At 40.7% G+C, this 121,896-nt stretch overlaps 2 protein-coding genes across 9 annotated transcripts; one reads left to right on the plus strand and one right to left on the minus strand.

Annotated features, from left to right (window-relative positions):
- Positions 1–58,644: 58,644 nt before the first annotated feature.
- Positions 58,645–92,193, minus strand: METTL4 (methyltransferase 4, N6-adenosine). Of its 6 annotated transcripts, none has more exons than XM_054018057.1 (10): positions 92,167–92,193; positions 90,691–91,184; positions 87,323–87,388; positions 83,076–83,442; positions 80,803–80,872; positions 76,949–77,123; positions 76,609–76,715; positions 75,435–75,526; positions 62,556–62,647; positions 58,645–58,856 (listed from the first exon to the last, which is right to left on the minus strand). In XM_054018057.1, the coding sequence occupies exons 2-10, from the start codon at positions 91,105–91,107 to the stop codon at positions 58,764–58,766; spliced, it is 1,479 nt and encodes a 492-aa protein (XP_053874032.1). In that variant the 5' UTR covers positions 91,108–91,184; positions 92,167–92,193; the 3' UTR covers positions 58,645–58,763. The 6 variants fall into 6 exon arrangements, with proteins under 6 accessions (XP_053874032.1, XP_053874030.1, XP_053874033.1 ...); XM_054018055.1 differs by lacking the exon at positions 92,167–92,193 and adding an exon at positions 92,009–92,152; XM_054018058.1 differs by lacking the exon at positions 92,167–92,193 and adding an exon at positions 91,637–91,920.
- A 2-nt stretch (positions 92,194–92,195) lies between these two features.
- Positions 92,196–121,324, plus strand: NDC80 (NDC80 kinetochore complex component). 3 transcript variants are annotated; one of them, XM_054018052.1, is made up of 17 exons: positions 92,196–92,264; positions 95,477–95,587; positions 97,095–97,181; positions 97,878–98,001; positions 98,143–98,312; positions 100,098–100,200; positions 101,104–101,190; positions 105,428–105,521; positions 106,994–107,100; positions 108,085–108,229; positions 109,206–109,411; positions 110,595–110,747; positions 111,262–111,351; positions 114,004–114,096; positions 115,348–115,478; positions 116,107–116,209; positions 116,797–121,324. In XM_054018052.1, exons 1-17 carry the CDS (start codon positions 92,221–92,223, stop codon positions 116,917–116,919), a joined length of 1,971 nt encoding a protein of 656 aa, XP_053874027.1. In that variant the 5' UTR covers positions 92,196–92,220; the 3' UTR covers positions 116,920–121,324. The 3 variants fall into 3 exon arrangements, with proteins under 3 accessions (XP_053874027.1, XP_053874028.1, XP_053874029.1); XM_054018053.1 differs by lacking the exon at positions 92,196–92,264 and adding an exon at positions 92,291–92,367; XM_054018054.1 differs by lacking the exon at positions 92,196–92,264 and adding an exon at positions 92,307–92,363.
- Positions 121,325–121,896: the final 572 nt, after the last annotated feature.

Consider the following 121,896-nt stretch of genomic DNA (forward strand, 5'->3'; position numbering starts at 1 on the left):
TTTTCTTTAAACATGCTCTTAACACTAGGTAGTAAACTATATTCATATTACTGAAGTATCTGAATGGAAAATATGAATGGGGAAATGTTGGCTTTTAGAATGTTTTATTTAGGAAAAAAAGAGCCCAACTAGAGTTATCAATACAATAATGGTTACAGGCTAAAAGCATTGGACAGCTATTTATCTACAAGGCATTCATTTGCTTTTTGTTTGTTTTAATTGACAAATCCATTCCATCTTTAACTCCTGGTAAAGCCGACAGAAGTCAAGGGTACTCAACCACTCATATATGTGCTCAGGACCAGCCCCTGCCACTGTTTTCAATAGAGAAAGCAGAAATTGTCCTTCAGTTTATAAGAATAGACTTTACCATAACAAATATTGTTTTCCCTATAGCATTCTAGTGACTTCAGAATTGCTGTGGTCTATTTGCAAAAATAAGCCTGTGTAATTAAGATGTGACATATGGTACAGAGCTTAGAAAAATCAAACAGATTAGCATAAGATTTGCCACATAATTGAAACTGAGGAAACCCATATGCAAAGCCTGAAAGACCTCTGCATAACACTGTTAAACCTCAGAGACCCTAGTACATTCTAAGAACATGGGGCCTGATTCTCTTCTAACTTTACACCAGCCTTTCACTGCGGTAGCTCCATTGAGTTCAATGGAATCATTTCTGGTTTACATCACTGTAAATGGGAGGTGAATCAGGCTCTAAGACATTATTCCTTCCCATATTTGTGTCCTAATTACAGCAAATGATACAATGTTCAAGTGGTTGACCTCCTTTGAACTTTGATAGTTTATTAAAATTAATAGAAATACATTAAATATATTCAAATTGAATTGGAACAGGTAGACTTTCTTTGGCTTCCATTGAAATATAGTCCATACATTCTGCCAGTTTTTTACATTTTACTTAATTAAACATGTAGTAGGACTAATTAGCCCTGAATTTACACTTATTTCAGCTTTTCACAAGATTAAAATGAGACGGTATCGTAACAAAGACCTCTCCATATGACATTGGGCCTGAATCTGACATTAACTTTCATGGATGTGCATTAAACTCAGGGCATGATTTGACTTAAAGCATTGGGAATTCTGCCACTGGTGTTATAATTTAGGGAAATAAGCAGTTAATGTTGGGTGTGCTGGTCTCTTATTACTAGAGGAAAAGAAAAGAGCAGGTTACACATTCTTCTCCTGGGTAAATATTTCAAACAACTCTATTTTGAAACAGGTGAGCTATAAATTGCACAACTCTATTAAGCAGAATGAATGGCATTTCACTCCAGCATAAGAGGTTCTGGGCTCAATTTTGTGAGGTGTTGAGCATCCTTAACACCCAATGAAGCCAAGATAAAATGAAGGTGCTCAGAATCTTTATTAAGTGCTCATTATTTCCTCAGATTGGGCCCTAACCAAATATCTCCTGGCATCTGTCACAGATATTTTTAATATCCAGGAAAACTGCCACATTGACAACACTAGCAACTGAAGTCCTCCAGCAATAGAAGCAGATGTCCTATACCTGTTTGTGAGGGGGATTCATTCTACATGTCCCTTCAGTCTCATAGACTTTAAGGCTAGAAGAGACCATCATAATCATCAGATCTCCTGCACATTGCAGGCCACAGAACTTCACCCACTCTCTCCTGTATTAGGCCCATAACCACTAGCAGAGTTACTGAAGTCCTCAAATCTACTATTTACTCTAGTCATCCTGTGATCAACCAGGTCTTTCTCTGCCTCTGTTGCTTCCAACTGATGCATCCCCAGCTTATATCAAAATTTCTTATTGTTAGTCCCTAAGTGCATGACCTTGCACTGTGCACTTTAAATTTCATCCCATTTCTATTATTCCAGTTTTCAAGATCATCCACATCTTCTTGTATGGTATTCTGGTCCTCCTTTATGCTGACAATACCTCCTCCGAGACTGCTCATGGGGGTGCCCAGCTTGTTGTAGTGAATGTGATGAGAGAAAATATTAATGGGAACAAGATGGAAACCACCAACTCATTTCACCTCAGCCACCAAACACCTGTCAGAGAGTAAGATGGTGATTTTCACAGTTCAGGGCAACTGCACCTGTATTTCCCCTCAGTGGTCCAGCAAGGGCAAAAACTCTCAGGCTTCCAGGTGTTGCCTTTTTGGCTGGAGACCCATGTCTCTTTCCCTTCTGACTGGGGTGTTTCCTGGCTGCACAGTTCCCTGCCTTCTCTGTGTCATTCCCAGCACAGACAAGTTACCCCAGGACACCGGCTTGCTTTCTCTTCAGAGACAGTTATCAGGTGTAATTGATACCGTTATAAGGTATCACACAGCACTTCTTTGGCAAGCCTGAATATTCTTAAGGTAAAAAGCATTATAGAGAAAACTTATTTAAACAAAAAAAGACCCTACACACATGCTAATAAGCTTACCAGAATTCACCCTAACATGGATTCTGGTAGGAGCAGTCCTTCACACAATTCCTTGTGGTTTCAAGTTCATCACAGCTCCAGCTCAGAACAAGCACCCAGTCTTATGGGGCCTCAGTAGGCCCACTCCTTCCAACTCTACCCTAAGGACTGGGGCCCTCAGTGGACCAGAGGGCCTTTCCATTTGCTGGATCAGGAAGAAGGCCCTGAGCCAGTTCAAAACCAGGTTATTTATCCAACCCTCCCACCCCTTTTTTTTGGGGGGGGGGGTCTGTTGGTCCCTGAAGAATCCAGTTTGAACTAGTATATGTGCGCCTCTCCAGGGTATGGCTTCAAAGGGCTGATAATGGACAAAGTACATTAACATCCCCCTCCCTACTAGAGAAGGTACATACAATGCCACAACAACTCACACACAATTTCATTTTAATACAGTACATCCAAAAGGTATTAACCTTAATTCAACAAGTTTTAACTTAATTCTATAATGTTTATCTTAATTCCACGAGGTCCATTCAGGATATTACAGAATATTGTCAGTCTGTCACAGTGACAGCCATTGAAATGATATCTTGCACATAGGAACAGATCTAGCAGTCTACAGTAAAAAGAATACATGTATAATGACAATATGTAATGCATGTAGTTAACATTCTTTTAAAATATTCTTTGTTAATGGTCTTTAATCCGTGTCTATTTAATTAGCTAAAATTCTGCTACATGGGCATCTGACACTGCTTCAGAAGTGAGACAAGAAAAGCAAGTGATGCGAGGACATTTCATCTTGACGCGTTCACATTCTGCCTATTCAAGGGCTTGTCACTTTGAGGTCCTGAGCTGAAGTCACTGAGAGTTGAAAGACCCAGGAGTCTCTCGGCACCTTGCAGGATCAGACCCCAAATGAGCAAAAATGAATTTAGAGGAGAATAAAATAAGCAAATGCAGGTGATCAGATGGTTTAAATTCATGTCTTTTTGAAGCCCCAGTTCAACAACACACTTTTAGTAATAACTTAATGTTAACCCTTTGGATTAGCTCATATGTGCAACCAAAAAAGGGTTAGAAATAAAAATGGATTTCAGCCATTATTCCAAATGCTAACACCAAATATGTCAGAGGTTCAAAATTCCGATATAAATTCAGCCCTAGATTTTGCTGCTTGAATTACAAATTGATACTTATCTTTAGTTATAAGTTGTCACTTGTCACTAGTTTATAAGTATCCACTCATTTTTCTCTAGTTGACAGCTCTTCTCTAAAAAGTCCAAGTTAAAAGAAACATTTTTTCTTCAGATTGCTCCTACTCTTTACAACATCAGACTTTATGGCCATCTCATTCTTTTTTCTTTTAAGCTCTTTTCTGAACTTTTTTGAAAATCTTCTAACAGGATAGAGTGCTTTTTAAAATATTTGTTTGCTTCAAAGAACTCTGCTGGATGGAATCATTGCCATTTGTATGCTGTAAATCCTTACAAGTACTTATTGGATTATTATATTAGTTTTATGTTTTGCAGGAAAAACTTGTGACAAAAAGAATGCCTGTATCTTTTGGACAACATGAGAAACAGAGTAGGAAGCTAAAGATTGGAAATCAAAATCAAAATCAAGCTGCTTTAAAAAAATCATAAGTAGTTGTCCACTTCTATGATAGTAATTTTTTTTCACTTTGACAGTTAAGCAAATTGTTGTTAGTTTGCAGCACAAGGCTATAATATTGAATCTGAAGGAGTATGTCATGTGTGACGCAACATAACATTTTCAATTTCCTGGGGGACAGCATTTCCTGTGGTGACTGACAGGTCCTTTCATTCTTCATTAATGCCTGATTTTGGGGGCACTAATCTGCTTAGTACTTTTGAATGTCAGACCATAAACTTTTTACTAAAACACTACTGGATATCTGAACAGCTATGTCTGTGATATGTCTGTGATAGATATAATATGTCTACCTAGGGCAGTAGTTCTCAACCCATAGTCCGTGGGTCACTTGCAGCCCGATCAGCACACAGATGCAGCCCATGTGACATCCTTAGGGCCATAAACGTAGTATACATATTGTTTGGACGCAGCCCACATAACACATAGAGAGCTGCATACGTGGCCCACAACGGTAAATAGGTTGAGAACCACTGACCTAGAGAGACTGTAGTGTAGGCATGGGGCAATGGATGAGGGGCCTTGTGTATACCAATTGTTAGCTATACCCCAACCCATCATACCAACAGATCTAAGACTCCAAAAAGTTAATCTTGCTAGATAGCAACGAGACCTGATATTGCATATATTTTAAAGAGATAGAAAGAATACATGAGGGTGAGGTATGGTATAAAGGCTTTATTGTTGTGAGTTTGGAATGGCCACTTTAGTCATGAATGGCTCCACCATTCCTTCCTTATGCAGTCATCTCAAACAAGTGCATAACATACCACGTATCATGGATCTGTATACATCACATTTTAGTATTGTTTATATCTAATAACTCTGAAAATGTACATGGAATGTTCCACTGGTAATGTCTTAGACATAATTCCCAAATCAACATAACTTTATTAATTAACATATTTATTTAAACACTGGTGCCTTGCTAAGAACCAATCATCTTATCAAACATGGCTAGGAAAAAAGGGCATTTAGAGGCTAAATTTTCAAACACAAGCACCCAAAAACGCACATGAACACAGCCATGCACAATTAAATGGACAATACATGTTTGTGTGTTCAAACGCAGAGGAGGTTTGTTTGTCTCTTTGTTTGCAGAAGCAACTTAAGTCAAAACCATCTTATCAAATGTATCAAAGCATAAATCATGTGAGAGAGCATAGCTCTCCAGCTGAAACCAAATGTGATAGGCCAGAATGAAAAATTATCTTAAAGTTTAAAAGTAAGTGATTCCTGCAGTTTGTAGTCAAGTGCTATCATGAGCTGGCAAGGAGCATTATCCACTGATTAAAGAACATGACTGAGAGTCGGGATTTATGGGTTCTATCCCTTGCTCTGCTACTCATTCTGTGGCCTTATCCAAATCACTTATCTCCCTGTACCTCAGTAAATTGGGGGTTTACCATGCTACTGGTAAAACAGGCATGATAATATTTGCCTCACTGGAGTGTTTAGGCTTACTACTCTAATAATATTTGTAAAACATTTTACGATCCTCAGAGGACAGGTGCTGCATAAAGGTCAGATTCTGATATTTTTATGTTGAATAGCACCTTACTGAACAAGTAGGCCCTTTAAAGTCAGTGGAACTACTAATAGAGTAAGGGTATCAAAATCTGATGATAATTGCAAAATATTCTATAAGCAAGTTCCATTTTGATGCATTTATGTGCTTGTGATGGGGCGTGTACCTCTCACAAGTGATGAAGAGGTTAACGGCAGTTAGAGAGCTTAAGTAGCCCACATGGCTGCACCTTGAGGGTTTTTAAGTGGTACCTCACACAAGGCATATTTTGCAAAAGGAGTATTACAATAGTGTGTAGGGTGTGAATACAGGGGTGCTTTCAGTACAGAGTGAGAAACCTGTGGGGAACAGGAAGGCTCCCACAGGACAAGGAGGAGCCCAGGGATAGACAATACCTGGAAGACACTGGACTGGAGTAAGCTCCTGTAGCTGACGCTGATACAAAGTTAGGAACCGGACCTCTGAGGAGAAGCCCTGGTTGGTACTGCTCATTACAAAGAGCCCAAGGAGGGGATGGGGAAAAGGCCTGAGGAAAGACTATGGTAGGAAGGAGTCCAAGGAGGTAGCAGTGGCAAGGTGTCTGGTAGCGCACACCTTGGCTGCTCATCCCAGAGTCCCCGGACTGGAACCCGGTGTCGAGGATGGGCTTAGGTTCCCCTATCAGAGAAGGTGGCAAGAAGCTAGAGTTGCCAGGTGTCCAGTTTTTGACCCGAACGCCCAGTAGAAAAGGGATCCTGGTGGCTCTGGTCAGCACTACATTAAAAGTCCAGTCGGCGGTACAGCAGGGCTAAGGCAGGCTTCCTGACTGCCGTGGCGCCGCACAGCTCCCAGAGGCGGTGGCTTGTCCCCTCTCCGGCTCCTACGCATAAGGGCATCCAGGGGGATCTTCATGCTGCCCCCACCCCAACCGCTGGCTCCGCAGCTCCCATTGGCCAGGAACCACAGCCAAAGGGAGCTGTGGGGCCGGCACCTGTGGACGGGGCAGTGTGCAGAGCCACCTGACCACACTTCTGCATAGGAGTCGGAGGGGTACATGCCACTGCTTCTGGCAGCTGCTTGAGGTAAGCGCCGCCCGGAGCCTGCTCCCCTCACCCCCTTCCATGCCCCAACCCCCTGCCTCAGCCCTGATCCCCCTCCCGCCCTCTTAACCTCTCAGTCCCAGCCTGGAGCCCCCTCCTGCACCCCAAATTCCTCATCCCCCGCCCCATCCCAGAATCTGCACCCCCAGCCGGAGTCCTCACACCCTCCACACACACCCCCAACCCCTTGCCTCAGCCCATACTTCAAACCCCTCAACTCCATCCCCCCAGCTCAGAGGCCCCTCCCCTGAACTACTCATTTCTGCCCCCACCCTGGAGCCTGCACTCTCAGCCGGAGCCTTCACCCCCTCCTGCATCCCACCCCCATGAGCCAGCCTGGTGAAAATGAGCGAGTGAGTGAGTTAGGGTGGGGAGAGCGAGCCACAGAGGGAGGATGGGATGGAGTGAGCCAGGGGGCGAGACCTTGGAGAAGGGGCCGGACAGAGGCGGGGCCTCAGAGGAGGGGCAGGGCAGGAGGTGGGGCAAGGGTGTTTGGTTTTTTGTGAGTAGAAAGTTGGCAACCCTACAAGAAGCCCCCTGACAAAGGGGTAGAAGGCCAATTCAGAGTCTGAAGAGAGGGGCGTAAGAATCACTGGCCCAGAGTCAGGCCAAAAGTCATTTTGTGATGACATTAGACTGTTATTTGTTAGACTCTTTCTTACCCCAGAAGAGATGGACTTAAATATGACTTGGCTGGAGAGCCAAATGATGTGAAGAGAGATCACCAAAAGGCTAGCGCAGCGGTTAGTAGGGGGCACCAGGTGACAAGAGCTGCTACACCATGCCCAGCTATGAGGGGGCATATCTGCTGTGAGTGCACTCTTTCACGATGCTGTGTTTGGGTTCTGCTCTCTGCTAGATAAGATAGGAGTTGTGCAAATCAACCGTTCATATGGAAAGATGATAGAACCCTTGACAAATGAATCTGAAGATGAAACCTGGCTGTGTGATGAAAAAATCCACAAATTGTTTCTCAAGTGAGTTAATGTAGTGATGATGCAAAATTCTTATATGGCAAAAATAACTGCAGTCAATGAGTTAAATGCCAACAGTCAAAAAGACTGTTCATAAGTTAATACTATATTCCTACCTTTTTTCCATCACTTCAAAAAGATACAGCATTGCCTGATGAAATCAATGACATGGCATTTCATGTTGCCACATAATGTGAAGCTTCATTTGACATTGCACATAATGTCACTTCCTGTCAGGTGATGAGCCAATGCAAACTAACATTGAAAATTAAGAAAGAAATTTCTTTTGTTCAAATCAATCACTGTCACTTGGAGACTAATGGATTGTAACATGACCTATTTTATAAACTGCTGTCATACCAATGGATAGTGGAAAATGGTCACTGGTACCTCAGAAGAAAATGGTCTCAAATGCTTATGGATCAGTGTCCTAACCGATAAAGCACAACAAGGCCGGCTTTAGGCCGATTCAGCCGATTTGGCTGAATTGGGCCCCGCAGCTGTCCACTCCGCCCCCAGCTCACTTCCCCCTCCTCCCCTCTCCTGAATGCTCCGCCCCCTGCTCCTCCCCCTCCCCTGCTTCCTGCGAATCAGATGTTCGCGGGAAGTCTGAAAAGAAGCAGGGGCAGGCGGCGGCAGCAACAGGTAAACTGGGGGGGGGGTGCAAGGAGGGCTCCTGGGAGGCGCGGCGCGGCCCAGTCCGGCCCTGGCCGAGCGGCTCTGGCTCCAGCCTGGCACGGGCCCCCGGGCACCGGCCGGCCCCACGGCTCCAGCCCGGCCCTGGCACCGGCCGAGAACCCCCGGCCCCGGCCGGAGTGGCTCCGGCCCTGGCCAAGCGGCTCCGGCCCTGGCCAAGCGGCTCTGACTCTGGCTCCGGCCCGGCTCGGGCCCCAGGGCGCCAGCCCGGCCCCAGCCGAGTGGCTCTGGCTCCGGCCCGGCTCAGGCCCCGGGGCAGCGGCCCCAGTTCCGGCTGAGCACCCCGAGCACGGCCCCACGGCTCCAGCCCGAACACCTCAGGCCCCGGCCCCAGCGGCTCCGCCGCTGGCAAGCCCCGCCCCCAGGAATCGGGCCCCGCTCTTGCTAAGGCCGGCCCTGAAGCACAAGATGGGGTATTATTTATTGGTCTCTTCTACAGAGCACCAAATTACACTAGGGAGCAGGATATGACTGCCTTCTTACACACCTACGTATAATGTGTAGGAAAAATACACTGTGTGATCATGGGGGACCTTCAGTTTGAGTGACATATACTGGAGGTCTCATGCTGCCAGTACTAAAACATCCTTGGAATTTCTAAATGTTGTAGATGACAATTTCTTACTTTCCTATTTTCATAGCTGCCTTTACTTTCCCTTCCATTCCACTAGTATCTCAGGAGAATGTTGAACAGCAGCTACTAAAGTTACATTTTTAAGTCAGCAAGTCCAGGTAACTTGCATCCAAGAGTTTAAAAGAGCGGGCTGAGGAGCAAACTGAATCATTATGTTGATTTTCAATAAGTCTTTGAACATTGTTCCAGAAGTCTGGAAGAAAGCTAATGTTGTGCCAGTATTTAAAAAGGGTAAACAGCATGACTCAGGAAATTATAGGCCTGTCAATCTGATATTAATCCTGGGCAAGATAATAGAGTGGCTGATATAGGACTAGATTAATAAAGAATTAAAGGACAGTAATATAATTAATGCCAATCAACATGGGTTTATTGAAAATAGATTGTAAAATAACAATCTTTTTTTGATAAGATTACAAATTTGGTTAAGAACATAAAAATAGCCAATGCCCGGTGCATCGGAGGGAACGAACAGAACGGGCAATCAAGTGATCCATCCCCTGTTGATGGTATTTTACAACTTAATCTCATTTGTTAAGTGCAAACAGAATAAGTCTGTGACGGGTTGGATCACAGAAACCCCCTTGGGAGCTCAGGACTCCAGCACCCTGTCTTGCTGAGCCAGACACTCCCGTCTGCTCCAACACCTACCCAGGGTCTGAATCACTTGCCCCAAAGCTGCAAGTTTACCTGAAAACAGCTCATAGAAGTGTGCTTGTCTTTAGCACTCAGATGCCCAACTCCCAATGGGGTCTAAACCCAGATAAATCCGTTTTACCCTGCATAAAGCTTATGCAGGGCAAACTCATAAATTGTTCGCCCTCTATAACACTGATAGAGAGATATGCACAGCTGTTTGCTCCCCCAGGTATTAATACACACTCTGAGTAAATTACTAAATAAAAAGTGATTTTATTAAATACAGACAGTAGGATTTAAGTGGTTCCAAGTAGTAACAAACAGAACAAAGTAAGTCACCAAGCAAAATAAAATAAAATGTGCAAATCTATGTCTAATCAAACTAAATACAGATAATCTCGCCCTCAGAGATGCTTCAATAAGTTTTTCTCAGACTGGACACCTTCCAGACCTGGGCACAATTCTTTCCCCTGGTACAGCTCTTGTTCCAGCTCAGGTGGTAGCTAGGGGATTCTTCATGATGGCTCCTCTCTCTCCTTTGTTCTCTTCCACCCCTTTATATATCTTTTGCATAAGGCGGGAACCCTTTGTCCCTCTGGGTTTCCATCCCCCCTCACTGGAAAAGCACCAGGTGAAAGATGGATTCCAGTTCAGGTGACATGATCACATGTCACTGCAAGACTTCATTATTCACTTGCCAGCACACACATATACAGGAAGACTCACAGGTACACCCAGCCATCTGCAGACAATGGGAGTCATCAAGATTCCAAACCATCATTAATGGCCCACACTTTACATAATTACAATAGGCCCTCAGAGTTATATTTTTATATTTCTAGTTTTAGATACAAGAGTGGTACATTTATACAAATCGGATGATCACACTCAGTAGATTATAAGCTTTGTAATGATACCTTACAAGAGACCTTTTGCATGAAGCATATCCCAGTTACGTTATATTCGTATGCATATTTTTCTTAAAATATCCCAGTTACATTATATTCACTTATTATCATGTTTTTATAAAACCATATAAACTGCACAACGTCACAAAGTCTCACCCAATAATATATATATACTTGGTGGGTATAGGGCTATTTTCACAAAACTGAAAAGAATTATGAGCCGGTTGATAAAGTTAATAGTGTTGATGTAAAATACTTAGATTTCTGTAAAGCATTTGACTTGGAAGGGCATGGGATCCTGATCTGACCCAGAATCAGAAGAAAACCATGGAAAAACTGAGGGAGTTCTGTGTGAAGCTAGAAATGTACTGAAATAAAATAGCTGCCAATGCAGGAAAGGTGAGGGTCTAAAGGAAGGAATTGCACTACCTTTAGACCCTGCATAGGCTTCTGGGAATGGCAGTGACCAAAAATCTATATGAACAATCCACTTTCACACTAAGGCAATAAGGGACCGGAGATTAGGAAGAAAAAAAGTTCCCGGAGCACATTAGGTGAGCAGGTACAGCCGGTGTCAGAGGAAATACAGACCTACAAAGGAAGTGTAGTACAAATGGGAAGTTGCAGAAGGGCATAGGCTATAGTAATCAGTTGGAATATTTCATCAAAGATTATTTGAGGCACCATTTGCCTGTAGGCTACAAAAAAAAAGGCTAAAATAGTATGAGATTTGGAAAACTATTGGTTACTTTTTAAGGAAGGGCATTTTGCTGTAGAGATTTGAAGTGCAGTTAACTATGTGTGAGTTGATTCAGTACTTCGGGGTTCTCTTGGATAGTAGCACTGTGTAAAATAAAAGCATTTCAGAAGCATGATTAGCATCAGGGCTTTTAGGAACAGTCTAAACCATCTGAAAAAAATTAGATTATAGAAAATATTAGATTGGAGACCTTTGAAAAATGTTTCTCTAAAATGGCATCTTTATTTTATTAGCGAAAGAAGATGTTGAGAGATCATCATTCTAACTTCTTCTACACATGCTTTTAAAACAAAGACAGATGTTACTGAATATCAGACACTTCAGAATGACTAATGCACTACTTGGACTCCTGTCCACACATACCTTTAGATAGGAATAAATCTATGTATTCAGCCTGTCTGTCAGGCTACACTGTAGGCTAGATATTCTGTTCAGCTAGAGAAGAACAGATCTGTACACTTGACTTTAAATAGTCAGTTAATATAAGATACTAGAATTCCAGTAGCATCCTTCTTTCAGATACAAGCCATGCTACATCCTCATTAAGACAAAGACAGATAATGCTATATATAAAAACTGGGTATTTTTCATTTATTGAAGCCTGAAAAAAATGAATAATATTTTTAAAGTCTACTTAGGACCACAGGCATAGCCATACCAGAACAGACTAATGATCCATAGCACCCTGGATAATAGTGGGAAAGACTGGGACAGACAACAGTAAAAAGGAGACGGGGGGAGAAAACATGACAAGTAAAAATAGACATAAGAAGAAAGGCCAGAAAAAGAAAAGTGACTTTGAATAGAAAGGTTTGTCGGGAAAGGGGTGAAATGAATGAGAAAAATTAGACAGGGAAAATAGAGACACTGAAGAAAACTGGGGGAAAATACCTCAAGACATTGTAGAGAGAGGGAAGAGGGAATACGACAAGGGAGATAAGGAAAAATCAGCACCTGGGGCCAGAGTTTACCACACTCACTCATGTTGAGATGCACCTTGCTTCACAAGTAATTCCGTTGATTTCAGTGGGACTGCTTGTGGAATAGGGTGCTAGTCCCGCTGAGTCAGGGTATCAGAATCTGGCCCTTAGATACTGTAGGACCAGATTGTGAGCCCTATACTCCCTTTGGTGAAGAGTTACTCACCCAGATAGTACAACAGGAGTGAATGGGGCTAAAGCGAATAAGGGGTTTGCAATCTGGTCCTATCCAACAGGCACTAGAGATAAATCCAAGATAGAAAGATTGAAAAATGGGACTTGCACCCACACTATACTGTTCTGAAGTGTAAAGGGTCCTTAAGGGTCCTTAGTGTCGTTGAGATTCAGGCCCATGGAGGATAAATCCCCAGGTGGATTGGTGTAACCCCATTATCCCAAAGTCATTTAGCTGAGAATAGAATTCTACCCATTGTCATTTATGTTAACATTGTTTTGTACACAGGCTCATTTGCACAATATTTTGAATCTAGCTTCATGGTGTCTTGGTTGTTTCTAGGGGGAGGCAAATAAAACAATTCTGAAACATTTCCCAGCTTTGTACTGACATCCCTCGGCCCACGCGGCTTTCCGCAGCCCCCATTGGCCTGGAACAGCGAATCGCGGCCAATGGGAGCTGTGATCGGCAGAACCTGTGGACGCTGCAGGTAAACAAACTGTCCCGGCCCACCAGCGGATTTCCCTGACGGGTCATGTGCCAAAGGTTGCCAATCCCTGTCCTTGGAGATAAGTCTCTCCTTTTGTGGCTTCCTGAAACTCTTTTCACTTCTGAAGATAAGGAGCATCTTTCACACCCTTTCCCATTCCCATCATGCCTTGCCAGACTCTAAATTATAGTTCCTAGCTGCTCTGGGAACTACATATTAATCCTTTCACACCCACAGTGCTTTGACAAGAAGGGAGCTCCAACCCACCCTGAACTTTGGAACTCCACCCTTGGGCCCTGAATAGAGACAGCAGTCTGCATTTCTTCCCAGTCTGCCAAGCGCCCTCTCAAAACTACCTCTCCCCTCTCTCAGAAACCATATTCTCTGACCACTACTGCTTCTTCTAGAAATTCAAGTGAAAAACAGATGAACTGAAGTGCTGAATATATATATATATATATATATAAACTGACAGTTATGAGTCTTCCAAAAGTTCAGACATGCCATAAAACTACTTACTGGCTCAATCTGCCTTCTAAGAATAAATCTGGAAAACATAACTGTTTAGTAATAACTAAATTTTGTTCAGCCCATCGAACTGCACAGCAAGAAAGCAGTCTTCTCTGTTGATTTATTTCAGCCATACAAGTCTCTGAATAGCGGTGAGAAAGCAGAGAGTTCAGACCAATATACCTGGTGGTTCAGCAGTTTTTTGAAAGCACACGGGAGAAATCTTAAATAATAGAAATATATTATAGACCTTTTGTTTATTCAAATAAGCTTGTTTCTCAAGAGGTAAGAATCATCTCAGATATAGCTCTATTTTGGCATTTCCCAGGCATTTGGGGAAAACACTTCCCTTTAATCTCTAAGGCCTTGTCTATACTACGAGAGTAGTTCGATTTTACTTAAATCGAATTTTTGGAATCGATATTGCAAAGTCGAACGTGTGTGTCCACACTAAGGACAGTAATTCGACTTTGTGAGTCCACACTAACGGGGAAAGCGTCGACATTGGAAGCTGTGCACTGTGGGCAGCTATCCCACAGTTCCCGGAGTCCCCGCTGCCCATTGGAATTCTGGGTGGAGCCGCAAATGCCTTCTGGGTAAAAAAAATGTGTCCAGGGTGCTTTTGGGTAACTGTCGTCATCCGTCCATCACTCCCGCCCTCCCTCCCTGAAAGCGCCGGCGGGAAATCAGTTCGCGCACTTTTCTAGTCAGTGACAGCGCGGACGCCACAGCACTGCGAGCATGGAGCACACTGCGACCATCGCTGCAGTTGTGGCCGCTCTCAACGCCTCGCAGCTTATCATACACCTTTCCCTGAGGCAGATGCAGATAAGTCAGGCGAGGAGGCTACGTCACCGCGGTGATGGCCTGAAGTCTGAGAGTAGCACAGACCTCTCAGAAAGCAGGGGACCCAGCGCCGAGAACATCACGGTGGCAATGGGTCATGTTGATGCCGTGGAACGGCGATTCTGGGCACGGGAAACAAGCACTGAGTGGTGGGACCGCATAGTGCTGCAGGTCTGGGATGAATCCCAGTGGCTGCGAAACTTTCGCATGCGGAAGGGAACTTTCCTGGAACTTTGTGAGTTGCTGTCCCCTGCCCTGAAGCGCAATGACACCCGGATGCGAGTAGCCCTGACTGTCCAGAAGCGAGTGGCCATAGCCCTCTGGAAGCTTGCAACGCCAGACAGCTACCGGTCAGTCGCGAACCAGTTTGGGGTGGGCAAATCTACCGTGGGGGTTGTTGTGATGCAAGTAGCCAAGGCAATCGTTGATGTACTGCTGCCAAAGGTAGTGACCCTGGGAAACGTGGAGGCGATCATAGATGGCTTCGCAGCGATGGGATTCCCAAACTGCGGTGGGGCCATAGATGGAACTCACATCCCTATCCTGGCACCGGACCACCAGGCCAGCCAGTACATTAACAGAAAGGGCTACTTTTCCATGGTGCTGCAAGCACTGGTGGACCACAGGGGACGTTTTACCAACATCTACGTCGGATGGCCGGGCAAGGTTCATGACGCTCGTGTTTTCAGGAACTCTGGTCTGTTTAGACGGCTGCAGCAAGGTATTTACTTCCCGGACCACAAAATAACTGTTGGGAATGTGGAGATGCCTATAGTCATCCTCGGGGACCCAGCCTACCCGCTAATGCCCTGGCTCATGAAGCCCTATACTGGCGCCCTGGACAGTGAAAAAGAACTCTTCAACTACCGGCTGAGCAAGTGCAGAATGGTGGTGGAGTGTGCTTTTGGCCGTCTCAAGGGGAGATGGAGAAGCTTGCTGACTCGCTGTGATCTCAGCGAAACCAATATCCCCATTGTTATAGCAGCTTGCTGTGTGCTCCACAATCTCTGTGAGAGCAAGGGGGAGACCTTTATGGCGGGGTGGGAGGTTGAGGAAAATAGCCTGGCTTCTGATTACGCACAGCCAGACAGCCGGGCGATTAGAAGAGACCAGCGGGACGCGCTGTGCATCCGGGAGGCTTTGAAAGCTAGGTTCCTGAGTGAGCAGGGTAACCTGTGACTGTAAAGTTTGTGTACAGAGAAGCCGAACCTGCCCCCGTTTCTTTACCCAGTTAATGTTGACTATCCTCTCCAGTTACATACCCCCTTCTCCCCCCCTTCCAACACATGTTTCGAAATAAAATCAGTTCTACTTTGTTAATGAACACCGTTTTCTTTACTACTGTTTTCGCGGGAATTTTTTAAAACTGGGACGCGGATTGTGGTGCGGAGCGGGTGTAGTGTAGTGACGCAAAGAAAGCTTCTAAACTCAAGGATTGACAGGCTCCGCTGTGGTGGGCTGGTTCTTTCAACGGAGCCTGTCACCCCTCCTGATCGGGACTGTGTGTATGGGGGGGCTATGTGACTTTGTGGCAGGGGGAGGACGGTTACAGATCTCCTGCTGTGTGGCTCTGTGATCCTGCATAAGGACCGCCGCTTAAGATCTGTAACTGCCCTCCCCCGCCACAAAGTCACAGAGCAACCCACCCCCCACTACAGAACATGAAAACCACCTCCCAGACTGACCAGGGCAACTAGTCACTGCACTGTGTATGTGCCCTGCTGCTGTACCTGCCCCCGCCTATGTACCCTGCCAAAGGTGACTGTCCTGTCCAATTACCATCCCCCTTTCCCCCCCTCCTCCAAAAGAACATGATGGAAACATTAGTTAACAGAAACATATTTTTACTCTGAAACTTGTCATATTTTTTATTATCAACTACACATGGAACTGGGAGGTGAAACTTGGACGGGGGCTTGTGTCAGGCGGGAAGGAAAGAACTTGTCAGATTTTGGGGAATGAGAGCCTTCTGCTACTAGAGCTCTCTGCAGGGGTGGAGTGAGAGTTGGCGTGGACTCTGCCGCCTCTCCTTCTGTGCACTTTGGGTGAGGGGGGTATGGGACTTGGTGGCGGGGGAGGGCGGTTAGAGATGGACTGCAGTGGGGCTCTGTCCTCCTGCAGAACATCCACAAGGCGCCGGAGCGTGTCCGTTTGCTCCCTCAGTAGTCCAAGCAGGGTTTGAGTCGCCTGCTGGTCTTCCTGCCGCCACCTCTCTTCCCGATCCATGTTTGCTTGCTGCATTTGGGACAAGTTCTCCCGCCACTGGGTCTGCTGTGCTGCCTGGGCTCGGGAGCAGGCCATAAGCTCTGAGAACATGTCCTCCCGTGTCCTCTTCTTCCTATGCCTAATCCTCGCTAGCCTCTGGGAGTGTGATGCCAGGCTAGGTTGTGAGACAGTCGCAGATGGGGCTGTGGGAATGGGAAAAAGGGAGTGAATTCCTCAGAAAGATAAATGTAGTTGTGAACAAAGAACATAGTCTTTCTCTGTGAACAAGACCATGCACAGCACCTATCACATGCGCACTCAGCACAAGGTCGAATTCTCGGCCTTCGCATTCAGTGCCTGGGGTCTTGCACAGCACATTTGAGAATCGTGTCAGGACAACGGAATTTCTGTTGCAGGCAGACATGGTAAGCCGTAGACTCGTGGCAGCTTAAAACTTTAATATTAGCAATGGCCTCATTTCACATTGAAATCAATGTCGGTCCCTGCTGCCAGCAATCCGGCAAGCAGGAACTCTGCTCCTGTCCCACACCCTCGCGGCTGTCCCCGGGAACGATCCCTTTCGGCTGCCCCTCTCCCGCCTCCACCGCGTGGCTGCAAACCAGCGGTTACAGTTCTGTAAAGGAACGGTAAAGCAGTCCCAACACTAACATTCCCCTACCTCATTCAAAGCAGGTCACCATGAGCGACATCACCCTCATGAGGATCTCTGACAGCGAGAAAGAGAGAATGCTCCGGGAAAGCCTCCAAAGACCAGGGCCGTATGCCGCCCTGCTGTGCAGAGCAATGATTCCCGAGTACTTGCTTGTCTCGTGGCGCGGCAACGTGTCGTACTACGGAGGACCCAATAAGGCCGCTCTCCCCAGGAACCTAATGCAACGGATTTCCAATTACCTCCAGGAGAGCTTCCTTGAGATGTCACAGGAGGATTTCTGCTCCATCCCCGGACATATAGACCGCATTTTACTCTAGCTGCTGTAGCAGTGACTAAACAGTAGAGCGGCTTGGGCAGGACAATCATGCAAAACTGGACATTGCTAGATTTTTTTTTCAATAGTTGCACTGCCCATGACTGAACCGTTAAGCGCCTAGGGCAAACTAATCATGAGAAACCCATTTTTTTAATTGTTAATATTCCTGTTCTGTTAAAAATAAATGTTTAGATGTTTACAACACTTACTGGCTGATCCTTCCCCAGATTCTGTGTCCGGGGTAACGGCTGGGGACGGTTGGTAGGGGATCTCTGTAAGGGTGATGAAGAGATCCTGGCTGTCGGGGAAACCAGCGTTGTGAGTGCTGTCGACTGCCTCGTCCTCCTCTTCTCCTTCCTCATCTTCCCCGTCCGCTAACATGTCCAAGGATCCGGCCGTGGACAATATCCCATCCTCAGAGTCCACGGTCACTGGTGGGGTAGTGGTGGCGGCCGCACCTAGGATGGAATGCAGTGCCTCGTAGAAACGGGATGTCTGGGGATGGGATCCGGAGCGTCCGTTTGCCTCTTTGGTCTTCTGGTAGCCTTGTCTCAGCTCCTTGATTTTCACGCGGCACTGCGTTGCATCCCGGCTGTATCCTCTCTCTGACATGTCTTTAGAGATCTTCTCGTAGATCTTTGCATTCCGTTTCTTGGAGCGCAGCTCGGAAAGCACGGACTCATCACCCCACACAGCGATGAGATCCAAGACTTCCCGATCAGTCCATGCTGGGGCCCTCTTTCTATTCTGAGATTGCACGGCCATCACTGCTGGAGAGCTCTGCATCATTGCCAGTGCTGCTGAGCTCGCCACAATGTCCAGACAGGAAATGAGATTCAAACTGGCCAGACAGGAAAAGGAATTCAAATTCAAATTTTCCCGGGGCTTTTCCTGTGTGGCTGTTCAGAGCATCCGAGCTCGTACTGCTGTCCAGAGCGTCAACAGAGTGGTGCACTGTGGGATAGCTCCCGGAGCTATTAGCGTCGATTTCCATCCACACCTAGCCTAATTCGACATGGCCATGTCGAATTTAGCGCTACTCCCCTCGTCGGGGAGGAGTACAGAAGTCGAATTAAAGAGACCTCTATATCGAACTAAATACCTTCGCGGTGTGGACGGGTGCAGGGTTAATTCGACGTAACGGCGCTAACTTCGACATAAACGCCTAGTGTAGACCAGGCCTAAGATGTGCATCAGGGCTGACTCACTTCTGAAATTTAAACAATGCAGACTGATCAGTGTTGAACCAAAAAATGCCTACTGGTTTTGGCTGCTTATCCAAAGCAAATTTTTCTAATTCCACAAGGAGCTGCCTTTGTTTGAGTGAAAGATATTCTGGGGGTAGAAGGGGAAGTTATATCAGCATCTAAAATGATCTTTAGGATGTTTAGTAATAGTGCTATTTGGTGGCCTCAGGCAGTTCTCAGAAAGTAAATAATAAAACTGACATAGTCTGAGAGTTATAGAACAGTGGCTCTCAAACTTTTTTACTGGTGACCCCTTTCACATAGCAAACCTCTGAGTGCAACCCCCTTTATAAATTAAAAACACTTTTAAATATATTTAACACCATTATAAATGCTGGAGGCAAAGCGGGGTTTGGGGTGGAGGTTGACAGCTCGCGACCCCATATGTAATAACCTCGTGACCCCCTAAGGGGTCCCAACCCCCAGTTTGAGAACCCCTGTTATAGAAGATGGAGCAATACCTTATGCACTTCCAGGAATAAAAAAAGTTACTGTTGCACACAGCAAATTTTTAGAAAGCAGAACTTACACTGTACTTTGATTTGATTTAATTGTGCAGCCTTTCTTACAATGCGGGTTGAGCCGATTCTTGCTGGGGCCCCATTCCTGTCTTTTCTCCATTATGTAACAGGCAAATCATGTTTGTTTGACAATTCATTTTTCTTTCTTATTAACAACATCAAAGGAAAGAAGAAACACATAGCTGAAATATGTGTTCTATGCTGTCCAAGAAGAGGGCCTCTGCCCTCTCCTTTGAATGGAAAATGGCCTCACAAGCACACATACAATCTAGGTTTGAACTGAGTAATTTGCAGAAAGGATGATAAAGCCCTTATAGTAGACTCCAGGCATATTCCCCATGGGAAATTATTGTGAAACTACCTGCCATTTCATGCAATCAGATTCATTCCAAAGGCAAAAAAAAAAAAAAGAGAGCTTTTTAAGGAGTATTATCTCTATGAGCTAAGTATAAAAGTCATCCATAGTAGGGATGGTTTGACAATATGTAAAGGGCTTGGGATAGTTCTATGCATATTGGGGAATTGGACCCATTTAGAGTACCTGGAAGTAAATACAAATCCTAGGAACTACAATACCTGTACATTTCTAATAGATGTATGACATTCTGGGGTGCAATTCAAGATCAGTGAGGGGCTGTTACCACTGCCCTGCAAGCTGGGGTGCCTCACAATGCTTTGCTTTAGCTTTTGACCTGGGCTCCTCACAAACAGCCAAACAGCCTGCAGGTTACACCTGAGTGTCTGTGTAAAGTCACAGCCCAGGTCCAGCAACTCTGATCCCAGTAGGCTGCTAGCAACCACCACCCACACTCTGGCTTCCAGCAACCAGGGTTACTACTTGCAGGGTGACCCCAACACTCTCCCAGTCCCAGATTTTCCCCAAAAAGTGTGTTCTGCATTGTCCAGCCGTCTCCTGGACTATCCAGATATTTTAGGTCCATTGCCCCTCTAAAGGGAACAAGTCTGCTACCCTAAATGGAGTTACCCACACTGTTCACAACACTTGATTACAGAATAAAATAAGTGTATTTAACTACAAGGAGATAGATCTTAAGTGAGTCCAAGGATGAGGTATTAAAGTCAGAAATTGCTTCTAGAGAAATAAAGATAAAACACTTTCTAAATTTACTAAACTAGACTTGGTTCAAGACTTGATTCTTCCCACATGGTCCAAACAATGGGGCTAACCAAATTTCAGGTCAGGATCTTCTCCCAAAGTCTATAAGCTGTTTCTTTTGTCATCATAGGTGGAAAGGGGAGAGATAACTTGGGGTGTTTTTGCTCCTCACTTTTATAGCTCAGTTACCCTTTTAAATTTCTTTCCCTGACGGTTACCCCCAGATAGAGTTCTTTCCAGCTGTGAGGATGTAGACATGGGGTCTGGTAGTGAAAAAGGTTTCACACTGTTTCTTCTCACCTCTGTTTGCTGAAATGCAGATTTTCCTTGTCTCCTGTCTTCCCCCTCTCACTGTCTGAGGACCCTGTTTACAACTTATATGTAAATTGAGGTAAACACACATTCCTTTGTTTAAGACCTGTTTGACCAGTCCTGCCTAATCAGGGCTATGTGGGTTTGAACATGTGCCCAACATCATTCCGGTGGGAATTCATAACTTTATATTTAATTCTGTTACATACATTTCACTGTGATATTGTTGACCAGCAAGTTATTAGTTTTAAAATGATACCACACAGGGCATGTTCTGCACACAGATTACTACAATAGTGTGTAGAGTGTGAATACAGGGCTGCATGCCATCACAAGATGTCTGGGTGCTTACTTGTCATCAGGACCATTTTATTATTATTTGTTATTATTTTGCAGAGGATTCTTAAAAGATAGATAATGTAACAAAAAATCAGAAATTAATGTGAATGTCAGGCCATGTTGTGTTGGGACAGGGACAGCTCAACGAACAATTTCCCCCAAGAGTCTCCACACAGTAGCAGTTTACAATTTTAGTCCTTGTATCCCCTTGAGCACAAGGAATACTCTTAGAGAGGGCCTCTAGTGGTATTAATTATCCCAAGCAGGGCAGGAAGCACATGATTCTGCACCCTCTTAATACTGCCTGGCTGCAGAGATGAATTTACCTTGCACCTCCTTAAAGTAACACTTCTCCAGCAGGCATGCTTCCCCTGGGTGCCTGGCAGTTTAAGGAGGCATTGTTGTACATTGCCTCCGGGACAATTCCACACCATCCCAAATGCAGATCAGTCCCTTAGGGTACGATTAAGCTCTCATGTAGCAGAATATTCCTTTTGCCAACATGTAACAATGCTACCAGCATTTTGATCACATTGATCCTTGTCAACATGGAACAGACACAATGAAAGTCACACACTTCACTTTAAACAATACTGAAAACATTATTACCATGGAGATGAAAAATGGATCATTAGTAATGAAGGGTCATTGAGGGTACTATTGGTTTAATTTCTGCCTTTTAAAGTCTGCTCTTTTTATTTATTTAAGAAAAGCATGCAAAAAGAACTGAATACACATTCACAGAAACCGTTCAGAAACATTTTTAAATGTGTGAAAGGAAGATAAAACAGAGCAGAAGTAACTTTAATCCCTGCTAATATATATGGTGTTACTCCACCATTTACACAGCTCATAAAAAGTGTATGTTGCCATAACAACTGCCACATCACATGCAAAACTGTCTGAGATACTGTACCCTTAACAAATCAGATGCATGCACACACACACACCTTAAAGTACCTCCCCTACTCTGTTTTCTGGTAAATTTTATCCCCATGTGAACTTAAATTTCCCCGATCCCTCTTTTATAATCATTACTTTTAAAAAAGTGAATCTACAGTCTACATATTTTAATGATCTTTCTTTTCCCTACTGGCCAATTTAACCAAAAATAACCTCAGGGGATAGTGAACGCCTTGAAGCTAAGATGGAGATCTGAGTGTATGCAATGTACATTCACTTCATCATCATTTTACCAAGGTTCAGCAAAAAGTAACAAATGGCTAGTTCCACTCATCATTTGAGTAACACTCAACACAAATCCCAGATAGTAACCATGGCTAAAAACTGCATCCAGATCGGCAGGTCTCCGCACCCATACAGGGACCCACTGAAGTTGAGGGGACTACTTCTCTGAGAACTGCATACAAGTGGGAGCAAAAGGGATGCTGTCTGGCTTAATATGACAAAAGCCTTACTATAATGCTGCCACACATCCCAGTCCTGAAACACAGCTACAATGTAGGTCCCAACAGAGCTACCATTTTTTCCTCTCTGTCTTTGCATAGCCATGGTGTCCAATGTCCATTGGCTTTATTTGTAACCCACTTCTCCTTGCAATATAGATATTGCTTTAGCGTCTAGCTTCTTTTCAGTCTTTGAGATGACCACCTTGGTTTGTAACTCTGGGCAAATCATTTAATATTTCTGTGATCCACTTTCCCCATCTTATGAAAAGTGCTCTGAGATTTAGAAGTGGAAATGGTTTGTATAAACAAAGTATGGTTCCATGTTTCCTTCTCCAAAATGTTGCTTCTGATTTTGGGTGGCTTGTTGTGTTTTGCTTTAGTGAGTAGCCATATTTCTGCTTATATAATCATTCTTGGGTAAGTGTCCAAACTCATTTTTTAAGTATAAGGAATGTAGTGTACAATCCATTACATTGTTCAGCCTTCAGCAGAGGTCCCAGTTATTTATTTTATTGATTGATTGAGATGGAATGGGTCCAGAAATCTGTTCCTACTTCACCTGAAATGCCTCAGGTATTCTGCCACTCCATACATATATCCTTACTTCAGGCCATACCTGGAGTCTATTACAAGGTGAAGAATTTAGCAAGATTCCGAGTGGGACTGGACATTTATACGGATAACAAGAATATCCAGTGTGCAAATATTTTGGAAGGGACATTTGACCTCATGCTTCAATGTTTAAGACCATAACTAGCTATTAAGGATTAGGATGAGACGGGGAGCAGATTTCCTGCATCTGCCTACTGTGGGGTTTCCTGCACCTTCTTCTGAAGTGTCTGAGGTTGGCTACTGTTGGAGATAGAATACTGGACTAGAAGAACCATCAGTCTGATCCATTTTGATAATTCCTGTGTTGTCTATGTTATTCTACATGAAGCACATGTAGCACATGGGCTTGTGGTAGGACACCAACTAGAAGAGTTTTCCCTGTCCTGCTTAAGGCATTAGAGTAATCCTGTGAACCACACTCCATTCACTGATCTGACTGCATGTTTCCAGGCAGAGCAAGAAATAGAACAGAGCTGGTTATGTGGTAACTTCCTGTGCAGTGCTCCCAACTAGAGGGAGGGGATGAGAGAGGAAGGGAGAAACAAAGAATGGAATGCAGAGACGTGGTCAGAGAGGGAGAGTTCAAAGTGGTCAGAGAGGGAGTGATTCTATCACGGGTGTTTACAGGGCCGTCCCTAGCTATTTTGGTGCCCTACGCTGTCCCCCCATGGGGGGGCTGTGTGGGACCCCAGGCCTCTGCGGGGGGGAGATGGCCCAAGGCCTCTGCAGGGGGGCTGTTTGGGGCCCTGCCCCAGGCCTCCACAGGAGTGGGGGGCTGGCCCCAGGCCTCCATGGGGGACAGGGAGGAGGGGGGCTGGCCACTTCCTGCGGGAAGTGGAGTGACCTGGCCCCAGCCTGCTCTGCTCCTATGGCTCCCAGGCTTGGGGGACAGGAGGGAACCGCCCCCCTGCACTCTCCGGCAGCGTGGCTGGGAGCCAGGGGAGCGGAGCAGGCTGGGGCAGGGTCGCTCCACTTACCATGCGGTGAGTGCATGCCCGACCGCTTCTGGAGTCCTCAGGGGAGTGTGGGTGGGGAAGGGGCATATTCCTGGTGCCCTACTCAGCTGCGTACTTTGCATATGGGTAAGGATGGCCCTGCGTGTTTATGGAATACAAGGACAGGGAGAAAAAGCGGCAAGAAAGATTCCAATTTAGCTACTAATAAACAGACTGTTTCTCTCATGAATATAGGTCCTGTGTCACTGGTACTATAACCAGTAATTATAGAGTACTGACCTGTTGTGTTTATAACCCTGGGACAGGTTTATAAAGCCACTTGTTTGTTGCTGGAAATATTTGCAGTCATAAAGGGGGAAAATACACACACACAATCCAGACCTCAAAGGACTCTCAAAATATAAACTGCTTCCTTTCCTTGTACTGTAAAGGTTATTTGTTAAAGTCAGTGCTAATTAAAGAAAAAAATAGTGGTGTTCACCCAAAAAGAACTCTCTCGAGAACTCTTTGATGTAAGTGTCCAGATCTTTATGCAAATGCATTTCAGATTTACACACAGGCATATTGTATTCGCATATTTAAATTTGTTTTCCAGTATAAAACCTGCTTTCTGTCTTACAGACTAAATCACTAGTTCGAATGTCCCTCCTGGCCATTTTAAAACCTTTATTATAATTCTTGATGAAACAGAGAAGTGAACATTCATTTTATTTAATCATAATAGATTAAATTAATGAGTTTCCCTGACAGATCTATTCATTTTCCTATGGACATAACTCTGTTAGTTGATCAAATATAAACAGAGTAAGAAAATGTCTTATATAAAGAAGTTTAACATTTCTAATTGATAAATGTTCCAGTTACTACACAACATATATTTTCCTGAGGAAGGTTGAGTGAGTTTGTGTATTGTTTCTTTACATTTGTAGCTGGAGGTCAGAAAAGAGTGGGACAGGGAGAGGTTCTGGGCCAAAATTCCATAAAGAATCAGAAAGATCTAGATTAGCTTTAGAGATAACGTTGTTGTTCTCATAATGTTCCTTGTTCAGCGTTAGAAGGAAGCAACTTTATGAAGGACAAATTTATGAGTGCAGTTGTCTGACAGGGCTGCTTGTGATGGTAGAGGACAGGGCTCAACTGCCCTGGGACTCACTTTCAGTTTATGTCTGATGTTCCTCAAGTTCATGCTTCAGGGTTCAGCCGACCAACAGCAGAGTTCAGGAAGGGATTTTTCCCCCAGTGTATTCTGGGAGAGGTTTTTAAAAATCTCTTTCCTCTGAAGCCTCAGGGATGGCCACAGCTGGAGAAGAGACATTGGGAGGGGTGGGCCAGCACGGTGAGGTGGCACTGAGCATGCTCTCTCTCAGGTGCTTGGCTGGCTGGTTCTTGCTCACATGTTCAGGGTCTAGCTGATCTCCATATGTGGTGCCATGAAGGAATCTTCCCATAGGTCAGATTAGCAGTGACCTTGAGGATTGTTTGCCTTCTGCAGCATGTGGGTGCAGGTCACTTGCCACAATTATCTGGGTATATCTCACTTAATCATTTCTCTGCCATTGCAGGACCCTCAAGCACTGGGTGCATGTCGGTCCCTCCTTTTCTCTACCTGTGACACATCATAGTCTACTCTCCTGTGGACTGTAATGCTTTGGTCTCATTTCGGTGGCTGGGTTAGTGTGCAGGTGTTCATGGCCTCTGATATATAGGAGGTCAGATTAGATGATCCGAGTGGGGAGGGGTCCCTTTGTGGCCTTAAACTCTGATGCTTGTTGTGATTATTGATCATTGTCACATGACAGGATGTTCTTGTGGCTAAGACGCAGGACTCGGAGCTGGCAGATATAGGTTCTATTCTTCACTCTTACATGGATTTTCTGAGTCACCTTCAGTGAGACATTCAACATCTCTATGGCTGTAAATGCACACCTAATGAAAGATTCACTGTGCACGCAGGCATGGCGGCATAGTGACAAATGTGGAGCCAGGGGACTGAGGCAGGGGTTCCGATACCACTGCACTTTATACCAAGTGCAGAAAAGCCCTCCCCCAGTATCTACACACTTTGCTTCTGCCCCTGCCCACCTAACACAGAGCTGAGGTTTCCTGGACAATTCATAAAGCACACAGAAAGGAGCCTCACTCTGACGCACTTTGTGAGCTCCATTGCTGGGGAAAGTGCAAAGAAGTCGTGGAACAAGATCATGACTTAACACTGTGGGAAGAGTAGGTTAATGGTGGAAAAGACAGAAGGTATTTGCCAGTGTGAAGTGACTGTCCCAATGGGAGAGATGTGACCATTCAAGGACTGCCTCAGGCTTCAGACCGCAGTAGGCCAAGGGAGAGACTGAAGAGGGTGAAAGAGTGAAATACAAACAAGAGTTGGAGCTGCTGAGGATACGTGGAAATCCCTACATTTGGGATTCAAAACCTCCAGCAGATTTAGCTTTTCTTCCTTGCCAACTTTTCTCTCCGTCCCACTATTTCCCCCCAGGCAGCTGAGTGTTCTGACTGCCCATAGTTCTTTGCTGGGAGTTTGTCCCTCTTCCCTTTGCAGACCTAAGCAACCTTACAACATCCCTATCCTCGCTATACGTCCCTGGGTTTCCCGCAGATTCATGGGCTAACCCAGAGCACTTGCGCTTCCATAATTCACCATTGCTGCTCTCCCTCTTCCCTCCCTACTTTATCCACCCTCAAAAACAAAAACTTTTGGAAATAACCAGAGCAAAAGAGTGTTCAGACAGTCTCTCAGGCACAGCGAGACTTACTGTGACCAGCTCATTGATGTCCAAATTCCCTACCAAGTGACATAGACAAGAATCACATCCCATCGTGACTCAGCCTCAGGGCCGTGGTGGGAAGGGGAGTGGGAAGCGTGTCCCCTCCAGTAACAGGAGAAGAGATTCACTGTACGCCCACGCTCTCTTTGCAACTCTTAAAAGGAAAATAAAACTCTCTGCAGCTGGGTAAGAATCACAACATCAAATCAAACGCCTCACGCACACAGGCTGCTGCAGATCCTGTACACACCACATGCTATCTTCTTCACGCTGCTTGTTTAGGACAGTAGTTCAAAACAAGAGACCATACAACTTTGGTTCTACCAAGGTACCCTGACCACTGGTGTGTTTTAACCATTTCATTCTCAGATTCCTGCTTTGTATTAATGCTTTCATCCCCTGGCCATATTATTAAATTCTAATCATTCATACATAGTCCAGCTCCGGCCAGTCTCTTTAAACTGAATAATGCAGGTTTCAAAAATGCAATCTACATTTCTTTTAGTAGGTATTTTGTGGAGCAGGCACCTCATTAGAGGAAGCAGGTAACTTTGTTTTTCTACCTGCAGCCAGCAGAAGTCATTCCAGTTCCTCATCTGTGAACTCACATCAAAGAGGGCTTCCTATGGCATGGCACCCTTGCAGGGTTGATCAATAAATCAAGTGGATGCTAATTTGGCAGTGGAGTCTCTTTATTTTTTCTTACTTTTTCTCACCTGTTGAGTTATAGGTAAAAGGAAAGTCTTTCATCTAGTAGTAAATCAAGGAACTCAGGGACCACAGTGAGTAAGAACCTAGACAGATAGGTTAGACTAGTAATATAAAAGCATGTGATTTTGTAGTAGTGGGGCTCAAACTATGACTATTTAAATTCATTAGGTTTCACACCCTGGTTTTCTAGATTGCTAAGCCTCTGTTCAGACTCTGCTTGAGAGCTAGAAATGATATGCTGTCAGTCTTTTTACTGACACCAAACACATTATCAGAAACAAAGTATAAGCAGGGGCAATCATGTGGAAGTCAATGGTATACGCTGTCTGAATGTGGCTCATTCGGTGTTCAGTACTAGGGCCAGTACAGATTATAACTATAATTTAAAAATAAAGAAAAACATACAGCATTTAAAATGAACCAGTACAAGAAAAATCCCCACTAACATAACATGCATCCTGAATCCCTTTTCTTAGGAGCTACTCTTTGATTACTGAATGAAGTAAAGTTATACAGGAAAATAAATCATAATGGTCTCAACTTCTGCTTAATTCTTGCTGGTAAATATTGTGCCCTTAAGATGGTTAATAATTCAACTTTAGTACTTTGAAATAATTTTATTAGTGTATAAAAGGTTACCTTCGGGACCTATTCTAACTACAGAATACATCCTGCATAAAAATATGCAAAATTATTTCCAAATGTTTACTATCCAAAGTCCCAAAGCTGTTGCTCATTTTGCAAGGATGGTTTAATTGCAACGTATTCATCTACCCTTGTTTAGTTTTCAGATGTTAACATTAGGCTATTTCATCTGTGGATTTTCTAGAAAGGAGGTCCCTAACAGGTGGCTGTTACTAGACTAAGTTCTGCTTGAGAGGATAGTATTAATCAGTATATTGCAAAACACTTAAGAACTGAGTCCCACATTAAATCCATGCTTAGTCTCATAAGACACTAATTATGAAAATGCATTCATATATTTCAATGATCTTAGTTACACATCCAAATCTGCCTCAGACAAATGAAACATTAAAAGAAGTTTTAACTGAAAGACAATTAAAGATGCATGTTAAATCTATAGCTTCTGCTGGTTTATGAAATAGATGCAACATTGAAGACTTGCAATAAATATATTATGTAATAAAACCATAATTTTCCTGCAGCTGATCCACAACAATGCAAACAGATACTAGCCAGGTTTCAGCAGTAGTTCTCTAGGAAAATAATTTCACTAACCGTATTTTTTCAGATGATTTTTACACTATTTAGAGTTTTACGGTAGACTCTCCATTGTCCTAGCTGTTGTTTGTTTTTGTGATTAACAGTCTAGCAAGCACAGTTCATTGGCAAAATAAAGATACTTAAAATTCAATAATAACATTTCTTTATATTATATAAGTAGGTCCTATTATATATCATTAACATACCTAAAATATATAATTCCCTTTGTATAGATTTGAAGTCACTTGCCGATTTAGTGAAGAATCAGGTAAGTTAATAAATTATGGCATAGTTAGTTTGATGATGGTCAGCAGAATCTTCTGGAGTCCTGCCTCATCTATACACACCTTCCCTTATCATAGTCACATGTTAAAGAGTCAATTTGATACCCAATACAGTCAATGGAAAGACCCATATTGATTTTAATTGGCATTTGATCAGGCCCAGAAAATGAAATTCTACTCAATTAATATGCTCAGAACCCAGGGAATGCTGGCTGATCATTAGTTTAAAAGAAGAAAAATCTGCTATATTACAGATTATTATATTGTTGCTATTATTATAGAGGGTTGATATGAACACTCATTTAGCAAAAATTGAGATGTTCCGGAAAAAAATTAAAGAAGCAAAGAAGGTGAAGAGAAGAAATTTTGTAATTGCCTATATACACCAATGCTGGGGAGCATGGGTAACAAACAAGAGGAATTGGAATTGCTCATTTATGAGCATACATTCAATCTAGTTGGTATTACTGAAACCTGGTGGGATGAACAGCATGACTGTAATGTTAAAATCGATAGTTTTAACCTACTGTATTTAGGAAGGAAAAAGTGGACAAAAGAGGATCGGGAGTGCCACTCTATGTCAAAAATGGTATTACTATTTCTGAGTCACTGATAACTCATAAAAATATGGTCTTAAATGCTTATAAATCAATGTGCAAACAGGTAAAGCACAAGATGGGGTATTATTCATTGCTGTGTGCTACAGACCACCAGATCACACTAAGGAACAGGATGACTGACTCCTTAAGCATCTCTCTGTAATGTGCAGGGGGGAAAAGCTATATGATCATGGGAGACTTCAATCGGAGTGACATATGCTGAAGGTCTCCTGCTGCCATAACAAAACATCCTTGGAATTTCTAAACATTGTAGATGACAATTTCCTAATTTGGAAAGCGTTGCATCCAGCATGGGGGAATTCTATAGACTCTGTCTTGACAGATAAAGAGGAACTGATCACAGAACTAAAATTTAATGGTAGCTCAGGTACAAGTGATCATGACCTGATCACATTTGTTATGTGTAAACAGAATAAACTCCAACCCAGTAGTATATTTACTTGGTGCTTTAACAAGGCCAATTTCACAATGCTGAAAACAATTATGAACTAGAAGGAAGAATTTAATCAGAAAAATGTGAATGATAATTAGAAATTGTTTAACACTTTACTGGGTGTCCAAAAAGCAACAACTGAAGAAGGACATATCGGTTAAAAGACTAACCTGGTTTAGAAGGGTAGTGACGGCAGCTGTAAAAAATAATATATATAACAAATGAAAGAAAGGGGAATTTGATAGTAATTAATATAAATTGGAAGCTAGGAATTGTAGAAAATTAATGAGGGACGCAAAGGGACAAAAGGAGAAATCTATGGCCAACAGCATTAAGGATGATAAGGGATTTTTGTTATGTAATTAGAAACAAAAAGGATCCTGACAATGGTACTGGTCTATTACTACATGGAAATGATAGAATGATAATTCTGGACCATTAATGTTGATTTTCAGCAAGTCTTTGGAAAACTGGAAGAAAGCTAATGTTGTGCCAATATTTTAAAAGGATAAATGGGATGATTTGGGTAACTGTAGGCCTGTCAATGTGATAATGATTCCAGGCAAAATAAGGGAGTGGCTGATAGGGGACTCGGTGAATAAAGAATGAAAGGAAGGTACTATATAATGCCAATTGACATGTGTTTATGGAAAATAAATCCTGTCAAACTAACTTACTTTTTTAAATGAGATTACAAGTTTGTTTGATAACAGTAATAGTGTTGATGTGCTATACTTAGACTTCTGTAAGGCATTTGTATTGCCCTGAATTTCGATTGAAAAACTAGAATGATATTAAATTAATATGGCACACAAGCTGAGTAACTGATAGGTCTCGAAATGTAAATGCAAGCTTCGAATCATCATCATCAAGCAAATGTGTTATACAGGAAATTATTAGACTAGATGATCAGTCCCTTCTGGCCTGGGAATATATGAAAAATTGCTGAGCGCTACAACTATTTTAAATTAAAGATGCAATTAATTATTTTGAACGACAAAAGTGGTTTTTTCTGTTTGTTTTTTTCTTCAGATTTCAAAATGTCTGATCCACTTTTGCTCAAAGCTAAAAAAAATAGTCATCTTGACTGAAATCAAGTATGTTCAATTTCAACCTGAAAGGTAAACGTTTGACAAAGTTATAAGCAAATGAGAAAGACCCTTTCAAATGACATCGCTATGCCTTTAATTACTGTACATCCACCCCGTTTTTTAGCTTCATTAGCAAGAGTGAACTTGAGAGCTGTGGCGCATGGGCAAGGGTCCAATCTGCAGCTAATTTCAGAATTTTCAGGCCAAAAAGATATTTGTAACCAAGACAGAAGGAGTTCAAATCTATGAACTAGAATGGAATCAGCCTTTGCAACCTTACCATTGTCATGACTTTCTAACAAGACACATACTATGTCCGAGGCTGTGGAGCTTTTCCTGATCCAAACTTTGCCAGCCTGGTGAGAGCTCTTCCACCTTCCTCAATCTATTGTTAGGCTGTATGTCATTTCTTTTTGCCTGGTAATTGGCCCTAAAGTTGTGGCGCACACTCTGCAGCCCACTACTGTCTCCTGTGGTCTACTCATGACTCCATTATTGACGCAAAATTAAGTTTTCATTTTAAAAAGAAACCGTTTAGCCTAAGCTAACCTTCCTAACATGACTGGCTGCCACAGGCGTGCCTGAATAAAGAACACCCTTTGTCGGGGATATAGTTAGGATCCAATTCTGAGCTCTTCAGAACTGAGCTCAGAGAAGTTTGGGGTGGGGAAGGACAGCTCTAAATTAAGGTTTCAGAGTAGCAGCCGTGTTAGTCTGTATCCGTAAAAAGAACAGGAGTACTTGTGGCACCTTAGAGACTAACAAATTTATTAGAGCATAAGCTTTCATGGACTACAGCATCCGAAGAAGTGGGCTGTAGTCCACGAAAACTTATGCTCTAATAAATGTGTTAGTCTCTAAGGTGCCACAAGTACTCCTGTTCTTTTTTCTAAATTAAGGGTTGTTCTGATTTATAATCATCTGTAATGGCCTGGAATAGCTTGCTTGCCATGTGTTCTGATCACGTCTGCTCCCTCCCCTGATACATCCTCTCCCTTCCTCCTTGTGATATCATTGAGGCCTAAGTGTTCTCATCATTGCAGTAAACTGCATTGTGGCCTACATTATCACCAGCTTAAGCCTTGCCTGAGGAAATCAAACTGAATACAGTCATTCACTTTACTATCCTGCCGTTTAATGGCTCTGCAGATGGAGCATTTTGGAAGAGATCAAAAGATAAAGAAGAGACAATTTGTCCATTTGCCTGAACACTGCAAGCAGCTCTGGGCTCCTTTATTTCACACTGATATGATGTTACACCTAAATGACTTGAATCTCCAACTTCAGGGCAAAAATCAGCTCGTTTCTGATCTCTTTTGTCTTCCAAACAGAGCTTTAGATTGCTCCTGGGCAGATTCAGTGTAATGAGTATTGGCAGAATAAAGGGTGCTAAATAAAGCACAAAGATAGAGATGGACATCAAGAAGAAGTCAATATACTCTTTCCCCCTCCAGCCTTTGAAACATATTTTATGTGTGTCATCTATAAAGCACATACTCCTCCGGATCGAGAGGAGCCAGTGGAGGTGGTTCGGGCACCTGATAAGGATGGGAGGCTTCCTTTGGAACTCTACGAGGCACATCCCACTGGAAGAAGGCCCTGAGGCTGACCCAGGATGTGCTGGAAGGATTATATCTCCAGCTGGCCTGGGGACGCTGGGGAATCCCCCAGGAGGAGCTGGAACCTGTTGTGGAGGAAAGGGAGGTCTGGTCCTCCCTACACTGCATGCTGCTGCCACGACCTTCACCAGGAAGAATGGCATAAAGAAAGAAGAAGAAGAAGAATGCATAATAAAGAAGAACCATGTGCATTTATTGCTGATGAAATACTATGTAAATTCCTATGCAAATTAGAAGTAACCCTCAGCCCAGGTACATGCCCGGGACAGTCTTTGGTGTCTATAAAGATTGTGTTCGAGTGTTCTAAAGAAAATTTGCCCTCATTTGCTACATCATTATGATATTCCTAGTGACCCCCTTGAACTAAAGGCAGGAATGAAATTAAATGAAACAAACAAAGTCAATTACAGATTTGCAATATCTTTAACGCCAAAAGTACAACAAGAACATAAACGTCCTTTACTAGTATGTACAAGTACCGGATCCCCCTCCCTGGACTGTGGGATTTTAGCAATTCCCAGCACATTGCTGCTGTCACTATGACTCTCTCCCTTTAAAATGTCAACAGTGCAGGGATTGCTCTTAAAACTGAAGTGTAATTAATACATGGGGCATTTTAAAAAATAGATTCAGTATGCATAATATACACGTGACAAAGTGAGAATATTCTGTAATATTTTATGAGTCCTATTTGTGCCTCAGTTTCCCCTATATGCTGCATTGTTCCTGGGTGGGAAGGAAAGGACTGTTTGCCCCTAGGCAGGCTAAGAGAGAGAGGTGTGAGTGTTGCCTAGTTTTCTGGGCCTTAATCCCCATGTCAGTGGAGCATCTGAGAAGATAATGGCAAATCCAATCGCCAGGATGTTGACACCTAGCAACCAATGACCCAGAGGAATAGGTACTTGCCTGCCTCTCCTTAGGGAAGCTGAACAACAATTCCCCAGCTCGAGGTCAAAGGACTGGGAAGGTGGGAGGTGGGTGATAAGAGTTAGCTGCTGGAAGGAATCAGGGATCTCACATGGAGTCTGACAAAGGAGGTCAGAAGACAGAGAAAGAGAGACAGAGACAGAGCTTTGAACCAGAGGGTTCACTGCAGCTTGGCTAGGCTATGGACTATGCTTTAACCTTCATTTCTCTAGACTGCCTTAAGGATTTCCTATGCTGTGTTCCAGTTAATGAATAAACCCGTGTGAGTGTCACTGCGAATGCTTGGCGAGGTGCATTAATCTCTGAAGAGTCTCCATCAGGGTTCTGTCTCAATTGGACTCGCTGAATGCAGCTTATGCTGTGAAGCAGGAGTGATGCAGGCCCAGAGGTCAAGTCTAAGGAGGCAGTGAAGCTGCATGACTCACCCTGGAGGAAAAGCAAGACCATGGAGGTCTGGAACACACCATTCCGAAGCTTGGTCTAGAGCACCAATCCTGTAGCTCTGTGACAACACACTATTTCAGATACATGAATTTCCATTGTTCTGCTGGGGTTAATCCTGATAAAAAAATATAGGGGGATGGATTCATTTTGGGGACTGACTTTCCTGGGCTTTAGATCAGGCTCTAGATTAAGGGTTGCCAACCCTCCAGGATGGTATTGGAGTCTCCAGGAATTAAAGATTAATCTTTAATTAAAGATTATGTCATGTGATGAAACCTCCAGGAATACATCCAACCAAAATTGGCAACCCTACCTACATGCCTTCCAGCCAACATTTTCCATCATGTTTTTGTACTTTCATGCTAACTGGAGATGTGTGCTTACCAGAGAAATACAAGTCTGTGTCAGTGTAGAGTAGGAAAAAAAATACATTTTCAAAGAATAGCTTCTACTTTAAAAAAAGTGTTCTATTAATATTTTACCACTAAACTGCGACACTGTAAAAAACATCTATGGAAACCTTGAACAGTGACATAAGAAATCCATTAAAATCCTAATTAAAGTGCATTTTGCATTACAGCAAGCCTTGGCAATGGAAGTAATCTACCAAATACTATTAAATGCATTTGAGAATTGGGAGGTAAATTTGTAGTCCTTAAAAAAAAAATCAGGATATAATTTAATTCATGAGGTAAAGAAAATTAACAGCATTTGACTCACCCAGTATTTTAAGTTTGCCTGAAATTATGCATTAGTTATGGAAGCAGATGCTTACTACAATTATTATTTCTACTGTAATCGTGCACAAAGTCTCCAATCAGGCTTGGAGCCACCGTGTGCTCAGCACTGTACAAACATATGGAAAGACATGATCCCTGCCTTGAAGAGTTTACAGTGTAAGGCCCTGATTGTGTAAGCCTAAGTAATATATTGGATTCAATGGGACTTCTCATATACAGAGACAAAGGGTGGGCAAAAGGGGTAAAACAGAAGCAAAGTCATCAGCGTGATTATAAGAATTAATGAGACATGTGCCTTTTTAAAAATATATATAAACTAGACCCAGTTACCCATCTATTAAGGTATTGTTAGTTCGTTTTTTAAATGTATCTGCTTCCCTTCACCTGTTTTTAGAAAACAGATTCCAAACATTACACATCTGCCTTTTTGTTTATTTTTGGAGGTTTGACAGATTTTTTTTAATGGAAAAAATAGTAAATTTCCTTCCAATGCCAAAGTCTCCTCTCTCAAGACTCTGCTCAATGTCCATTGAGGCAGCAACTCTTCTCCTCTCTAAGGGTCCTTCATAAGCCTCCGTGTCAGCAGCAATGCCATTCCCTCCACATAATAGCCTGGGCATTCCTGATGTCCTAGGGGGAACTCCCAGGATTATGACAGTGTGTTCTCGCTCCTCATCCTGCTTCTCTAGCAACCATCTGAGGCAATCACTGGCTTGCCAGGGGGTCTGGGCTTCAGCTCAGAGGGCTGGTGGGAATTCCTAGTGCACGTGGCTATCCTGGAGGAGGTTGGACATCTAAGGTCTATTTCTAAGATTCAGGAATGGCTTAGAAAATGGCTCATACCTGAACTAGCACATCACAGTCACACATAGGCAAAAGAGAACAGTTTACATCATTTAAGAAAGGGTTACTGTATCCTTGTGAAGAAACGTTACGAACAAGGAGATATTTAAGAACTCTGCCAGAGTCAACACTTGTTCCTAAATCTTAAGCCTTTGAAGATAGCAAGTACGATCATAATTTTCCTCTGGTTATAAAAATCAATGCCCTTAGGGGGTGGCAAGATAGCATGCCACATATCATGGCTAGAGAAGGATTTCTTTATTTCAAAACATTCATCCTCTGAAGAGGGTAAAACAGATAACCTAGACAGTCAAACCTTTGACACAGCTGAGAAGGAATAGCTTCTAGAATGGTTTTGAATTCAGCAAATTATCCAGAGCCCAAGAAGAGAGCTGAAAAAGACATCAGCATAGTTTCATGACAGTGCTAACTTTAAGGCCTGCATTTTCAAAAGTTTCAGCGTACATCCATAGACACTGGCACACAGGTTAAAATCTGCCTGTGCACTTATTAACCCATCGGGGTTTTTTTTTTCCAAAAAGTTGGAGTGTAAAAACATTTAATAATCAGAGAAAATGCAGCCAAAGGAAAAATGAGCAGGCCTCCTTTCACTTGCTTAGGTACCTGCCCAAGTGACATAGCTGGCCATGACACAGTCATATTTGAAAACACCCTGTGGAACTGCAAATTGTGCCTTTAAGTGGGTTTTCTTAACCAGCGGCGGCTCCAGGCACCAGCGCTCCCGTGGATTCGGCAGCAATTCGGCAGCGGGTACGCTAAAGCCGCGGGACCAGCGGACCTCCCGCAGGCATGCTGCCAAATCCACGGGACTGGGGACCTCCCACAGGCCACCTGACTGCCATGCTGAGGGCGGCAAAAAAGCTAGAGCCGCCCCTGTTCTTAACAGACAGAAATCTGGAGGAGGGGTGCTGCAGAAGCCCCAGTCTGTTATGCAGAGGCTGTTGGTATTGTGTCACTGAATAAAGAGGAGCTCTTTCAAGCACATTGGGCTCAAAGTGATTATTGACCACCACACCCCAGATAACTTGAAATGATGGAACAAGGGAAGAGGCCATAGACGTTTCAATTCTGAGCAGCAAAGTTAGGTTATTAAATCCTATACTGTGGTGCTCCCGGGGGGTGTCACTCTGATGCTTTGGGATTCAACCCAGACCAGTAAGAGATTGTGTCACTTCCTGTCCTGAAGCTCTGAACACTTTAAATGATCTGCTGCTGTGGCTCATAGCCTTGACACCAACAGCAAACAAGTGTGCAGGTCACATCCTGCCTTCAACTGCCCAGTTACTTTATACAGGGAAACCCCAACACTCTCCGTCCCAAGTTTCCCCCAAACTGCCTGCCCTGTGGTGTCCAGCCCTCTTGCTGAACACTTACACAAGTTATAAAGTTTGCTGTTCCCCTTAAGAGACAGTGCCCCACAGCTTATTACCTTAACTGGGGTTAACACGCAATTTTTTTCAAAGCACTGAATTAACTTATAGTAAAAGAAGAACAAGCTTATTAAATAAAGAGTCACATTCTATCAGACTCTGATTTAACAAAGCAGAGTCTTTTGTTCAAGAAGAGTTTCTCACCAAGTTTCTTTTCCAGCATGGCTGGCCAGACGCTCTGGCCAGGATCCTTCACAGAACTCAAAGTGCTCAGGTCCTTTGTGTCCTCAGGTGAAGGATAATTGTGGGGTTCTCTCCCCTTCTTTTTAGAGCCCTGTAAAAATGTATTATTTGAAAAATAAGCCCAAAGCTTCTTTCTTTGTTTATTTGATAGGTAAGGTGACCTTCGTTGTCTCCACCTGAAGACCAGACTGCTCAGACAAGCAAATACATATTCCTTTAGCTAGGAGAGACTGGTTTTATACATTGTTTGCCAAACACAGCAAGAAAATAATTTCAGCACGTTTATAATTCTTTGTACATATCCCATATATACATCATGCAAGAATATTAATGATCAATTAGTTATTATTTTTTTAATAATATATTACATGCCACCTTTTGGGTATATATCATGACAACAGTGTCAGATGTATTGAGTTTGTCAGGCCTGACAGAGGTTGCTGACACAGAATAGTGAACTGTCAATGGGCCTCTGTGTTACAGTCACCCAAGGTCTGACCAAGTAATAATTTCCAACCAACGTCTTATTTTCTGCTGCTTTCTACCGTGTGTTGTCCTTGGCACCTGTGCAAAGTTAGTATAAAATGCCACCAACTCAGAATTGCTATGGTGATGAGGTCTATATAAGTACCTAGATTGATTCCAGGCACCCGAACAAATGGCTGAAAGGTCAAAACTATCTACTGTAGACCAGCCCCTATATTAGTTTCTGGGTTAACAGGGAACTAAGTAATGTTGCAAAAAAAACAAGAAGGTGGGATTAAATGAGGTAGGTAGATAAATTAATTAAGTGTGGATATCTTGGATTTGATATACTGTTGTCTTATTAAATAATGTATATTTGGGATTTGAACTGCTTTCTACTTTACTTTTCAGACTCTTTCTACAAATCCCAGCCTCAACTCGACTTCATGATGTAGCAACTTTTATACTGCCACCACAGAATATGGCACTCTAAAGGGGGCCCTCTAGCCAGTGAGGAGATAGCATAATAGCTTAACATCCACCACCCTCCCAATTTCAGGAGCCTGTCAGGACAAGCTGGAAAGAAGGGGGTTCACTGGAACCAGAACTGGGGGGGGACCAAGGGACCATGCCCCCCATCCTGGCTTTTTAACATGGGGTGTAGTTTGGAGGTGGTAGAGCAACACTGGGGAGAAGGGGCACAGGAGGAGGGTGCAGGGATTAGGGTAGAAGGGACACAGGAATCCACTTTGGCCTTGGCCTTCCCCACCCCACTTCTATAAAGGTTCCGGCACTCTTGAGGAAGTGTGGTCAAATAGCAGCATGCTCCAGCTATTCTGCACCAGCATAATGTGCTATGGTGGGCTCTAAAAAGCCAGCACAATTTAGAATAGCCCCAGACATGGTACAGAATTAGGTTTGCTCATTTTGTGGGCCTCAGTATCTTTCAAAAGATATTGGGGTGGGTTTCCTGTTATGCTTTTTTTAACCATTACACAGTAATCTAGCTGAAAGAGTACATACATTTCAATACATCCTTTGGTTTTCTCCAGATGTTCTTCACACAGATGGCAATGTTTTATCTATTTTTATACGTGTATTTTACTTTGAGGGGGTAAGAAATTGTCACTAATACAGTAAAAAATATTTCTTTTGGTATGCAAAGTTGTTTTTAATCCTCTGATTGGTCTGGATGGTTACATGTCTTCTTAGAGCATTGTTTTTGCAGGCCTAATGGAGAAAATGTATGCATTTGGGCAAACTAATTGGATTCTAGCTGAGAAGCAACATTTCTGAATACAATCAATAAAGATTTTTGTCATCTAATACTTTAAGTTTTGTATATTGTGCATACTGTAGGTCAGTGTACAATTATTAAAAGTTGATGGAATGCCTCTTGAATGCATTGGGATATCCTGGGATGACATGAAAGACGTTGCCTAGAAAACCAGAGATGAACCTCTGAGCATCTTTTAGGTGTTTTGAGATTATCAGACATTATAACACAAGAAGTTGTCATGGAAATGAAGTTCAATACATAGTGAATAGCCAAGTTAGACAATTACTGGAGATGGCAATGTCAAAATCAGTACAGAATTAAATAACCCTGAAAAATTTCAACCCAAAACTGTGTGGTGTTTTTCCCCCTATGCAAGAAGGATCACTGCATGGTAATAGATGTTTTAGGAAAACAGTCAATAGGTAAATTTCTTTTTAATCTGGATGATAATTTTCCTGCACCAAAACTCCTTGATTTACATCTGGAAACTTCTCAATAACCAGTACCCTGCTTCGATTATTTCAGGTTCTAAATATACTTCTGTTCTCTTATGTTGAGCACAATGTTTGGTGTGCGATATTTTTAAAACTCCATTTCTTGTCTTGATTGGTCTCTTCTATCTGCCAAGGTTTGTTTTGTTGTTATTGGGGTTTTGTTAATTCCCTGTCTCTCCCCCGCCCCTTAATAATGTTTTTGTGTTGCAGTTATTTTAATCCCTGTAGCTCCTGTGGCAGAGCATATTGATTGTTTCCCATCACCACCCTGCATAGGGATTTAGCATTTTATCTCCCTTTGAACGCCTCCATTTCTCTTTGCATCTTTTCCTCCCTCTTTATTAGGAATTATCTGTTTCTTAGGTTTACTCACACTGCTATGGGGCTCTGTAATAACTTGATACTTTTATAATTGTAGCTATCAACTTCAAAAAATCTGCAATCTCTCTTCTTCATAATTTAAATGAAGCCCTGGCATTGACACTCTCAGGGAAGCTGGCTGACATAAATACCACAGCTGTAGGGGTACAGAGCACACATTAATTCTGTCAGAGACAAATAGGGTAACATTTCCACTTGGAAATTCTTTTCCCAAAGCTGCCCACGATTTTCAGTAATTGTGGTTTCCCAACAAACAAAATAAATTAATCTCTTCTTTAGCCCTCTAATATTTGTCTGCTAGCAAGTTTTCCTCTCAGATCAACTGTTTCAGAAAGACACAGTATCCCAGTTTCCATAAAAATTGCTGATTGCTACCTTTTAGAACCAGCACTGTTATGTTAGTTGACAAATACAACAATTTACCAAAAAAAAAAATTAGTTATTTTCAAACACCTACTAATACCAATAATTTTAATTCACTTATATTTAAAACTATACACTCTTTTCCTTTGACCTTGGACGCTCCAGGGCAAGACTCATCCCTGCACAGTGATGAAGGAGGTGCAGCTTACTATATAGAGGGCTGCAAGAGACCCTATAGGGCATTAATGGAGTAAAGATTTTCCCTGACCATGCCTCCACCCCCACCACAGAACACTGCTGTGCTGCTGTAGAGGCAACTCAGAGCTGGTGGTGGAGCTCCACCTGCACCTCTTGGGGAGCCCGACTAGGCCATCTGGCCCCTTTGCCGTTACTGTGCCAGCTAAATTAATGCAAGCTAAGCTAGTGCAAAGTGACCACAAAGCAGAGGTGAATTCCTTCCTCCCTGTATCCCACCTATCTGCTGCAGTCATAGCCTCCTGTCTATTCCCTCATCCTACCTTTCACTGATCTGAAGATGTGCTAATGTAAAACTGGTGTATTAAAGTAGAGAATCAGGTCCAAAGATTGCAAAGTGTTTTAACAAGACAGGGTGTGGTTCTCCAGCCTTGTGTATTCTTTTACACCTGTGTAAAATGCTAGGAAATTAGTTGCAGCTTTCTACACCCTCCTCACAGTCACTTAGCACAGGTGTAAAAAAGGCTACTCAAGATGTAAGGCATCCCCAGTGTTGGCAACTCTGGTTATATTTAGTCTTTCCTCAGCTCCTGGAATCATGTTACTTCATAAGAATCTCAACTTTCATTCCAAAAGTGGCTAGCCCCCATAGTTGCGGAGCAAAGTTTAAGAACATGACCCAACTGCATCCAGAAAGAAAAAAAAATACAAAAATTATTATTTTTTTAATATTCCATGATATTGTAGGGGCCTGACTTAAGATTTTTTGAATGGTTGGATTTGACAATTTTGAAAATCAGGCCTATAAATGTTGCACAATTTTGGCATGAATGTATGCACTTGAATAAAACATTTGACTTCTTTTTGCCTCGTTCATCCCAGCAGAAAAAATGAATAAAATGAGCACAATACTGAGTATCTGATGCCATACCTGAGCTGTGTAGGCTAAAATAAGCTAGGGGGAAAAAATCATTCATTGTCATTCCAATGCCACGGTTAAGACTACCTTGTCATCTTGAATGTATTTTGCAACTTGCATAATTCTGTAATTGCACAGCTTTGTGTTGAGCATAATAGAACAACCTTGAATCATGATGTCTGACAACACAGTCAATTAATTATTTACATGTGGACAAATGCTTGACTATATTCTATTGCCTCTTGATGTACCTTAAGCTCCTTTCGCACATTGCATTCAATAAATTCAAGGCTGTTGATTGTTCCAATGCCTACATGAAGTTAAAGTCCTTTTGAAGAAGGGCACTTGCCTCTTATGCATCAACATTTTCAAACTCTCTGCCCCTGGATACTGTGGAGCTTTACTTTTAACATCACATTTAAAGCTAAGAAGTTGGTGGGGGTTAAATGTTAAATTTTAGTTTGAGACACTGAAGAAGGGCAGCAAACGGGTGTTCAGGATTCAAGGGAGGTTCAGTCATAGTCAGACAGAGACACATAAGCCTATGGACGAAAAAGGTTCAAATGGTTCGGTTTGCTTTTACCTTGGAAACATCAGAACTGTTGGATCTTCTTTGGTTTTGCTTGTATCCTTACTAATGTCCATTGCGAGCTTTCCATCCCCTTTAATTAAGGTCTCAAGATGTGCGGAATCTTAAACAAAATGAGTCCTTCTCTGCAGGGTTTCTCAGATGTTAAAAATAAATGGGTGTTAACAAAAACCAAAAGGTCCAGTTGGGAAAACTTTATTCACACTGGTGGTCAGCACTTACACAAGCAGAGTCCTAATGACTTCAGTGAAACTACTTACATGAGTAGGTGTTCACCAATGTGCATTGGGAGTGAGGGATAGCTCAGTGGTTTGAGCATTGGTCTGCTAAACGTAGCATTGTGAGTTCAATCCTTGAGGGGGCCACTTAGGGATCTGGGGCAAAATCAGTACTTGGTCCTGCTAGTGAAGGCAGGGGGCTGGACTCAATGACCTTTTGAGGTCCCTTCCAGTTCTAGGAGACAGGATATCTCCATTAATTATTTTATTTATTATTTAAAAGTTGCACAGCTTGGCCAAAGAGTTCTTAACACTCTGTATAAAAACCACTTGCCCTCTTAGTTATTAAGGCTTCACTTCCTTGGTACTTATAATGTAATTGTGCTACCAGTTTCCAGTAATCACTATAGTCTTTTCGGAGAGATAAGACCTGATTTTCTTTATAAAAAGAATGGGGGGACCCTTTAATAATAGGAAAATAGTTAGTCCTTCCTCATGCATCACACAGAGACCAAAAAGGATACACCCTGTTTCTTTCATATCTGTGGGTTACCTTGAGCCCAGGGTTTGAGGCGCACAGGGTCCGTACACTGGGGTGAATTTCACCTTTAGGTTGTCTCTATTTCAGCTTGCAAAGTCTAAATAAAGAGTGGTGTTGAGGAAATTGAATCCACCTATTCATAGAACGGCTGAAGAGCTGCCAGTTGGGTCTCAGATTAATCAGCACAGTCTTACGCTGAGAACCAGGTTTGGGGTTGGTTTGTTTTTTAAATAAAATTCAAAGCACAATCCAAAGACACACACAGCTGCTTCTGCAACTTGAAAAATAAGCAAAGAAAACAATGCATGATCAGTTCCCCCATTCTCCACCCACCCTAAGGATACGATACATTCCATACCATACCAGTGAGCAGTGCAGAATGCACATTAATGTACTTCGTAATAATCAAACCAGACATTAAAATCATTTTGCTGTTAGTGTTCAAATGGTTGCTTGCAGTAACGTGGAGGAGTTGTCCTTGTGCAATCTGAATTTCAGAGTGAAATGAAAAGTCTCTAAGATGATTGATGTCTTGGTGACCTTTTCATAAGGATTCATTCTTGAGAACAGATTAATAGGACCAAAGCCTGTCTTCACTGCCCTTTGCAGGGACGTGGAATGCCTAAAAGGCAGCAGAATCACCAAGGTTCCAAAGAATGAGGAAGCCCAATAGGAAGATTCTATATGTCCCTGAACACCTGGGTCCACCACACAGGGCAGAGGCTGTCTGCACCTGCATGCAGGAAAGTTAGAAACAGGGTGAGATGATGGAGTGGACACAGTAACACTACTCCAATGGTCCTAGCTGCCAGAACTTCTACTTGGGTGCGGGGGGAGGTTTCCCTTCACAAGCATCCCATGGTTAGGCTGTCATGAAAAACCATTGAGAGACTACTCATAATCAAATGAAATAGTTTTAATTGTTATTGCACAGGATTTTTCAAGTGTCACAGAGATCTACTAATTTCTACTAGATTAACATCACAGCTAGAGCAAATACTGCAAACAAAAATTGCAGCTATTCATTTGAATTTTTAATCCAATTTGCTTTATCTTTGTTTGTATTTGTCATAGGGTAAGATGGCCCTTTAAGGTTTAGGGCTCAGCTTTACCTATAACAGGTTTGGTGCCAGCCTCCCCAGGTGAAGGGAATGGCACCAAGGGTCATGTGATGATAGCAGGTGATTAGAATCCAGGCTTGCAGGAGACTGTAAGTGCGGCCTGTATTCCACTAGTGAGTTTGGGGGTAGGGGCTTAGTAATAGCTCCTTAGAGTTGCAAGGAAACCTGTTGAGTGACAAGCTATAGCTGAATAGCCTGCAGGGTGAGAAACTACAGGGGAGGGCTCTAAAGGACCATACACCTGGAGAGAGGACTATAACAAAGGGGAAGCCTTTGTAAAGAACTGACAAGTGTTTGGAACCTAGGGGAAAGGCTATATGAATGCTGAAGACAGTCCTTTCAATTTATAACAGACTGAGTGAGGGGCAGAGGTTTGGAAGGATCTGAGTGTTCTATTATGGTAACAAACCACGCCTAGAAGGGGAGTATTAGTGGTTGACCACTAAGTGTGGTGGTTTGTGTAATGTAAAATGGAAGGCAAACTGAGGCAGCAGCATGGCCCAAAGCCAGACTAAGCCCTGTGACAGTGCCCCTCTTGTGTTCACTTTCCATAAATATTCTAAGGAACAGACTTCACTTGTGTGAATACTCAGAAAAGGTGAATTTTAAATCTAAATGGTTGAATAGTCACTGAAAGCAAATATCTGATTGTATAACTAAATTATACCATTGTTGGTCTTTACATAAATCATCCTGTCATGGAACTAGAAGTAATACCCCAGGCTTTGTGTAACTAACTAATACAGAATGAATTTCAGATTTTGAATATTCACAGTGAACTGTTTGCAAACTTCTGTAGGCCAAGAATTATTCACTGAAGCAATACATGAATAAATCTAAGAGGAATGCAACTTGTTTGGGCACAAAAAGGCAAAATTCCTCAAATTATTCATTATGAATTATCCATCCAGCTCTAATCAGGACAACTGAACATTTAAAAAATCAACAATGCAAATTTCAGTTAGCATAATTCTCCAAGTGCAATCATTCATGTGTTTTTATTCTTGATAAATAGTCTGAGTGTTCAGAACAGTGCTGCCTTCCCAGGAGGTATGTGTTAAATGATAAACATAAAACCAATCACTTCCAGGCTCTTCAAACCAGGAGCAAAATAGAGGAAACTTGCAGTTGTTAATCAGTACATTGGAATCGGTGCTTCAGCCTATTAATATTCACTAGTGCAATTTCAAGTGCTTTGTTTTCTGTGTTATGTGGCATTTGATGACTCCATAGCAGAGGAGATGTTTAAAATAGTTCAGATGTAACACCCCATTAGAAAGAATATGTTTAGACAGACAATGTTGATAGATTTAAAAAAAAAAAAAAAAAGGAATATTAAGGTTGTGCACCAACCCATGAAAGAAAGGGAATTCTTCACAACAAAACAGGCATTTATCACATATTTCCACAACATAGGGGCAAATCTTACCATTATTTCCATGCCCCTAGAAAAACCCTGGCAGAAAAGCAGTGTGATTCTGCAGGAAAAGGTTTAGGTTTAGTGAGTAGGTGGGCAAATTATTGTACTCCTTGCATGGTGTGGAGCCCTGCTCTGCAGGAGATCTTTCTCCAAGGGCTAGGAGAACCAAGCCCAGGAAAAGATCTGGGTTGTGGCAGAGGATTATTTGATAAGAAGATTCCTTTAGTTCTCCCCTGTTTCTCCCTACAGGACAGTCCCATAAGAGGTGTCATAGGCTACCCTAGCCACTAGGTTACAGTAGCCTCTGTGGGAAGGCTCCATTGTCACTCCACCCTCTGAACCACAAATTCCTCCCTGTTTCCTGTCTCATCAGCAAAGAAGGACATCCCCTGTGCCAGCTCAGCTGCATTGGCACAGTGGTTTGGGAGCAGGGCCACAGCTCTGTGCTTTCCCTCACCCACTTGCTCCAGAGTGAAGTAAATAGGCATGTAGTGCCCGCTATCCGGAGTGCCTAGATCCAAGGTCTGAGTAGCTCCTCTAGTATGTTCTTATGGTCCTGCAAGAGTGTGTGATCCATGATATAGGCCTAGCCATAAGCCATTTAGCCAATGCCATCTGGTATCTAGGAATTGAAGAAGATATAGCTTGATTTTTCACTATGTGTGCTTACTTTTAAGGGCTTGCATCAATACAGTTTCTTCCAATGTAGTGTGTATATGTGAATATTTTCAAAAAAGAGGTCGGTATTGACTTATATGACTCATCTGACTCATTGGGGCTACTTGAAAAATGTAGGTGGGTAACAAGGTAACTTCATCTAGCTTGTCTCTGGAAAACTGCAGGTTTAATGTGCAGCATACAAATTTGGTGTAGTACTGTATTTTTATTGTTCTAATTTACGGTCGCTAGCATCAAAGGGGGGGAAGAGTAAAACAGAGAGAGGAGATGAAAAAAGTGAAATTTGCATTTTCTTTCTTCCTCTTGATAATCCTTGTGTCAAAAAACACATGATATTTTTGGAGGATGGATCAGCAGTTCACACATGAAATACAGGTCCCTATTTCTTGTACATGCCATACATGTTCAAGGTTGTAGTTTTCAGCTAACCAGTTGACAGTGTGGGGTGGAGGGAACAGGAAAAGGGTGTCAAAATCACCCAGTTGGCTTTTGAAGGAGAAAGTAATGGCCCTGTCCAAAGTCACTAATTATAATAATAACTTAAAGCAGGTGGAGGAGTGAGCTTGAACCATTTTTCTCAATTCCCTCTCCACTCTCTTCTCACTCCTCAGTGTCAGATTCTTTAACTTTTTCCACAACTTGCTGGTAAATAGTCTGGGCTGAAATTAGGTGTACAGCAAAGGGTGTTACCATCTGCTGCATGTCACTAGTTCTTGATGGCCCAACAGCAGTTATTTTTGAGGCTGTTTATTAATTTCCAGGGGATGAGGATGAAGGGCCTCCAGTGCCACCGTCAGTAGTTTTCAATATTTGCTACTTTTCTTAGGTTGACAGTCAGCATTGCCATAATGCTGTTTTTCACAAGCACGGTAACTCAGCGATGCTCATCTCAAGCACCAATAGCCGAAGAAGAGGCAGTAACATACGAATCGAGTTTAGGTTTGTTTTATGGCCAGTGTGTCTCCCTTCAATATAACTGTGGATAATTTTCTCCTTTGTGACTCTTCTTTCTCTCTCTTTCATTATATTTGGCACTTGAATCGGAGCGTGGCTGGTGAGATGAACTATCACTCAGACATGAAGCAAAATATATGCCAGTTTCAACTACAAACTTAGGCTAACAGCAAGTTGTTGATGTATAGTAGCCTAGGTAGCTTGTTGCATGCTAGAAAAGATAGCACAATCAAGCAAAATAATAGTTATAGTAATTGTGAGGGTCCCTAGATCTTTTTTGTCCTGGTATTTTTATTGTTTAAATATAAAGAAATAAAATAAGTAAAGTATTCTGATTAACACAGGCTGGATTTTCAAAGGAGTTTGAAGGAATTAGATGCCCAAATTGAATGGGATTTAGACACTTAAATCCTTTATGCTCCTTTGAAAATCCCAACCCCAGTGATTTGATCTCTAGCATGAAGTGGTAATGAGATCAGCTGCTATGCCCAGTGCAGTGTGTTGCATGTTTACGGAATGTTTCATTAACATCTAATGTAATGTAATCTCTTTCAGTTAGTTTTTAGGGTATCCATTATTGTAGCATCTAGGCACAATCATCCATGCTTTTTGTCATCCTCATGCTCACCCAGCATTAAACTTAGAATCACAAGATATCTTAATTGTCATCTGACTTGGACACTCTATTTTCATTCTCCCATTAAAAGCATCTCCAGCAAGGATGGAGTAGGTAAATCGTATGAGTTGCTCAGCATATCTGATTATGATCCAGCTAATTGGCTCTGATAATGTAGGAGGAATTCCTTTAAAAATATCAGCTGGAGCCCTGAGTTACCTTTCTGACGTCTTCCATCACACATGGTTGAGCATGTTCTACCACACATGATTGAGCATGCTGCCCACTTAAGCTGGTGAGACACTCATCTACAAATTAATTAAAATTGTATGTTAGACTAAAATTTTCATCAGAAGTGAACCTTGTATGAAAGGTTCACTAAGGTCAGCAATTAAACGAGTTGGGGAAAGTCTATATCTATTGTGTTACAGTCAAACTTCCAGTTATTCAGCTACCATTAAATTCAGGATTCTTGTCTTCACTTTGAAGACCTACTCAAGTCTGACCCTCTTTATATGTCAGCTCGTGTCGCACAGCATCCCCCACGCTTTTGCTCTGTGACTGATGCCTTCTTTGATTCCTCATTGGTCTGTTCCTCCTAAACCTACCTGTCTCCATGCTACGCCTTATGGTTAGAATGCTCTTCCTGGACTGATCTGTAGGGCAAATACCCTCTCCTACAAAGTTCTCCAAAAGACGTCTTCCATTGCATCTACATGAAATATGTAGCTCATGAGGGATTGGTTGGGGGGCAGTCAAGTAGAGTTGTCTACAACCTCTCCATTATTGACCCAGTGAAAAAGCTGTGCTCCTCTTGAATACTTGGATGCCTTCACAAAGAGATAAGGCATTCTAATACTATAGAGGACAACCTCCAGACCAGATAAGACTTAGCCCAAGCCTGACTGATTTCAGACCATGCTGCTAAACTCAAATTCCTGAAACAGCAGAAGTCAAAGAATGGCAACAACAGTAAATGTGAAAAACAAACAACACTAAAATAATTAAGATGCCAAACCAGGGAGAGGCAAAAAGGAAAGTCAACTATTGAGTCCTCTGTGAACACCTCTGTGCAAAGGTTAATTAATATGATACTTAGAGTATTATACTAATGGCTTTCCTAGAAACACCTAAGCTAGATATCAAATATCTGTAATCACAATAAACGTGTGTTTCAGATAGATAGGTAAGACACTTCTATTTATCTGGATTTTTAAAAACTGTCCTCATCCTTGCAAACTAGGCATACAGACATTAAACATGAATAAATTACATTAAGACAGATGAGATAAAATTAAATGGAAAACATTCATAGGCCATATCGCTGCAGTGAGAGACAGGTGGACATGTCCAGTCTATTCTGTAATTCACAGGCCTGCAACACTGGATGCTTTAGCCTTACACAAAAGGCCATTCTATTCTCAAGAATAGACTGGCCTGCTAAGGAGCTTTCCATAGCTTTCTGCAGCCTGAATAGCTCAGAAGGCCATAGAAGAGAATGGAAAAGGGAAACATTAGCATGTACCAAATTGGGGGCCACATCCTCAACTGGTGCAAACCAACATAGCATCATTAACTTAAATGGAGATCCCTTGACTTAAACAAGCTCAGGCAGGGCCGGCTCCAGCGTTTTTGTCACCCTGAATTGCCGCTGCTTTATCCTTCAGCGGCAATTTGGCGGTGGGGACTGAGGGACCCGCCACCAAAGAGCCGGATGTGCCGCCCCTTTCCGTTGGCCGCCCCAAGCACCTGCTTGGAGTGCTGGTGCCTGGAGCCGGCCCTGAGCTCAGGATCTGGCCCCAAGAACTGTCACTAAATTAAACCCAGAAAGACTAAGGGTGTCACAAAAGTGTAGTCTCTACATACAGTAGCTACTGAGAGAGAGAAAAATAACTACTAATACCCATCAATCTCACACACACAAAGTATGCAAAATGATAAGCTCTGTTTGCTAATCCCTGACTATTGCAAATGAAGATAAGTAATCCTTCTCTAATCAGATCTGTATGAGGTTTCTATTTTTTCATAATAAAGCATTTATGTTACAGATGCCCTGACAGATTTTACCATCTTGCCATTTTATTGATTCTTAAATAGGAAAGCTATCATAATTCTGACTGCTTCTCATGAGGAGACTAATTAGATTATTTGATTGTCTGGTTCATCAAAACAGGAAATACTTAAGTGTCACAGCTGGTCTCAGACTAAATAGCTTGTACCAAGATTTTAAATGAAAACAATTCCATTTTCACTGGGTAAGCATTTCATAAATGGCTAGACAGTAAAAATTATCAAGACAACAGATATCATCGGATGACTGCAAAGGAAGTCTAAACAGCACCAGTGCTCATGGATTTATTTTCACTTGCTCTTCTTATTACTGTCATGCAAGAAGATTTTGTATAATAAACAGTCTTTAAAAATTTCAGACAGTTTTTTATATTTCCAGTAAAGACTTAAGATTAACTTTTAAAGACTCGGAAAGAGGTGATTTCTACATTTTAACTGATTCGCCAACTCCTGTTACTGATGCAACCTTTGCAAATTGTGTCTGTTACTACACGTGATCCTGCTTTAATGAAAATGAAACATCCTCCACAGACTGAACCCAACTCCATCATCTCTGCTTCTCACCTCCCATCTTTCTCTCTCCAAATTTGTGAGTCTGGAGGGATCTCGTTCACTCTTTAGCATGCACACATCTCTATTGGTTCACAGTATAAAAATCAAACCATGGTGAAAAGAAGAAAAATTTAAATGCGTACATTGTGCACCCTAACTCAGTATAAAACACACATTGTCTTACACCTACACATGTGATGTCAATGGGAAATTTGTTCATTTAAAGGAAAAGTTGCATCCTGTTTGCTCATCTCAGCAATCTGACAGTTAATATGGAATGAAATCCCCTCCCTCTTCTTCCCCCAGGGCCAACACAAGGTCTGTGCGCTTAAGATCCACTTAAGGCCTCAAAATAGCTGTGTGACCTTGGACACATCATTTCTATGCCTCATTTCCTCCCATATGTAAAGTGGGGATAATGGTTCATATCTTCCTTTGTAAAGTACTTTGAGATCCATAGACAAAAAGTGTTATGTAAGAGCTACGTACTATTATTATATAATAACTAAGCTATGGAATGATGGTACAACACTAGTCTTTACAGGCTGTAACATAGTTCTGTAATATGTTGACAGACAACATTCAAATTATGTGGTAACACTGTTCCCTCATGGTAAATGTTACTGTTCAGATGAGCCCTGCAGCACTGTAAGAATTGAAAGGTTGCTCCATTGACCTTTTTTCTTTAACTTGTTGATGCTATCCTCTCTTGTGTGTTTTGATTTTTGTTGTTTGCCTAGAGAAGAAAATATAATAAAGGTTCACCATGCAATGCAATTTATAGCTGTATTTAGATTGGTGTTATGTTCTTCCTCTCTTTGTCCTTATCAAAATCCAGAAGTCCTTGTAACTTTGCCCATCAGTTTGCACAAATTGCCCTTTCTAACCTAATCCAATTTATTTGTCTTTAACGAGTTTGGCCATAGGCCTCACAGCTTTTTGGATAGAAAGCTAGAGCTGGAGACTTTGATGTGGGAAAGTATTATTTTTTATTGCAGAATTGTCTCTTTGAAGTGAAATGAATCAGTAGATGAGTCATGAACTATAAAAAACAACAGCTACTTTCTTCTGAACTTGACCTAACTTCAGGAGTATTGTAGTGTACAGCAGGGGTTCTCAAACTGGGGGTCATGACCCCATGGGGGGTCATGAGGTTATTACGTGGGGGGGTCGCGAGCTGTCAGCCTCCACCCCCAAATCCCGCTATACCTCCAGCATTTATAATTGTATTAAATATTTTAAAATGTGTTTTTAATTTATAAGGGAGGGGTCATACTCAGAGGCTTGCTGTGTGAAAGGGGTCACCGATACAAAAGTTTGAGAAAGTGTGTACAGAATAACAAAGGATACAAAAGTGATACATGTAGTACTTTGAGGGGCTTAGCATTGTCAATGTTATTTTCAATGATCTACCTCTTTCAAAATTGTAATTATTTATCCTAGTATAAATATTTACTGAGTATCTATTCAGCAACTCTGAAAATAAGCCAATTGTTTAATGCATATATAAAGACTTAGGTGGCTAGCTATAGACACCAAACTTTGAAAATTATGATCCATATGTCTGGCTGATTTTTTTTTAACCTATGGTTGTTACAAGTAACACTTAACATGGCTATCCCTGAAAGAGATTTGAGACAAAACACTTCATGATTTTGTTTTCATTTATTTCCTCTACATTTGAGAGTAGTTTGTCAATTTCCTGTTTTGGCTACAGTCACCTATGCAGTTCACATGAATAGCATTACTCATGCACATTAGTGTTTGCAGATCATGGCCTTTCTTTTATGTGGGCCTTTCACTCAACCAAATATATGGTGGTGTTTTTTAAAGGAGGTGGGTGGAATATGGTTGTAAAACCACACAAATTGGCAGCATACTCAGAAGTCATTTTGTACTTAAATCTTTTTTGACTAGATTTTCAAATTTAGGGTGTCCCTTGAATTGGCAGAATATCACAAATCTTGTTGTCAGCAGTGATTGAACTTGGAACCCATGGATCTAAAAGCATAAGCTTTTGTTAAAAGACAAACCTCTGAAGTTTGTAGTGACTCAACCCTGCATGTGATTCAGCCATTAGTGGGGGCTGCAGAGCCACACGGGGTAAGTAGGCTGCAGTAGCACTTCCTGTATGCTGAAACTGTAACCTTTGTTATTCCTCAGCATGCTGGACCTCTGCTTCCAGCTTCACCTTTTGTTTCCTGCTGTATAGTCTCCTTTTCTTCTATATTCACTTTAATGGAAGAACTCCCTATGGGGAGAGAGAAGATGGAAGAAAGAGCAGGAACAAGAGTGTAATGGGGTATACAAACCCTACACTGGAAAGGGAAGAGTTAAAGAGCTACATTGGTCCCTGGCAGCTCTCATCCTGCCCCACCTGCAAAGCATGCAGGAGGAGCTTAAAGGGGAGCTGAGTAGCACAGTAATAGGCAGACAGTAGAGATGAGTTGACATATGCTCTGAGCTTCTGGGAAGGAGCACAGCACAGCACGAGTGCCTACTGCCTGGCTGTGACAGCTTGGTCAAACCAACAGAGAAGGGACTTGAGACTCTCAGAAGGTCTGAGACTTTACATTTGATTTCACTTATTTATAGTCTTTACTTTACCCACTGGGAAAAGAGGGGACTGGCAGGAAGTGATCCAGGAGGCAGCAATATTCACTTCGGGGTGAGGGATTTAGCTGTTTACCACTGGGCCCTGGATTGGAAGGTGGAGAAAAGGGTGGGCCCAAGTTCATTTACCAACCCCTAGCCAGTGCTGGAAATAGTAGCCTATCCCTGATATGGGGAATCCAGTTGAGACAAGATGCTGCAGGCAGAAGTATCAAGATCATGAGCTCTTGATCCATTGGCAACCCAGAACTCCTTGCTTAACCCAGAAGCCTAAGTGCATTGTTAGACTACTTATGTATCCCCAAAATGAGTGGACATAAATATGTGGCCTGGCAAGAAGGCTAAGTCACAGAAGGGGCAGACCACTGAAGAGTTCAAATAGCTATGAACACGGGTGCCAGGAAAGGCTCTGACCTTGCCTGACCAATAGGCAGTACCTGCGGTGAGTGATCCCATCCAAAGGAGATATCAAGATTCTTTTCGAATGTATGACACTGTCTCATAAATGGTCAGAATATCCCATCAGTCCAGTGTGATTACAGAATTTGCCATTTCCACCAGCTTCATTGTGGTGCAAAAGGCAAAGGTGCATTATATTTTTACCAGTGTGTAAAGGGATTATTAGTAGTATTATATTGGTTGGCTGGGTTTTTTTGCACAACTGCAAGATGAGTCGCAAGAAGAAAAATGTCACTAAAAATATCTACCTCTCACCATGGGTCTGAGTAACAATAGCAAGTTAAACATGAAGATCATGTTCTTAGATTATTTGAAATAAATGATCTATTTGCAGTGTCTTGCTCATCATATTCCTTGTGCTCCCTGGATGATACCTTGCTTTGTTCTTCTGTTATCACAGAGCATTGCTCCTGATATTTCATAAATTAATTCCACCTCATTGCATGCATTCATGTCCTATTTCTATTGAAGTATTTCTACTCATGTCTTAATTACTGGTGGTACTTTTCAATTTCTATTATTTTACTCACAGGGAGATGGTAATACATCGCAAAAATTCAAAGGCAGAAGAAACATATGGCTGAAGTATTATTATGCATTGTGGTAGTACTTAGAGGCCCCAAATTGAGACTGAGGTCCCACTGTGTTTTGGCACTGTATAGCACAGAAACAGACAGCTCTTTGCTACTGTGTGCATTTCAATTGAAATGATAATAAAATTCATATGGCTATTTTCAGGATCCATGCCTTAATAACAGTTTGTCCTCTACAGGAGAGATTTTTACTTTCAAAGAAAGTTTGGTATCTATCTGTCCTTGGAGCCTTTGAAAATCTCCCCCAGATAAACTCTTACAGTCCATACACTCCCTCAGTAACCCCCTGGGGCCAGGATTGTACTCCCAAGTGTGAAGTTAACAATGTGTATAACTCAATGGTTCTGAATATCTTCAAAATTATTTTATATTACACAGATAAAAGTTGGGTGAGGAAAACGGCAGGGGGAGATGTTCATCTGGTTAAGGAGGAGGAAGGAATAGAGGACAATGCTTATAGAAAGCTATAATTTATGGCAAGATCAAGTCATTTTTGCACTGCTCCAGTGGTGCAAAGGGGACTTAAATCTGCCCTAATGGGGTCGTTGGGTATTCCCTTGATGGGGTTGGAAGGAAACCACGTGGTTGCCAAGTTACTTACATACCACCTGCTCTCCCATGGAACAAGGGCATGCTGGGGACAAGGCCACATGAAGAAACCACAATGCAATGATGGTGTCTGTGTTGCTCTTTACATTACAAAATCTCAATACCAGAGAGATTAATAAGACTGGGACTTTTCAGCTTTGAAAAGAGATGCCTATAGGGATATGATAGAGGTCTATACAATCATGACTGGTGTGGATAAAGTAAATAAGGAAGTGTTGTTTACTCCTTCTCATAACACAAGAACTAAAGGTCACCAAATGAAATTAATAGGCAGCAGGTTTAAAACAAACAAAAGGAAGTATTTCTTCACACAATGCACAACCCGTGGAACTCTTTGCCAGAGGATGTGGTGAAGGCCAAGACTATACCAGGGTTCTAAAAAGAACTAGATAAATTCCTGGAGGATAGGTCCATCAATGGCTATTAGCCAGGATTGACCAGGATGGTGTCCTTAGCCTTTGTTTGCCAGAAGCTAGGAATGAGCAACAGGGAATGGATCACTTGATGATAACCTGTTCTGTTCATTCCCTCTGGGTAAGGCTACATGCCTGTCATGGAGGTCATGGTTTCCATTACTTTCTGTGACCTCCGTGACTTCTGCAGCGGTCAGTGCAGCTGGCTCTGGGGCTGCTCTAGCAGATCAGGTAGCCCCTGGGCCAGCCGTTCCAGCCGCTGCTGGGGCAGTTTGGGTGTGGGAAGAGGCTCAGAGCTGGGACAGAAGGTTGGGGTGCGGGGTGGCACTTACCTGGGTGAGTCTCCCCGGAAGTGGCAGACATGACCCTGCAGCTCCTAGGAGGAGGGGCCAGGGGGCTTTGTGCACTGTCCCTGCCCACAGGCACCACCCTCGCAGCTCCCACTGGCTGCAGTTCCCGGCCAATGGGAGCTGTGGAGCCTGTGGCGGGGGCAGCATGCGGAGTTCCCTGGCCTTCTCTCCCACTAGGAGCTGCAGGGACATACGGAGCCTGGTAGGGAACCTGCCAGCCCCGCCACCCCTCTCCCACTCCCCCAGCACCAGTGGGGGTCCTGGGCCGCACACAGGCACCTGGCCCCTCCTCTCAGCATCAGCAGAGGTCTCGGGCCACCCCCCGCCCCAGAGCACCTGCAGCACCCCAGACCAAGTTTTAGTTAGGAGTATATAGTACAAGTCATGGACAGGTCATGGGCCATGAATTTTTGTTTACTGCCCGTGACCGGTCCATGACTTTTACTAAAAATACCCATGATTAAAACATAGCCTTACCTCTGGGGCACCTGGCATTGGCCACTGTCGGAAGACAGGATCCTGAGCTAGATGGACCTTTGGTCTGACCCAGTATGGCCGTTCTTATGTTACCATTGGTTTAAAAAAGTACTACGTGACACATATACCCATATCTCATAGTTCAGTCAAGAGTATAGACTATGTTTGCTTTCAGGGTAGGGCTAATCAAATAAATGCTTGTTTCCTTTCAAACATTAACATTAAAAACACCTTCAAAAGGATCCAATTTTCAGTAGTGCACAAGAATTTTTGGCTGTACCTAATTTAAACAATGTTCCCTCTAAACCCAGATTTTCACACACAAATAATTCTCTGTATGCGCAAAGCAGGGGTTGTACACGGTCATAGATACAGGGCTAGCTAGGATCCTTCTCTGGATCCTCCAAGTGCACCCTTCCAGATGACAGGGCCACTGCCTTTGCCTCCCTCAGCATGGAATCTCACAATTTGCTTTCTCTTATACAGGATTCCCAGGCTGCAGCCTCCTCTTTATTTCCTGTGATTACTCAGCAGGCCTGACTCCTGGTCTCTCCTCTGGGACTTTGACCAGCTGTTAACATGCAGTGCCCAGGCAGCCTTCTCCAAAACAGGTATTGCTTACTGATCAATAGTAGGAATACAGTTCTGCACAAAAGAGTGAGGAGTTTCATGTACTGTGCAGTACACACACACACAAACACATCTAGCTTATTCTTGCTCTCCTTCTCTCCCTCTCCCCGCAATCCTCCATAGCAGCCATGAAGGTCCAAGTTAGCCAGACTCAACCACAAGAACTGTCTCTCTAGGATCGCTCTCTAGCAGGCCACTTTTTAACTGCTTAGTGTCCATCTGATCTTTAGGTTCCAGCCTTGGCAGGAGAGAGGGGTAGCTGTAAATGGGCCCTTTACAGTTAATGGCTTAGCCTTGTTTGTTGGAGAAGTCATTTAGCTGCAACCATTGTCTGGCATTCCTGGTTGTTTTTTCTAACCCTCTGCTCTTAAAGTGAACTAACCTATGCATCCAGTTTCCACTCACCCAGTATAGCTATTTCCCCTACCCACAACTGGACCATCATATAAAATATATAGTACTTAGGGCTGTTGATTAATTGGTTAACTCACGCGATTAACTCAAAAATTAATCGTGATTAATTGCACTGTTAATAGAATACCAATTGAAATTTATTAAATATTTTGGATGTTTTTCTACATTTTCATATACATTGTATTGTAATTGAAATCAAATATTTGCAATGTAAAAATGATAAAATAGTATTTTTCAATTCACCTCATACATGTACTGTAGTGCAATCTCTTTGTCGTGACAGTGCAACTTACAAATGTAGATTTTTTTTTGTTACATAACAGCACTCAAAAACAAAACAATGTAAAATTTCAGAGCCTAAAAGTCCACTCAGTCCTACTTCTTGTTCAGCCAATCGCTAAGACAAACAAGTTTGTTTACATTCATAGGAAATAATGCTGCCCTCTTATTTATAATGTCAGCAGAAAGTGAGAACAAGCAAGCATTTGCATGGCACTTTTGTAGTTGGCATTTCAAGGTATTTACGTGCCAGATCTGCTAAACGACCGTATGGCCCTTCATGCTTCGGCCACCATTTCAGAGGAAAATGCTTCTATGCTGATAACACTCGTTAAAAAAATGTGTTATTAAATTTGTGACTGAACTCCTTGGGGGAGAATTATATGTCCCCTGCTCTGTTTTACCTCATTCTGCCACATATATCATGTTATAGCACTTTCAGATAATGACTCAGCACGTGCTCATTTTAAGAACATTTTCACTGTAGAGTTCACAAAACGCAAAGAAGGTACCAATGTGAGATTTCTAACTAACCCAAGGTTTAAGAATCTGAAGTGCCTTCCAAAACCTGAGAGGGACGAGGTGTGGTGCATGCTTTCAGAAGTCTTAAAAGAGCAACACTCCGCTGCAACTTCAGAACCTGAACAACCAAAAAAGAAAATCAACCTTCTGCTGGTGGCATCTGATTCAGATGATGAAAATGAACATACACTGGTCTGCACTGCTTTGGATTCTTATTGAGCAGAACCCATTATCAGCATGGACACATGTCCATTGGAATGGTGATTGAAGCATGAAGGGACATATGAATCTTTAGGGCATCTAGCATGTAAATATTTTGCGATGCTGGCTACAACAGTGCCATGTGAATGCCTGTTCTCACTTTCAGGTGACATTGTAAACAAAAAGCGGGCAGCATTAGCTCCTGCAAATGTAAATAAACTTGTTTGTCTTAGTGATTGGATGAATAAGTAGTAGTACTGAGTGGACTTACAGGTTCTAAAATTTTACATTGCACTCAAAAATAAAACAGTTTTTTTGTACATAATTCTACATTTGTAAGTTCAACTTTAATGATAAAGAGATTACACTACAGTTCTTGTATTAGGTGAATTGAAAAATACTATTTCTTTTGCTTTTTTACAAGGCAAATACTTGTAATCAAAAATAAATATAAAGTGAGCACTATGTACTTTTTATTGTGTTATTGAAATAAATATATTTGAAAATGTAGAAAACATCCAAAAATATTTAAATAAATGGTATTCTATTATTGTTTAGCAGTGCGATTAACCACAATTTATTTTTTTAATTGCTTGACAGTCCTAATAATACTCACAGATTAATGCAGAGCAGTTCCACATCCCACACACCCCCACGTGCAATGGAGTTGATGTGGAAAGATATAAAAGGATAGCTTACTTTGAGAACTTTTGGTAATCAGGGCCCAGATGTAACCTCATGACACAAGGTTTTACAGAGAATCAAGCAAGGCTCTTCCACTCAATAAAGATCTGCCAATTGAGTCATCATGACTCTTATAACAGTTTGGATAATTTATATTTAATATATATTTCCCAGAGGGAATGAACAGAACAGGTTATCACCTCTATCAATAATTTATATTTATATACAGGTGTAAAATGGTAAGTAGTCTCAAATGATGTGTTAAGGTTGATGAACACAATACCCAGAGCATATTTGCAGCTGTCATCCTTGTATCTCCTGAATTATCACCACGTCTTGGAAGCAATTTTTCACAGCTTTTTCTTTACTGTCCTTGCCATCTACATAGACTGAAAACTTATGGAAAGAGAAAAAAGCACATTAGACTGCTACTTCACTTCTAAATAAAGTTTTATCTTCTCATAACAGAAGCTTTGTAGTGTTAGTGGATAGTTTCAACAGGAGCTCATATCACAATCAACACCTAGAAATATAACTATTCCAGAAAGTATCTGAACAGTATAAAAGATTTTATTTATTAGATTTTAAAAATATAAGTAAAGGTCATATGATAATTTGACATTTCAAAATCATATTCAATCCTTCAGCTTCATAAAAATGTTTAACTCATTAATTCTAAATATGAAGATAGCTTTAAATGACTTAATATTCCCTTTATGAGCTAAGATTTTTATGTAATTGTATAATTCTCAAAGGATCCTAAGCACTGAGCTTCTGCAATTCTTCCTCCAATAAACCTTCATATTTTGATAATAAAAGGATATGCCAATTTAAAAATCTCACTTGTCTGAAAATGGCCTACTGTACTTCTAAAGGCCTAATATTGCCACAAGTGAAAATTAGAAAGAAAAATATTCTTCAGTGTATGTTTTGTTCATTAGACAGCACTCTGCATAAAGTCAGCATTCCTTGTTGCTGTGTTGAGACCCATGCAAACAACAAGAAAGAGGAAAACCTTTTAAAAATAGGAAAATGATGACAAAACAACATTTGTCAGGAAAACTAAGGGGCACACAATACATAGGCAGCTGCTGTGTATCACACCGAATTGAATTAAATTCATATCTTGTGCTCCTTTATGTATTTCCAACTGTTCTGTCATTTTATGCCTAGGTTGCAAGCTCTTTGGGCCAGGGATTGTCTTTTTATTCCATGTTTGTATAGGGCCTGGCACAATAGGCCGGGGTTCCTTTCGCTATCATCACAATACATAATAGTACCTGTAATTGCTTTTTTAAAAAAAAGAGTAACTAGATTTCAAGTTGACAGAGGTCCACTTAAATTCATTTGATTTTACTCTGCTCTGAATTTTCAATGTGCATCAGATATTTGTATGGACAACACAACTGGCATTATAGAAAGATTTGGCAGCTGCTAAGAGACAGATTGAAACTTTTTGCAGCCAGGAAAGTGTGGGAAGCAGTTTGGGATTATGGGACAAACATAATAGCTGGCTATTTCTGCTGAAATAATCACTGACAATATCAGTGTCGTTAGGTTTCAGAGTTAACTGTTCACTGAGAAAATGAGGGCAACTCATGCCTTGTTAATGCCATTGTTTTAGATTGGCTGCAGACTCAGAAGACAATACATCTGTTTACACTGGTTCATGTTTGGAAGTATTTCTCCACACCCATAAGGACTAGGAATGTAGTGGTTTTTTTAAATAAATTTTTGACTCCGCCACATAAGACCTGATCATGGATAAATCACTTAAGCCTAATCTTTCAACTTTTGGCAGATCTGATTTTTGAAGATGAGCTCATGGTGCATCTGCTGAGTTCAACTGGAACTCTGGGTCCTCATCTTCTAAAGATCAGGTCCCAACTCTCTTTAGATGGAACCCTGAAATTGAGAGACATCAAAAACTAGTTGACATTTTAAAAATGAAGGTGCCAGCTCTGTGCAGGTGGACTGTGGCACCCATCTGGACTCCACAGATTTCAGTGCGGGTTCCCGCTGGTCCAGAGCTCTGCCTGCCTGGAGGCAATAGGAGGATTAGGCCCTCAGACTGTAATCTCTAGGGGTGAAAATATGTTCTGTGCCTACAAGAGGTGCAGCACAAAACAACCTCTGTGGGGCCTATGGTGGCTTTATGATACCTTTTGACTTCTCCGTATTCTGGACTGCTATGGCACCCAGAATAAGTCCACACAGCCCTGGAAGGCAGCCTCAGTTATAGCAGCCTGTTGCCAGCTGCCTATGGGTAGTAGCAGCATCTCAAATACCCAAAATGCTAGGTGCTGTAGCCCTTCCCCCAACACACCCTTCTCACCATTAACTCCATGGCACCACACCCCCTTGCTGGTGCTTGTAGAGGAGGCTTTTTAGAACTGCACAAGAAGTCTCACAGCCCTGGTACCATGGAGCTTATTTAATTACATGTTTATAAAAAAAAGTCTCATGAGATTCTCAGTTTGGGAGCTGCTCTAGACATTCTGAGTTTTATATAGCATTTATTTCCTCTTGTAACCCTTGACATTCAACTATCTTAAAACCATATTCTCCACTTACTCTGTAAGCAAAGCTCCCATGATATCAATAAAAGTTTTGCATAAACATTTTGCCCTTAATGATTAACACAGAACAATGTTTTTTTAACTAAGAATTTAGCTTCCTAAGGGAAGCCTAAACAAACCCAGGGAAAATGTAATATATACACATAGACATATTAAATGCCAATTATATATATTGTACATACTTAGCTTTTTCCCCCTTACACTTTGGACAATTAGAAACCCATAACTATTATTTAGTACTATAGCCAATAGAAGGTTTTTGCCTACTGGTAGGATTATAACAGCTTGCACTTCATTGTTGAAATATTTGCGTACATTTTTTGTTTTAACTGTATCTAGTGTAAAAACAACCATTATTTCAGCTTTGCTAAGTCTACTGCCCAAATAAAGAAAAAAAAATTGAAATTGAACCACAATATAAACTATAACAGAGAAATTAAAAACCTGTGAATAATACACTGACAAAACAAATTGAATTTAAAAATCATTGTGTTCAAGTTACAAAAGAGACAACTTGTGAACATCAGGCTTTGGTTAAAAACAATCAAAAGTTTATTTAATTTGAGGTGTATGATTTATTTTGCTCCTTGTTATCAATAATGGCAATTTATCTTCCGAGGATCACTTTGCCTCCAATGTTGCATACAAACAGCAATGTTTCATTAAAAACAGTTATCTTTTTCATAGTAAAACCTAAGGGAAGCAAAGGACATATGCAGTATATCATTCTAAAAATAATTTAATTATTGCTGAAACAGTTATCAGTTCAAAAGAACAGATATGAAACTTATAATAAATATTTTTCAAGAACATTACAAGAAAGAGGAGCTAAAAAAGTAAGTTAGGTATAAATTGAAACATGAAGCATAGCTTAGTTTTTAAAATGTTTTCAAGAATGAGGAAACAAGGTTTATAAAATATTTATATTCTGCTAAACTTTTACCATACACATATGCCTTAATATGCAGAATTTGTAAGATGTTGAGACTATACTCAAAGTACTAACAGCATTAAAAAAAGATGGAATTGTTGACTATTTTAAAAGTGTAATTTTTAGAAATATAGAATATGTACATAGAATATGTACCAGTCAACAGTCCACATACCTATTAATGTGGACATTGCTCCCTTTATCTCAGGGGATAGAAAGACACATGACTATGTGGTACGATATGTTGTATTTATACTTGTTTTCTGATTTGTCACCAACCCAAAGTAGTATTTTCTTTCAGAAAAATCAATCCGATTCAGAAGCATGTACTTCAAGTGATCTGCCCTACTTCTCAAGGGGAATCAAAATACAGGAACACCTTGTGAAACTGAAGACACCACCATAATCTAATCAGAAGGCTAATCACTACAAGGATTTCAATTTAAGTGTCTGTTTCATTTACATTGCCTTCTGAGTGTTCTAGAATTATGGGGAGTGGGCAAGTTTTCAAATTAAGCTAAAAGATCCTACTTCATTTTCGTTGTACAGAGCAATGAAATAATCAATGTGTTGGAATTTAAGAACCTCATTTCCCCAACTGGTCCAACCAGGCTGCAGGCAGCGAGCAAACAACTCCAAACATTCTGCATCAGGTTTGATATATTTTGTCAGAATCTCTGTGCAAAAGGAAAAAAAAAGAAACAAAGATGATGATGAAAACGGAGTGTTTAAAAAAAAAAAATCAATTTCCTCTGAGCTGTTGGGAGATGAAAAAAGGAATGTTTCATTAAAAAAAAAAAAGACAGCAAATTAATTTCAAGGATTTCATCAACCAGCTTGACTATTTATAGTCAGAAAGTCATTTGAAATAAGTGCCCTTGAGATTTTGAACAATACTGTCAAAGCCTTCAATAGCCCTGATTTATCGGTTTTCATTTGGAGTCAGGGAATCAGGATTTCAGTGCCTACGTAGGTGACTTTTCAATTTTTCAATATTGTCATCATAACATCTCCTGAGTACTGACTTGACTATCTTTTTTAATACATGGACATTCAAAAAAGTAGTTTTCCTTCTGAAAGAGCAATTGCTTCTGATTATTTATTAGGACTGCAGTGCTCCCCACCCTTCACAACCCACAAAAAGGATAGAGCAATTAGAATCATAGAATATCAGGGTTGGAAGGGACCTGAGGAGGCCATCTAGTCCAACCCCCTGCTCAAACCAGGACCAATTCCCAACTAAATCATCTCATGAATTAGTGATGACATCCTGTAAAAAGGTGAAAGAAACACCAGTTCAAGCATCTAGTAGTTAGTAGGTAGTTAATACAGAGATGACGACTTCTTCATAACACTAGAGCCATTGTATCCTGGAAGCATTAGGAGAAAAGTCTATAAAAGTGTTCTTTCCTTTAGTGTTACAAATATAAATCACATTTCTTCTACAAGTTAGTATTCTTTTTAATGAATAAATCTAAATAAATTGGTATTTTCTGTTAAAATACCAATTATTTCACTTATTATGAGGAATATTTGGTATGGGAGGGGCAGGGAAGGTATCTTGATTCATTGATTTTATCTGAAAGGCATTATTGCAAATATTTTTCTTACATTTTTGAATGGGGTACTTGTCAGACAGATCAATATAGCTTGCTGCTGGGTCAAAGGGATTCTTAATTGTTAAGTTTCAGGGAGAATGTTTAAAGTACAAAAAAAAAGCTTACTAAGTAAAACGGTTTAAAAAGTGACATAGTATGTAGGAGTGGAAAAGCCTGAAAAATACCTCTAGAACAAAAATATGCCCCAGCAATGTAATTTTAACTTCTGACTGTTACTGACTAGAAAATTGAAAAAACTCCCCCTTTCTAAACTTTCCTCCAGAACTCAATCAGAATTTTAACTATTCCTCATTATTCCTCATTCCATCATAATTCATTATTATAACAGGCATTTTGTTACCTGAACTGATCTCTCCTCTCACTATCATTTCAGAAAGTAGAAATACATCTGATCAGCATACATCAAAGCAAGGGTGAAAACATTTATGGCCAGAATCCATTGTTTGATTTTCAGGTCAGAGTTGCCCATCAAAGAATTACACTTTCAGGTAGGTGGCCACTTGCTGATTTCCCATCTGTTCAAATGCACATCATGAAATGCTCCTGCTGTTGGAAGATGAATATGCTCCCAAAGATCTACTGTGTGGCAATCTTACCACATGCTTTTTCTACCCAAACGTTTTCCCTTCTCTGAAAGCTGCAACCCACTTTAAACTCATTCTAATATTTTTAAAATATCTAAGTTTTTTTCCCTTTAAAGTTTCCATACCTCTCATATTTTGGTACAAGCACAGGTCATGTAGACCAGCCCCAACTCTTAAAAAAAAAAAAAAAAAAAAAAAAAACACACACCCACAGAAATTCTACAGGTGACTTATTCACACTGGGGGGTTTTTTTTGGCCACATAATACTGCTATTACTAATAATCTCATATGGGAAAATCTATTCCTTCTAATAAGCAGGCTAGAAAACCTAATCCAATCTAACATTTGCATAAGAGTCTAGCAGCTTTAGAACAAAATGTGCATTCTGACAGCAAGCCTGCTACACTGCTCACAAGCATTTCCCTCCCTCTAATTAGACAGCTAGATAGTATTCCTCAAAAAAATGTGCCAATATCATTTTGCAAAGCCACCACCTTAAGAAAAAATAAAACTGTCATTCTTTTCCATGCTCTCTTTAGTTAAGGATTGTTTGTGTACTGATCTGCTGCCAGTATTTTAACAAACGTCTCCCAAAAATCTATCCCCCTGGTCATCTAAGAAAGCCCATATAAGAGTGAATCTCTAAAGCCCCAAGCTTTCAATAAATTTTCCCTGGACAGAATTCTGCTCTTTTGACTTCAACAGGGACCAGCATATGCAGAGCTTATTGAAACATCAGAGCTTTAGTTTCTTTTCCCCATTTAAAAATAAAACCCACTTTTTATAACCAAAAAATCCAAATAAGAAACCTTTTGGCCAACAAGGTTTTATTAAATTTATATTTTCGAGTACTTGTATTTTGTTCCTAAAAAAATTTCTCTCTCGAGTGTATATTGATGCTGCAACACGAAGTCCAGCGGCACTAGTATTACTAATTATCGAGCACCAAAACTTTCATCTTCTGAAAAGAATTTTAAAATACCTACTATCTGACACAGCACAAGAGAGAAATTACTTCTGATAGGGATTACTTAGCTGTAACCAGAGGTGCGATGCCAACATTTCCATCAATTTTGGGGACAGAATTTAACCAGGGGTTCCTAGGAGTCTCCCACTTTCCCTTCCCCTACAGCCCCTAAAGATCCCACTCCAGAACATGATGACTGTGTGCACAGATGCAGCCAGATTATATTTACAATAATTCAAGCTATCACAATATAATTTTTCATAGCTTGGATTGGGTATTTACATAATCACATCAGGCAATAACCCTCAGTGCAATGAAAATTAGCATATATAGAGGGCAATAATATGGCCGTATTTTGTTGGTATAAAAGCTAATGCCACCAGTTTACCTGAACATTAACTTTCTATTTTAAGCTATAAGTCCTACCTTCACAAATACATGTTAATATACTCTTGGGAGTGATCTTTAGACGTTAAGCAAAACTCTTTAAGAGAGTTAAATTTGTGCTTAGCACAGGACCAGGAAAGGGTGGGGAGGGAGTGTTGGAGGTTGGGCAAAGGTGGCATTATGCCACCTAGCCTTTGTCTAAGCCTCCAGTTGGCTGAGTTCCAATTTATGCCTGGCTGCCAACAGCCCCACAGACTATTGGACAGCAGGGTATCACATGGGACATAAGGACTTCTTTAATTCCCTCTCAGGCATGTCTCTACAACATGGCTCAAGGGGGCAAAGAACTGCTACAGGAAGCAGGTTTTCTCTGGGCTTTCAATACTTTGCTCTGCTAAAGCAGGGCAAAGTGGCTGGGGAAGACCCAAGAATAAAGCCCAGGATTTTTAAGTTGGCTGTCTCTTCATAGCCAATAACTTCTTTACAAACTGTGGAAGAAATCTGAAATCTCAAGAGCCAGTCTAGGAACCTGTACAAAAACACAAAAAAACCCAAAACATTATTTGAAATTCAACATTGCTCAGTGTTCTCCATGTAAGGGAGCCACCCTTTATGTATCCTAGCAGCAACAATGAATTGAACTAGAAGGAAAACCTGCTGTTATTTGAAACAAAATCATAAGTGATAAAATTTCATTTTAAAGTATTTGCATAAACCAGTTTAAGTACATCTATAATGACATATTAAAGCTGTGAGCACTAAATGCAGAACATGTATCACCAGAAACCCCTACAGTCATGATTTCATAGTTAAATGCACTGCAGGAACCCGAATGTCTCCTTTTGATGGCTTGCTTTAATTTGCATCTTCCTCTTCCCCCAGAGAAATAAATTGTTATAATCAGTCATTAAATGGCTACGTATGTACCAACATAAAACTTTACAATAGTAACAAGAAATCAAGTGCCAGACAGTAGCAATAAATACTAATATTTTTGGCTTTGTTGCTACTTAAACAAAACACAAAGAATGTGTGTGTGTGAGTCAAGTTTCCTTCTCCCCCATCCCCAAACTTCAGCTTCTGTTCATATTGTTCTAAATAATCTAGGAATGTGGATCAGCTGCTCTCTACTGGCAAATCTAGAATACTGCCTTAAAAAACAAAAAACCAAATAACCCTGTGTAATACTACTCCAGTACTAAGAACATCTGCAATATCTTTAAACAGAAGCAACACCTTTATTCTTTAATTTTTGCTGTTCTAAGAGTAACCTTTACTTATTGCAAATATACATGTACGTTAGAAAAAAAGTGTAAATCACTGGCCAGATGATCTGTTCTCAGTGGTAAATTTATTCTTCCAGCAATAAAAATGAATAAAGCACAATAGGCGTGCAGCCATTCTCCAAAAGAATTTTTGGCATGTAATATACTCACCTTATACACATCTACATCAGATATTATGTGAAAGCTTATTTTATGTACCTTTAAAGGAATATGATGTGGAACTGTCAAGTGGTGCGGTAAGGCTGAAGAGCACAGTGAAACAATGGTACCCAAAATGAGTTTTTTTTTTTTGCAGTTCTGGAACCACTACAACATGACTGACTATAGTTTTTACTGTTCATGTTAATGTCAACATCTTAATGTGGTGTTTATTTGGTCAAAACTACCAAACATCAATGTATTAAAGTATTTTTATTGTTTTTTCATGGGCAAATATTTTTTCCAGCAAAAATTAAGTTATTTCGCACATGGCAAAAATGGCAAATGGCAACATTTTGCAATATACTAACGTGAAATGTTTTCAGATCACATTAATTGTCAAAGTATCTCATGAGTGATAACAGTTTTATATGTTCAGTTGACATTTGCTGAACAGATCAGTCTCACACTGAAGATTGTGCACCAGCAGCAGTAGGTGGTCTGCCTATAGTTTGTACTACATAGTGAGCAGATATAAATGTACATGAATTTTTAACAATACTTCCCCATTTGTAAGCTTTTGTACATACAATGTAGCCTCTAGTCCAGTGGTCCCCAACCTTTTTGTGGCCAGTAGCACATTCATGTTTTCAGAAGAGTGTGGCGAGCGCCAACAATTTTTCAAGGCTTATTTTGTATTTGTACATTAAATAATATGAAAAACATCACATTTAATATTACATAATATATAAATCCAGAGTGAAGAGAGAAGCCGGAGAGAAGCCGCGAGGACAAAGAACACCGGCGCCCGCAGTCCCGGAGTACTCTGTCCCCAGCAGGCACGGCGCCCCGGCTTCTCTCCCCTGCTGGGCACTAGGCGGGCCCCGTGCCTGCCGGGGACCGAGAACACCAGCACCCGCAGCCTGCAGCCCCGGAGTTCTCTGTCCTCGGCAGGCGCGGGGCCGCAACTTCTCTCTGGCTTAAGCTGTGGCCCTGCGCCTGGCAGAGACCGAGAACACCGCGCCCGCAGCCTGAGTTCTCTGTCCCAATCAGGCACGGGGCCACGGCTTCTCTCCCCTGTTGGGCACTAGGCGGGTGCACATAAATGCCCTGGTGGGTGCCATAGTGCCCATGGGCACCACGTTGGGGACTACTGCTCTAGTCTGTCTGGTAGAAGGTTTTAATTTGTAATTGCCAATGCATGCAGTACTAACCTTTTAAATATTCTAGAAACTAGCTTTTTAATTCAGTGACACATGCACAAGTCAGTGTTAGAGATCATAATATACAGCTTCATATTATGAAAATGCAAAAGCTATGAGAGAAAGCAGTGGCCTAATGAAGTAGTGAAGACAAAGTCCACAAACAAGTCCTTGCCTCTGCACTGGAGATGAAGAGCACATACAAGGGTCTCGACTGAAAATAGCAGATGCTAGTGAAAAACAAATTGAAAGATCAGTGAAAGGTGCACTTGATTTTCATGGGACATGTAGCTTCTTCAGCCCAGTCAAGAAATCTACCATCAAAACATTTGCTGACATGAGGAAAAAGACCAAATTTAAGTCTGGCAAGGGAGGGACAATCACAGCAGCTATCAGTCTTGAAATTGTTTTCTGCAGAGCCCAATGCTTAGCAAGATATAGAGATGATGTTTCAATACCAACTATTCTTAGTCTCCCATGGGTACCTGAGCCTATGTCCCTCTTACATGCTGATGTAACAGTAAGAAGCACAGACAAAGCTGAATTAGGGCATCAGCTGAAGCTGAAAGAATCCATGAGCTAAGAGCATGCAACAAAGAAACCACAGTGTATAGCAGAGATGCCATGGCTGTCATACAAATGATGGCTGGACACAAATTCCACACATTTGATGAACTGGGTGCTGAGTACTTCAGGTACAGAATTAGCTTTTAGGACCTGACTGAAGTCTTTGACAGAAAAGCAGAAAGACAGCATCAGACAGGATCTAAGGTTAGATGTAAGAAATACCAGGTGATTGGTGGACACACTGTGCTTCCATGTTAAGAGTTTTTAAACAGGTCATCCAAGAAGCAATTGCTTTTAAAATTTCTTTGTGAATATACGGTTCAAAATGCACCTGAGAGTGTAGGAGTATGCCAGCACAAATACTCCTTCTTGCTGGATGTTTTTTCAATAGTGAAGTAACGAAGTCCATCACCACTAAATGTGTTGAAGAAGCCCAATGGATCTAAGCTACGCAATTTGAGTTACGTTCGTAGCATAACTCAAGTAGACGTAGCTTAGATCTACTTACCGGGGGGTCCACACTACACTACGTCGATGGGAGACACTCTCCCGTCAACTCCCCTTATTCTTCTCGTTCCAGTGGAGTACCAGAGTTGACAGGAGAGCAATCTACAGTCAATTTAGCGGGTCTTCACTAATTGACCCCCGGTGGATCGATAGCCGCAGCATCAATCCACCGGTAAGTGAAGACAAGCCCCAAAACTTGAACAGTACTCAAGAGGAAGTGGACACAAAGATGCTTCTGCACACTGTATGTGCCAGAGTGGCTTTCAGGTTTCTTGGGTTCAAAGGAACTATAACAATTAGATCATCTGACACACCTGATTTGGACTGTGCTGTTCACTACTTTCCAAAAATGGAATATGCACATAACATGTGGCCTAAAACAGGCACCACTACAAGCACAACTAACAAGCGTTGCTTCATACTTGTGCACACAATTTGTGGCACACTCACTCCTGACTTCCGCAACATACCTCCTGCTGTACATGCATTAAGAGATATAACTGTCTCATCCCTATATGGTATTGGAGGGGGGAAAATCTGTGTTTAATGTTGTCAAAACAAAGGGAGCTTACCATTTCAGAGATCTTGCCAAATTGGGAGAGTCTGACAGACAAGCTGCAATTTCTGCAGCAAGGCAGTGCTCTATGACCAGAGCAAGAAAAGGAAACCCACAGAGACCTGAATTGTTTGCACCTCAAGCTATTTATCAAAAAGGAAAAGTCACTGGTCAAATTTCCCCCATGTGAGGACCGTTTTGAATAGCATGTCAAAAGAGAATCTTGCCAAACAAAGATTTGGATGTCTTCGCATATAGGTAAACCACATATTGGATCACCATTGTAGCATATATGGAAAAATGTGTATGATCTACTTCCTGTATTCTTCACGGGACTAATGGCATCTCAGCTTCTGCGAGACCTTATTTGTGCCTGTACCAGTAGGCATTGCTCTACAGTTAAGTGTGTCTATAGTCAGAACAATCTTTCCTTCACAGAACTGCATACATGCCTAGGCAAGGAAGACTGTGGTAACCCACACACTCTCAATAGAGGTCAGGAAGATGATGATAATGATGTTGACTAGAAATGTCACTAGTCGCATTTCAATGATACCAGTACAAATTTATTATTAGATTTTGTTTTACCCTTTAGATTGTTGTTGTGATGCTTTAAAGTCACAAAGAAATCCAATTTTGTGTCTTGAAATAATACATAGAGTAATTACACTAAAAAAAGGCAAATATTTCAAAATGGTCATTTTAATTTGATGATAGTATCACTATTTATTCCTGTGTCTATGGTAATGGCATCACTTGACAGCTCTGCATCATCTCTCATCTTAAAGTAGACATAATAAGCTTTCAAAATGATGTATGATGTGTGCACACATAGTGAGGGGTACATTAAGTCTACCAACTCAAGGTGCCTGCCACTCGCCTACAATGGCATTAGTACTAGATATGAGAGTGACAAGCAAGAAGCACACAAATGAAAGATGAATTCTAATCATACTTACTTGACTATAATTAATTTTGCCAAATCCATGGCTTTAAATACTTTTGCTAATCCCCAAAGTATAATATTTTGTTTTTAAGCCAGTTTCAGACTTGAATTCATATACAGGAATTCACCAGTGTCATTTCTATAATTTGTATCAGACACATACAGTATGAAGAAATCACTCAAGTACAGGAATCCTGAACAATCTATACATAGCAGTGCCACCATCCTGCACAGTGTTTATATAAGGCACTAATGCAGTGGTTCTCAACTTTTGTACTGGTGAGCCCTTTCACACAGCAAGCCTCTGAGTGCGGCCCCCTCCCCTTATAAATTAAAAAACACAAATTTTATATTAAACACTATTATCAATGCTGGAGATGAAGCGGGGTTTGTAGGTGGAGGCTGAGAGCTCACAACCCCCATGTAATAACTTCACGACCCCCCTGAGGGGTCACAACCCCCAGTTTGAGAACCCCAGCAATAAGGGAAATCAGACATTTTGAGATGCAATATCACCAGTGACCTAAGTCATTTTTGATGGAATTGGATGCCTAACCAACGTCCGACACAGAAACCAGACAGTTGGCTGAAGTTCAATCCAAATAAGAAACTGGTGGGTAGGGAGAAGCCTCTGGAGGGTTTGGTAGTGGAGGGGGGTTGCCTCTGTTCCCTCAGGGGTTCTGACTGCTCCCCCGATTCCCGCATCTACCCATTTCAAGATTGCCCACTCTCCCCCTGCAATACTACGGGCTTTGTGCACCCCTCTTTTCCCCTTTCTCCATGCCAGGGTCTCTGCCCCCCATTTCTCCTTCAGCACTGTCTCTATCTTCCCTCCATCTCCCACCCCTACAAGCAGGATCTCCCTTTCTCAGCACCATGCCAGGGGTTCTGTTCTCCTATTCCTCTCTTCCCCCACACCACGGGTCCTGTTCCCACCCATTCCTCTTATGCCATAGGCTGTGACACTCCCCTCCCTCAAAGCATACTCATAGAATCATAACAATGTCAGGCTGGAAGTGACCTCGAGAGGCCAAGTCCAGCCCCCTGCACTGAGGCAGCAGCAAGTAAATCTAGACCATCCCTGACAGGTGTTTTTCCATCCTGTGCTTAACCTCCAATGACGGGGAACCTACAACCTCCCTTGAAACCTATTCCAGAGTTTAACTACTCTTAGATTTAGAAAATAGTTCCTAAAATCTAACCTAAATCTCCTCTATTTCCGATTAAGTCCATTACTTCTTGTCCAACGTTCAGTGGACATGGAGAACAATTGATCACCATCTTCTTTATATCAGCCACTAACATATTTGAAGACTTTTTTTAACCTTGTGTCTTTGGCCAGCTTTTCTATACATCTTGCTATTTTTGTCACTCTCCTCTGGAGTCTGTTCAAAGTACCTTTATTCCCCCTGGACTGGAAGGGAGGGGAACACTTTTGCCTCCCTCCCCACCACAGAGCAGAAGTTGTGGAGACAGGACACTAGAAGGGAAGAATAAAGCCTTCTTCTCTCTCCTCTCCCTCTGGCTGCCCCTACTGGCTGAGCATCTACACCACAGCTCCCATCGGGAAGAGAAATGATTTCTCTTCTATCTGTCTGGAAGACAAATCAGTCAAGGTGTCAAACACATTAAATTCTATTTGGAGGATGAGCAAGGGTTATGCTGGAAGGCATTAAGGGGTACCATCAACAAGTTGTTTGATCTACAGACAAGTGCAGAGGTACCTGAAACTGTGGCTTCGCTGAACGGATGACAGCAACTCCAGATGTACCCCATTTCCCCCCAAATCAATAGGGTTCTGTCCACTGATAACTAGATCATTCCCTGAAATTTTGGAATTGATCTGATGCACCGTTCAAAAGTTATCACATTACACACACTCAACTTGACTGCATTTCTGTTTGTCTGTAAAGTCTTTCCAAGTTTGGCCAGTAAAGTCTTAAGAGGTCTGAGTCCTGGCTGCTTCAGTGACCATGAGCCTTGCAATCATGTAGATCAGCCCAGGCACCCCTGTTAATCAACCAGAAAGACTTAGACTATAAGGCTCATTGCAGGACATTGCTGATGGATGGTCATGGATTCAAGCTTGCTTATATTTCAGATTACTAAACTGTGCCCAATTACTTGTCTCCAGACACATGTATATTAACACACACTATTAACAACAACAAAAAACCCTCCAAAATAAACACTGCAAAAGGAGTTGAGACTAGTACTCTAGCCATGGACAACTCTGCTCCTCAGACACAATGCAACTTTCTACCATAAGAGTAAATCTTGTCAGTGCAGGAGACAGAGCTGCTTGGGGGCTGGTCCAAGAACGTGGAACAAATTCCCACAGGAATCAAGAATCACCTCCAACCTCACCACCTTCCACTCCAAGTGCAAGGCACACTTCTTCAACCTGCCTTCTACACCAGAAATACATAGCATTGTATGCATATGATTTTTAACCCTACCATAACTAACACTACACTGCACACACAATTTTCTCCCTCGGGAGAGGATGACCTGAAGAATGAACCACACATGATGAATGTTAGTCATGTCATTTAATGGACCACTGGAAGCTGCTCAGATACTACAGTCATGAGGTCAGTATAATTGCCTATATAGAAGAGTAATCAAATTAGGATTTTGTCAGAAGTGTGTATTGAGAGAAGGGTGGGCTAAATTAAAGTTGAAAGACTTTTACTTTGCACACCCTGTCACCAAGTTCTCACCACATTTAAATCCAGTGATTTAACTCAAACTGATCTCATTTATGGTGGTTTAAGGTGAGAGACACAGTCTTTCCAACAGCCAAGACCCAAACCAGTTAGAGCTTTATAAAATCCATCAGTACCTGGATTTACACCCAAAACCTAATATGGATTTAGTGCAGTGGCCAGAGAAGGAGTCTAACAGGTTCCCTGTGGTTACTGGCACCTTCTGCAGCAGATGGAACATGATGAGTCTTCAAGTATAGCATATTTCAATGATCTAATCTATAAGTTCATAGATTCCAAGGCCAGAAGGGCCACTGTGATCACCTAGTGCAGTAATATAGGTCCACATTAGATTTGGGTGAACTACAGTTTTGAATTAAATTGAGATATTAGCATGAGCAATGGACCCAAAGCATGTGACCAAAAAGAATGAGTTCATGCAAAAGAAGAGTTGTTGTGTTAAACTTGTAATGACCCTTCAAAATATCAGTGTTATCTTAAAGTATGGGCTGAAGTAACAGAAATAAAATACAGTTAATTGGATACCAGGTGCAGTAAGTAATTTGCTATATAAGAAACTGCTTCATCTGGCCTTAACTGAGGTCTGATAATTGGCAATGACATCGCTTGTTTGTTAAAAATAGTATAAAGTCAACTCTTAAAGGGTTCACTGCTAATACCTGCCTGACCAAATTGAAGACAACCAATATCGGTCTAAGCACTCCTGGAGGTTAGCCCATTTATAAGTATCTTGATCAAATGCTTAGAAGTGTTTTGTTACTGTTTGGATGTACTAAATTGCTTATTATTTAGGCATGTTTAGAGCAATTATAAATAGCATTTGACCTTTCGTTTTAATAAATGAATTTATGGTTACATTAGTGTCATGGAAATACCCTGCATAAATAATACTTCCAACACTTAGTCTGTCTGACCGCCTATATAACACAGGCCATAGAACTTCCAAAAAATAAATTCCTAGAGCATATCTTTTTGAAAAACATCCACTCTTGATTTGAAAATTCATCATTGATCCGCCAGAGCCCCAGTTTGCAGACCCTCATGGCACTGTGCAAAGGTGATGAGATTCTTCAGACCTAGCATGAGCAAGGGCTTGGATGGGAGGCACCTTTTGTCTAACTGATTGGTTGGAGATCAACTCCTGTAATGTATAATGGATACTGGTAATTAACATGGGTATGGTCTACTTGCTGTCAATTACAACTCTACCTCGATATAACACGACCCGAGATAACAGGAATTTGGATATAATGCGGTAAAGCAGTGCTCTGGCAGGGGGCGGGGCTGTGCACTCCGGTGGATCAAAGCAAGTTTGATATAATGCGGTTTCACCTATAACGCGGTAAGATTTTTTGCCTCCCGAGGACAGCGTTATATTGAGGTAGAGGTGTATTGTCAGTTTGTTAAAAGTTATTTTTATTAAATTTGTGGTTTTAAAAAAATAAAATGTACCCAAGGTTTTGTGCTATATGTGCATATTCTATACATTAAATCTCTTCCACAATTAGGTGTCCCAGAAAGAAGAGACTGGTGGTTTTAATTAAGTAAACAACAGACAGTCTATTTTATGTATTCCCAGCCAGGGAAATGCTGCTCACCACACAAAGGAAAGAACTCAGGTCAACTGGCACTCTTTTACACAGAATACAGGAACAGAGCAATTTTGAAGTAGTTATAAACTATAAAGCAAATGCAACTTTTTTTTTTTATTTAAGACCTCTGTCCAAAAATTTCTAACGAGATGCCCAAACTTTGGTGCCTAACACCCATATTTAAGGAACTAAAAGTGGCAGGATTTTCAGAGATGTTGAACACTTGTCATTCCTATTGACTGCAATTGCTTGGCATCTCTGAAAATCAGGCTACTTATTTGGCACCTACATATGGATTTAGGTCCCTAGCTTCAGACACTCAAGTTTGAAAAAGCTTGGTCAATACAAACACTATATTGTAGAGAGATGTTCAAAGAACATACCAGTAAGAGGAGGTTTGTGTGAATGAAGAGTGCAGGGTACGCTGACAATTAATTTGTGGTCTGGAATTGGAAGTACTTCCACATCTGATTTCCTGTTGTATAAAATCAGAAGAAAATAAATGAGATTTCTCAATCAATACTGTGATACAGGTACGCGTTTTCATGGGGTTTTGTTTCAAATGGGATATAAAAAATACAGAGTACTCGTTCACTATCAGACTTCACCATAAGCCTTGGGGAAGCTAAATATCTAAATGTTGAGTGTATTTGTTTTCCTGAAAGATAAAGGGCAATTTATGAAATTTCGGAGGCTTTGGAGAAAATATAGGTAATAAAGGGATGAAACAAGAGGGGAAAAATATCCAAACTAATCGATAGTTCTGTCACTTTTCAACAGTAGAATATCACCTACTTTAACCAAAAGAACTCAAACCACACCCCTACATTATGTGCCTACATAAATACATACACACAGACCTCTGCTATGGTGAAGAATGCACAGCACAATCCCACCCACTTTTTTTCCCTCCTGATTCTGGGCCACCTGTTCATTGGACTGGTCCCCCAGTAAGAGAGAGAACAGACAAAGGACTGCTCTAACTTCTAATGGCAGCCAACAGCCCCAAGCAGGTAGGACTGCAGCTGGGAAGTGCCAGCAAAGGGAAGCCCTAGCCATGTCCCCTTTCCCAGAGCCATGCTCCATACACAGGCAGCTGGGAGAGACACGAGTTGCTTTGGTCGCTCTGTGCCACTGGAGAATTCCCCTTTCATTGGGATGATGCTCCCAAGGGCGGCTGTGCCAGTTTTAGGTGCAGTATGCACCAGGTAGGGGCAAAAAGTGACTGGCATGGCATAGATACACGCCTTAGCGTACAGGTACAGTACCACAAGTGTAATTTGTAAAGTCAAAATGACTAAGAACTTAAAAACTGGATTGTAACACATCACAAATCCTACTGATGATTAAACCTGGTGATATTCTGAACAAAAAAAGAGCTCTCAGACATGCTTATAGCTGTATGTTTCCATCGCTTCACACTGACTAAACAGAGATTCTAGGCTCCAGAGTGACACACGACAACCCTGGAAGCTTATTATATAGCTTATATAAGAATGACACATGCAAAAAGAACAACCACTTAGAAAAATACTTACTAAAAATAGTCTCTCCTACCTTAATGGCAAATTTATACTTCCTTGAACTCTCCCCAACACAAGAACTTCATAGGGTTTTTTGTGGGAAGAATCTAATGGAAATACAAATTCTCCAGATCTGGTAATCTGACAAAAAGAAATAAATAAATTTTGCATGTGACTTAGTATACAACAGCTACATTTTTGTATTAATCTCCCCCCCCAATACATAATGAAGATATAAAATTACTGCATCCCAGTGAAGTAGTAATGACCTTTAAATACAAAAAACACTAAGGGACAGAGAAATTACTGAAATATGCAGAAAAGCACCGTGTTGCATGGCCCACCCACCAAAAGCAAAGAGATTCATAACTTACTTTCACCCAGTGCCACTCAGCAAGAGTCTTCACAGACCAATAAGGATAAAGTTCATCCTTAACAAACCGTAGGTGCTTCTGTCTATTGGTCACCCATGTGACCACAAGACAATTTGGAGCAGCTAGCGATGGTATGGGAATTTGCTTGATTTGCCATGCAGACAAGTGGCTGTATCTGTACCTCGGTATATTCAGAAAGCGTATTAGCAAATACAAAACTAGTATAAAAAACCATAACAGTGAAAGGGGCTATATAAAGCCCCAACTCTGACATTCTTCTTTAAGAACCATTTCCTGAATACAAATAAAACCACACAGTTAAATAAACTCAAATATGAGTCAAGAGTGACATCCAGTGGCCAAATATGTTGGATGCTTACAGAAAACCACACACATATGGATATATATATATATAAAAAATAATACACACACACACACACAATCCATATGTGTGGGGTTTTTTTGTAAGCATTCAACATATTTGGCCACTGGATGTCACTCTTGACTCATATTTAAGTTTTTATACATACATACATACATACATACATACACACACACACACATATGTTGCAATTTTTATCTAAATATTTCTCACATTCCCAAAATATGTCAGGTCTGTAAGAATTTTACTTTTGAAAAAGGCTGAGTTACAATCTTAATTTTGACAATGATGATTATTGCTTTTAATCCAATACTGTCATTTGTACACTAGAATAAACTATTTGATGACACAATAGTTTTTGTCTATATTATAGCTTCCACTCAAGTCAATGCCATTCACTCTGTAATAAGAAATCTCCCATCTGAATGAAAAGCAAATGGAGTAACCTATAAGCACACGAACAATGCCAACTTGGATTGTCAGGTTAAAAGATCAAAACAGTAATCACTTCTCAAACCATATACAAAAGTAATTTATAATTTTAAATTAGTATTTCTATTAGAGGTATAGTAGGTTGCTCAAAATAAATCTGAATACTGTAAAGTTAATTTTACTTCAGTGTGAAGAATAGAGAGAGGTTTTCAGATCATGTCTCTAACTTATGGAGGTGGTTCTTTATTGTTTTGAATGCCATGCTATCTACACTAGTAACATAGTAGTTTTCATGCAACTCACTAGTCACTCAGAATGCAGTCTTCCTATAAATGTTGCTGAATTATTTCTTTTCAGTTAAGCACTAATCTCAATATGTATTTCTTCTCTGGCTTAATTATTTTTAATCATACAGACCAAGATCCTCATGTTGAATGGGAAGCTAAACCCCATTCAACAAATTAGTCCACTGATCTGCAATGAGTAAAAAACCTGAAAGGAATCTCCACTGAAGCCCTTGGATGGCTTCCAGCTCAAAAATTAAGCACTTACACTCATTGTGGAAGAGTGTGCCTTTCTCAAAGGGGATAAAATAGAAAGGTGCATCCTATTATGAGTGGTGCAGCTATATCAAAATACAAACCTGTACCACATTCAAGAACAGAAATAACTGAGTTTTCTGCTTTGACAGAAAGTTGGATGTTTTATTTAAGGGGAAGGAGAGGGATGATGGGGATGTGTTTTTTGTTACTAAAAAAAAAAAAAAAAAAGACTTATTACGTGTGACCCTGGTAAACCAGGTGCCAGCTCTTACCAAGTCTGTAGGTATCAGGTGACAAATTCATAGCTGGAAACCAGACCAGCTCACCTACATGTTACTATTGTTCAAGATAGGTGTTAGACTTTTAAAGATATTTAGAATGTATAAAATGCTGCCTGCATTAATCTTACTTATAATGTCTGTATTCCATGCTACAATGTAAAATATAAGTTTGTTTTATAATTGTAAAAATGCCTGCTCTGAATTTGTGAACTGAGACAGGAAGAGTGGCTACCTCTACCCACCCAGGAGGGCTATCAAAATTAATTTTTTTGTGTTGTAGAACATAAGCTTTAATTGCCCCATGGAGAAGTATGTGCAGAAAGCCTCATCCCATTGTTTTGAAAGCTGGAAGAGGGAAATAAAAGTAGCTGATATGAAGATTTTTCATCTCTTTACTGTTTAGACTCTTACTAGGGCTGTAGCTAAGAAACATAGCACACATCCTCAGTGTCAACCTGACTTAAGCCTGAAAAGACATTCAATGCTGACACATTGCTACAACATTGTTACCTTTTGGAATCATAGACTGAACTCAATTGTGCATATATGTTGTGTGCTTTAACCTGTAAATAACATTTCCCCCTAGTTGTTAAATCCTTAATTAGTTTACTATAGGATTGGCTACCAGTGTTGTTTTTGGTGTGAGATAATTGATCTGGGTTAAGTGACTAGTCTCTTGGGTCTGGGAGCAACCTGAATATTTTGTGATCTTTGATGTAAGTGACTATTTATCACAAAGTCCATATTGCCTGGGTGGCAAGATAGAGCCTAAAGGGACTGTCTGTGCCTTCATAGTAAGACTGTTACAGTAATCCAGGAGTTCACACTTGTTACTAGGACGGTGAAATCTAATTATAAAACATATTACCAGTTTCGGGTGTGCCCTGAGGTTGGCACTCATGGTTCTTAACCACTCCAGACAGCATTAAAAAAAATAAAATAAAATTGTACATAAAGACAGTAGCTCCTGTTCCCCTCTATTTCCCAATGCCACACAACCTTAAATGACCACACCAAAATGTCTTACTGACAAACACACTTCACTTGAAAAGTCTGTAATGTGTTATTACTATTTAAGAACACCTGAAGAGAGTTAATGTTGTGCCTATGAGTGTGATTTTCAGGATTGTATTGGTATGTATTGTCTGTGGTTGTATGCTAGAGCAGTTTATTTCAGAAGAGGCATCTGGAACACTATTTGGATTTTAGGATTAAGAGGCAAGGCATGGGGTGTGAATATTAATGTTCTAAGAAACAAATTACATTAAAAAAAATCAGTCTTCTGATATCACAGGATTAGAGTGGTGTTTTGAAACCCACACAAAAAATTTGCTAACTCAGGAAATACATTTAACTTCAACTCTATCCCATTTGTGCAATTTTTTAAAAAAAATTTTAATTGCAAGCTTCCAGATCTACAGAAGAGAAACTATATCAATATTCACTTTGGAAAATTATATGTCCAAATTCTCCACCATTTTCACCACTTTTACATGGTGGTGAGTCTATGTAACAAACTGAGTCCTGTTGGAATAAAATGTATGTAGCTCACTTAAGAAACAGGCCCATAAATTCTAATGTAATGACTTTGCAAACTAGAGTTCTCAGCAGCTGACTCCATTGTGCCTGAGAATTTCAATACTGTATTATTAAATTTTCTACTTCTACTGATCAAGCAGAGAATCAAACCTCCAACAAAAAAATTCGGAAGTTTCCAAATTGGGCCCCAGTCCCGCAAACACTTGTGCACTTTCCTTTGAAATAAACGGTATTACTCATGGTATTAAAATTGAGCACATGCGTAAGTATTTGCAGGATTGGGGCTCTGCAATAAAATTGGCTTCAAGCTCTCCTGGAAATTAATTTAAGTGCCAATCCTATAAACCCTTTGGCACATGCTGAATTTGAAGCATTTGACTAGTCTCAATGAAATCCATGAGATTACTCACATACGAATATGCTTCAGGTTAGGTAAGTGTCAAAGTGTTTGCAAGATTGGGGCCAAAGCTAGCAGTTATCAATGTGTTGGATTGCATTATCAACTGCATCTGTGTGGAGGTAAAAAAAACAAAAACACATAATCAGAACTTTGCAGGAATGCTGCACTAGCACGTGAACAAAATCAAATGTGGGGTTTGGCAGATTTAAAAAAAAAAAAAAAAAAAAAACAACAACAAAAAACAAAACAGGAAATATATAAATTTACAAAAAAGTTACCGGTTACTTCTTTTAACAGACTTGTTCTGCCATGGTGGATCTATCACAATTACATCATATTTATTCTTATCTAGAAAGAAAGTAAAATTGAAAGACTAGTTTTAAAACAAAAGCTAAAATTGTTCCACAAAGTGTAAACAACCTAATTACAGAGACCAGAAGACTAGACTGTGCGGCAGAGGGGCGATATTCTATTTTGCTTTTAAAAATAATTAACTAAAGTGCTTCAACTTACCACAATATGATAACTATCATTTTGAGGAAATTAACGAAAACTGATAAATGTGTCAGACTAAGATATGTTTCTGTTATGATGGTTCACTGGGTCAGATATTAATGATTTTTAAATGGCTGATCAGTTAGAGATGGTTTTAGGCCACACTCGGACTCTGCTATGTTATGTCATGTTGGTTACAGGTGTATTGTAAACTACTACTACTTATCAGAGGGGTAGCCGTGTTAGTCTGGATCTGTAAAAGCAGCAAAGAGTCCTGTAGCACCTTATATACTAACAGACGTATATGAGCATGAGCTTTTGTGGGTGAATACCCACTTCGTTAGATGCATGTAGTGGAAATTTCCAGAGGCAGGTATAAATATGCAAGCAAGAGTGAGTCAGGCTAGAGATGACGAGGTTAGTTCAATCAGGGAGGATGAGGCCCTCTTCTAGCAGTTGAGGTGTGAATACCAAGGGAGGAAAAACTGCTTTTGTATTGGCTAGCTATTCAGTCTTTGTTTAATCCTGAGCTGATGGTGTCAAATTTGCAGATGAACTGAAGCTCAGCAGTTTCTCTTTGAAGTCTGGTCCTGAAGTTTTTTTGCTGCAGGGTATCTACCTTTAAATCTGCTATTGTGTGTCTAGGGAGACTGAAGTGTTCTCCTACAGGTTTTTGTATATTGCCATTCCTAATATCTGATTTGTGCCCATTTATCCTTTTACGTAGGGACTGTCCAGTTTGGCCGATGTACATAGCAGAGGGGCATTGCTAGCATATGATGGCGTATATTACATTGGTGGACGTGCAGGTGAATGAACCGGTGATGGTGTGGCTGATCTGGTTAGGTCTTGAGAGGGTGTCGCCGCACCCTGATCCCCAATTTCGTGAGCATTCATGGCCTGCCACACAATTTCCATACCCACCCCTGGGTTAGACAAACACCTATCAGGAATGGTCTAGGTATACTTGGTCCTGCTTCCGTGCAAGGGGAAGGACTAGATGATCTCTCTAGGTCCCTTTTAGCCCTACACTTCTATGATTTCCAGATCATGGCTTCTATTCAGATATCAACTACTGAACTAAGGGAGGTATCCTGAATCTGGACAGAATTTGCCAATTCTTTGGAAAAAGTAGAAATAGCTACTTTTGGGAGTAAGGGTTACAGGAAAATACCCGAGGCCATGCCATCATGTTAAATCAGGAAATTCAAGAGAAGGTTAATCCTATCTGATCTCTGATTGAGAGGATCCAAATGGTGTTAAATGTGCAGCAGTAATTTGAGGTCTGATTTAGAAAATACAAAAGGTCTTCTTATTCTTTCATGTACCTCAATGTAGTAAGCCATTTTGCTCAACAGACATACAGCTTGAACTCCTAATTTGTCAGGGGAGAACTGTAATTGTTAGGTTAAATTCCACAGCTTGCATGTCTTTCTTATCAAAACATGGGTGATTTCTTTTTAATTTTAAAATGGAATATTGGAGAGTGGGAAATAAAAGTAACTATCAAGTCACAGATTATTGGTTACAGCCTAAGTAATTTGTTCTTTTGGTACTACACATGAAGGAGTTAATGCTGGGAAAAAAATTATTTCTCTCTTCTGAAATACCTTGTCATATTGTAGTTATAAATTATTCAAATGAGTAAACAACACAAATTCATTAAATGGATTATTGGGGAAAGCACAGAAATAAAGTGCTTAGCTAATTAAAAAAGCATTAGTCTATTGAGTTTCACACAATACACGGCAGATGAGATTTTCAAAGGAGCTTAAGAGATTTAGATACCTCTCACAAAGTTGGGCAACTAACTCCCATATGCTTCTTTGAAAATCCCGGCCGATCTGCATGAAGAATAGCTCATTCTCAAACTTCTTATGGTAGCAGCTTGCTAGTGTGTTCCCTACTACCAATACTTCAATCTACGTTGAAGTCCAATGTCAAGATGATTACTTGAGAAGTGGCTCTGTGGCTTAACAGACAACATGTTCCATCAGCGAGCAGATCGATGGGCTACTGACAAAAAGAGGAAATTTTAATGAGTAAAGATACTTACAATTCAGAAGTGGCTGCATACAGGAAATATCAGATAAAAGGAAACTGCTTTTTGGCGGCACCAGGTACTTCTGTCCCATTAAATTTATTATCTTTGCATAGTCTGTATTGTTCTCTGTAACGCATGAAAGCAGATCCTGCTCTGGAATGGATGTTTCCTCATCTATAATTTGTGCAGATCGATGGTCACTTTCATTCACAGAAGGAAAATGTTTTGCCATTTCACATAATTCAGCCATCCCACAGCCAACATGTCCTGTAATAACATTCTTGATGCTACTTTGTTTTGCAGAAATGGGGTGAAGAAAACCACTTTTGAGTCCTTCTTTAATTAAACACCTGGTGCCTTCCAATATTAGACTCCTGATCTGTACAGTAATAAGACATACAAAGGAGAGGGAAAGGATCTTTGAAATATCTGGTTGAGATCTCTGGAGAATTAAACAGAAATTTCATACATATTTGCTACATTGCGAATCTGCACGTTATCAGGACTCATATAGAGACAAACAAATTTACAATCAGGAAAACTGAGGATGTCAGTATCCAGGAATTTTAATATGGTATCTTTCCAGAACCTTAAACTCACTTTAAAAACAACATATTTTATGCATTAAACTAAGAATGATAAAAAAAAATTAGTGAGTCAAATTATTATAACTTGTTTTTAGTGACCATCTAAATGACACCCTCTTAGGCCCTAATCCTGGAAGTCTTTCATGCAGGCAGTTCCTTGAACCTGCACAGAATCCCAGGGACTTTAATTGAGAATCTGGTTATGCACATCTCATCAACGATTCCGAGCCTAAATTACTCCCTGCATCCATCATCATCATGACCTCACTATTTTCAATTATAAACCAAAGCATACTGTCCATTTATCAGTGTTGCCAACTATCATGAATCTTACAATATTTATTATTGTTTTTAAAGCTACAACTCCTGGAATCATGAGATTATGTGGGAATCTTAAATTTTTTTTAAAGTAAATTTCTAGTCTTTATGGTTACAATGAACTTTTAAAGGATCAAACATGAGAAGGCAAATAACAAGAACACCACATTTATTATTTTTAAAATCCCATGAGTAAGTCAATCTCAATATTTTTGAATGCCTGGGGTTGGCAATATTGGAATATAATTATAGCCTTCATGGTCTTAGCATACACACATTCAGGAATACCAAGGAATGTACCAGGGGTTCCTATAAAAAACAAACAAACAAAAAAAAAAACACTTTAAAAAATGCAGTTTCTCTGTTCCTACAACAGCTATGAATAAATGCTAAAACAATTTGTACTGACTTCTCATCCTATGGAGAGGAACAACCTGGGGAGGTTAGCTTTTACTGCTATAAACGCAAAGCTTAATTTTCTAATGGTTTAAAAGGAGGCTAGCAGAGATTACAAGTGTTTCATGAATAGCTACTGTTTGTTTACACCTTCATTAAAAAAACCCAAAGTTGTGCACATAACTAATATAGGCAACCAAAGATTTTATCACTTGTCCATCTTTCTCACTCCCTCGTGCATTGTTTTTATTTAACCCCAATCTCGCAAAGTGCTAAACATACATTTAACTTCACAAACAGTGATCTCATTGAATTCAGTTCATGAAGTAGGTGCACAAGTCTTTTCAGAATAAGGGTCTTAAACTGTAAGCAATTTGGAGCAATGCATTTGTATAGCACCCAGCATACTGAACCCCTAATCTGACTGAGACCCCTAGATCCTATTATATTATAAATAATAAAGATAACCAAAGTTTAAAGCATTCTGAGATCTGTAGATAGGAGATGTCACCTGTATAAACAGATCACAATGTTTGGTTGGAGTATACAATGGGAATCCTATAAAAATATTGTGATGTAATATAGAGATTATATATCTTAATATTTTAAAATACAATTTCAAGAGAAAAATAAAAATTAATACAGTGATTACCACCAATATCAGGAGAAACAAATGCAAACACACCTCTCAATTGAGGAAAGCATTACTATTCAGGAAACACATAAGCATGTGCATAAGTGCATTCCTGCATTGATGCCTTAAAAATCTATTGCTTTTTGCATCTGGTTTATTTTTTAATTATGTCATATAAAAGGGCCAATGTTTAACCATAGGATCAGTGTATACTTGCTACAAATGTAATCTAAAAAACATATTTCTAGCAATGTGATCATGTATAAAAAATATGAATCCATCTGGCACCAAATGTCTTCTCTCCCATCCTGTTGCTAATATAAAGTTATTCTCCCCATCAAAACTGTGTTTGATAATTCTTTCAATATATTTTATCTACTTTTAAAACTACACAAACTAATCTTTTACAACTCTGATTTTTGTTTGTTAGTAATAAATTGTTTTGCAATCTATAAGTGATATAGATCTTGTTTGAATCAAACAGAACTGAGGAAACTAACATTTATATAACATTTTTCTTGCTTTTTACAGTCAACAAATTTTTACATGAATTAGATTCAGTGTTGGCTAGAACACAAACCATCATTTTAATGTGCATTTCTACTCTTATAAATGAAATGTCAAGACTAAGTTCCTACTTAAAAAAGGAAATTAAACTCTCTCACACATCCTCCCAAGCCAACTCACCTTGGAAGAAGAGCAGCACAATTTTTTTTTTTTTTAAAAAGCCACATTTAAGTAACTTCACATTTCGACAATAATAATTTTCCATGTACATGACTGACATGTTTAAAGCTCAAATCATTTTACAAATGTTAAAAAAATTACATATAAACTATAAAGTTTCAAAAAGTAGAGCAAGAAAAATTTTGGAAACATCATGGGCAAATCCTTAGGTGGCAGAAATCAAGTCAGGAAGGTAGAAATCTGAGAGTACCAGATTAAAGACAACTGTAAGCAGAACAGAGATCAGAGACAAAAGTCAATGGAGCAATGATGATTTAAACCAGCAACATGTTACTTGACATGATGGAAAAAAACTGCTATCAAGTAAAGCAGTGGAGGAATCAATTATCCCAACTTTGTAGTTTTGTGATATGAACTAGAATAAGAACATTAAATTCTATGAATTAAAACATGCACAGAATTCACCAGAAGGGAAAGGCTAGCATTGTAAGCCACTCTACCAGTGAGCAACCAAAAAGGTGCCAGAGGAAGAGTTTCGAAATGAATGGGGATGTGGTCACTGAGCGATTATGAAGTTCTGAAATGGTTTGTCCTTCCTCCAAGCTATGCTAATTCTCCATTTCTACCACTGTTACTCCAGAAAGGACTAAAAGGAAGAAAATAAAATTTAAAATTTTACCATCACCAAACTAGTCACCATAAAAATAAAAATTCCTATTATTCGCATCCCATCATGCTTCCATGCCAACCCTAATTAGTTATTTTTACATAACTCGTCTGTTACAAATAAACTGTACAGCAGACTAATTTGATCTTGTCTAAGACTTTCTTGCTACATCCGAAGAAGTGGGCTGTAGTCCACGAAAGCTTATGCTCTAATAAATTTGTTAGTCTCTAAGGTGCCACAAGTACTCCTGTTGTTCTTTTTGCTACATTATATGACACATTTTCCAAACAAATTGACAAATAAAAGTGGTCAGAAAGGCTCATTTGTCCAGAGATTCAATTTTTAGATTCCATCAGTACGTCTCAGCTGGTAGTGATCATACCTCCAAAGGTCATGGCTTCAAACCCACATCAAGACATCTAACTCATTCCTAACACTTTACTGTAGCAAACAGGATACTATATAAGAGGTTAAAGAACGGGTAATTCTGCCCCCCCTCCAGTGGATGTGACACAGCAGAGCATCTTTATAAAAGAACTGGGGAATAATCTCAGTTCGGCATCCAATATACACATCATTAGAACTGTTTATACTGCCAAGGCTCAAAACCAGCATCTGTACCATTTTCTTGCAGACATTGCCTAGCTAGCTAACTCGATGCTTACTCGAAGATGTTCAGCTACCTAGAATATTAAAGGTATTATGTGAAACCAGTTTCTAGCTCTTGGAAATTTCTCAGCTGCAGTTTAATTTTTATACAAAAAACACACACACACTTAAAATAGTCCCAGTATTGAGTCCTCCACTTGGGGACTGGTGAAACCAAATATTGCTCTAGCTGTAATGAACTGAAATTACAAGACTCATGCTCCATATATTTTGGAATAGTTTCAGAGAGTTTATATTCATAAATTACCTACAGATACATACTGTACACTTGTCATTGTTACATACTATTGCTCAGGCTTACCTTTGTATGGTATTCTAAAGCATCCAGTTCACCTTGGTTGAACACACTACACTTTCTTTTACGTTTCTGCAGTGAACAAAATATGGGGAAAAAAAATATCAGCTGTGTTACTACATGGCAAAAATATGCTAGAGAAACATATACATGCCTTCAGAGCTTGTAACAATTTGCCATACCCTTTTTATGAACTTAAGTCTTTTGTCATAGTCAGCTTCTGATGGTGCTACAGTCATTTTAAAATACCATATATACTCGATCATAAGCCGGTTCGTTTATAAGCTGACCCCCCCCAAGATGGATAAGTAAAAATGGAAATTTTTTATAACCCGTTCATCAGCTGACCCTATAATTCAGGGGTCAGCAAACTTTGGCTCTCGGGCCATCAGGATAAGCTGCTGGTGGGCCAAGATGGTTTGTTTACCTCGAGTGTCTGCAAGCACGGAGGTAAACCTAAGTAAACAAAGTGTCCCGGCGCACCAGCTGCTTACCCAGACGGGCCAGGACAGCAACTGGGGTGGGGGAAGGCTGGAAGTCAGGGGAGTAACCCCTGTGACCATCCCCCACATGACCCCACCCCTAGCTCGGGACCCCCACACTCTCCTCATCCCATCACTTCCCACCTTATCTGGGGAGGAGGTCTCTGGCCTGGCTGAAGCTGCTCCCTGCGGCCACAGCCTGCTCTGGCGGGCAGACTGGGTGGTGCGGCTGCAGCATGTTCCAGCGGGCTGGGCGGCACAACCGCAGCAAGCTCTGGCGGGCCAGGCAGTGCAACCACAGCCTGCTCTGGGGGGCGGGGCAGCTGCTTCAGAGGCTGGGGGGGAGAGCAGCGTTGCAAGAAGCAGAGACACTGGCCCCGCCTCTTCCCTTCTGGCTGTGCTGCCTCTCCTTGCTTCCTCTGTTGGGGGGACGGGCTGTGTCCCACCTCTCCCTCTCTATACCCGTTCATAAGCCGACCCCCTTCTCTGGTGCTTCCCTTTTTTACTAAAAAAATTCGGCTTATGAACAAGTATATACGGAAATCTGTGCTGTAAGAGCCTGTATCAGCCTTTTTGCCAGTGCTATTCAACGATATGCCACTTCACAGCTCATATTAACGCTAATCTTCACTGCTTAGTTTTTCTGTCTCCAGATGAAAATGCTATGAAATCTTTGGTTGCCAAGCCCAGGCTATTGCCAACAAGAAAGTGTCACCTAACTCCAGAAAGATACAGCGCATACATTGATTTAGCCCATGCATCATATACACAAAATTTAAAGGGAACAGACGCACCTCATATTTCTGTATTTCAATGAACGCTACATGCAACACATCAGCAAAATTGTCATGAAAATTTTCAAGCCCAGACACAAAATGTATTTACCCACCCTTACACCAAGTGAATTTAAAAAAAATAACCCTCAGAACTACTTAATCATCCTTGGCAAATAAATTTTCTTTAAATACAGTCTTGTGAAAAGTGTAAGTATAGTCCTGCAGTAGTAAAACACTATTTGCAACTAAAGTTAAAAAATATATACAAGTTTTTATTTTTGGGGGTCAATAAATGAAGTGCAATAACAATTGACAAAGTCCAGAGATCCATCATTTTCCCCATCTTCATTAAATTTTCAAGAATACAACATGAAGAGACTTTAATATATACAGTAGAACCTCAGAGTTACGAACACCTCAGGAATGGAGGTTGGTCGTAACTCTGAAATGTTCGTAACTCTGAACAAAATGTTATGGTTGTTCTTTCAAAAGTTTCAAAACTGAGCATTGACTTAATACAGCTTTGAAACTTTACTATGCAGAAAAAAATTCTGCTTTTAACCATCTTAATGTAAATGAAACAGGCACAGAAACAAAACTTTTCCTTTGTCTTTTAGTAGTTTATGTTTAACACAGTACGGTACTGATTTTCCATTTTATTTTTATTTTTTTTGGTCTCTGCTGCTGCCTGACTGCATACTTCTAGTTCCAAATAAGGTGTGTAGCTGACTGGTCAGTTTGTAACTCTGGTGTTCATAACTCTGAGATTCTACTATATACATCCTAAACCTATTCAGTTACTCCAATGGACATACTGCATATCCAGGCCCACTCAGAGTGTAACAGATTCAATATAGAATAGCAAACATGCCAACAAATGCTGTAAAAGGTGTAGTAGAGTCAGAAAACTGAGTGTGTAAAGAAAGGTGCTTCCTAAACAACATATTTGCATTAAAAGCATTTTCATAGGTATAGCTGTTTCTTTGACTAACAAAGAGTTTTATTAATTTAAAATCAGTAGTGAGTTGCATTCTTTTCAGGCTTACATATAATCAACAAAATTATGAAGTTTCACTTGCAGCTTTGTTATTGATGGTTAGGCGTTAGCCAAAACACAAACAAAACCTCAACAACTTGACTCGCAGATCCGAGACTAAGTTGTAAAAAATAGTTGTTAAAAAAAATAGACACGCCAGTTATTTGTAAATTGAGCAAGTTTAACCAAGGAGTCATTCAGAGTCTAACACGGAGTCCAAAGTTATTTTTTACAGAACATCACTACTGTACGGTTACCTAAGCATCTAAAGTTCCCTTACAAATCTTTCTTTTCAGTCTTTCCTTCCTAACATTGCTCTTTTGGGCTGAAATGATTCATGATGGATTTCAGCCAAAGGTACTCTTTTTAAAAAGTTAGAGTAGAAACCACCCAGCCATTTTAGAAATGTTATTTAGAAGAAAAAAATAGAGGATATCAGATATCAACATAGCTCCACTTAAATCAATGAATTTACACCATCTAAACATCTGGCCACAGATTTATTTTAGAGTGGAGTAATTATTTGGGGGGAGGGGTAAAAATAATTTTAAAATAGCAGAACACAAAAATTCCAACTCTGTATGTGGCTAGTTCTCCCTCAAGAAGTTAGAAAACATTAGAAATCAAAAACAAGCAATTAAAAAGTCATTTCTAAGCTTGCTGGGCAGGCATCTACTAATTTTCAGAGGGACTGAGCAACTCACACTGAAGTCAGTTCAGCACTTCTGAAAATTCAGACCATAAGCGTTTAGCAGATGTATGCTGAACGATATAGGACAGATGGCTTGAAAATGGGGTCATGAGCTACAAGGTCCCAACATCATCTTGTTAAGGAGCTGGGTAAATCCTTGTGAGTATCTAGCAAAGGCTTCGGTTTCACACAATTTTTAAGTGTAGACCTCGTTCACATTTTGAAATTTGCTCCGGATATGCTTCCTCCTTGCCCCACCACCCCCAACAATTTGTGCTTTAAATTATTTCAGGAAGTAGCAAGACAATTTTCAAGAAGTTGTTATGGTAGATGCACAGTTATTTTATTAATGGTCTTTTTTTTTTTTTTTTTTTTTCTGTAGACCATACCTTCCTAGCATTGGCAATGGAATCCCCATCACTGTTCTTGGCTCCTTCGTGCTGCTCTGTTCCATTGCCACTGTCCTTCCCCTCCCTTGGGCCAGCATCAGAGCTTTCTTGTTGGGGCTTCTGTTGGGGAGCTGAAACTATATGGGGCTTAAAGACATGAAAGAACTCTTCCCGAAACACATACTTTTTCTTTAGTGTTGCCCCTGTTCTCTCTACTGCAGCTCCAGTAGAGTAAGTAGTATCAACGGTGGAAAGCGCAACAATATCCTCTGTAGAAGGGGTGGAAGAAACAGGAGCAACATGAGAAGCCGAGGGAGCAAGGCACTGGCTGGAAGGGCAAAGCTGGTAACTGGCCTTGTTGATGAAGGAAAGATGATCCAGTAGCCACCCAACTGACAGCTGATGCACCACAGACATCACATTCTCTCCTTTTAAGGACAGTCTCTGAGAAATTGGAACTGAAATTCATACGTGCTTTCCAGTTTAGATTTTTCCTGTAATTAATACAAAAGCAGTCTTTATAGAATTATTAAAGTATATTAAAACAATGCCTAAAGTGTGCTAAGCATTTCAAATATAGTCTGTTGCTGAACCCCACCATGCACTGTTAATAACTGCAGAAACTCCAGCCTTTAAACTCTCTCCCCATAGCACTCTTACTGTATGCTTATTTCACAAGCGTCTCTATAATATACAGAATAAATGCCTGTTATAACATGCCACAATTATCTACTCCATGATTATCCCATTAGCAGCTCTGACAGTGTTTAGGTAAACTGAGAGTTTGTGCTAGACAACCCCCGACACAGGAAAGCGCGAGTCTCCCTTTGAAAATAACGTGCCACGAATTTACATACAGCCTGGCCAGACTTCTGCAGCTTTCTGGGTGGGCAGGGAAGGGGGCTGATCCTGCAGCCCCCAGAGAGGGTGTCGGGTCACCGCACACCTCGAAGGGCCAGGCTGGGCTTGTTCTGGGCTGCAGCGCCAATCACAGCCAGCTCTGCGGAAAGCCAGATTGTGTCCCGGTTGTTGATATGACCTCGGCCCTCCAGCCACCTGCCCCTGTTTCGCCCAGCAGCGCCTGTTCCAGGGCTCTGCCTTGCCCCGCTAGCCCGCGACCTAGGCAGCACCGTGATAGGGCGTGCGCAGCTCGGGGCCGGGCAGCGCCTCTGGGGTGAGAGCAAGGCCGCTCGCGGGACCCCTGCTCGGGTCCCAGAGAAGCCCCCTGTGCCCTGCCTGTGGAGCCCCACCTACTGGCCCCTCATTCTCGGACACTAGCAAGCGAACGTCCGGTTGTTCGAGGAGAAGCTTTTCCCACCTGAGCGATTAGAGCCCACACTGAGCGCAGCCATCTTGTTGTACGGACAAAACGGCTGTGTCAGGCGGTTGTTCCCTAACTTCCGGTAAAGCACGACAGCTACGATTGCTAGCTAAAGAGGGATTTTTTTTAAATGCCGTAGCTATTAGAACAAATACCGTCCGGAGGAGAAAGGAAGTGAGGTCACCACTGTTAGACGATGCTCCTAGCCAATGGCAGAGTCGCCTGACGTAAGACGCTCGGCTGCGCGCATTGGGTAGGACGCAGAGTGCGTGACGCCGAGTGACGCAGGTGGCGGGTGGATTTGAAATTGGGACGGGGAGAAGGAAAAGTTGCGGCGGCTGTAACGACGACAGTGAGTGAGTGGGGGATGGTTCCGGCGCGTGCGGCCCCGCCGTCCCGGCTGCGGCAGGAGGGAGAGAGAGAGAGGGAGGGCGGGCGGGAGCCTCCGGGGGTTGCTGGAGCAGGAGCCTCTCGCTTAAGCCCCCTCCCGCTCTGCAGGCGTAGTTGCTAATAGCTTCCGCTCCCCGGCGGGCCGGGGCAGAGTCCCCAGGGGCTGCCCGGTTCCTCAGGACTAGGGTTGCCAACCCCCCGGATTGGCCTCGAATTCCCAGTGACTACTGACCACAACCCAGGAGATGTAATAGGATATTTTAAGAAAATGACATTGCAGCATGTGGGGAGGGACACCTCCCAGAATAGCTTCAGTCAGAGTTGGCAACCCTACTCAAGACCCATCTGCCTGCGAGAGAAGGAGGTGGGGGTGTGTCTCTCGCAGAGCCTTCGCCTCGCCCTGCCCTGCCTGCCAGTGGGGCTGGGGCATGGACAGGTCTTACTGCCAACTAGCTAGTCCCAAGGCACGGCTGTACTCCTCCCACCTCCCTCCCCATACACACGCACACACCCCATGTACACGTGCCTGGATTTTGCAGCTCTCTCTGCAAAGCGTATCTGCTGCAGCAAAGAGATCGCACAGGGGAAAGGGTTAATCTCCCTGCAATATATTAAAGTGGGGTGCATGTCCTCCCCTGAGCCAACAGGCTGATGGGTACACTGTCTCTTTGGTGATAGCGGACTTAGTAATTTCTGGAAGTATCCAATGACAGGGTCTGGATATTGCAAGGGAATGCTTTTTGAGGGGGGCTTGAAGGTTGGGGTGTACCTAATGTTAACCTCTAAGGTAAGGATAGGATTCCCAGAGTTCTGAGGAGAGTGCCTGAGTTGTGGAAAGGCTGGTGTTGTACTGGAGCGGATGCCCATCTATAATTTCATCCCCTCCTCACAAACCCACCCCAGGGAACTCCTACATGCTTCCCAATATACACAAGCAGGAAACCCAGGCAGATGCATCATATATGGGTGTGGTATTCCTACTGAAGGAATATCAGGACTCTTAGAACCTGTCTTCAAACCACACAAAAGGCAAGTTTCCTCCAAGATTCAATGGACTTTCTCCAGAAACTTTGAAACTTTAACAGCTTCCCTCAGAACACTATAGTTACCACCATGGATGTCACTTCCCTATACACAGCCCTCATCATGACGGCATCGCTGCCTGCCTGCCTGAAATACCCTAAAAAATAGGGGGTGAAACACACATCCATCCCATCACAAAACTCATCCATTCCATTCTCTATAACAACGTTACATTCAATAACACACACTTTGTCCAACCATGGGAACAGACAATGGCTCCCCAATATGTCACCCTCTTCATGGGCCACCTCAAGGAAGAATTTCTGGAAAAATGCACCAATAATATACCTGAAATGCATCAGTGACGTTTTTATCATCTAGACAAACAAGCTAAATTCCCTCATAGATTTCCACCACAACTTCAACAGCCACCTCCCATACATCAAACTCTCTCTACAACACTTGCCCATCAGCATCAACTTCCTGGACATCATGATTAGCTCCATCAATGGAACCCTACAGATAACTAGATATAAGAAATCCATGGATCACCATATTTAACTTCACAGATCCAGTAGCTACCCAGACATGCCAAAAAATCTTTTATCTACACCCAAGCAAGAATATGCTTAGAGAGAAAAAAACTGGGATACACACCTTAACACACTTCAAACCTCCTTCACTACAAAGACACTGCACCAGAGAAGTAGCTCACATCATGGAATGGGCCACCCAAATACCCTGAGAGAACCTGCTTCAATACAGAAATAATAACCCCACTGACTGCACATGCCTAGTTGTCACCTAGCACCCCACACTGGAACCTGTACAAAATATCATCAAACAACTATAACCCATACTTGATGGGGACCACATCCTGAACGATTTCTTTCTGGAACTCCCTTTTCTGGTCTTCAAACAACGCCCCACAACCTTGTCATGCTCACGAGAAGCAACCTCCCTACAGACTAGGACACACCAAGTCAAAGCAACCCCAGACCCTGCCAGAATAACAGATGAAAAACTTGCAGACATACCTCCACTACTACAATGATCAATCACATTCCCACCCGTAACTCATCTTTCAAGATCCATATGTCCTACAGATGCCTAGCACAATATGCTGTGTACTTCATCCAGTGCATCAAATGCCTCAACAACAACTATGTGGGTGAACCAGGCAATCACAACACTCTCAAATGCACTCTCACAGAAAAAATAACACAAAAATACCGTCACCCATAGGTGAACACTTTTCACAAAGCAGTCAATCCGTATCTGACCTCTCAGTCCTCATCCTCAGAGGACACCTTGAAAAGATGAATTTGGGAGCTTAAATTCATAACTCTGCTAGATACCAAAAAAATCATAGATTCATTAGACACTGGTTTTATGTTTCATTACAACATTCTGTAACCCAGTAACCCTCTTTTGACTTATGGCTGCAGAAGTGTTAACAGTCCACTTCATTTTAAATGGTCTCTTGGAACATGTATTAACTTCTTATGCTAAAGAATCTATTCCTCTTTATATTCTGCTGTGACACTCAGATTATTTTTCCCTTACCTGTAGAAGAGCTCTGGGTAGCTCAAAAACTTCTTTTTCACCAGCAGAAGTTTGTCTAATAAAAGAGATTACCTCACCCACCTTGTCTCTCTAATATCCTGGAACTAACACTACATTCAGCAGTGGTGAAATAGTTATTTTAAATGTTTAATGCTGTTATCATTGGCCTTCAGAGTTAGCGCATCACAAAGGTGAATGAGACAGGTCATCCCTTTGATAAAGCTCTTGTTTTGGTGTCTATCTGCAGGCTCAGGCAGTATACATTTGGGAGGTTTACTTTGCAACTATAATGACTAACTATTTTTTTCTTAAACAAAACTTCAATTTCTTCAGGAATGCTAGGGCCATCAGATAATTGCTGGTCCAACATACCAACCCACCCTAGTTCAATCCAGCCCCTGCACATAATGGCTGTGATGTTACAAGAAGAATGATGTTCCTTGACACTGTGACTTTCCTCTAATACCAACATAATTTGCCTTGTAGTTTAATCACAATGCGGCGCAGCTCGAGTACCACTGGTAGCAGTGGTCGGCAATCCATGATGCCTCTGAGAGTGCAGGATACCAACAAGATGGGTCTTCATACACCTCAGGCGTAAGTGTCACTGATCAAACCGTTTATAGTGGATTTTCACAGCGTTAACTATTAATCCCACTGGGTAAAGCATGTCTAAGTCTCTGCAGGGTCAGATCCATAAACAACAATTCATAATTTATGTTTGCATACAAATATGGTCAATGTATGATTCTTTGGGAGCTAAAACTTTATTTTCCTGGCTTTCATGTGACTAAAATTTCATATTTTAACTTTTTTTTGTTGCATTATCAAGTACAGAACATCTGGCAACATTGTTTTTATACAACTGACAGTCTCCAAAGAATATATTTAATTGGTCAGCAGCACCAAGAAGCTGTTAATTCTAGAATGCTTAGTCTAGCTTAGGGTGGATAAAAATTGGTGCTTTAAAAAAAAAAAAATCTGATTTTTTCAATTTAAATACAGGTTTATTTTTTTTTAAATAAACCAATTTAAAATAGTCAACCTGTGCTAAGGCCTTAACTTAGTATAATCTATTACAATCATTTAAATAAAAAGAAAAAAATAATTCTAAGCAATATGTGTTTGTTGCCAATTTTTAAAGAAAGTTCCACCAGTTCAGTGGTTTGTCGCTGGGTAAGTACCCGGAACCAGTGCTTATTGAAGTAGCGGTTGCCTTTTCTGCAGGTGCGCTGCAGAGAGAATATTTTCTTCATTTCAGTTTATTCAACTAGTTCAGCATTAAGAAACCAGATGTACACTGAACCCAGAAAGCTAGTCTTTCTTTCCCAATCTAAAAATAAAAACTGTGTGAGAGGATATCTGTTTGTTTCTAGTCACTATGTCCTGCAAGATTTTAGAACTATCAGTTCAATTCATTAACTACAGATAACACTTCCTTTTTTTAATAAGTTGGTTTTAAATGCAAATCATGTTAACATTTTTTGATAAATGTTTTTTTCTTGTGTATATTTAAAGTGGTTTTATTTAATAAAAAAGTGAGTATCGGTTTTGTGCATTTTAAACTGAATTTGAATTTCCACCCAAGTAGACCTTGACACATATTGCAAGTATAAAGTTAATCTAATAAATATGTCAAATTTAAGAATCTGAGTAAATGTATCTTAAGCTATATAATTGCTTGCTTAAATATATATAGGCATTTTGTATCCTCCTGGTAACAAAAAGCAGCATATTTATTGTAAAGATTATATTTAGTTGTAAATCAGTATGTTTTAATGAAAACAACAAGGAGTCTGGTGGCACCTTAAAGACTAACAGATTTATTTGGGCATAAGCTTTTGTGGGTAAAAACCTCACTTCTTCGGATGTGTTCAGATGTTTTAATGGTTACCAATCAATGAAAATCAGCCTTTCTTTAGGACAGTAATTAAAAAGTACTAATGCAAAACACAATTAAAATCGGTGACTTAAATCCATCCACCCTAGTCTAACTTGCCTTCTGTTATGAATATGTGCTGTAGTTTTCTTAAGTTAGCATAAAGGTGAAATTATTGTAATAGCAGTAACTTACACAAACTTTTTTTTTTTTTTTTTTTTAAAGGCAAGACAGAACAACCTTTGGGAAGCTGAGTATGAGTAAACCTGCATCTGGTACCTCAGAAAGAAAAGTCAGCTTCTTTGGTAAAAGGTATTGATGATAGGGCTCTGTGCGGTAAATTTAAAAAGTAATTCAACAGCTTTTTAAAGATTTCTGCAATTTGTTTTCCCTAGAAAGATTTCTATTGGGAAAGAAGGGATTTGGGGCACTTTGGAGGAGGAGCAGCTTCATAGCTCTATCTCTCTCCTCACAAGGGTTGAGCAGTACAGAGCTCATGTTCCTGTGCAGATCACGGACTTCCCCTCAGAAGCCACAGCAAAGGGAGAGGCAATGGGAAAAGTCTTTAGTGGGCTGTACTGCTCTGCTCCCACATGAATTTTTTTCTCAGTTAGACCAGAGTTGGGGATAATAAGCTAGAAGATGGGGACCACCAAATCCTTCAGTGATAGGATGAAGGTAAGGAAGATGAGAATTTATTTTTGAAACCTAAGGATAAGGTTTATATCTGTTTATTTTGGCTATTAGTCCAATTAACTATTGTTATTCAACTAGTATTAAAACTAAGGCTTTGTCTACATGGAGACATTGACTAGCATAGATAATGCAAAATAACTAATTCTGCAATAACTATTTCAGAATAACTCCCTGTGTGGATACCCTGTTCCGGAATACAAATGACAAAGCAGAGTAATTATTCTTTAATAAAAGTGATTAAGTGAAGAAAAGTAAATAAGCTTAAGAACACTACAGTTATGGTCTACAGATATCTAAACTTTTTTTTTCTAGAACTAGTGGTCCCGGAGGTTCACGTAACAGTCAGTATGGTGTGTTTGGTACAGAAAAGATCAAGGATCCCAGGCCACTTCATGACAAGGCATTCATCCAACAGTGTATCCGACAGCTCTGTGAGGTATTTTGCTATTTTCTATAAATGTTTGGTTTAAATCATAAATAAGGTTAATCAAAATCTATCTTTTTCCTTTGCCTCAAACCTAGCTTTTGTCTAGAACCTACCTACACACACTAGTAATATGCATGCATCTTTTCTCAGTTTCTTGTAGAGAATGGCTATGCCCATAATGTCTCCATGAAATCACTCCAATCTCCATCTGTTAAGGACTTCTTAAAGATCTTCACTTTTATCTATGGCTTCCTGTGCCCTTACGAGCTTCCTGATTCTAAGTTTGAAGAGGAAATCCCCAGAATCTTTAAAGAGCTTGGGTATGCATCAGGAATTCATTCTTGTCAATTTCTTATTGTAAAAGGGCATGGTAAAACTTAAAATTGTATAGTATAAACTCCTTCCCCAGTATTGTTATTGGTCCTGTTTGTTTTGTTTATGAGGTGGCTTGTTGGATGTAAAGGGTTTTTGGGGGTGCGTTTCACTCAAGTGGGACAATTAGCTATAGTAATAGTAATCTTAGGTGTTGCTTGGAAATATTAGTAGGTCCAACATTTTCAAAAAATCTTAAATGTTGGTAATCTCCAAATTTCCAAGTTTATGGGGCAGTGTGAATTGCATTTTACTCATCCTGTGAGGTGCCTTGTGCCGATAGCGAGGTGATGATTACCATCATCTCATATTGATATCTTTAAGTCAAGCATACTCACTATGTCAAATATGCGAGGTTTTTGGTTTGTGTTATCTAGTAGAAATTTTGAAAAGGAGGGTGCTCTCCAGTGGCCTTACTTTGTGATACTGAAAAACTGGCCATTTTACTAGAGCCCAGGTAACCAGAATACAATCCTGGGTAACTGTCAAAACATGGTAACGATTCTTGGAATTAAGACTGTTTGAGAAACTAGTCTCCAGAACTGGAGGATGGATTTAAATAATTCATTTTTTTTTTAAAACTGAATCTGGGTGTTTAAAGAACATTTACATTTAAAACACTTTTGCACGCTTTACTAGCAAAATGTTTTTAGCTCATTGCCCTATAAATCTAAACTAATTTTGTGTGGCTACCATCCAAAATCAGAACAAAATGTGCACTTTTCCACACATTGAATTTCAGAAGATTTCCAAACTATGTAGTTAGTAGTTAGCAATACAACATCCAGGTGTTATATATTTATGAACTTCCTCAGTAATTTGCATGTCAAATTTTGTCAGATTACAGATGTTTTATTTAGCTCCCAGCACTGTAAGTTCAACCTAGGATCTGAAAACTATGCTATTCCTGCCTAATATCGCATGATCTTTAGTTCACAACCACTTTTGCAAGCCAGTCTTGCATTTAGAGAGCCCCAGAAGTGAGAATTTCATTTAGTGGGGACTTGGGTGCTCTTCCTCTGTTTCTCTTGGCCAGTTGGTTAGGCGTGGATGGGCTTCAGACCTGCCTCCACCATCACCACATCCCCCAGTGAGGGAGAAGATTGGTCAGTACTTCACATGTTGGAATTCTTTGGAATCCTCACTTTCCCCTCCAGCCTCTCTGCCTCCTTTCGTAGCACCTATTTAAATAGTTCCCTCTCCTTCCATCTAGCATTACTGTGCACATCTCTCTCATCAAAATAGCCTAAGAAGGAGAAAGGGGAGAAATCATTCCAGGTGGGGAGACAGAGCAGCAGAGGAGAGTCAAGACCAAGAGTTGCCCCCAGCACCAGACTAGAAAGAGGAAAATGGGAGGGATGTGTCTTGCAATCTGGTGAGCAAATGGGAATTGTGGGAATAGTTTCAGGACATTCCTTCTGGCTCCAGCACTACCCTTGTCTATGCAACAAACCTCCACCTCCTCACTCCAAGAAGACATTATTTCAGCTGGTGATGACAGGAGTTTATTCTGCTATTGGAACTTAGCTGTTTATTTATTTATTTATTTATTATGCATGATGTAAAGTAGAATCTACTTTGCTCTTCTGTAGCTGCTTCATAGAAGCGCATCCTTTTTTTATTGGTAAGGTGAGCCTCAAAGTGTATGTAACAGTGCCATTTTGTGTAGTCAGCGTATTTTTACCAGAATAAAATTTTTATTTGAGAAATGCTCTGATTCTTTTTCCTTATAGGTATCCCTTTGCATTGTCAAAAAGCTCTATGTACACAGTGGGGGCTCCACACACCTGGCCTCAGATTGTAGCAGCTTTGGTTTGGCTAATCGATTGTGTCAAGGTACTATCTGACTTCACTGAGCAGAATAACTGTTTTCATGTATGGAGTGTTGTTCTAGGCTAGAATGTTAGTAAAATGTTAGATATCTTAATGAATGACTTTTGAAATAGCCTATACAGTACAATAAGAAAGCAAAAAAATTGCCAGATGACATTTTTAGTTATGATGTAACTTAAGAGCTAGACTTTAGCCTTATTTTTATAATGGTATATCAGATGACTTTATTTTAATTTTATATTTACACCTCTTGTTAAGGTAACTTGTGATTAATACCTACACTAAAACAAGGTAGCTACGTGGAAGTAAAAATTAAATATATGAACACTTTAAAAAATATGGACTGAATTCAAAAGGGGTATGTAAGTTAGGGCTTGAAAAATCCACTTGTTTCTAAGGAACTTCCCTTTTGCTCCTGGTGACCTACTTCAGTTTGCTCCTGGTGACCTACTTCAGTTTATTAAATTTAAACTGTAAGGGTGGGATTTTCAATAGAAATGTAGGACACCTGTCCCACAATGGGATGTGTGTGTCTGTGTCTTGAGCACTCTTGAAAAGCCAACTTCCAGTATTTAGGGCTGCAAAGATACATTTGGCTTACATTCGGAAGGTTAAATGATACAATTTTGTTATATGGAGTCTCCAGACAGTTCTTCTGCCTCTCTTGCAAGACTTAGCTTGGCAACATAACAGCAGAATTAAACTAACAAAACTTGTTATTTTCACTGCTGCTATTCAGAAATTACCACCAAAAAAGGAGATACTGGTCCAGTTATGCTAATTCTGCATCCATGAACTTTTTCATAAAATTAATGTGATACTCTAATCCAGGAACTGGTAGAGGTCTTCACAGACTGCGTTCTTTGGAGTACTATTAATGTCATATGCCATTAATTCCCCTTCTAGTTGTATTCTGCCACAAGGGAAAACACACCCTTTGATGAAGGTCAGACCTGGGAAGGAGAAACAGAAGATGGAATTGTACATCATAAGGTACCATAACAATTTACCAGTGACTATAGTAACTGCTCATCTAGAACAGTGGTCCCCACAATTTTCAGGGTCATTGTCCGCCAGGGCCGGCATGGTTGTGGTTCCGGGGGAGCAACAGGAGTAAAGAGGGCTGAAGCTGGAGGCAGGTCTGGGGCCAGGAACAGGACCGAGGCTGGGGGCAGGGGTGAGGGCCGGGTGCAGAGGCGCAGCTGGGCTGCGGTCGAGGGCTGAGGCTTGGGATGGGGCTAGAAGCCGGGGTCCCAGCTGGGGATAGGGCCAGAGCAGAGCTGGAGTGGAGCTGGACGGGGTGGTGCTCTCTCTCTGCCCCCTGTGGGGGCTGGCCCCCGTCCCACTGCGCCCCCTTGAATGTTTTTCCACACCCTGCCCTTAAGGGGGCGCACCTCAGTGTATAACTCATTAAAATTGTAAGCTACTTTAATTTGGCTTTGACCAAACTTTGACCAGTTTTCTTGGTCAGTCTTACATCTTTAATGCTATTTTCACAAAATCTTGACTACAATGTAAATTAGCTTAATAAAGTAACAGTTTGTACTAGTGTCTCCTTTTTTTTTTTTTTTAATTGTAAGATTGTACTATGTAATGTTTGCAGATTGTACTATGTAATAAAGCATAAGCTTTATTGTATTGTCGGGATTATTGGCTGGATTGTTTACCTCAACCCAAATTATTTTTTAAAATAAGATAAATTTCTTAGCAAAGGCACTCATCCTCATTTTGTCTGGGCGCTGGTAAATTACAGCTAAAACTACTTCCCTGAATGTGGGTCAACACCGGATTAATAGTCTCAAGTGTTCTACTTCAGGATGGAAACTGTTTATTAAATTAAAATAGGAATCCTTTGTTTTTTATGACCCTATCACACACTGCTTCTGCTCCTCAGGAGGAGTGGGGACGAGAGAAGAGGGGGGTGTCATCCTGCTTTTCATTTTCCTCTCTTGGCATGGTCTAAAAGATTTCCTCTGTTTGGAAGTTGATTCTTTTCTTATTAAATTGCAATACTGTCCTGAACAGTAACTCCATTTTAAAAAGATAGGATTTCTTTCTTATGGGGGTGATGCTTCATAGGGTTGTTCGACACCTCACCACCATCTGCCCTTAGCATGAAGTAGTCTTGTCTGTGCCTTATGTAGATCAATTCCCTGACTCCATCATTCTCTGGCAACACAAGCACTGCCTTCCAGTCCTCCCTTCGCCTCAGTTTCTTTGCATAGGTTAGCAATAGGCACATGCCAACCCCCAAGTCTTCCAAGCATCCCTCTGAAGAGTCCAGCCCCTCCCCCTCTATGCCCAGGGGGAGGGATAGCTCAGTGGTTTGAGCATTGGCCTGCTAAACCCAGGGTTGTGAGCTCAATCCTTGAGGGGGGCCACTTAGGCATCTGGGGCAAAATCAGTACTTGGTCCTGCTAGTGAAGGCAGGGGCCTGGACTCGATGACCTTTCAAGGTCCCTTCCAGTTCTAGGAAATGGGATATCTCCATTAATTTTCATTAATGATCTGGAGGATGGCGTGGACTGCACTCTCAGCAAGTTTGCAGATGACACTAAACTGGGAAGAGTGGTAGATACGCTGGAGGGTAGGGATAGGATACAGAGGGACCTAGACAAATTAGAGGATTGGGCCAAAAGAAACCTGATGAGGTTCAACAAGGACAAGTGCAGAGTCCTGCACTTAGGACGGAAGAATCCCATGCACTGTTACAGACTAGGGACCGAATGGCTAGGAAGCAATTCTGCAGAAAAGGACCTAGGGGTTACAGTGGACGAGAAGCTGGATATGAGTCACAGTGTGCCCTTGTTGCCAAGAAAGCTAAGAGCATTTTGGGCTGTATAAGTAGGGGCATTGCCAGCAGATCGAGGGACGTGATCATTCCCCTCTATTCGACATTGGTGAGGCCTCATCTGGAGTACTGTGTCCAGTTTTGGGCCCCACACTACAAGAAGGATGTGGAAAAATTGGAAAGAGTCCAGCGGAGGGCAACAAAAATGATTAGAGGGCTGGAGCACATGACTTATGAGAAGAGGCTGAGGGAACTGGGATTGTTTAGTCTGCAGAAGAGAAGAATGAGGGGGGGATTTGATCGCTGCTTTCAACTACCTGAAAGGGGGTTCCAAAAAGATGGATCTAGACTGTTCTCAGTGGTACCTGATGACAGAACAAGGAGTAATGGTCTCAAGTTGCAGTGTGGGAGGTTTAGGTTGGATATTAGGAAAAGCTTTTTCACTAGGAGGGTGGTGAAGCACTGGAATGGGTTACCTAGGGAGGTGGTGGAATCTCCTTCCTTAAGGTCAGGCTTGACAAAGCTCTGGCTGCGATGATTTAGTTGGGAATTGGTCCTGCTTTGAGCAGGGGATTAGACTAGATGACCTCCTGAGGTCCCTTCCAACCCTGATATTCTATGATATTGGATACTGAATGGTCCACCAGGGAGATAAATGTCTCCCATCTTCTGTCTGGAGAAGTTTGTCTCCAGATACTCTATCCTTGAGTGTTCTGCCTTTAACTACCAGGCCTAGAGAATATACTTTTCAGCATATATTCATAATTCCTCACATATTTTCTGTACATACATCTGTCAATGATTATGATGACCAGTGTGACTGGCTTTCATTAGAGATCTTACATGACATTCTTTTGATGAACCCAGAGGATCCCTTTACCCCGGGCCCTCTGCCAGTTGGCATCAAAAGGTCCTTTAGTCACAAATGCTTCCAGTTCAGATCTTCATTTTTACTTTTAAACTGGGTAAAACTTTTTTCTAACTGCTAGCCCTGCAACCTAACCCTAGATCTAAAACCCAAGCTTCATTCTTTCCTCCTCTTATCAGTAATAAAAGTTCTGCTCTGAGTTAAAGCTATGCAGTACTTTTCAGTGGAGTTGCATAGTTTGACAGAAGGCATAATTGGACCTATAGAATTGTTATTAGCAGTGATGTACAAGCAAGAAAGAACCTTGGATGAATTTTCGATCCTGGGGTGAGGTTGCAGGGCTGGCAGTTGCAATGGAAAAAACTGTTTAAAAAAAAAAAAAAAACCCTCTATAAACTGAGCAAATATGAGCTGGAGTTAACATACAAACAAAAGACACACAATACCACTTTCAGTTGCTCTTGAGAGAACTGCAGTGTAAAATTGCTAACAAATTACAATCTTTGGAGATTCCTGGATTATATGGACACCTTCCCCAACAATATAGGCTACATCCTCTGTCAGGGAACTATATCAGATCATCCCTCATACATCTTATTTTTAAAACAAACAAAACCACCAAAAAATAGACTTTTTTACAGCACTTACTTCTGCAAATACCATTTCATCTTCCTCCCTTCTCCTTTGCATCTAAATTTAATTGAATACACAATCTATTCTTTCTGTCTTTAATTCACTCTTATATGGATTTTCTCTTCATGCTTTGTTCTCCATGCTCACTTCTTGTTTTTTCCAATATTTCTTGAGCATCTTGGTTGATGACTATTACTCCTGCTCCTCTCCCTCTTCAGCTCAAACTGAACTCATCCTTTTGCCTCTAATTTTTCCTCTTCCCCATTATGTACCATTGGATCCTCATCCATTCTGCCTTGATTACTGTACACCTTGCTGTACATCTTTGCTCTCCTCCAAGCCATGCAGAATGCTGCTTCAAAAAAATTTCCCCTCATGTCTCTTATGTACCATATAAGTCCCCTATTTAAATCCTTTCATTTGCTATATGAAAGTTTGGACCTTGCCTTCAGATATTTAAACTCTGCTACGGCTTACATCACGTACTTTTCATCCTGTTCTTGTTTTCACTTCATTGCCTCTCACCATTCTCTTTGTATTCTTCTGCATTCTCATCTTTGTACCTTCTTTTTTATACTTAGAATAGTCTCTTTCCCATGCACCATATAGTTATGCTATCTTCATTCAAACTATTTGTTTTAATCCTGTTAGGTTATTTTTAAACAGTTCTAAGGGTTAATGGTCATCTGATCAGTTGGTGTATAGTAAGTCCGAACTGTATTCTGTTTTTTAATTTAGAATGTAAATCCCTTGCCCAGGACCCTGTCTGTCTGTATTGTAAAGAGTTGAGCACATGGATATTGCTTAATAAATAAACTGATAACAGATCTTTTTGGTTAAGATGTTCAGTTTAATTCCATTTGCTGAGTGGAACTGGATATCCAGCTGCTTAGAAGCTTTTGGCTTTCCTTCATGCAAGATTTTTAAATTCTTTTCAGCTTTTTATGGACTACACTGTAAAGTGCTATGAGCACTTCATGAAGGGTGGAGACACTTATGAGGAGTTTGATGCAGACGTGCAGTCAAAGCTAAGTACGTTTTTTTGGGAGGGGGGCGGTTAGTCTATATTTGGCCATAAATTGTTTCAATTAAAAGTGAAATTCTTCTCTGAAAAGTGCCTAGTTGTAACTAAAAGGTTGATTCCATGTTTCTCTCTTGCTTGCAAATTTGATATGAAAATAAAAGGATGGATTTCCCCCCACGCACCCAAACTGCCAACCATGCAAATTCAGCCTGGGCTCTGAGAGTCAAATGAGGTTGTCTTCATCTTATGTATCATCCCCAGTAATGCAGGCTGGTCACCCTATGCCCTCAGCGATACCTATGCAATCCTATGTTATCAGTGGTATTGTATGGGTGTAACTTATTGGAATACATTATGCAATGCTGTTGATGCACAGATGAAATAGCATTTGCTGCTCATTCTTACCTCTGGCTCAGCAGGGCTGACAAATAAAAGGCAATACAAATTTCCTTTTCTCACTAAAAGGTGCAGATGTGACTGAATACATACAGGCAGCAGATCAGATGAGTAAGAAGGTTCCACTTCTGCAGTCTCCATTCGGGGCCTATATGGTTCCACACTGTATTGCAGAGCTTCTCAAACTGACCTGTGGAGTACTTGCTGATGGTCTGCAGAGTGTTGGCAAGTTATACGGTGCAGCTCCTTGTTTTCACCTGCTTCTACAGGCATCCAGAGCCTGTCGAAACAGCTGAAAACAAGGAGAGAGCTTCACTCAGTCCCTCAGTGGCTGTTGCTTACGTAGGAGCCACTCTCAGACTAGAGGCACCAATAGGACTGGAGTTGCCTGCTAATGGAGCCATTAGTACCCTGTTTCCCTGAAAATAAGACATCCTCCGAAAATAAGGCCTACTTACAGTTTTGCCTCTCGTTGTAATATAAGGCATCCCCCCGATAATAAGACCTCCCCGATAATAAGGCATCCACCGATAATAAGGCATTTTTCATTTCTGAAAAATAAGACATCCCCTGAAAATAAGACCTAGCGCATCTTTGGGAGCAAAAATTAATATAAGACACTGTCTTATTTTCGGGGAAACAGGGTACTAGAGGAGACATGAGTTATCAGTGAGAGAGGAAAGTTCAAAAGGAAAGAGAACCAGGCAGCTGTCCAGCATGTGCAGGGTGCAAGGGAAGAGACCAATCAAATTGTTGGGAGGCACATGGGAGGAAAGAAGAGCATCATTGTTAGAGGAGCAGAGTGAGAAAGTGACCATTTCCCTTCCCCCCCCCCCATTTATCACAGTTTTTACATAAGTAACATATTGCACAGTCACAAATGGGGCTACACTTGAGAAGTTGTGAGGGACTTGGTTCATGAGGTGAACATTGAGAATTAAATGAAAATTATAACCTTTTGAAAAGTGTATCTATTCAAAAAATGGGTGTCTGGTGTGCTGTAATAAAAGCAACTGCCATGGCATTATGCAGTATGGATGTTGATGTTTTAGGATAGCAGTCTAACTTCTTTGTTTCCTTTCAGAGGATTTGTTTAATGTAGATGAATTCCAGGTGGAGGCTCTAGCAGCAGAAAACAAAAGGTTGCATGAAGAGATTGCAAGACTAGAGAAAGAAAGGGAAACTGAGCCGGTTAGTAAATATGCCCATATAATTGAAGGGGAGCTGTTTTTTAACATGCTTTATATTGATGTTCCGGGTCCTCTCGCACATTCCTTGGAAATAATATTTCCATAGCAAGGCATTGATACCACAACAGTAAGACAGGCAAACTGATGTGGCTATTTCATGCTAGAATAAAATGTAAATATTCCTTCAGATGTTCCAAGCGACTCACGCTGACCCTAGATATCATTTGCTCTATATCAATGCATATAAAATGTTTTATTGGGAAGGCTTGAGTCACAGTTGGGTATTGTGTAGATACTTTCAAATAATGGAAGACTTTGCAATGTTCACAGTTTAGCAATGTAATTCTAAGCACTGTTTATCCAACAGGATTTCTCTCCAAGGACTTACTATCCAGGAGGGGGGGTGAGGGGGGAAGAGTATGGGACAAGTGGCAGCAACTTACCAAAATATTTGTTTTGTAAGAAAGCATTACGTATTTGAAAAGTCAGTTCAAGTATTTTAAATATATATTTACTGAAATATAAATTGGCTCAGTAGCTAGGTAACTGGCAAACTGAGACTACTTTTCCAGTGCAAAATGTGCTTGTTTTACTGTTGTCCCCTCTCCCCTGTTTCCACCATCTGTTGTCTTGTCATAACCCTAAACTGCAAGTTCTCTGAGGTGGAACTAGTTATTGCTTGTTGTTCAGTGCCTAGCACAACTGGACCTTCATCCTTGATACAGGCTTCTAAGTGGTATTGTGATACAAACAAAAGTGTCAGAGGCTTTTGGATTGAAATGTTTGAGATTAATAAAGCTGTTGGGAATGCCTAAGGCTTTAGCTGCTAAAAAGAGGGAGGGAGTATAAAGGAAAACTTCATCAGCCTAACAAAGCTGCCTGTAATCACAGCACAGTCCTGCATAGAAAGTAAAAATGATTTTATTTCTACAAATTCTCTAAGTGAGAGGTTGGTGTTTTTTTTTCTCCCTTCTCCCCACAAAAGGATCGTTTAGTGTCATTGAAAAAACTGAAATCTTCTTTGCAAGCAGATGTTCAGAAATATCAGGCTTACATGGCTAATCTGGAGTCTCATGCAGCCATCCTTGACCAGAAAGTGAAAGGAATTAATGGGCAACTTGAAACAGCAGGTGAGGAAGAAGCACTGTTCACAAGTGGTTGACCATGCTAAAAACAACTTGGTTCAGCTGTAAGTGTGTGAAATATTTATTGTGCATATCATCCTTGACCAGAAAGTGAAAGGAATTAATGGGCAACTTGAAACAGCAGGTGAGGAAGAAGCACTGTTCACAAGTGGTTGACCATGCTAAAAACAACTTGGTTCAGCTGTAAGTGTGTGAAATATTTATTGTGCATATCATGATCCTACAGAGAAACTTTCCTAACAAAACAGATTTTTATTAGATTTGTAGCCACTCTATAGGCTCTGAGAAGAGTGGGGTGAGGAAATGGCAAGTGAGTGATTACTTCCTAGACCAGCGTATACATAACTTTAAAAAATGCATAGGCTGATAATTAAGAACCTATTATTTGATCCTGATTTTTTATTTATATATTTTAACATCTAGAACACAGGTTCTCAAACTGGGGGTCATGAAGTTATTACGTGTTTTTAATTTATAAGGGGGGCTGCACTCAGAGGTTTGTTGTGTGAAAGGGGATGCCAAAACAAAAAGCTTGAGAACACTGGTCTAGAACTAGGTTTACTCCAAAACTGAGTGACAGCATCCCTATCTTGTTTGTAAAGCATTTTGGGATTCTTTTTATACAAAAATAATCTATTATTAATTTTAGTGTATACTTACTGATTTATTTCCATATTAATATTTAATTGGCAAAACATCTGATTCTAACTTGTTTTAGCTAAAAATTGCCAAAACTTCTGAAACAATTATCTTTGCTTTTGCTAAAAGTTAAAGTATAGCTGATTTGAGTCACATTAGAAATGTTAGCTCCAGGGCTCAGAAATATATGTCAGGTATTAAATTAGGAAACTTTTAAGAAAGCAAAGTATGAACTAATATGGAGTAGTTATAATGCTTACATGAGGCTGCCATTAACTAGTCTGAGTTTCTAATAGATCTAAAAAACATTTTATAAATTCAGAAATGGAAGTTGAAGCGATGAAGCAGGAGAATGCACGCCTCCAGCACATCTTTGATAACCAGAAGTACTCAGTTGCAGACATTGAGAGAATAAATCATGAAAGGGATGAACTGCAGCAAACAATCAACAAGCTGACCAAGGAACTGGAGGCAGAAGAGCACCAATTATGGAATGAAGAGATGAAATATGCTAGAGGGAAAGAGGCGGTATGTGAAAGTACCTACTATCTGTAAGAGGCAATTTTCAGTTTGCATCCTTAAAACTTAATTCAAGATTAGTCAAAAACTGAAATTGAAGACACTACTGCCAATTAGTTTCCTAAATTAATTCAACAATAGCAGTAATGTCTTATCATTTTTAATCTGTTAAAAGAGTCTGTATTTATTCTTATCTTGAACAAACACTTTTTTCTTGCCCACCTCTCCTTTCAAGTGGAGTGGAAATTTCTTTGTGATGCACAATGATTTGATCAGGTATTAAATTGGGAAACAGGATAGCAGGTTGTTGGCTGTCTAAATCACTTTCTTGGAATGAAATATCCCTAATGTAATTTATGCCATTTTAGCACTTTAATTTGCATTAATATTTCTCTGAGCTCTTAGGACCAAACTCGTCCCTCAATTCCACTGAATTCAGCCGTGAGTTAGTATTCTAATTTAAAATGGCAGTTTTTTAAAGTTGCTACTTGTTGGACAAAGCACACTAAAAAAAATAATTCTGCTCAAACACTGTATAACTTTACATATGACTTGTAAAATTCAAAGCTAATGCGAAATAAACAAACAAAATAGATGTTGCACTACTGCTAAGTAACACCTTGGGATCAGGAAACAGGCCAAGTTTGAAACTCTCTAGGTATGAAATCATTAAAATAACTTGCTAGGCCATTCAATTGTGTATGTGTAGTGTCCATAACTCTTGCTCCCTACACCAGTGTCCATAACTCTTGCTCCCTACGCTAGAAGCATTGCAGTTATGACAGATGTTTGCCTTTTTTTGGAGCCTTATAAACTACTCATAAGTATCCGTCCCCTAGCTTTGAGAGTCCGTACCCAAATGAAAACTTGAGAGTTGTTATACTTCATGAGGAGAAAATACAATAAGTCAAATAAGGAAACTGTTCAATCTCACCTGTATACGTTATGAAATTTCTGAGAGCCAATCTACAAGACTCACAGTGATTAAACCAAAAACGCTAACTGGTAAGTTGACAATACCTAGAACTCTTGCATTTCCAAGAAGTGTGTGCGCTTATGGAGCAATTGGACAGTCTTTTACTCATAGCAAGAACAATGAGCTTGCTGCAAGGCTTTGGAGTTGGATGCTTGGAATATCTGTTAATTTTTGGCTTTCCACCCTCCTATTTCCCCCCTCCGCCCTCCCGAACAGATTGAAACACAACTGGCAGAGTATCACAAGCTGGCTCGAAAGCTGAAACTAATCCCGATAAGTGCAGAGAATTCCAAAGGCCATGATTTTGAGATTAAGTTTAATCCTGAAGCAGGACCAAACTGTCTAGTCAAATACAGAACTCATATTAATGTAAGTGGACACCATTGTGTTTAAAAGACTGGTAATTTTATTGCTGCTTCACTCTTTGGAACAGAGTTAGTACTTCATTTATAAGCAACTTTGTTAGGAAGTTTTAAATTACCCTTTATGTAACGTCAGTACAGTGCTTTGAGATGTACTGACAGGAATGGCAAAAGGAAATAGTCTAAGTGAAAAAAATATATATATACAAGGGGCAGTGGGAATGGTATGTTGTTTTGGGAGTGGGAGAACAGAAATCACTTTCAGGGGGCTTTTTGTCACACACACCACCCCCAAGTCATCTTTTTTGCTTATAAAGTGGCTTGGTTGAAAGCTTGAGTCTTGTTGAAGAGATTCCAGATTCCCATCCTTTGAGGTTTTAAGTTGTGGTGGGGCTTTTGTCTGAGCAATAATGGCTTTGTTCAATTCTAATTTATTGTAATTCTGGAGGTTTCTGGGAAATTGCCTTATTTCAACACGCACCCCTTCTTAAATAGCTATTTCTTTTGTATGTGCATTACAGGCTCCCCTTATGGAGCTCATAAATAGGACCGAAGAAGAAATTAGAAAAGCTACCCACAAGAAAATGGGTTTAGAGGATACGTTTGATCAGGTGAGCTACACATGCTTATGGTGTCTCGATATTAAGCTTTGCTAGACCATCTATTACCAACACTTGACCACTTAAAATAATAAAATGTTTTTATTTGTTTTTTTTATTCTGATTGTGCCCAAAGGCCTTTGTCAGGGTCAGCCCACACCCCCCATTGTAGTAGGCACAGTACGAAATAAAGGTATATATGGTCCCTGCCTCAAAGACACAAAAGTGATTAACAGAAGAGGAAGTTGGGTGGTCACGGGTAACAAAAATAAGATGCAGTTACATAAGTTTGAGGGCTCCAAATATTGGAAAGCTTTTTCTTTTTAGACGAACAAATAAGTAAAATGAGCTTTCTCAGACTGCTGCCCAACCTAGCCATCACTAATTGGCTGATACCTTGTAGGTTTCAGAGTAAAATTGGGCCTAGCAGGTATCTGAAGATGGATTAGTTTGGGGTAGGTGTTCCGTGTAGGGGTTGTTGATTAATATTATAGCCAATTGATTTTGACTATATTTGCAGTTGGATATTAAAAATGCTCAAGAGACCAAATAACCAAGCTCAGCCAATTTGTCTAGACAAAACTGTGTGCTACAATACAAAAGGAAGACATGCATACTCCTCCTCTGAGAACAACTTTTTTTTTTTCCTCTCAGCATGATTATCACACAATAGGTGTGCTTCAAAGAAACACCCCCAAGACCACTTACATTTATATCATGGCTGTTTACCAGTTAAAAAGTACTTTATACATCACCTAAGATCCAACCCACCAGTTCCTTAACTTGTTATCCTATGCCTTTCCTTATCTTTGTTTTGGATACTATATTCCAAGCCAGTTGCATGTAAAGGTACTTCTACTGGGACCTAGAACAAATGTATCTTGCCTTTGACGGGCTTCCTATTTTCTAACGCCAAAGCTGAACTCAGCTTTGCAAAGTGTTATGGGATACTTGATATGGGTGAACAGAATTGTGGGAATAGTATAATACATTCAGTTAATATAACTTCCCAACACATATATATATAATGTATATGAATACTGAAGGCATAATATCCATTAACGTGGTGTATACTACATATAATATATATGTATTAGCTAACAGGAGCAGCATTTAAAAAAAAAAGTGCAGACATGTCTGGAGGAGGAGCCAACAAATGAGCATTCAAAGCTGTACCACATCAGATAGAAGAATTGTTCTTGAAATATCTGATGAAATAACATACTGCTAAGTTTGCTGCCACTTTAAGAAACACTTTTAATAGGACACCTATTACAAAATCCTCTTATTCAGGAACTGTTTTGTACACAGAAAATATGGCTTGTCAAAGTTTATATTAGTTTTCTAATAATTATGCATAGTAAGAATATTAAGACCTGTTTTTGTAGTTGTCTTAAATTGTGCCCATTGAAAAACTCAATTTAAAGATCATCCATTTAAACAGTGACCTGTATAATTAAAGGTCCTTAATGTTCTTGGACTTCACTTGGATAATCCATGTGGGTATTCAGCAAATTATTCTCTTCTCTGCTTTGCTGCAGAAGAGTTTCAACTCCTTCCAGTCAGTGAAGATGGCTCTAGTGGCTGTGAAAACATGAAGAGAACTAAACTTTCTTATATTTTCTCTTTTTAAACACATGAAAGTTGCTCATCTTCTACACTGAGAGGGGAAAGTATATAAGTATCAAGTGTGTACCTGTTCTCAGAGTCCCAAATACTATAATCTCCACACAATGCTTATAAAAACGAATTGGGAAATTTAGTATTCACTAAATCTGGAACATATATAAACACTCCTATCTAGAATATTTATATGCACACGTAACATGATTCTCCAACAAAAATGAGACCTTGATAACTGTAAATACTCTTCAGTCCCATCAGCCTTCCTTACTGGATATGATGATGAGGCAGTAGCTGGATAAAAGAGTCAATTAGGCAGTTGTTTCAGCAAACAGGAAGCTACACTACAACATTTAAGTTGTCTGCCTCCTGCAATTGACTGTGGTTCTGATTTGATGCCATCATCAGAGCAACCCACAAATCTGTCTTCAGTCAGGGAACGAAGTGCATTCTAGAAAAAGAAAATGATAAATTCACTTGTTTGACTCGAAAGGGAACATCACTGATTTGGAAATTGTAGTTGGAGTATACTGAAGAGGAAGAATTGGTATCACAACACTTTGTTTCTACAACTTGGAAAATTTAGAGATTGAAATACAAACACAGTGTACTTACATATTTTAAATCTTAAAGATGTGAATTAGAAGACTAAGTTCCAACGTCTCCTAAGTGTGATAGGAGAACATATTAGCAAGAAATCCACCATTTCCAACACAAGCCCCTTGAAACTGTAACAAGTAAACTTTTATTTAGCATTGTGGTGTATTGAAAGTTAGTGGCAACTTCCCCCAACCTCCATCCTCACTTAATCAGAGGTAATACTGATGGCAAGGGTATAATTCTCTCTGTATACATAGTTTGTTTCACTAACAATTATTCCTTACACTGGTACATAATAGGAGTTGATCTAAGTATTCATCTTTGGGAGTTGAAATAAGAGTCATGGGAGGATGTGGCTTCTATGTATATATTTTCTGTGACGGTGGAAAGTACTCAAAATTGCAGGTTGGATGACTTTTTTAACCAACTGTGTACTTTCAGGTGAACACAATGGTATTAGAAAAGAAAAGCAGTGTTAAAATGCTTAAGGAAGAAGCCCAAAAGCTGGATGACCTTTATCACCAGAAGCTTAAGGTAGGCACTATTTATAAAGTGAGACAAATTAAATGAAGGATTTGGATAGTAAAAATCTAAAGTTGTGTTCTGACTGGCCATTTGAGTCTTATTGGTGCTGTCACAGCCATAAACAAACTCATACATAATTTAGAATTCAGTGCTGGAGAAAGTCTTGATCTAACATCCAGTAGAACATGTTTGATAACAAAAAAGAACCCTCCTGTTGACTGAGTGGTGCCCTTAACATTCCCATTTCCCATTGCAGCTTTGGCACCTGTCGCCTTGCATAGCAATCTCTTCTCTTATGTTTGTTCTTTCCCTGTGAACTATATTTTTGAGAAACAATGCAGAGGAAAAAATGCTACTTCAAAATAAGCTAACGATGCAGAGGAAAAAATGCTACTTCAAAATAAGCTAGTGTTAATGTTAGAGGTGTAGGTTTGAAAGAGGTAGTAGAGCTGTAAACCACAAAAAGGGTCTGCATTACTTGGCTGCTGATGCATGAATTAGGAGTTGAAGGCAGTTGATCATCACACTCTTGCCTCACAACACATCTAAACTCAGCTATTGATACTGTGCTATTAAAGTAAGTCAACAAAATATCTAACAGCTGTGATATTGGTAATAATACTTATTCATATAACTTTCAAAACACTATACAAACATTAGAAAGACTATCAACAATTTTTGAGCAGAAGTATGACTTATCTGCTATTATGAGTAACATTTAAGTTTACTAGAACTGAAAGCTAAGGAGTGGGGGAATTCTTTTTGTTGGTTTTGTGCATTTGATAGCACTGTGTATTGCCAACTTCACTCTTTCCCTGCATATAGTCAGTCTTTCGTCTGCTTTGTTTGAGCCTTTCACAGAGGAACAAGGGAAAGAGAAACTTTTTTTTTTTTTTAAAGGGAATATTCTTGTAAAATCACAAAAATTTGCAGGAGTAATCAGGATCCAGGAGTACTCCCACTGTGAGAAAGGTGAATAGTACTGCCTATCTTAGTCCTTCAAATAACTTGGGGGAGGGCGGGTTTTAGACTTGGAGGTCGAAGCAACCCAAGCCTTGAAGGGCGAAGTGTGGGTTGTACTCCAGAGCAGTACAAAGGGACCCCCTTGAACTCTTTCTCATTTGGTTTTCAAATAAGCTGTAGCATGGCTACATTATAAGTGTAGTGATTTACTAATTCTAATATGAGTATTGGTAGTAAATTGAGAGAGAACAATTTATCTCTTAAAAATAGAAATACTAATTTATGTTACCATTACAGGAAGCAGAAGAGGAAGAGAGAAAATGTGCAACTGAGTTGGAATTATTGGAGAAGCATAAACACTTACTTGAGAGTGGAATCAATGAAGGCCTCAGTGAAGCTATGAACGAGTTGCATGATGTTCAGCGGCAGTAAGTCCAACAACAGCCAGGGATTGGTTTTTGAGATATATTGCACAGGTCATTCTATGTTAAGTGTTAACATGTCTAGCGTTATATGATGATATTTTTATATTTCCTCGAGTGAGTAGGTACCCATTTCGGTTATTTTTCATCAGGCTCAATATCATTACCTTCCTTCTGCAAGCTTAGAGCTATAAAATATTTTTCCTCCACAGTAAATGTGCTTTGCCAGGATATTTAACCAGTCTACCCAATAGTTGTGTTCAGTTGTCTTCCAGTATATCTTCATATCATGTATTTGGTTATAGTGAAAGTGGAAATCCATCAGAGTTCAGTAAAGACATACCTGAGTGCAGGAATTCATCCAGAAGAATCCAGGAAACCTGTCTTTTGATCCTGATAGATAGGCTTTTCTCAGTTGCTTTTATTTTCCTTGTGATCCTTTACTTTTTACTGACCAGTATAAAAATGATCCTTGTTTTTCAAAGTTAAGTTTAAGAAAACAAGTCTGATCTGATTCAAATAAATTATCCCATGAAAAATTGTATTAATCTGATGATCCATCAGCCAGAGTAAAGTGATTCTGTTTCCACTGTGTCAACTTGTATAATTAAGGAAAGGTTTTTTTATTCTTTAGATACCAGGTTGTTATGCAGATGACAACGGAAGAGAGTAGGAAAGTAGGTGATAATTTGAATCGTCTCTTGGAAGTGATTGCTACTCATGTAGTATCAGTAGAGGTAAGTCAAACTTGTTGCTGTCTACAATGAAATCCTTCTGGACGTGGGACTTTCAGAAGGATAACTGTGCATCTGTATTAAAGAGTTTGCTCCTTTGAATAAAATACCAATCATAGCATCTATAGTCCTGCTAAAAAGAGCTTGGAGCTTCTGATAATAAAGTTGATGGGTTTAATCCTTTGTTCAGTAAAAGTCAGGAATGGCAGCTGATACTTAGTAGTCCTTCCTTGTCAGTTTTAATCTTCCTCCCTCTTCTGTGTCTCCCTAAGAATAGGATGTCTTAAAATATTTCACATCTATAAATTGAGATTACTCAAAACACATGCAGCTGCAAATCCTAAATATTGAGGGATAGCTCAGTGGTTTGAGCATTGGCCTGCTAAATCCAGGGTTGTGAGTTCAATCCTTGAGGGGACCATTTAGGGATCGGGGGCAAAAATCTGTCTGGGGATTGGTCCTGCTTTGAGCAGGGGGTTGGACTAGATGACCTCCTGAGGTCCCGTCCAACCCTGATATTCTAAGAAGCCATCGTTCAACATTATTATAGAAAGCAATAGTTTAACTAGTTTGCTGTAACTCTCTTTTAGAAATACCTGGGTGAGCAGAATGTAAAGGTTGATAGAGACTTTGAAGAATTCATGTCAGAAGATTTATTGGTAAACTTAAGAGAGATCCTAGACAACTATAAAAAGAAGGCTGATGCAGTGTAATTCTCAAAAAGGTTGAAGAAGATAAAAATTTTGGATTTGCAGAGCTCTAGAGGTATCCGTCCTTCAATATAGGCATCACCTGTCATAGATTTCCTTGTTAGCTGAATTGCTGTTATGATTCATAGACTCTTTTACAAATGTACATAGCTTCCTTTTAGTTTTTAGTATGTGTATCATTATATTAAAAAAAATTAAGAGGTTAATCAAATTATTTGCAAATAAAGTAATGAATTTGTTTTTACTTTCTTTGTTATCCATTTATGCAACTATGGCAAGACACAATCCAGAAAACAAATTTAATTTTAATCTCTCTGTAACTAGTAGGAGGTGTTCACATCACTTGTGCTCCTCCTAGAAACATTTAATGGGATTAAGATACAGCGCCACCTGTCTGAAAAATGACTTGGAATGGATTTATAGATGGGACATCAAGTCCCAATGTTTAAAGGGACACTGCCAACTTGAAAATCTGCCATCTGAAAACTTTGTATTGACTGTTACAATAAACCTATAAGATTACTAATAACTGAGATGAAAGGGTTTTTTCGCCATTTTTGAGTTTTCTGTGCATTTGACAGTATATAGCAAATGTAACTGTTTCTATTGATAGTGCACATCCTTTCCTACGCCCTGCAAGAGACAGTGTTTTGTTTTTTTAACCAGTGGCGGTAGCAGCACCAAAAGAGAACAGGCAGTAGACGGGAGGAGGACTGTGCTTGAGCATGTTTGGTACTGCTCATAGACCTGCTGACACACAGAGGAAGCCACCTGGCAAAGGCTTCACTGTACTTTACAAGCAACTCCTGTCTTAGACCTGACAAACTGACTACACCAATACCCCTCTTTCATGGTATTTATCCATAAAGGATAGCATGTGAGGTCTCTACTGAAAGCCTGTAATTTATCAATACTTATAATCATTGTGAGATGTGTGTACAAGTAATAATTAAGGAATAATGTAATTATATTGAAAATTATGCCTGATGATCTTGAATTGGAAATTAGTCCCTAGGGAATCATCTGTCTCAGTGATGGCCCGTTCAATCAGGAGAGAGTTGTCAACTCACCCTGGTTAGCTGGTGATATGGTGCCAGGCTCAATACTGTGGCCCCATCTCTTAACAGTCAAAACCATTAAAGACCATTGCAAACATTCGAAACCATGTGGAGATAAAAAGGGAACATTATTCACAGAAATGGCGATCCCCAGTCTGTTATAAAGACAAAAGACTGATTCAATATGTCACAGGGTGGAGAAAGACACTCTGCATCCATTCACTGAGGAGACATTTTGTTGAGTGGAGGTATTTCATAAAAGATTGGTTCCTGGAAAACCAGCCAGCTCTCTGTCAGACTGACCTTTTTAGGGGGACTACTTTATTAAATAGGAAGGGTATCTATTTATAAGTGTAGGTCCTAGTTTGTGTTTTATTATTTTGTTTTATATTGTAACCATTTGTTTCCATGACCCTTGTTTCTCATTAACTATCCATTCTTGCTTTAAAAAAAACTTTTGTTTTATTATAAATGCTGTGTGTTACATATCAGGCCCTACCAAATTCAAGTTCCATTCTGGTCAATTTCATGACCCTAGGGAAAAATTAGTCAATTTCACATTTACAGCTGAAATTTCACAGTGGGGTCCCAACCCAAAAGTGGGTTCCAGAGCTGTTGAGGGCTGTTGTCACCCTCACTTCCATACTGCCTTCAGAGCTAGGCTCTGAAGGCAGCAGCCACAGAGCTTCCTGCAGCTGGAGGAGGCTTCTGTAGGTGGAGGTGAGTCTGATCTCCCCCGTGCTACTGGGAGCATCCCAGCCAGGGACTTCTAACTGCTAGTCCCAGCCAGTAGCAAATTAATGCACGGGCCCACAGGGCTCATGCCCAGGACACCCAGCCAATTTGAGGACACCCTGGAGAAATTGGTGCCTGGAGCCCTGGAAGATGCCATGGGGGTGGAAGCCCCAAGCCTGACACCTGGCCAGGCTGGGGAGTGACAGAACTTGCTCTTCCTCTGCACTGCTATTCTTGTGAGGATATCAGACCCATGTCCAGGTACCTTCCCTGGCTGCAGGAAGTTCCTGGGCTGCTGCAGTGCAGAAGTGAGGGTGTACTGCCCTCACTTCTGCACTGCCTCTGAAAGTTGGTCTGATCTCCCCACTGAAAGCAACTGCTAGGGAAGAACAAGTCCTGTACTTGCCCAATCTGGCTGGGACTAGCAGCTAGGAGCCCTCGACTGGAGCGCTCCCAAAAGCACGGGGGGAGATTGGATTTCACGGGGAAGGACTTACTTCACAGTCTGTGAAATGTTTTTCACAGTTGTGAAATTGGTATGGTCCTAGTTAGATAGGTGCGATGATTCAAGGTAAAACTCATAAACTTGGATACACTTAGGAGCAGAGAATCTGGGATTTCTGTGAGTAGCCAGTATAAGGGGCTGGATATCACAGGGGAACGATTCAAGGGACCTGGGCACTTGTTAACCTGCAAGGTAAAGACAGGGCTGACATAGCCTGGAGTAGAGTGCTAGAATGGCTGGCAGGCTGGTGGTGGTAGGGAGCTAACACCCAGCTACTTCAGGGGATAACAAAGTAACTCCAATCCTGTCACACCTGCCCAAAGACCCTTCTCAACATAAACCAGAGTAGAAAAACCCTTAATTTTTCAAGAAAGTTTTTTGGGGAGAAAATGAGGACAATATAGAACCTTTCTTAATAGTATAGAAAAATTATAGAGCTTAGTCTATTAAAAAGTCAAGTTGTGTCCCTTTAAGTGCTCCATGTTCCCAGAAAACAACCTTATCTTGCTACCCAGATATGTCTGCACCAGAGACAGATGTAGGCAAGGCACATTATCATCTCTGGCAACATGGAAGCTACTGTTGGATATACTATTATTTTTAAATAAAGCTATTGGATTGTTAAGCAAAGGCTCTCATTATAGCTTACTTTAGCACCTCTTCATCCTGTCTTCCTTAGAGGGGTTAAAATTAGTGTCTATAAGAGAGACTCAAGCCTAATAAACAGGAGAACATGGGTAGCTATCTTTTGAATCCAGTCTTGTTTCTCTTTTTTGTTTCCTACTTTGTATAGTGGACATTGACTTTTTTTTAAAATCAACATTTATTGCCCTTAGTAGTTAAATGTACCACAGTATCTCCTAGCTAGCTAACAGAAATACTTCAGTCAATATTTGGATTTTTTGATCTATCAACTGTGTATAGTGATAAATAACAAAATATTCACACTAATAAGTATCTATAATAAAAACTAATTACTCCACTGTGTTTTAGAGTTGCTGCTTATGCTTTCATCAAGTCTCGAGAAGGCAGATGACAAAACACAGTCCAATGTGTAGATCTAGCTGCAGCTACGTAAAGTGTTTGAAGCACAAACCCACACAATAAAATAAAACCTGAGTTCAAATCATCTCTCAGCAAAGATTATGCACAGCTCTGTGCTGGATGTCTCTTTAATATCTTATATATGGCTTATATTGTGCTTTCAGATTATAGAAAATAGCCTGGAATTAATGTGGTATGTATGAGATCTTCTGGCTCACAAATGGGTATTCTGCTTCAAACATAGTCCTAGGGATGGTAGTTTTAAATATTAAATTCCTAATTATCCATTCTCCCACTTTACACTCCAGTAATTTATCCTGACCATACAGACTGTTATAAAAGTTTACAAGTAGATCATACTCCCATTCTCCTCTTACTCAAGGCTCTCTGTTCCCTGCTCTCTCACCTGCCCGTTTTAAGCTGTCCTCTTCTCCTTGAACAGCCTCCCTCTTCCTGTGGGCCAGATAAATTTTCTTCTTTTCAGAATGCATTTATTTTGGTTCATTTTCTACCACTTACATGCTCTCCAGAGCCATATACTCCTACTCTAATTATAAGGAAGTAACAAACAAATATACAGAACAAAGCTCCTCATATGACCTACTATTATTAGATTTTTAAAAAGCTCTCCCAAGGGCCATGTTCTCTTTCACTGCTTACATGTCTGTCCTCCCCTGTATCCCTAACCAACTTGTCACTATGTGTTTGTCTAATTTATGGCACAACTTGCAGTCTTACTCTTAGGAATTATCTACTGATTATAAGTGAATAAAATCTGAATAAGATTACATGAGTAAATCTCATTTCAGTGGGACTACTCACATGGGTAAGGGTGAGGAGTTGGAGAATCGAGGCCAGAATGTCTTGCTCTCAAGTATTCTGTACATTTCCTGCTCAAATATTAAAGCTGCTTGAATAATCGAAAAATGTCCACATTTGAAATTAATATTATTTGCAACAAATTATTTTGATCAGCTATGATTTTGGGGCTAGATCACCAGCATGTTATTTATACACACACACCACACACACACATATATATATAAAAACATGCTGGTGATCTAGCCCCAAAATCATAGCTGATCAAATAATTTGTTATATTATATAATATATATATTAAGTTAATAGAGCTGCACTCACTTCTACACCAGTAGATTTTGCCCTTTCTAATGTGCTATGTACACCCATGCCACAAAGTAATAAATGATTACAGCTGAAGTTAGTAAAACGGGTTGCAATTTAGCTAATCCTTCTAGTTTCTTCAAACTCCCAGACTGTTTTTGCAGTGTGGGTGCTCCTCATCTTTTTCTGAAAACTAGGCTTCTTTAAGATGTCAGCAATTGGGCACTCAAAAATTGAAGCACTCATGAATAGTCATTTCTGAAAATCTTGCTCATGGAATGAGGCCTCTTTCCCCAACATGAGTTTGTAATCTAATAGGTAATTTTTCTGTTATTACAGAGGAGAAACAGTCCTCCTTGAAGGCAACAGAACATTACTACTTTGAATCTATTTTGCTACTAAAATACATTATCTTACTTGGAAACAAATGTATCTGCTACTGGTTATCTGTATGTAGTAATTTGTAATTGGTTCTTTGACTTCTGTTTGGATACAGTGTACTGGTCTACTAGTTTA

This window comes from Malaclemys terrapin, chromosome 2 (genome assembly GCF_027887155.1).
Source record: "Malaclemys terrapin pileata isolate rMalTer1 chromosome 2, rMalTer1.hap1, whole genome shotgun sequence".
In the NCBI taxonomy this organism is placed as follows: domain Eukaryota; kingdom Metazoa; phylum Chordata; order Testudines; family Emydidae; genus Malaclemys; species Malaclemys terrapin.

Bases quoted from the DNA above. Each gene is read 5' to 3' on its own strand.
- NDC80 (XM_054018052.1), top strand. From the start codon at position 92,221: ATGGCAGAGTCGCCTGACGTAAGACGCTCGGCTGCGCGCATTGG. The intron at 92,265-95,476 runs GTAGGACGCAGA...TTTGCCTTGTAG, and splicing joins CGCTCGGCTGCGCGCATTGG to TTTAATCACAATGCGGCGCA. The intron at 108,230-109,205 runs GTGAGGAAGAAG...TTATAAATTCAG, and splicing joins TGGGCAACTTGAAACAGCAG to AAATGGAAGTTGAAGCGATG.
- METTL4 (XM_054018057.1), bottom strand. From the start codon at position 91,107: ATGTCTGTGGTGCATCAGCTGTCAGTTGGGTGGCTACTGGATCATCTT. The intron at 83,443-87,322 runs GTAAGCCTGAGC...ATTACTGTACAG, and splicing joins CTTTAGAATACCATACAAAG to ATCAGGAGTCTAATATTGGA. The intron at 76,716-76,948 runs GTAAGTTATGAA...TCTTTTTGTCAG, and splicing joins CTGAGTGGCACTGGGTGAAA to ATTACCAGATCTGGAGAATT.